At 40.6% G+C, this 144,179-nt stretch overlaps 2 protein-coding genes and 1 long non-coding RNA gene across 7 annotated transcripts; 2 read left to right on the top strand and 1 right to left on the bottom strand.

The window, feature by feature from the left end:
• The first annotated feature begins 45,793 nt into the window (after positions 1–45,793).
• Positions 45,794–57,185, top strand: LOC311074203. Of its 4 annotated transcripts, none has more exons than XR_014604256.1 (5): positions 45,794–46,056; positions 52,784–52,875; positions 53,562–53,658; positions 54,544–54,691; positions 57,085–57,185. It is a non-coding gene; the product is annotated as an uncharacterized lncRNA (long non-coding RNA). The 4 variants fall into 4 exon arrangements; XR_014604257.1 differs by lacking the exon at positions 45,794–46,056 and adding an exon at positions 46,124–46,264; XR_014604258.1 differs by lacking the exon at positions 45,794–46,056 and adding an exon at positions 51,915–52,157.
• On the top strand, positions 46,594–49,646 carry LOC311074578 (uncharacterized protein; the record flags this gene model as incomplete). The annotated part of the gene is made up of 2 exons (XM_084101284.1): positions 46,594–46,708; positions 47,356–49,646. 2 exons carry the CDS (start codon positions 46,594–46,596, stop codon positions 48,570–48,572), a joined length of 1,332 nt encoding a protein of 443 aa, XP_083957410.1. The 3' UTR covers positions 48,573–49,646.
• Positions 57,186–72,862: 15,677 nt separating the features above from the next.
• LOC311074918 (bactericidal permeability-increasing protein-like) lies at positions 72,863–112,409 on the bottom strand. Of its 2 annotated transcripts, XM_084101891.1 has the most exons (18): positions 112,234–112,409; positions 108,820–108,930; positions 108,003–108,094; positions 106,514–106,631; positions 94,302–94,416; positions 90,406–90,537; positions 90,149–90,304; positions 89,345–89,408; positions 89,173–89,233; positions 88,962–89,053; positions 88,680–88,856; positions 74,360–74,419; positions 74,115–74,282; positions 73,958–74,025; positions 73,808–73,850; positions 73,654–73,717; positions 73,162–73,238; positions 72,863–73,018 (listed from the first exon to the last, which is right to left on the bottom strand). In XM_084101891.1, exons 4-18 carry the CDS (start codon positions 106,617–106,619, stop codon positions 72,977–72,979), a joined length of 1,425 nt encoding a protein of 474 aa, XP_083958017.1. In that variant the 5' UTR covers positions 106,620–106,631; positions 108,003–108,094; positions 108,820–108,930; positions 112,234–112,409; the 3' UTR covers positions 72,863–72,976. The 2 variants fall into 2 exon arrangements, with proteins under 2 accessions (XP_083958017.1, XP_083958018.1); XM_084101892.1 differs by lacking the exons at positions 94,302–94,416; positions 108,003–108,094; positions 108,820–108,930; positions 112,234–112,409.
• Between the last annotated feature and the right edge of the window lie 31,770 nt (positions 112,410–144,179).

Here is a 144,179-nt window from a genome sequence, read left to right as displayed (position 1 = left end):
CAATTAAACCAAAAACATTTATTAAAACAAGTTTAACAATAAACAATCACAATGTTGAAATGACATCAACACTGTACAAACTGTAAACAGAACAGAAATAATCTTGAAATCACACTGTACAAAGTGTATAAATAACAATAATCGCCAACAGTTGAACAGAGAAAACAGAGAAAACAAACAATTGGTTTAAACAAATTGTAAAAAAAAAAAAAAAAAAAAATCAGTATAAATTTCTAAATACCCAAAATAGTTTTTGTTTATAGATTCTTGTACTAAACTATATATACTATCCTTTCGATTATCTAACCATTCCTTTTTCTTTTCAATAATATCTAAGTTAACCATAGATTACGCTTACTGTATGATATTTTCTGTAATAAATTGAAATGTATTTATTCCATATTCTTCAATTTTCTTACAAATGTTCCAACCGAAACCTTTACTGACATATTTATCATATTCCCAGCATTTTTAATCACTAATGAAGCAAAGTTTTTCTCCTCCTTTAGTCGTGAGCAATAATTAAGAGCTAGTTTAGTCTGTCTTAATTCTAGTGGCATTTCATTACATTCCACGAATAAAGCATTAATAGGAATAGTTTTCATTGCTCCTATACTAATTTTTAATGCTCTATGTTGCATTCTAATTTCTCTAAATTGCAGTTCCGTATATCATGCAACCATAATCTAATGTTGATCTCATTAATGCTGTTGTATATACTGTTGGAAAGTTTTCTTTCATCGACGCAAGACCAGGAGACGTTGGGATAAGCAGAAGTGATTTATTGGGATCTTCGCTGTGTGTCGTCTGTAGTGTTCTTCCAAGTCTAACTTAAGACAGTTGCCTTGCAAATTTATAGACATTTAGGGGGAGGGATTTACATTGAGGTTTAACAAAGCATGTAAATGAGTATACAGGTTAAGGAACCCGCCCCAGACTGAGGGTCTGTTACCAGTCTCAATCCATTACCATTTGCATAACCATTCAAACGCATATGTGCTAATCCAATCAGCCCAACGATTCAATGTCTGGGCTGTGGCTCTGAGTGAAACTGGGACTCCAAGAGCCATTAAAGACAATAAGGAGAAAACAGGAATTGCAACTTTGCTGAGCAGAATCATTATCTCAACCTTAAACGCTAAATACAATATTCTTTACCGTGATGTTATGTATGGAAGCATATTTGAAATAGATTTAAAATTTGTAACCCTTCAATACTTAATAGAGCTTTCCTTTTTGCTCCCTATTCCATACCTGAGATACATCAGTGTAACAGAGACAGAGGTGTACCAACTGCCACAAAGAGGCCCCAAAGATGTTCAAGCAGCACCACTGCTATACCGGCCGATGGAGGCGTAAAAAAGAAGTGACGTACTGATGAAGTCAAAAGTTCAGTGTTTATTCCCAAAAAGTGAAAAACAAAGATTTTCCAGTAGAGTGCAAATGATATTTACATATTTACATGAAGCAAAAAAAATAAATAAACTGTTCAAAGTTAACTGCAAGCAAAGATTTTGGCTATGCCAATAAATTTACCCAAAAACCGAGCAACCAACTCACTCTATGAGCTCCATTCAACACTGAGAGGCCCTCTTAAAAAGGATAAGCCCCTCCCACTTGAACTAAACCATTTAGTAATTAAAGGTAATAAAGAAATTTAAGAAAAAAAAGAAGAAAAAAGATCTAACAGTAACAAAGACATAAACTGTTAGAATAATACTAAAATACACAAACATTGGAAACAAAACAAACTCAATTAAATGTTTAACAATGTTTAACGAAGAATCAAACAAAACATCAGTCTCCCCCTCAGACATGAGAACAATTAACTGTGCCTTCTATTGGCAGGAAACAGAAATTTAAAAATGGTGGCAGTTACTGTGACCGGGTTTCGTCTGTTTGGTATGGGAAAATGTTCCAGTACGTAAGTATGACAATTTATATTATGCAAGTGGATAATTGAAAACAATAAACATTTAACATGGTAACCGGTCTTGTTTGAGTTCTTGATACAATACATAAATCAACATAGTGAAATTAATGCCTCAGTAAATGTTAAGCTAAAGAAAAAGGACACGATGAGGACAGAAATAACACTTAAACAATACACAATCATTGACACACATATCTGCGTTAACTGGTGTTAAAATTTGCGCAAAACAAATAATGTGTAATGTTAGTATATATGCATAGCATGTTCTCAATCCCGTGTCATAATAAAAGTCCTTTTAACAAAATAAGAGTCTCTAGTCACAGAGCCCCACTGTGACATTCAGATTTAATTATTTTTTACCCTTTGTTTTAATATTTTCAATATGCTTCCTCCAGGTATATTTCTGATCCAGCCACAATCCCAAATATTTATATTCCTTAACTTTTTCTATATTTTCATTAAACTGTAATATATATATTCATTTTAAATTGTACAACAAAACTCTGTAAAATTAAAAATAATATCTGTAAATTAAAAATTCAGCTGTTATTTTAGGTATTGGGACATTATTGACAAATTGCATTAATTCACATTTTTCATACAGTATTTTTTCTGTTTTCTTAATGAAAAAAATTCAGATTTATTGTTTTGTTACAGGGTTTCTTTGGGCTTCCAGTCATTTGACCGTTTTATCATTTAACTGTTTTGTTACTGTTTAATTACAGATTATATTTGTACTTTTACATACATTTATGTAATTTGTCACCATTGTTGCGATTCATACACTGATTTTTGATGTCTGTATGAGTCTATATGATCCTGTCAAAAACTTTTCTGTATAATAACTTCATAAGCACAGTATTGGCATGCACAATTTACAGCCAATATTTAACAACTTAATCAGATATTAGACTTCAGGTTACCACCAATAAATCAGGCCACTACATGATGATTATCATCACTGAAAGAGACCAAGATCATCTGATCTGAGTTTCTCTTGGATTCCTTCCATAACAAATATGTATCAGAAACACACAGTTAAAGCAGCCAGAGAAAAACTAATGTTTAACACTGAAGGGTCAAGAGCCCAACTAAAGCAAACACTGATCATCAAACTTTATTATTTTCAATAAAACATCAACTTCTAAACCTCTGTTAATTCTCAATAAGAATGTTAGTATGAAATAAAGTCTGGATTGTAATAAGTGAAGATGCTGAGACCTTGAGAGATCTGTTAGTGTTTAATATTCTGTTGGGATTTAAAGGGTCACCATTGAGTTGAAGAGTAGAGCCTGAGCTTCAGTCCAGGACCAGGATGAACAGAAAAACACTGATGTTATGCTGCATGATGCTTTATTTAAAAGACAGTAACTGTGTAGTTGCTGATGCAGTGACACATAGTCACAGAAAATCATGCATGTAATGATCAGTAATCCTGAGGATTACTGATCATTACATGCATGATTTTCTGTGAATAAAAATCATGACCATAAAATATTTTGATCAAGTATATCATGCAGTCACACTCAGACATCAATATTTTGCATATGAATCACAACAACGGTGGCAATCAAAACAAAAAAAGCTTCATGCTGCAATGCATGATGGGTGGCTTCATATATAATACAAAACTCATCCTTGATTCCCAAGCTTTTTTGTTTTTACTGTCACCATTGTTGCAACCATCAGTGGTTGGAGAGAGCTGTAGTGAGGAGACCTGAAGCTTTCACCTGCACTCCCACTGAAACTCAGGAGGGTTGAGCCCAATCTTCATCTGGATGGGAGATGTTTGGGAGACTGGGTAGCTGCTGGAAAAAGTGTTAGAGAGGCCAACAGGTCTGATCAACCTGAGGCCTGAGTGGGTACTAACGCCCCAGTACAGTTGCAATAAGCTGTACTGTATAAAGGGAAACCCTGGTGTAAAATAGTCCCTACAACACATATCGCAAACTCCCCAGTACAGTCACCATAAACTGTACTGAATAAAGGGTTAAAATAAACCCCAGACAATAAGGGGTGTAACCCTGGGGCAAAAATTAATCCCTAAAATCACATACCTAGTTAGTTTCACATCAAAAATGATATAGTACTTTATTTAGTTCTTAAAACTACATGGAATCAAAAAAAAAAAAAAAGCCATGAAATAAGTATCTTATGCTCATCAAGCCTGCATTTATTTGATCAAATATACAGACAAAACTGTAATATTGTGAAATAGTATTTAAAATATAAATTAATAAAATTTAAAATAATGGTTTAAAATATAATTTATTTCTGTGATGCAAAGCAGAACTTTCAGCATCATTATTCCAGTCTTCAGTGTCACATGATCCTTCAGAAATCATTCTGATATGCTGTTTCTGGAGGGCCACTGTCCTGCAGAGTTTAGCTAAATAAATAAATTAAATAAATAAATAACCTAAAAAAACACACCTGGACCAGCTAATCAATACCTTCAGACACACTACACAGCAAAAAAAACAGTGTTAAATTAGCTTAGCATTTATTTGGCTACATTCAGACTGTCAGTCCAAATCCGATTTTTGTGCATATCCGATTGACCCGGATATATACACAAATAATCACATTTGGACTGACAGTCTGGACATAGCCTTTGAGTTGACACTCAAGAAGCAGTGTTAAAGTTAATGAGATAATTAAGTGATTAACTGAATGTTGATTAACAATTAGTCAAGTCAAGTCATTTTATTTGTATAGCACATTTAACCGAACAACAGTTGACCCAAAGTGCTTTACAAGTTAGAGCAGGGAAGGCAGAAACAATATGCCTTGACATTACATAAAAATGAGTACAAGACTCTTTGAATACACTTAAATAATTGAATAAAACATAAACATAAATTATAAGGCTATAGAATATAACATATCAAAAACAACAAAGAAAAATAAAACAAAAATACATACCAAAAAAAAATTTTAAAGAGAGTTAAAAGCAAGAGAGTAAAAGTGTGTTTTCAGATTTGTCTTAAAACTGACAATTGTATCACAGGACTTAATATGAAGTGGAAGGGAGTTCCAGAGTTTAGGAGCTATTACAGAAAAAGCTCTGTCCCCTCTGGTTTTAAGACGTGTCTTGGGGATAGCAAGTAGCTGTTGGGTTGTAGACCTGAGTGGTCTGGCGGCAGAGTAAGTAGACAAGAGCTCAGAAATATACAAAGGGGCTTGACCTTGTAGAGCTTTAAAAACGAAAAGTAAGATTTTAAAATCAATTCTGAATTTCACTGGTAACCAGTGGAGCTCAGCTAAAGTGCTAATTAGTGATGAACACTGGATATTAACAAGCAGAATCACTTAAGGAAAGAGTCAAGAGTCTGTTTTTTGGAGATCAGTGTTTGCTTTAGTTGGGCTCTTGACTATTGATTATTTCGCATAGCATTTCTCTGGCTGTTCTGTTTATAAGGCACATATGCTATGGCAAAGAAAGCCAAGAAAAAATGTGGTCGTGTGTTGGTGGCTATGATTTAACCTCCTTTAATATTTTTCAGTGTTAAAACCCTGATTATAGAAGCGAATTAAAATTATCTTGTTGATTGTAACAGCCCTGAAATCTTAATCTGAAGGATTTTCAAAAGTTGTTTTGCTCAAAAAAGGTTTGATCTAATCTATCACTTACAGCATATGAATCTCAACAATGGTGACAAAAAAAGTATGCTGCAGTGCCTTCTGGGTGCACCAATCAAAATTAATCCATGGCTCCCAGCATGCATTGCAGCACGAATAAATTATGAACTGAATTGTCTTAGTAATTTCTGTTAATTTTACCATTTTCTTTTTTTCTTTTTGCTCTTTTGATGTGACTTCCTAGTAGCTTGCTTTGTGATGTTCAAAGCCCTGTTTAGCTGTTTGATTGTCACCATTGTTGAGATTCATATGTTGATTCTTGAAGTGTGTGGGTCTGAATGATATAATAGTTATCAGGGCTAAATGCTCAAAGTCAAAGGGCTGCTTTAAGTAATAATGTGAAAACAAGACACCACCCATATACAGCGGGGGAAATAAGTATTGAACACGTCATCATTTTTCTCAGTAAATATATTTCCAAAGGTGCTATTGACATGAAATTTTCACCAGATGTTGGTAACAACCCAAGTAAGCCATACATACAAAGAAACAAACAATAAGTTCAGAAATTAAGTTATGTGTAATAATGTGAATTGACACAGGGAAAAAGTATTGAACACATGAAGAAAGGGAGGCGCAAAAAGGCATGGAAAGCCAAGACAACTGCTGAAAACTTACAGTAATTAAAAAGCAATCCAGCCCCCTGTCAGTGGAAATTAATAACAGCTTGTTCAGTCCCAAATGATGGCCTACAAAAAGGTCTCATTGCCAAGGTGTCACACAAGACACATCTCATGATGGGTAAAAGCAAAGAGCTGTCTCAAGACCTTCGCAACCTAATTGTTGCAAAACATAATGATGGCATTGGTTATAGGTGCCATTCTAAGCTTCTGAATGGTCCAGTGAGCACTTTTGGGGCCATAATACGGAAGTGGAAAGACAATAATTTCACCATAAATTTGCCTCGACCAGTGCTCCTCGCAAGATTTCTGATAGAGGAGTGAAAAGAATAATCAGAAGAGTTGTCCAAGAGCCAAGGATCACTTGTGGAGAGCTTCAAAAAGACCTGCAGATAGCAGGTACTGTTGTCTCAAAGAAAACAGTAAGTAATGCACTCCACCGCCATGGCCTGTATGCACGCTCACCACGCAAGACTCCATTACTGAAAAAAAAGCATGTTGAAGCTCATTAAAAATTGCTGCACAACATTTGGAAAAGCCAGTGAAATACTGGGAGAATATAGTGTGGTCACATGAGAGCAAAATTGAACTGTTTGGATGCCATAATACACACCATATTTGGAGGAGAAATGGCAGTGCACATTACCCTAAAAACACCATACAACTTGATGTTGGCTCTTGGACAACTCTTCTGATTATTCTTTTCACCTGTAAATCAGTCAGTTTCACCTGTAAATAGGCTATTGTAGTTTGTTTTTTCTTTGTTTACTTAGTTAAGCATTAAACTGCTAGCAGCTGATAGCAGTAGCAGCCAATTACTATTATCACTCAAAGGACATCATTATTATCTATTGTAAAGTTACAGAAGTTAAGTGTAAAGTTTAGCAGACAAATATTCACATCGTTTTATAATGGGTTTAGGGAGCTATAGTGCAGACAACAACAGAACCCTTACAAAAATGAACCATGGTTTTACTACAGATTTCCCAGCCTGAAATTTTGTCCATTCCGGCCCTGTTCTACATGGTGGTTGTTCAGCCTTGATACATTCATTAGCTAACAAAATTTGAAATGTAAGTGTATTAATATGATGTGAGGTCCAGTTACCAGCGTGACACTAAAACAGGTAGTAGTGACTACACTGTTTTACCCGAGACTTTTTAAACATGAGTATGTGTACTTCTACTTTAGTGAAGGATGGTGTGTAGCTTGCCATCTGTGAGGACAGAACAGTAGTTATGGGAGCCAGGAATAATGTTTTGTGGGCACCTTTTCTTTTTTTATTATTATTATAGCCTACACAATAGAAAGAAGGATTTACTTTGACTTTAGTGGGCAAAAATGAAAGTCAACGTTTTATACAAAATGATGGTGCATAACATTATACTTTCAATAAAAAAGAAGGCTAGAAATAATTATGTTAGATGTAGTTCTTCCAAGTTTGAGTGCTTTGGTTTCCCCCAAAGTCCAAACTCATGCAGGACAAGTGAACTGGAGAAGGTAAATATAGGTGGAATGTATATTTTAGAATTTTTTTCTTTCAAATATTTGACTTTAACTGCAAGAGATTCACTTTTAACAGTGTTTATTAGTGAAAATTCAGGAAATATATGTGAAATAAATGAAAGCTTTAGCGTAAGTTCTGCCGGGAAGACTCAATTGTTGCGTCACTTATTACCTTCTCATTTATCCAATCATGTTCTAATACTAGAAGTATAAAGGACCTGTACTTACACTTGTCTGAGTTCGCAGATGCTGAACGCTTTCACTCACCACCACCACCACGATGGTTTCTTCCCTCCACCAACAAGATGGCTTCTTCCCTCCATCTTATACCACCGCAGGATGGTCCCTTCCCCTCCAACCTCCCCACCACCACCAGGATGGTCCATTCCAACACCTCACGGGGGGTCGGCTGCGCCCCTGCCTTCATCTTCAGGCAGGAAATGCTGAATCCGTACCCTCGGATTGCAAGTTTCGGACGGGGCCTACGGCAAATACTTTATCGCATATATTGCTTGGTGAGTCACTAATAAATGCATGATTGTTACAACATCTATTCTCCCGAGTCTTTCTGGTAGATCTGTTCTGTTGAAAAGTTTAATGAAGATTTCTGTAAAAGTCTTTTGCACTTTATTTAAATTAGGATATTTCACATTCACTTTACAGGTTTTGTATGGAAGCCATTGCTGACAGTCATTTGCCCTTTTTTTCTTTTCTTTTTTTCTTTTTTTTACATTGAAGGTGTTTGATTGTAATAGTTCAGGAAATAGCTGTGAAACAGTGTTTTTCTGTAAAACATTTAAGGAAAATTTCTGTAACAGTTAGGGATAACAGGATATTTTACTTTATTTTTACGGTTTTTGTTTGGCAGCCGTAGTTGACAGTCATTTACCTTTTTTTTTTTACAGTGATGATAACGTTGTTTCATAGTTTGATTTCTTTAAATCATATAACTTGTTTTTAATATTTTAAAACCCCAATTATATGACCAATTTTCAACATTTTAATTGCTTCCTGAATTTTATTATTAACATACTTAAAATTGTTTTCCTCTTTTCCAAATAACTCCATGAACATATAATGCTGATTGATCCTACATTCCTAAACATACCGTTAATCATAATATTAAATAAATTAGGACTGACCACACTTCCTTGTGGAACTCCATTATTAATATAAAAAAATTCAGATACTTCAGACCCTACTTTTACCATTATTGACCTATTTGTTAAAAAAACTCATCACCCAATTGTAAAGTCTTCCTCTTATCACTAGATTATTCATTTTCATTAACAATCCTTCTGTCCACATGGTATCATATGCTTTTTCTATGTCAAAATAAACTGTCATCATTACTTCTTTCATACTAATTGTCTTTTCAATCTCATTGCTTACTTTAACCATTGCATCCATTGTTGACCTACCTCTATGAAATCTACATTACTATTAATTATCCCTCTTTTCTCTAAAAAAAATATGTAAATCTTTGCACTATCATTTTCTCCATCCATTTACATAAATGTCATGTTGAGGCTTTTGGCCTATAATTTTCAGGATTTACAGGATCTTTCCCTGGTTTATGAAACGGTAGGATTGTTGCTCTTTTCTATTGCCTAGGATATAACCTTCACGCCAAATTCGATTAAATAGCTTAAGAACAATCTCTAGAACCTCTTCTGGCAGTTGATGGCACATGACATAACTAATCTGATCTTGTCCTGGGGCTGAATTTTTAGTTCCTATAATAGCTCTTTTTAACTACATCATATTAAATTCTAAAACGGTGTATTCTCATTTTCCCTTTTTTAAGTACGTTTATTTTCTCTTTCTTTTTCTTATGATAATCAGTTAGATGATTACCACTATGTATGCTATAGCTTTTTCTTTTTCTGTAATGACAATTTTATCTCCTTCTGCCAGTACTGGAATTGTTTTATAAGTTCTTTTTCCACACATTTTCTTAATCATATTCCATAAATCTCCTACATCTGTTTCCCTACCAATATTTGAACAAAGATTTCTCCATGAATTTCTTTTTGCGGATTTAATTTTTCTTGTCACTATAGCTGCTTTCTTTTTGTATTCTATCAGATTATCTGTACTCATATTATTTCTAAAGTTCTTGAAAGCACGGTTTCTTTCTTAGTTCACCCAAAAATTAAAATTCTGTCAGTAATTATTCACCCTGATGTTGTTCCAACCCCTTAAGACTTTTGTTCATCTTTGGAACACAAATTAAGATATTTTTGATGAAATCTGAGAGCTGGATCACTTCTCCATAGGCTTCTATGGGATCGAAACTTGCCGGCCCAGAAAAGTTAGTAAAGACATTGTTAAAATAGTCCAAGTGACTACAGTGGCTCAACCATAAGTTTATCAAGCGACGAGAATACTTTTTGTGCGCAAAAAACACCCCAAAAATAACGACATTATTCAACTGTTCATTTTCTTCTATGTGGGCCTGAGTGAATTCACGTTGTGTAACAGCGAGGCTTCTCGTAGACGGAGCTCTAGCCTCTCTTATGGTGTTCTGGGCTCCCTCTGGGAGGTCCCCGGATACCCATTGAGGGGCCATACGTGTAGAGCCCACAGGTCTGGGCGGGGATGCCAGACTGACCCATTCGCCTGCGTGAGGAGGTCCTTCCTCAGCGGTATGGGCCATGGTGCTGATTTCAGCAGCTCCACCAGCTCTGGGAACCAGGTCCTGGACGGCCAGAGCAGAGTTATGAGAAGGATTGGGCATTTGCTCTCCCTTATCCTCTCGATGACCTGTGGGAGCATTGCGACCAGAGGGAACGCATAGAGGGGGAGAAGTCGGAGCGTTTCCACAGAGCTAGAGCTCTGACACATTTGTGGTCCACGTTGATACGCAAATTTTCGTACCCTCTGAAACGTTCTTAGCGGTCTGTGTGAGCACGCTGTGAACGAAACCACAAGCCGTTGTATGGCGAGGGCGCGCTCTGGCGAGAGGCGCGCTCTCATCAGTATAGAGTCGCATTGTGAGGCTCGATTTTCATGAGAGTGTTCATTGCTGTAGTGGAGACAGTATCTGATATCAGTGGCGCGTGCTTTGTAACGGGCCACGTGACTAATGTTTGAACATTTTGGGCCGCCTGAACTGTATGAGGGCTGCTATTGAGACACACTTTATTCACGCTGACTGAGCTGCCGTAATGACGGCGTTCACCTGCAACGGCGCATTGTGAGGCTCGATTTTCATGAGAGTGTTTATTGCTGTAGTGGAGACAGTATCTGATATCAGTGGCGCATCCTATGTAACGGTCCAAGTGACTGATGTTTGAACATTTCGGGCCGCCTGAACTGTATAAGGGGCTGCCGTTGCTATGGCGTTCGTCTGAGGTGGAGCACGCTTTACAGCGGGCCCACTGGGCGACTTTATTATTGGGATGACAGACAGAAATGTGCTCATTTCGTGCTTTACTTGGTTCACTGTGAAAACAGCGTTTGTTTGTAGGGGCACGTGCATGATGACGGGCCCATTTACTGCAGTAAAAACATTTACAGTCACCTGAAGCTAAGCGGGAACTGTGAGATACGCACAAGCTCTCTTCGAAGACGGTCCAGCTGCAGCAGGACTCGAACCTTCTCTTTCCCCCCCCGTCCTTGGACTAGGAGGGAGGCCGAGGCACAGGGTCCAACACAATCTTGGGTTGGGGCCCTGGCGAACCGGGAACGGGTAGCGCTTAGCGCCTAGAAGCCGAACTTGAACGCTTTGGCAAGAAATTACGCATGGCTTGCGATGACTTCTGTGCCTCAGTGAATCTCTCGGAGAAACCCTTGACCACTGGCCCGAAGAGTCCGGTGTTAGAGATAGGCGCGTCCAGGAAAGCAGTTCTGTCAGCGTCCTTAATCTCAGTCAGGTTCAACCAAAGGTGGCGCTCTAATACAATAAGGCTAGCCATCCCCCTGGCGATAGCCTGTGCGGTTGACTTAGTGGCTTGCAGGGCTAAATCCATAGTGCTGCGCAGATCACTAAATGCTTCTGGAGGTGGGCGGGCAGAGATGTGTGGCCACAGCCTCTTCCAGGAGGGGCATCCTGTCGCACATCTTTTCCTCTGTGCTGTCGACGATCGAGAGCGTAGCAGAGGTAGAGGATTTCATGCGCGGTGAATACGGGGTGCACCATGATTTCGTGAGTTCATCATGGACTTCAAGTAAGCAGGGCGCTGGTCTCCTGCGGGGGGCCTGTTGGTGCCCTTGCAGGAAGCACCCATCAAGCCTGCTCGCGGTGGGCTCCTCAGGCAGCGACCACTCAATGCCGAGGTCGCTGACAGCCTTTGTGAGGACGCGGAAAAGCTCAGCGTTGACGTTCACTCTGGCTCCGTCACAGCTGGCCTGAGACTGGAGGGCGGGGTCTGGTGTAGAGCTCGGCCAATCCTCTCCCTCAAACTCAGTGAATGAAAGGCTGTCGTCGCCTTTTTCCCCTGAAGCGCCGAATGAGATGAGATCTGCCGCTTGAGACGAGGGGCAGAAATCCATCCACAAGAACAGCACTGGTGAGGGGGTCTCGCAAGGAGAAGGCGAGAGGCACGGGGAATGGGCCGGCGTGGAATCGCCCTTCTCTCTCTTCTCAGGTATCCTTTGTGCACGTCGCTTCTTCCATTGGGGCTCGAGAGAAGGAAGCGGGAGGGGTGGGGTCGCCCTCCGAGAGGAGAGCTAGCCGCGAGCGCAGGATGGCGATGGGAAGGCTGTCACAGTGTAGGCAGCTGCCCTGGTTGAGTGCAGCTGTAGCGTGGGCGAGGCCCAGGCTCGGCGCGCACTCGCTGTGACTGTCACTGTCGTGCAGAGGGGCTCTGCACGTGGAACAGTTAGTAAGAGGCATTTGCAACAATGCTCTCGGAAATTTGCTCTTAAAGCAGGTGTCGCGATGGCGAACACGCTGATTTTTAGCTTAGAAAGGATATAGGCTTCTCTCGCCGGATAGCTGCAGGTTAACGGCGATCTCAGGGAGGCGGTGCCGGTCCTGAATCTGCTTTAGCTGGCAGGTCGCTCGTTCAGTTGCACTTCGATGGCAAGATCTCTGGAGAAGTCAACGATGTGAAGTTTAGCTGAAGGAGATAAAATCTGACTCTATGGCGAGCTGGCCAGGCTTATATAGTCATAAGCCACGCCCCTTCTTCATAGGATGTGCCGTTGCTGCAGCACAGCCAATGGCAAGCTAGACGCTCTGCTCTATGCTCACTGTGCAGCTGCACTGCGTTTTAAAATAAAGGCTTCAATATTCTCACATAGCATTTTTCCCATAGCATCTAGCTAGATGCAACACGAAGTGACCGTTCTCGAAAGGGAACAATTATTTAACCAGGGTTACACTTTCTCCCCCTGAAATCATGCAAGCCCCTATGCATGCTCTGAGTGGCTGATTAGTCACTACATTTGGTGAAGCATCAGGTAAAATGGAAAGGGCACCTGGATTTTCAACACCACTGACAGAGCTATGGGCAGTGCTTACCCCTGGAACAAAGACTGAACAACAAAAGGGGTTTCCAAGCTGAAAGTAGGTAAGTCTCTCTCCTCTCTCTGCTTTCTAGAACATCTGAGCGGAATATCTAAATTCTGTCCTCGCTCAATTTCTGGCTGTTGTTCTCTCCCTTAAACAGGAACACCTGAGGTTTCAGCAATGTTTGTCACTTCAACTTCATCTTCACTTTGAACAGGTAGTTCCCTTTCGGTTTCAGTTTTGTCCTTGTCAGGCATATTACTTGTTTCAAAGACCCTTGGAGCAGCAACAGGTGAGTTGTCAATTGGGGTATCAACAGGTAGGTGTCCGACTGAATTATTTTGCACAGTATCAACATCTGGAGGTTCTTGATTAGTTGAGTCAGCATCAGGAGAAACATCCACAGTTTCCTTTGATCTACAGATGTCATGGACTGTAGAGAACCGTTCTGTTTCCACAACTGGAAAAGCATCATACCTCCCATTTAGATCTTCCTCCTCTGGATCAGAGAACGAATTATCATCATCAGATGGTTGGATACCAGGGTTCTGGTGTGTTTTGGGTTTAGAAGTAGGCTTGGTCAATGTAGGGCTTGAAATTTCGATGGTAAGAACCCATAAGGAAGCAGAAGGTCTCTGTGAAGTGTACGAAGAGGACCATCCTTGCTCTCAGGACGAACCGTGTACACTGGTAGGTCAGCTGCTCGCTTTACTACTACATACACCTCGGACTCCCATTTGTCTGCTAACTTGTGCTTACCACGCAACCGAACATTTCTCACCAACACATGATCATTGGAGAAGGGTCTGGCTGCAGACCTGCACTTGCACTCCCAGACTTGCACTCTCAGACCTGCACGCTCAGACACCAGCGCTTCCTCTGCAAGTGACGTCACTTGCAATCGACGCATAGTGTGGTTTGTGTCGGATTGAGAACAGCTCCCAATGTCGTTCAAAAATCGTTTCTGTAAGTATATACATATAAATAAATATATATCGTCACTGTCGGGCGGAAACCTCGTATGTCCAACATTTGTCAATTTCATATTTTTTCACAAATCGATGCTATTGGTCAGTCCCCACGTGGTTCTGTTATTTTCACAAATTATTAACCAATCTAAAGTGTTGAAAATAGCTAGAGAGCAAATCTCTTAACTCCATTGGATACTTCAACTGTCTGAGAATCCTTGTAACTCCACCTCTTATTCACTCCGCGGCATTTTGTCTCCTTAGGATTGAAAGTCGCAGCGATTAAGAAATCCTCGTCGAGCAACACGTAAAGCAAGCCTTAACTCTGATTTTATCTGTATTAAACTATGATATCAGTTATTGATGTATTTTAAATGTCTAATTATTACACGTGTGCATTGAAGTTTTAAAAGGTATCTAATATAATACTTGAATTGAATTAAATCTTTTGGATACCAGCATTAAATTATTGTTTTTATTATTATTTTACTGACTCAAAGTTGGCACTGTGCATGTAAAATACCCCAAGTAGCAAGGTTTTAATTGATGGGAGAAAAAAGGTCTGCCTAAGTTACTGGCACCAAGTAAGCCTATCTTTGGATAATTCTGTATGTTTTTTAGACAATAACGAGTGAAAATAGTTAGGTTAGATACATTTGAGTAGGCATGTTTTGTTAAAAATCGATAACTGTAATGCTTCGGTGCAGAAGGAAGCCTGTGAGCCACGAAGGTAAGTTTGCGTGCAGATTAGGCTAATTTCTGCCTATTAGACAGCCTAGTATTTTGGTATTGCATCACTCATATCTCTTAAACGTTTAAAATGGAGTTTAGGAAGATGTATGTAACCACAATCATTAGATTTGAATAGCTCTTAAAGCCTTATCTCTTGTCAAAAGGCTCAACGCGACCGCAGACTTTGATGAACACTGCCGGCAGCAGCGGCGTCTGTGTCCGTACCACTCTTATCAATGACAGCATATCTCCCCGTATCTCCCTGCTCCCAAGTCATAAATCTAGTATCTCCGATTAAACATGATTTTGGGGAAATGTTGTGTTAATGTTGGTACACAACAGTATATGATAGCAAGGTATAATACCAACTTTAACGATACAATGTTTAATAACTCAAAAAATATGCCGTTTTTTTTAATTTCCTGGAAAAAAAAAGAAAAAAAATATTTACTGCTGGAAACATATTTCCGGTTAATTTGTGTCGATTGCAAGTGACGTCACAGGCAGAGAAAGCGCTGGTGTCTGAGAGTGCAAGTCTGAGAGTGCAAGTGCAAGTCTGCAGCCAGACTCTATTGGATCATTGACTTCCAAGGAGGAATTTGTCACACGTTAAAAAATGGTTTTGTTCCTCTCTGTTCCTAACCCTCTCTTTAATGCTCTACGGGAGGCAAGCAAATAACTTTCTTCCAAATGAGACTTTAGATGCTTGACATATTCGGAATGGGATTTCTATGGACTGTCCTAATATGGCAACCCAAAGGCAATGTCAACAGGCAAACGAGGTTGGCACCCAAACATCAATTTATACGGGGTAAACCCTGTAACTTGTCACTATGTAACACTGTCACTATGAAGGCGTTCAGGGAACCCATAGTGCACAAAGTTTTCCCAACGACACTTTGCCTTTTGATTTAGGGTAGGGATTGCCACAGCATACTTAGTGAAAAAATCTGTGATCACTAAGATGTCTCTCGTGTTCCTTCTGTCTGGTTCCAATGAGAGGAAGTCCATACAAACTAATTGTAGCGGTCTGGTGGCCTGGATGCTGACTAAGGGTGCCGCTTTTTGAGGTAGGGACTTCCTTCACACACAACGACCACACGTCCTGACCTTCTGTTCCACTTCAGCAGCCATTTTTGGCCAGTAGAACCGGGATCTGACCAGATCCAAGGTTCTCTCCATCCCCATGTGACCCAAACTGTTATGTAAACTGCTCATCACAGTGGATCTTAACTCTTCAGGGAGCTCTAGCTGGTAAGTGCTTGAATCCTTATCTTTCCATCACATGTAAAGTATTCCGTCCTTTACTTCAAGGCGGTTCCATTCTTTTAGACAATAGGGAAGACCAGGAAGTTCCTTCACCAAAACATTGGTGAAGGTCTCTCTCCCAACTCCAAGTGTAAAATCACCACTCAAAGAACTGGATCGGTTATTTGTTTGTCACCAAGATCTTTTGAAAGGTGAGGTATAACAGGTAACCAATCAGAACTATCTTCTTGTTCATAACAGTCGGGTACAGCGTCAGGACGTAGTGCAAGGGAGCTTACGAGAGCAATACCTGGCCCGACATCAGCTGACTGCCTGTGACAAGGTGATTTTCACAGATGGCCTGGTGGCCATCATCTGTGGTGCTGACAGAATCTTCTGCAGTGGTAAGCTGATGCTGTATGAACTGTTGGATCTTTTCATGCTGTTTTTGGGACAAGGGGTTTTCTGGAAAAGGCTCTTGAGGTCGCCTTGAAAGGCTATCGGCATCGACGTTCAGCTTGCCCATCCTGTACTTCAAAGGAGAAAGTGGAAAGAGCTGCAAGCCACGGTTAGCTAGTAGCATCTAACCTTGCAGTGGTAAGAATATGCATGAGAGGGTTGCTATCAGTAATGACAGCGAATTGGCTGCCATAAAGGTCGCTAAACTTTTCAGTCACTGCCTATTTAAGGGCAAGGAATTCAAGTTTGTAAGCAGGATACCTTGACTCACTGTGCGACAGCCCTCTGCTCACAAATGAAATTGCACGCATCTGCCCACCTTGTTCCTGATACAGTGCAGCTCCTAAAGCTCCTTGGTGCTATGGAGAAAGTAGGGGAAAGAAAGGCAATGTCGATTTCTATTTAACCTTCATATGGAACAGAGAGACCACTGGCGCCTTCTACTTCCAAGATGTCATTGATGGAGTTAATGGGATACGTTGAGAGATGCTGCTCATAGAAGGAGTGGGGACTGTTGTGACTTGTGACCCAGTGTCCAATAAACAATGACACTTTTCACGAGCTATGCTGATCTCTGCAATGCACCTAGCACCGACTAAACCCTTTGGCAGGATAGCACTTTGGTTCCTAGAAAATTTACATTTGTTTGAGACACATTTAGCAATGGGACAGTTTAATTCCAACTCAGCCCCCATCTGTCCCACAACAAGGGCTGAATTTAGTTTAAATCAGGGTTTTCCCTTAGAAGTTTACGTTTGGTAGTGACAAGTGTGGGGTTCGGTTCAGTGCAAGAAGATGCTGATAGCCAGCAGTTTGCGGTTCCCCACATCATAATTGCGTTCTGAGGGCGAAAGCCGATGAGAGAAGTACGCACAAGGATAAACCTTATCGTCGGACGAAGAGCGTTGAGAAAGGACCGCCCCCACTCCTACTTCTGAAGCATCCACCTCTAAAATGAATTGTTTCTTAGTGTCAGGGGTGATTAGAATAGGAGCGGTGGTGAATAGGGCCTTGAGGCGCTCAAAAGCGGTTTGGGCAACTTCTGACCATACAAAACAAGACTTGACTGAAGTGAGTGCTGTCAGGGGGGCTGACATTGCCGACCTGGCTGAAATTTTCGTATGAAGCGACGATAAAAATTGGCAAACCCCAAAAATCGTTGGAGTGCAACTGGAGACTCGGGTACTGGCCAATCCGTGACAGCTAGTACTTTAGCGGGGTCCATACTGATCCCTTCCGCCGACACGACCGAAGCAAGGAACATAACAGACTGGGCATGGAAGGTACATTTCTCCGCTTTAACGAAAAGGCGATTCTCTAAGAGACGTTGAAGAACGCGCCGAACGTGCTGAACGTGCACCTGGAGAGAGGGTGAGAAAATTTGTATGTCATCTAGGTAAACCAAAATGAAGATATTAAGCAAAACGTTGTTTACAAGAGCCTGAAAAATGGCAGGATCGTTGACGAGCCTGAATGGTAAAACCCGGTATTCAAAATGCCCTAGAGGCGTATTAAAAACCATCTTCCACTTGTCTCCCTCCCTTATACGGACTACGTGATACGCGTTGCGGAGATCCAGTTTAGTGAAAATCTTTGCTCCCTGCAAGATCTCAAAGGCCGATGACATAAGTGGCAAAGGATACCGGTTCTTGACAGTTATGTCATTCAGCCATCGATAATCAATGCAGGGACGCAAGGAACTGTCTTTCTTTTTTACAAAGAAACAATAGTACCGCCAGCAAGAGAATCAGAGAGATATTTTTTGAGCGCCTCGCGCTCCGATGTCGATAAAGAATATAACCACCCCCAAGGCGGGGTGGTACCCGGGAGGAGATCAATGAGAGAAGTGGCCCGGGAACAACTGAACACTGCTCGCAGATCGTGGTACTTCTCAGGCACTCCAGACAAATCACCAGGTTCCTCCTGAAAGACAGAAACAGAGGAGAAGGGAGGATCAGCAGACACTAAACACTTAAATGACACAACAAATTCCAAGAGAGAATGGTTCCCTTGGACCAATTCATCTGAGGGTTATGCTGCACTAGCCAGGGATGGCCCAAAACAACCGGAGTAAAAGGAGATTGAAAAATTAAAAAGGAAATGGTCTCTTGATGGTTGCCAGAGACGGTGAGACTCACCGTCAATGGCCAACTCGATCAGTTGGTCGAGATGGGCTGGAGGTTCGTGGGAGAAAATCTCATCCTTGATATCCGCATTCAGCCCTTCAAGGAAACATGCAACTAACGGCGGTTCATTCCAGCCGCACGTAGTAGCCAGGGTGCGGATTTCAATGGAGAAGTCGGCAACAGTCCGCTTCAGACCACGAGCAGCAGGGTACGACCACGAGCAGCAGGGTAGCTGGGCAGAATACAATGTTAACAGACACGGAGGCAGGACAAGATAAGACAAGACAAGGCAGGTATCCAGTAGAGGAATAACAGTAGACCATACAGGAACGAGCCTTACAATAGTAACAATAATCTGGCAATGAGACGGGGAGAGAGGTTTGCTAGAAGTAGCAGGCAAAATCAGGAGGGAAGAGAAAACAGGTGTGGAGAAGATCAGCGCGAACGCTGATTGCGATGAGGATCAGCTGAGAGAACGAGTGGTATGTGTGTATGTGCGTGAATGTGTGCGTGAGCGTGTGAGTGTGAGAGAGAGAGAAAAAGGAGAAAGATCAATCCTGGTTCATGACAGATGCAAAGTGGCCATCTTTGCCACAAGTAAAACAGTACCATGGTCTCGGCCTACCTGTTGGTTTCTTATTGACTGGATTCTCACTCACATTACCAGCACCTCCTGCCTTCTTTTTGTCCTGTTTGTCTACTGCTGCTTGCAGTGGGAATTTCTTCTTGGTTTTAGGCTTTGCCGTAAGATCGACTAACTGACTTTGGAGCTTAGCTATCTGTTTCTTGAGCTCCTCTTTGCTCCAATTCAGCAGAGACCACGTTTTTGGGAATGTTTAGAAGACCCAAGATGTTGCTTCATATGAGTGACCTTTGCTGTATGTTTGTCTTCTTCGGTGTACATCGGGTCACGGGTGTTATAGGAAGTGTTTCCGGCTGACAATTTATGCAGCCTAAAAATCATTTAACTGATTTGAATAATAGGAATGTATAATTTTCTATGTGTATGCCAGGTTAAAGAGATGTGTTTTTAGTATAGATTTAAACTGACAGAGTGTGTCTGCTTCCCGGACAATGTTATGGAGACTGTTCTAGAGTTTAAGTGCTTAATAGGAAAAGGATATATTGCCAGCAGTCAATTTTGATATTCTAGGTATTATCAACTGGCCAGAATTTTGAGATTGCAATAGACGTGAAGGACTATAATGCGTTAAGTGTGCCAAATTACAGTGCCTGACATCGTACTTGCGAGTTCACACACCTCTTTAACATTAATTTTTGTGATCTCCGACTGGCGGAGTCGAACATCATTAGTGCCGACGTGAATAATAATCTTAGAAAATGTACGATTAGCATTAGCCAGCACTTTTAAATTTGCTTTGATGTCAGGCGCTCTGGCTCCCGGCAAACATGTGACTATGGTGGCTGGTGTCTCTATTTTCATGTTCCGTGTAATAGAATCGCCAATAACTAGGGCACATTCAACAGGATTCTCAGTGGGTGTTTCACTGATTGGGGAGAATCTGTTTGAAGTTGTAATCAGAAAGGAAGAGCGGTGTTTTGTCCCGTGACTACAGTGTCTCACCGTCACCCAACTGCCCTCCTGCACAGGCTCTATGTAGCAGCGGCAGTAATGTAATTCGACTACGCCACCCCGAGGTCTAACCCAGGGAACTGTAAGTAACCACCAAGGCTTCTATAGGATTAGGCAATCAGGTTCGGGCACTGAACAAACAGAGAAATGGTTCCATACAAAAAAATAAAATTTTATTGATCAAATTCACAGCAAATTCACAGCAAAAGTAGTAAACACTCTGAAAGCTGACGTCAGCATATTCCTAAAACACTGCACTCTGGGTAGAGTCAATACCATATCACAATATATCTAAATTCACAGCAATCCAATGGAGATTGAACAATTCATCATCATCAATAAAACACAATAATAAATAGCACATGAGATGGGTGAATCAGTGTGCTGACAGGGAGTCTCTCACACACGCACACTCACGAGACCGAGCTTGAGGCTTACTGGTGGGCGTCCAGCGACTCGGGCATGAGTATCCAAATAATCCACCCCACGTGCGCAACCACACAACCAGCACAGCAACGATCACACTGTGAAGGTACCCACACTACACACCAAAGAGGGCCCACCACCTCGAGCGCGCCGTCCCCACCGTCAGCACTCAGCTCCTCAACATATAACAAGGACAAAATAAACAAAATTAACTACAGGTCATAATTTCACACCAGAAATCAGACTAACACCACAATGACAAAAACAAAATAACTTTACCAACAACAGCAGTACTGATAAAGTAAGTAAACAAACAACAAAGAAAATGAAATAATGTTACAAAACAACAGTAATGCTGATCAATGAAATAAACAAACAAAGGGACAATGAAATAATATTGCAAAACGACAATAATGCTAATAAATGAAATAAACAAAAAGGCAAATGAAATAACGTTGCAAAACAACAAACATGAAATAAACCAAAAGGCAGATACAATAACTTACAAAACACAATAATACTGGTATATTAAATAAACAAAAAGGGGCGAATGAAATAACTTTGCAAAACACAGTAATACTGGTAAATGAAATTTCCGCACATAGGGGAGACGTGCATTAACATCACAAAGCAAAGCAGCAGTTGCCCCAAGGCAGGCCGCAAACACTTCCTTGCGATGGTAGCTATCCCTAAAACACACAATAATAGTTCTATTAAGCTTCCACCCAAATAAGGCAACCACATAGCCCAAATGTAAAACTACTTACCTGAGCAACAGCGCGCTGACACGCGAATCTTGCAGGCAATGCGCAGTGCGCGAGTCAAAAGTAACACGTTATTCCGTTCAATCCGATGGAAAACGGGGTAGCCGCAACAAAGCAAAGAATTCTATGGAAAATCGGAATCCCACATAAACCCCAAGCAAACCAGCAACAGTACAAAATTTGCAAACCTCTACAAACCTGCGACACCACCAAAAACTGGGTGAACCCAAACAACACGAGCCTCCAGCGTCACGCACTACCAGGGATTACGTTCGAGCTATAACATGCTCCTCCTGACATGATTGGCCACCACGAGCCAATCGTAAACCGGCTAGAAAGGATAAAACCAATATAACCAAATAGGGAGGAGGGACTGAATCCAACCACAGTCCATCCTGCCACAATCTACCCTGCCTTTTAAATCGGCGCCACGACGATGGGCCACCAGAAGGATAAGTCATGTGAACCATTTGTATCAACGAAACAGTACTTTGTCTCCCTAACACATCGATCTTGGGAGATGGTGGAGGTTAGAGTGTTGTCCAGCCGTTGACCGAGAGGTCTGTCGTACTCTCACTTCAGTCCCATCAGAGGGGCCAGGCAACACAGCCACCCCAGGGAGTGGAGAGCCACTTACATCCACTTGAGGAGCTGAAAGGGGCGACGTACTGTGATCGTTAATAGCTGACCCCGTCGCTGGAGACTCAGACTCAAAAGCTGGCTGGCCCTGGATCATCAAGTCATAATTGCCCAGCCATTCCTCCTGCCGGGTTACATATGAAGTGGATGGCTGGGCGACAATTTGGTCGATAACAGGAGGCATTGGCATATTCCGCGAACCAACGGTTTCAACAGGGAGCAATGCAACTGCCGAGCCTTGCTCAGGTCACCTACTGGTGCCACGGTATATACCGTGCCACCCTCCTTCGGTGCTTTCAGTACCTGGTGCATTACTGAGCTCCACATGTCATGAATTTTGTGGCGCCCCCTCACACTGAGATCACGGTGATATACTAACTGTCCCTCCTGTAACGGTGCCTCTCGAACTCGCTGGTCATGGTTTGTCTCACGGCGTGTAGCTGCTGCTTGCAGCCGCTCTCTGGCTCCATGAAATGCAAGTTGCAACCCAGCCTGATGTTCTTGGACCCATTCGTGAACAGTGACCCCAGAGGGCTCGGGGACATTACCCAATAGAAAATCCAGTGGCAAACGTGGTTCTTGCCCGAACATCAGGAAGAATGGTGACTCCCCTGTGGCCTGGTGGGGGGGGTGGGTGTTATAACAATACAAGATTTGGGGCAAGCAAGAGTTCCAGTCTCTTTTTTGTGAGACTGGTAAAGTTCGTAACAGGTTGTGCATGGTCCTATTAAAACGTTCGCACTGCCCGTTTCCCGCTGGGTGATACGGAGTAGTGCGCGTCTTCTAGATCCCATATAAACCACAAAGCTGCTGAATAAGCCCATTTTCAAAACTGCGGCCCTGGTCCGAATGAATTCGGCCAGGGACCCCAAACTTTGAAAACCACTCCCCCACCAGCACCCGTGCCACTGTAGGGGCACGTTGATCGCTAGTCGGGACAGCCAAAGTATACTTGCTAAAAATATCAGTCATTATCAAGACATTCTCCTGCCCACTCCTAGCTGGCTCTAGAGTAGTAAAATCAATTGCCAAGATTTCATTGGGTCGCCCCGCCAGCAGGTGGCCCATGAAACTCTGTGCAGTAGGATGATTGTCTTTGGCAACCTGACATCTTTCGCACAACTGACACCAGCGTGCCACATCCGAAGCCATACCTGGCCAGAAACACCGCTGCCGTAAAAGCTCCAGGGTCCTTTCGGTTCCCTGGTGGCCATGCTGCTGATGGGCCCGTATTAGTACTTCTGTTTGCATGGCCTCGGGCAGCAACAATTGCCATACTATTTCTCCCCCGTCTGAACGGAAGACCTTACGGTAAACCACACCATCCCACTCCACTAAACGATCCCACTGTTTAAGCAGGGCCAACGTCTGTGGTGAGACCTGTTTGCGCTCTTGAGAGCTGGGCCGTTCCCCCCGCCTCCAAAAGACTAAAGCTTCCTGAAATGGTAGAGTCTGCCTGCTGAAAAACAGCAATCTCAGCCGGAGTATGAGCCGGTAGAGCAGAGATGGCCAATTGGGTAACCTTGGTCAGCCCGGACTGTAACACCTGTTGCAGTGGTTGAGGGAGAGTAGTGCCCGGGGCTAGAGCTTCTACGGTTTGGGAGTCTGGTAAATGCAGCCTAGATAGGGCATCTGCATTTTTATTACTCCTCCCCGACCAATATTTGACTTCATAGTCAAATGAAGCCAGTTGGCCTAGCCAACGCTGCTCTGTGGCACCAAACTTCGCTGAGGCCGAATGACTCAGTGGGTTGTTGTCCGTATAGACCGTACATTTATGACCCAGCAGATACTCACGAAACTTTTCTGTCATGGCCCATTTAAGGGCCATGAACTCCAGTTTCATGGAACTATAGTTCTGCATGTTCCTTTCTGCAGGTCTCAACCCCCGGCTGGCATAGGCTATAGGCCTCACTCGGCCCCCTTGCTCCTGTGACAATACCGCACCCAAACCCCCATAGCTCGCATCAACCTCTAAAATAAAAGGTAGTGTAAAATCTGCGTACGCTAGTACTGGAGCGGTAGTCAATTTTGTCTTAAGAGCATCAAAACTGGCCTGACACTCACTAGACCAAATTTGAATGGCTGCCCTTTGAAGCCTTTTTCCCAACCCCCCATTGGCCAGCTCTGCCACTAGCCGATGTAACGGGGCAGCCAAATTAGCAAAACCTTCAAATCGCCTATAGTAGCTAGCGAATCCTAAAAAGGACCGCAGCTCAGAGACTGTGGTAGGAGTTGGCCAAGAAGATACCACTTCGATTTTACTGGGGTCCGTGGCCACACACCGGTTCGAGATTACATGGCCCAAATACCGTACCTGCTGCTGGAAAAACGCACACTTCGAGAGCTTCACCTTTAACCCTTCCTGCTCCAACCGACTCAACACCACCCCCAGCCTCTCCAGATGTTGTTTAACTGAACCGGAAAAGACCACAATGTCGTCCAAGTAGAGAAGCAACGACTGACACTGTTGGTCACCGAATAGCCGCTGCATCAATCGCTGGAAAGTGCTGGGGGCATTGCACAGTCCGAAAGGCATTCAGTTCCACTCGAATAGTCCGAAGGGCGTGCAAAAAGAGGTCTTGGACTTATCCTCCTCTCTAATGGGTACCTGGTTGTAGCCACTAGCCAAATCGAGAGTGGAAAACCATTGAGCCCCCGTCAGCGCATCTAACGACTCTTCTATACGTGGAAGAGGAAATGCATCTCTTGTTTTGCTGTTTAACTTTCGGTAATCCACGCACATACGCAGACTGCCATCTTTCTTTTTCACGAGAACTATGGGGGAAGCGTATGGACTACAACTTTCTCGAATCACCTGTGTTTCCAGCAGTTGATTAATATGTTCCTTTACCAACTCATACTCCGATGGGGGTATGCGTCGATAGCGTTGTCGCACTGGAGCACTATCTTGAAGGGGGATCTCATGAGCAATTTAGTTAGTACACCCCAGATCTAATTAGTTGGCTGAGAAGACATGGGCATATTTCCTTACCAAGAATCGTACCTGTTCTTGGTCCTCCCTAGACAAGGGGGACAGGTCCAAAGCCTCAATCTGGTCCGACACCATGGGGGATGCTGACTGAGAAAACACAGTAGCGGTATAGGAGGGCACTTCGGTGACACCCGCTGGTAGGCTAACAATGTGGGCATGTTCTAACCCACCTACAACTGTGCGGGGGTAGAGCAGCACATCGGCGGTGCCCACATTGACAACCGGTACGTGGGCAGTGCCTCGAATCACTTGAATGAGAGCAGGAGATACCAACAAACCCGCCGGTAATCCCGCCTCTGGGGGTTCCAATAACACAGTGGCCCCGGAATACTGGTACGAACAAGTAGCAGCCACCAGCTTCATTGTGCCCCCAGGGATTCTACAAGCCCTCCTACCCCGAACCTTTACTTTACCCCTGACCCCATCAGACAACTGCAGGCTACTACTATGGCATCATTGGAACGCCTGTTGGACAGAAACAGGTGCTTCCGACACTGATGGCAACTCGAATAAAGCCAGACCGTGAAGTCCAAAGAGCTCTTGGAAACACTTTTGAATCACATTCATTCCCAAAACGCCGGGTGCTAAAGTATGGGAACTACCTGGTGGATCCTGAACCACCAATACACCACACTGCGGCATCAACTTCCCACAAAGCACCACATCCATTTCCAAGTACCCAATGTACGGAATGGCTAAGCCATTGGCCGCCCTAAGCTGCAACCAATGGCAAGAGTGAAGACGCTCCTGACCCCAAGGCTTAAAATGCTGCGAAAAAAAACTCTCAGTGACAGTAGTCACCAGTATCTACCAAACAAGTCACCTTGACCCCTCCCAATATTACCTCAACATGCGGACAGGAGGCCATTAACTTTGAAACCTTGGTCAAAGTTGGAGAATCACTTATTGAGCCAGATGTGTGGCTCTGCAAAACGGTGGGCACTAGTTTTCCGAAGCCGAAGTTGGGCGGGCCTGGCTACCAAAGGGAGGGCCTCGCCCCAAGGACTGGGGTCGAGAAGAAACCCGAACCCCATCACATTCACTAGCAAAATAGCCAGGCTGTTGGCAATGCCGGCATATTAACGGCCCATTACGTGACGAGCGACCACGCATGCCGGGGCGTTGCAAGTGTACAAGATTTTGGGTAAGCTGTTGTAATTGCTCTTGTTGACATCGCAGCTGTTCTTGTTGAAATTTCAACATCTCCTTTATTTCACTCACCTCCGACGGCGGGGGTGTCCGAGGCGGATCATGCAGGCTACCCTGTACCCTATACTGGATGCCAATAGCTGAGGGAACAGAGTGGCTAGGACCCCTCATATCACCAGGCAACCCCTCTCGTTCCCACCGCATGGCCTCCCTTCTGACCTCCAGCAAGGTGGCCATAGGCTGCCGCCGCACCATCTGCTTTAGCTCACGGCGTAAAGCACCATCAAGAACGTATTCATTAAACTGATCCCTAAGTAGGGCTTCAGCATTTGGCATACCATCAGGTGCCTGACCCTTTACCTTAGCCATGAGACTCATCAGGGCCAATGAAAATTCTTGAAGGGTTTCACCTTTCTGCTGCTTCCTCGAAAAAAATGCCTCCTGCAATACTACATATGAATCGGTACAACCATAAAGTTCTCTTAATATGGCAATTATACGAGCTGGACCCCTCCGATCAACGCTAGGGCGGTACTTTATCTCGTCACGAGCCTCCCCCTCTAAGTGGTCATAAAGGAAACCGGCTTGATCATTAGCTGCTAAATGCCGTACTCTCATACTTGCTTGTGCCCCCTCAAGCCACTCGCTCAACCGTTGGCCCGATTTCCCACTAAATATGGGGCATGTACGTTCTCGTGGGATGAAAACCATCCTCTCCGCTATGGGGACAGCAGCCGCACCATTACTAGCAACATTAACGCTGGTGGCAAATTAGGTGGTGCAGGGACTACATTGGGATCCTGTACAGCTAAAGCCTGTTGTTGGTGAAGCCTTTGTAAGGCCCGTGAAATTGGTCCAATCTGCCGGTTCGCCAATACACGGGGAAGGTCTCACGTGTTCTGTCCTTACTCGTGCAGAATATTGGTTGGTTAAATTTACAATACATTTAGTTATGTATTCTCTCGTTAATTCATCTGACTCCATAAATGAAAGGGTTTAATAATATCTGTGCCTCACTAAAAGTGAGCGAATGTTTGACTATTCCGTTTAACTCTTCAATGAAAATAATGTCAAAGTCAGTTAGAATAATCAAATGTAACAATTTATTATGTCAGGTAAATGTATCATGCCAATTTCATAATCAATTCAAAGATAATCGATACAAAACATCAAATGCTCTGGAATAGAGATAAGATGCAAACCCAACATTTAAGAAATACGTTAGGCTGAGAGATCTACATCTCCCAGCCTAACGGACCCATCTGAAATACAGAAAAAGGCCTCGATCTCCCTGCTGCAATTCCTTAAATAGACAAACCTTTTACCTGGAAACATGTAACAATAGAAATTTGCATGCAGTGGTCGCATCTTCATGGGGGTGTGGGACCATTTGCTTAGAGACCACCTTCCTTTGTAAATCAGTTATCCATAAGCTCTTAAAAACCTTATGTGGCGAGGGGGGCGTGGTTCAGCGAGGTCTGCGACAGGAGAGAGAGCGGGGAGAGAAGCAGCGGTAAGTGGGTTAAATACGAAATGATTGACACCTGTGTCTCGTTGCAGTAATTGGCGTGGGGAGACTGCATTTAAGGAGAGCTCTCACAGCCATCGAGGAGAGAGAAGGGCTGAGCACTCGTGGGACACACTGGAAGCGGACTGAGACACTTGTGGACTGAGGAAACAGAACTGCTTGTTGCTGTAACATTATATTGAGTTTGTGAGCGCATGTGGCGCGATTGTTATGTACGAATTGAGTTTATTATTAAAGTACCCACGAGTCTCAGCCAGCCGACCCTGGTCTCCTTCCTTCCCGGGTTTCGGCACCAGTGTAATATAAATCCCTTTAGATCTGTTTATGAGAAGGAAGGAGACCAGGGTCGGCTGGCTGAGACTCGTGGGTACTTTAATAATAAACTCAATTCGTACATAACAATCGCGCCACATGCGCTCACAAACTCAATATAATGTTACAGCAACAAGCAGTTCTGTTTCCTCAGTCCACAAGTGTCTCAGTCCGCTTCCAGTGTGTCCCACGAGTGCTCAGCCCTTCTCTCTCCTCGATGGCTGTGAGAGCTCTCCTTAAATGCAGTCTCCCCACGCCAATTACTGCAACGAGACACAGGTGTCAATCATTTCGTATTTAACCCACTTACCGCTGCTTCTCTCCCCGCTCTCTCTCCTGTCGCAGACCTCGCTGAACCACGCCCCCCTCGCCACACCTTATTACCTTTTGTTTTATCTATCTGGATATGAGATATCTGTACCAGTCGCACTGTGACATTTTAAATGATACCAAACATGAAAATACTCTGTGATAATCATTCACATTAAACTATACATTTTCTTGGGTGATTTCAGGTGATCATCTGAGCATGAGAGACAGGGGTGAGGGGAGAGGGAAAAAGATGTAAATTAGGTGACTCGGAGGTGAGACTTTCGTCTCGATGGTGCATGAGAGCCAGTTCAAATGCTAATCTCCAGAGAGGTCCTTTTGTCCTCTCAGGGCCTGGTCACCCCCAAAACAGACTGTTTGGAATTTCCTAATTTATCAATTCTTACACCTTTCATTATCTACTTTAAGCTGGGCCACTAAGTCCCTCAACTCTTGTAGTTCCTCGTCCATGGCTAGCTCAAAATCACCAACCCCAATACAATACAGGAGAAACAAAACACAATCCCCAACAACCTTACCTGACAAGTTACGGGTCCACGTAAGAACAACTGCTGCTTTGCTCAAAAAGAATCGTCATCCAACTGCCCTCAAACAAAACACAAATAACATTCATCCACAAAACAAAACAAAACAAGAAATAGGATACACTTCTCTGTTATATTTCAGGCTATCCTGCCGACTATACGCCAAATGTAGCAGCGGCAGTAATGTAATTCGACTACGCCACCCCGAGGTCTAACCCGGGGAACTGTAAGTAACCACCAAGGCTTCTATAGGATTAGGCAATCAGGTTCGGGCACTGAACAAACAGAGAAATGGTTCCATACAAAAAAATACAATTTTATTGCTCAAATTCACAGCAAAAGTAGTAAACACTCTGAAAGCTGACGTCAGCATATTCCTAAAACACTGCACTCTGGGTAGAGTCAATACCATATCACAATATATCTAAATTCACAGCAATCCAATGGAGATTGAACAATTCATCATCATCAATAAAACACAATAATAAATAGCACACGAGATGGGTGAATCAGTGTGCTGACAGGGAGTCTCTCACACACGCACACTCACGAGACCGAGCTTGAGGCTTACTGGTGGGCGTCCAGCGACTCGGGCATGAGTATCCAAATAATCCACCCCAACGCACGTGCGCAACCACACAACCAGCACAGCAACGATCACACTGTGAAGGTACCCACACTACACACCAAAGAGGGCCCACCACCTCGAGCGCGCCGTCCCTACCGTCAGCACTCAGCTCCTCAACATATAACAAGGACAGAATAAACTAAATTAACTACAGGTCATAATTTCACACCAGAAATCAGACTAACACCACAATGACAAAAACAAAATAACTTTACCAACAACAGCAGTACTGATAAAGTAAGTAAACAAACAACAAAGAAAATGAAATAATGTTACAAAACAACAGTAATGCTGATCAATGAAATAAACAAACAAAGGGACAATGAAATAATATTGCAAAACGACAATAATGCTAATAAATGAAATAAACAAAAAGGCAAATGAAATAACGTTGCAAAACAACAAACATGAAATAAACCAAAAGGCAGAAAGAATAACTTTACAAAACACAATAATACTGGTAAATGAAATAAACAAAAAGGGGCGAATGAAATAACTTTACAAAACAGTAAAACTGATAAATGAAATAAACAAACGTCAAATGAAAATACCCAAATGAAATAACCGTCAAGAAACAAGGATGCACAACCCACTCAAACGATCACAATTAAATCACATAACAAACACATTCATCCATGGATAACTGAATCTGAGGGCAGATACTCAGTCGGCCACACAAGTGGCCTATGATGCAATTTCTTTGAAAGATGAACTCAGTCCATTAACTCGGACTCAGCGAAACAAAGTTCCGCACATAGGGGAGACGTGCATTAACAGTACAAAGCAAAGCAGCAGTTGCCCCAAGGCAGGCCGCAAACGCTTCCTTGAGCTATCCCTAAAACACACAATAATAGTTCTATTAAGCTACCACCCAAATAAGGCAACCACATAGCCCAAATGTAAAACTACTTACCTGAGCAACAGCGCGCTGACACACGAATCTTGCAGGCAATGCGCAGTGCGCGAGTCAAAAGTAACACGTTATTCCGTTCAATCCGATGGAAAACGGGGTAGCCGCAACAAAGCAAGGAATTCTATGGAAAATCGGAATCCCACATAAACCCCAAGCAAACCAGCAACAGTACAACATTTGCAAATGACCTCTACATACCTGCGACACCACCAAAAACTGGGTGAACCCAAACAATCAGCGTCACGCACTACCAGGGATTACGTTCGAGCTATAACATGCTCCTCCTGACATGATTGGCCACCACGAGCCAATCGTAAACCGGCTAGAAAGGATAAAACCAATATAACCAAATGGGGAGGAGGGACCAGGCGGTCAGGGTTTCATATTATTTTGAAGGTACCCCCGGGCGCCGCCATTGGCTAGCGGACCCCCACCTGCTGTTAGCATCCCATTGACTCCCATTCATTTTGGCGTCACTTTGACAGCGAATAACTTCACATCTGAGGCGTTTAAAGACTCCGTTTGTCCATTATTTATTTCTAAAGAAACACGAAAATGTATAAAAGGCTTCATTACCTTGTATCTTACGTTATATGGCCCCGTAGAAGCAGTTTTTGTAAAAATAGGCTAACGATTGCGTCATAACCACGCGACTCTCTGTCGCACAGTAGAGAATTACCGTATGGACAGGAGGAGAAGCTCGCGGGCAATCGGGGGGACGTGGAGGCAAAGTGACAAAATAATTAATCAGAATACATAGCAAACGTTTCTCTTGCTCCTAGCTCATGGACACCTCCTACTCACACTCTCCGTCTCTGCAAGTTTCGGAAGGGAATGATTCAGATTTCTCTTGACACAGCTACTAGAAGACAGACGGGTTGCTCACGTCACATCTACGTCGTCAAGCTCAGTTTGAGTCTGCGCAGTACGCTCGACCCCCAGGAAGTAAGAGTTTCTAATTGGCTTCACTTTGTCTCCGTTGAATCCAATGGGGTCGCTGTGTCCATTTCTTTTACTGTCTATGGGAGGGACTGAATCCAACCACAGTCCATCCTGCCATATCTACTACAGCCGGAACTGAACAATGTACAGAGTTCACTAAGCTATATAAAATTAAAAATAAAATAAATAAATAAATAAATAAATAGCGCACGGATGGCACGCTAACAGGCTAGCGAATTACAAGCGTGTTGTCCTAGCAATAACGATTTAGATTGAAGCTAGCGATGTCAGGTTAATGTGTGATGTTGAGTAAGTTATATTTAGCAGTATAAACATCAAGGAATGATAGTAAATAATGATTCAAAACAGAAAGATATACAAAGCTTACAGACCCAAACCAACGAAACAGCAGCAGAAGCAACCAGGCAGACAGGAGCAATCAATCAGCAATAGCAATATAAACAACAAGGAAATAGAGATTCAAAACAGAAAGCTTTACTATGGTGGCCGAGAGGTGCAAAACAAATCACAATTACAAAAACAAAATAACAATTCAGAAAACACAACGACAATTTAGAAAACAAAATAACAATTCAGAAAACACAATAACAATTCAGAAAACACAACGACATTTCAGAAAACACAACGACAATTCAGAAAACACAACGACAATTCATACAAAACGGAAAAGGTAGGTATATTTTGAGAATGACGTACTTATCACTGATTGGACGAGACACCTGTCAATCAAGAAATTTGTGATCAACTTTGTTTTGCTATGCGAAAATAGAACACATTAAACTTTACTTTGAAGAAGGACATTCATGTGAAAAGAGGGATAAAGAGGCTAAGGTGTTATTGTATGGGAATCAAATTGAGCAGGTAAATTATTTTCGGTTTTTAGGGGTAACATTTGATTCTAAACTAACTTGGACAGAGCAGGTAAGGAAAGTAGAGGAAAAGTGTAAGAAGATTTTAAATATAATGAGGTGCTTAACTGGGATAGAGTGGGGTTCTAGTAAAGGAGCCTTAAGAGGGGTATATGTGGCTTTAATAAGACCAGTGATGGAATATGGAAGTATAGTGTTTAGATCTGCGTCGAAAACATCATTAAAGAGACTGGAAATTATACAAAATCAAGCACTACGAATTTGTTGTGGAGCCATAAGGTCCTCACCGGCTTGTGCATTGCAAGTTGAGGTGGGCGAGCTTCCATTAAGTTTAAGATTTGAGCAACTGATGATGAACTATTGGACTAATCTAAAAGGTCATAATGAAAGATGGCATCCTACAGTTAAGTGTCTTATCCCTTGTTGGGAAAGTGGGAAGGCTAAGATAGAATGCTTTGCTTGGGCATCTAGTAAAATAGCAATTGAAATGAAATTGCAGGAGAATAAGTTCAGTCCTAATGTTCCTTTTTCAAGTACGCCGCCTTGGTTGTTTTCGCCACTAATTATAGACTTCTATATTCAAGGAGAAATAAAAAGACTTAATGGGAAAGGAAACTGGGTAGAAAAAGTGGAGGACAGAATAAGGTCTATATATAATTCATTTATAGCTGCATTTACGGATGGCTCAAAAGATCCTAAGAGTGGAGTTACTGGTTTTGCATTCACTATTCCAGAATTAAAGATAAATGTTAAGGAAAGAACCTCTGATCATTTGACAGTATTTACTGTGGAAATGTTAGCTATTAGCTACAGTGGGTAGAGGAAAACAAAATTACCAAGGTTTTAATTTGCTCGGATAGTTTATCATCATTAATGTCTCTTCAGTCGTTATCATCTAATAGTAGACTTGATATTGTGTACGAAATATATGAGACTGTATACAGACTGCAACATATTAATGCAGCGGTCAGATTTTTGTGGATTCCGGCTCATAGGGGGATTGAGGGAAATGAGACAGCGGATATGTTGGCTAAGCAAGCTTTGAAACTCGACAGAATTACAAAAGTGGCACTAAGTAAAGCTGAAGTTAAAGGAAAAATAAAGAAAAATATTATGAAGACATGGCAGAGACAATGGGATGAAGGGAAGAAAGGGCGACATTTATACAATATTGTGCAAGAAGTAGGGAAAAGGAAATCTATAGATCGATGTACTAGAGAAAGTAGCATTATTTCGAGGTTGAGATTAGGACATACTGGATTAAATAAAAGTATGTATTTATTGAAAAAGCACCCTTCAGGTTTGTGTGATTGTGGAAGGGAAGAGGAATCAACTGAACATGTGATTAGTGAATGTGTTAAATATGAAAATCAAAGGATAAAATTAAAAGAGGAATTACTGAAATTTGGGGAAAATGTGTTGAACCTTAAAAATCTTTTTAAAATTGGAGAGCAGATAATGGGAGCTTTATTTAACTTTTTGAAAGAAACTGGTTTAATGAAAATGATTTAATTGATTGGTGAAGTTATTATAAAGGTAGAAAGAAGGTAAAGTAAAGTTTTTTGTTTTTTTTTATCTATCGTGATAAGATGCTTACATTTCTGGCCCACACTCCAGCACAGTAGGTGGCGGATATGCACCTTAAATGTCGGTTGCCACCCGCCAATAAAAGAAAGAAGAAGAAGAAGAAGAAGACATTCACGTGTTCACGTGCCGTGATTGTGGACATGCTGGCGACATACCACATAATATTTACTATATTAATAGTGTGTCATGAGTTTAGTATGCCTGAGCACATGGTTAGCATGAGTGTTTCGCGATTAGCGCGATAGCCCGCTATTCATTATAACTGGTCATTATGTCGATGTTATTTGAGTGTATGAGAGTACATGATGTTGTTTCAGTCTTATTTTGTTTGTAAAAAGGATGAGATTAGAGTGTTACTACCAGCTGCCACACGTCATTTTGGGGCTAGCTAGAGCATGAGAACTGCACAGAGAGAGTGTTAAATAGCTTGTTGATCATATTTTTCTTTCTAGTGTGATGGAATGTTTAAAGTCACTTATGTCTACAACGGTCATTACTGTAAAAAAAAAAAAAGTGATATACATGTTGAGAATGTATGTTTTGAGCTTTTGTTATGCATATTCTCTTATGCTTCATTCTCTTATGCTTCATTCTGAGTAAATACACCAACAAAGAAGCCATCACTGCAATGCTCTCTTTTATTTCATTTTTCGACATACCACGACATTAAAAGCTGCGTCGACCAGGGGCCCGTTCTTCGTACGTCGCTAACTCACTTAGCTGGATTTGATTGTTGGCGATTTGGCATGATCTTGGATTGTTTGGTTCTTCAACGCTCATCCTGGACTTGCTGTCATAGCAACATGTGCGCAAACATTTCATGTTAACAGGATTAGATCCCGGCTTCATAAGCGAAGCTGATACGGGAAGTCCAGCGCAGCGCGATAGTGCACTTTCTGAGATATATATTTTTTCTCGTGATTCGTGAGATTGTCGTTTTTTGTCGCTTTTAGGTTTAAAAAACAGGTTTAGTTTTTTGTGTGGCATTTCCAAGCCACTTAAGACCCAATGTTGTAAAGCAGTTTTTTTTTTTTTTTAGGCTATCATAATTTTTTATGAAGATCATACAATCATGACCATGCCGATTACAGATATGTCACTCAGGCTTCACTAACGTGATTGGTACCATAGACTATAGGCTACCATAGACTGCCATCAAGGCCTCAATGAAGGGGATTATGTGAACAGAAAGGGGATTCACAATGTAAATGTGCAGCCCAGTTACTATTGTGATTCTTAATATTCCAGATTAGTAATATTATATCAAATAAAAAAAGGCAGTTGACTAAAATCTTCCATATCACAAATGTGAAAGCAAAATATCCAGGATCTGTGCATGACTTAAGAATTTTCAGAGATTCACATTTATGCACATTATTTGAAAGTGATAAGAAAAGTTCCACAATTAGATATCAAGCTCACTGTATTACATACACTTATGCTGATCCTAACAGAACTGCATTTTTTCATAGGTGATTATGACATGTTCCTGCCTGCAGACAGGTGTTTTATGACCCCATTCCCTGACCCAAACCAGTTACAATGCAGCTCCAGGACAAGGGCACACAATGAAATGAACTTTGGCTAACTAAAGGGAAGATTTCAGTGTCTGAAAAGTCTGAGGGTTGCACACCTGACAGGGCCTGTGACATTGTTGCATGTGCCCAGGGTTCTCAAGTTTTATCAAAAGCTTGGAGTGAGATCACATGCGGTTAGGGGAGGAGCCCTAATGGAGCCCCGCCCCCGCCTGTCCCCGCCCCCAATTTTACCCATTGTTCATAATTAACCAGCACAAATTGAAATTATAACAATTGGTAAATCTGATAAATGACAGAGCAATTCATCACATCAAATATACTATTTAATGTTATATTTCAAATTACAAATATACAAAAATATAACAAATTGCTCCAAACAGTTTGGAAAAACAAATCTTTTTGCATTTTGAATGTGTCTAGTCGAAATGGTATAATGATTTATTGTGTGGTGGGACATTGTGAACAAATGACATATTAGAGTATTAAGGTGTGTGTTTGTGTGTGTGTGTGTACACAAGAGCAGGGCTGGACTGGGACAAAAAATCGGCCCTGATGGCATTTTGGCCCAGACTGGCCCACTATATGATCATAAACACCACCCATCTTTGCACGCCCTTAAATATATGCATACCATCTCCTATTCCTTAAAACCACTAATGCCATGTAATGAGTGAGTATAGGAATGAGTGAGAGTTAACAGATGAAATAAGTAAAAATGTGACATTTATTAATACAGTTGAACTATACTCCACAGTGATGAATCCAAAAAACAAGCTATAAGCTGTATTGGCATAGCAATACCCGTGTTTCTTACAGGATTTTTGGTAAAATTGTGGTGGGTGGACCTCTGTCCTTCTAGGTGGGGTTGGGGGCATGCCCCCCCCCCGTAAGAAAATTTTGTGCATTTTAATGTTAAATTCATCAATCTGGTGCACTTTGAGAGTTCAAAATTAAAAGCTCCAAACCATATTCAGTGTGCCAATTAAACAAAGAAAAATGTAAACCTCTTTTAGTTACAGTGTCTGTTTACATTACACCTACTACATAATAATGTTATAATATTAATCCAATGACAGTAATAGCCATATTTTGTAAAAACAAATGCACTAAAAAATAAAGGAAACTTTCATAATTAGATTTGTACCTATTTCTATACTTGAAAGAGATAAGCACATGATCTTTTATTTTGACGCAAACTGCATCAAGCTTTTATTTTGGCGGAAAACATGGTTTACAAACGCCTCTCATTAGATTTCTAGTGAATTGCGGTAATCGTCAAATATGCAGATGTGGAAATAATCTGTAACTGGGTTATGGGTTCCTACACTCATGACATTGCCTAAGTGTTTTGAAAGTAGTTCTGCTTACCGCAGGCTCTACACTTTCTCATCTCTCTCCTGATCCAGATCCTCCTCACTATCATCATCATCACAGGAGCTGATGAAGGGCAGAAAACATACTGTATATTTTGACACAGTTTACAGTGTCTGCTTTAAGGGCCTGTTTCTATTGTTTCACGCTATTTCTCTGCACATTCCTTGCGTTTCTTCTCCATCTCGCTGACTATTTTGACAGATACACACTGACACTGCTGCACGCTCGCTCACTCGTTTAAAGTTGTGATTGTGCCAGCCCAGTGTCAATCAAGAAAAGAACCAATGGGCCGCTGATCTACGTGTTTCATGGGCTGGTCTGTCAGAAAAAAAAAAAATTAACGCTGACTTTTTTTGACCAATGCGTTACACCAGCACAAACCCAGCGCGTTCGCGCGATGTTGTTGGTTACCTAGTAACGAACGTATGGTGCGTGTGCGTGCACACTTTGTGTGCGTGCGCCTCGTACACAACGTTATATATAAAGCTTGCAGGACAACTTGGTTGGCATTGCCTTTTCAGCGTGAGAAATACATGGTGTGGCGTGTGAGCGTGTGAACTGGTTGAATTGCGTGTGTCTCACGGCCAATGCGTGAGACTTGAGAACCCTGTGTGCCATATTACACAAATTGCCAAAAAAAAAAAAAACACACACTTTTCATTAAATGTTTAATAAAAGACAAATATGCTTAGTTCCTTGAGTTGTATTTCAATTGTTCTTTGTAAAGAAAAGCCAGTGGTCAAGTGCCTGCAACAAGAGATATTAGACACATGCCTCATGCAACAAATAAAAAGGAAAAGTTTTCTATACACTGCCCACCTGTTGGCCTTTGTCTCCTCTGTGTGTTCAGACTCTTCTGTAGGCCTTTCTGTAGATGTGGAATCCTGCAACTTATATTGCAGCCATAAAGCATACAAGTATAAATTAAGTTATTTATGCACTTGCAGGTAGGCTAGTTCCTCCATATGACAGTTATCTGAGAGGGTTTATTCACTGTCCAGTGCAATGGAAACAAATGGACATTACAAAGTCTTGTACTTTCTTTCCTTTGGAAAGTTAGAAAATGTCCACTTGCTGCACATATTTCAGCCACCACTTTCTTGGGAACAGATACAAGTGTTGGTGTATTATGTAAAAGTGCACAAAAGAGGAAAACACAATGTCATTACAATGAGCTACACTGGGGAAAAAATGTAACCCGTGTAACAATAACTCATGGCAAAATATTTTTACATTAACATAAGTTTATCAGTTTTCACTTTCACAAGTCAAAGCAATTCATCATTACTCAAGATTTAACAGCTGAAATGACTATACAGCCTTAATTTAATGCAGCAAAAATTATTTTACAGTGTAGGCTACTAAGATCTTTTCTATTTTTTTTTTCTCACCCTTTTTCTTGGTTGCTTTTATAAACAGACAACCATATATTTAACAGTGCCTTTTATAAAAGAGACTATAATATAACTAAAAATTACCATTATGTAGAATATTTTTGTACTTCACTTTTATTTGTTCCCATGTTCTAGTGTGGTGACTGACATTACAATGCACAAAGTAATTATGCAATTATTAAAATACAAAAATATAGGCTAATAAGTGATAAAAACATCTAACATGGCCACTTCTAACGGATTTAAATTGTCTGCTACTTTTTGCCAGCCCTCTCTCCTGGCTTTTGCAGACTTTGAGGTGTTGCCTGGCGTTTTGATTAAACATTAAAATTCCGAATAAACTTCGACTTTTAGTTCTTGCTCTGCTGAGGAGAAAAACTGAGCGCACTCTTTGGCCACGCAGAGCAGCCAATAGCAGCGTTGCTGATCAATGTTTCTACTATCGATACATATCGTCTCCGGTTACTATCGTAACCTCGGTTCCCTGAGAGGCGGGAACGAGACATTACGTCAAAGACGTATATGGGAACTCCCTTCCTCCTCATTTTCACTGAAATCTTATAGGCTAACGCCAGCTGGAGACAGCTGGCCAATTGACGCGAAACATGCAAATGCTGACCGGTCCGTGGGCAGTATAAATAGCATGGGCGCGACAATTACGTCAGAATCAAGACTGAACGCTAGCACAGCTGATCAAACGGCGAGCACGGCGGCTGACGTAATGTCTCGTTCCCGCCTCTCAGGGAACCGAGGTTACGATAGTAACCGGAGACGTTCCCTTTCAAGGCGGTCACTTCAACATTACGTCAAAGACGTATATGGGAACTGTATAGAATCCCGCCGTGAGAGCAGTGAAGATAAGCCCTAAACGGGGTCAAGCTACACTCCCACGAGAGACAACAGTTCTAAGCCAGCAGCGCCGCTAGGAGCACTCGAACTGATGGCGAAGCTAGACCAAGAAACGTCTGTTCCGACCTACCAAGTTGCATATCCAATGCAATGAAGCGAAGGCTGCACTGGAGGGCAGCACAACACCATAAGCACTCAAGCACAAGAGTTAACACAGTGTCGACGGCAATAGCGGTGACAGCTGCATAACCTTATAGCCATACACAGAGTTAACAGAAATTGAAAACTACTGTGTAATGCGGAAACAGCTATGTAACATTATAGTCATAACACAGAGTTAGCAGCAATGGTAACTCTGCATAATGCAGACTACTGCACAGCTGGTGGAAACAGTTCATGAGTACATTAATAAAACTCACCGAACCCACGACGCTATAGGCAGTGCATAAAACTTGAACCCCTGGCGAACGTGTTCTGAGAAGACAGCCAGCATACCTATATCCCGTAGGCATTAAATCACATGAAAAGCGTCGAATTCAGTGAGAAAGTCTCAGTCCCTAGTACCATCCACCAAGCACACAAACAGCTAGTCAGACTGCTGCCTGGTGGTCCACGTACATCCGCAAAGCCCTTACAAGGCTAACAGCACTCTGAGCATCAGCATCATGTGAGGCTGACAGCTTCAGCAGAAGGCGGGCAAGGATAAATCTGTGCTCTGAACGGTGTAAGCGTCTTCGGAACGCAGTTTGGTATCGGACGGAGAGTGACGCTGCAGTCACTAGGTCCGAGACAATGTAACATCATTCAATAGAATGAGCGTAGGTCTCCAAGTGCTTCGCTGGGGCGAGAACAGGTGGAAAGGTCCTTCTCAAGGAGATCTCTCAGCACTTATTAGTGTGAAGTGTCTTGCTCAAACGAAGGACCCAACAGCGGACACACAAGAAGGTTCCACAGCTTGGGGCTGGGGTGCCAATCGTGCCGATCGCCTGTAGAAGCAGGACCTTACTGAGGGGGATTGTCATGGGGGGGGCCCCATAACTCTCTCAGGTCCGTGAACCGGGGATGATAGGCCAGCAAGGGGGTCACGAGGAAACTGACACTCCCTTGTAGAACATAGTCCGATGTTCTATAGCCGATGTACAGAAGTGCAATTTAACACATAACTGAATGTACATAAACACAGTGCCAGTGGCCGTAGCGACAACAACTGTGAATATACGCAGTTAGATAATAGCCCCATAATAGCATAGCACCTCAGAAGTACACAAACACAGTCGTAGCCGTAGCTAGAACTGTGAGTATACGAGTTAGTACAGAATAGCCAGTTGCAGTGAAGGAAACGGGGCAACATAACAGCGTAGCACCTGTACGTAACAGCATCGGTCGCTGTAGCGCCAACTATACGCAGTAGCTCAGTATAGGCACTGAAGGATACGGGGCAACACCGCAGCATGAACACATCCATGTGCAATAATGCAGCGCAGGTCGCCGTATCGACAGAGACTGTGAATATGCATAGTTCGACTGGGATAGCTAGTTGCACTAGATACAGGGCAACATGACAGCATAACACAAGTGCGTAAGAATAGTGCATCCATGTATGTACATAACGCAGCGTAAGTCACCATAGCTGAGATGCACAGTTAGATCAGGATGGCTAGCTGCACTGAAGGAAACAGGGCAGCATTACAGCCTAACACATCCGTGCACGTACATATATCCAGAAACTGTGAATATGCACGGTTAGATTAAGATAGCTAGTTTTGCACTGAAGGAACAGGGCAACAAAATAGCAAAAACACGTCCTTGTACGTACATAAGTGCAGTGTAGTCGCCGTAGCGACAGAACTGTGAATATGCATAGTTAGATAGGACAGCTGGTTGTTGCACTGAAGGATAGAGGGCAACATAACAGCATAACACATCAGTGTGCACATTTAGAACATCTGTGTGTATAATGCAGCGCTAGTCATCGAAGCGACCGAACTGCATGAACAAGCGCAGTTCAAACACAATGGTCAGTTACGTTGAGGGCAACATAACAGCATAACGCTTCAGTGTGTACACAGATGCAGCGCAAGTCGCCGTGGCGACGACTGTGACTATGCACAGTTAGATAGGATAGCTAGTTGCACTGAAGGATACAGGGCAACGTGATAGCATAGTTACATTGATGCTGTACAAGCACAGCGTCAGAGGCATAGCGACATCGACGTCGTTAATCAGAATAGCCGATTGCACTGAGGATACAGGGCAATATATAACGGCATAAATCATAGACACATATCAATGTACATAACACAGCGTCAGTGGCAGCCCACAACAACTGTGAATACACAGTAATCAAGAGTAGCCAGTTGCACTGAAGGAACAGGGCAATATATAACGGCGTAATTGTAACACATATCAGTGCGTAGTGTGTACACAGCGTCAGTTGCGTCGCACAGCAACTGTGAATACGTAGTAATCAGAATAGCCATATGCACTTTAGGATACAGGGCAATATATCACGGCAAAAATCATAACACATATGAGTGTGTAGTGTGTACGTAAACACCGCGTCAGTCGCATCGCGCAACAACTGAATACGCACTGTGTAATAATCAGAATAGCCATTGCACTGAATGATACAGGGCAATATATAGGCTAATGGCATAAATCATTACACATAGAGTGCGGTGTGTACAACACAGCGTCAGTTGCATCGCGCAACAACTGTGAATACGTAGTAGTCAGAATAGCCATTTGCACTGAAGGATACAGGGCAATATACAACGGCAAAAATCATAACACATATCAGTGTGTAGTGTGTACGTAAACACAGCGTAGTTGCATCGCGCAACAACTGTGAATACGTACTGAGTAGTAATCAGAATAGCCATTGCACTGAATGATACAGGGCAATATATAGGCTAATGGCATAAATCATTACACATAGAGTGCGGTGTGTACAACACAGCGTCAGTTGCATCGCGCAACAACTGTGAATACGTAGTAGTCAGAATAGCCATTTGCACTGAAGGATACAGGGCAATATACAACGGCAAAAATCATAACACATATCAGTGTGTAGTGTGTACGTAAACACAGCGTAGTTGCATCGCGCAACAACTGTGAATACGTACTGAGTAGTAATCAGAATAGCCATTGCACTGAATGATACAGGGCAATATATAATGGCATAATCATTACACGTAACAGAGTGCGGTGTGTACATAACACAGCGTCAGTTGCATCACGCAACAACTGTGAATACGTACTGTGTAGTAATCAGAATAGCCATTGCACTGAAGGATACAGGGCAATATACGGCAAATTCATAACACATATCAGTGTGTAATGTGTACGTAAATACAGCGTCAGTTGTATCGCGCCACAACTGAATACGTGGTATTACGTGCTGTGTAGCAATCAGAATAGCCATTTGCGCTGAAAAATACAGGGCAATATATAGTGGCATAAATCCTAACACAACAGTGTGACGCGTGTACGTAACACAGAGTCAGTTGCATCACACAACAACTGTGTCTTCGTAGTAATCAGAATAGCCAATTGCACTGAAGGATACAGGGCAATATCGCGGCATAAGCATAACACACACATATCAGTGTACATAAACACAGCGTCAGTGGCAGCACAACAACTGTGAATGTTGTAATCAGAATAGCCATTTGCACTGAAGGATACAGGGCAAAATATAACGGCACAAATCATAGCACATATAGTGTGCAGTGAGTACATAAACACAGCGTCAGTGGCGTAGCGACAACAACTGTGAATACGTAGTTGAATGGCCAGTTGCACTGAAGGATACAGGGCAATATAACGGCACAAATCATAGCACATAACAGTGAGCAGTGTGAACATAAACACAGCGTCAGTGGCGTAGCAACAACGACTGTGAATATGTAGTTAAATCAGCATGGCCAGTTGCACTGAAGGATACAGGGCAACATCAGCTGTAAGCACATCAAAATGTAATGTTACGTAGGCCCAGCGTCAACAGCATAAGCGGTAACGACTGCGCAACAACACTCACCGGATTGCGGCTGTGCACTTCCATTGTCAGAGCGAGGCGGCTAGAGACCTCTCTGCTAGAGATCTATAGCATCTGTACTTTTTTTTTTTTTTTTTTCCCTTTTAGACACGGAGCCATGGCCTTTGCCTCGTCTCTCTAGACGCGCGTCTTGCGCACGACTACCAAGGGACGCCGTGGAAGACGGAGTCTTCTTGAAGTAGCCTGGCTGAGATACCGGGCTGAAGTATTCCTATCAACAGGGGCTATCGCGTCGAGTCCTTCTAGCGAGCCCGCGAAGAGGACCGGAGTGGCGACGGGCAGCGTACTCGTCCTAGGGCGGGAGAGGGCCCACCAGCGGCCTGCTGGCGGCAGTGGGCCTCATCCCCGCGGATGCCCGGGTTTATTCCCCTGAGGGCGCGCACTGTCCGGCACATGCCCGTCGTCCGTGAGTGCGGCCTCGGTTGAACTTGTTAGGGTAGAGCGAGTCGATAGGACCCGCACATATCTGGCATGTAAGTTAGCAGCCATCGGATGCGGGGAGGAAACATGGTGAGTAACCTCTATTGCAACTTCCACGATGACTTCAGATAAGACTTCTAGCGTGAAGAAAGAGATTCTGACGTAATTGTCGCGCCCATGCTATTTATACTGCCCACGGACCGGTCAGCATTTGCATGTTTCGCGTCAATTGGCCAGCTGTCTCCAGCTGGCGTTAGCCTATAAGATTTCAGTGAAAATGAGGAGGAAGGGAGTTCCCATATACGTCTTTGACGTAATGTTGAAGTGACCGCCTTGAAAGGGAACCCCTTTTAACCAGCGCATGAACGCGCAATTATCTCAGATAACTCAATCCAGCGATACTAATCATATCCGATAAGTGTGTTCGAAGAACCGAGTTAGCCAGATCATGATTTGCACGATGATATCATCTTGGATGTGTCATTTGATCTCGGATGTAATAAGCAACGTACGAAGAACGGGCCCCAGGACAGTTGTTCGGCTACCGGACAATGTGGTTAGTAACGTACTTCTGCAGAAGTTGCGTGTTAAACGTGATGACATATGCGGCTGCTGCAAGAACTCAACCCACCAGGGACAGAACAAGGACACGTCGTAGATTCGTTAGGCCGCCTACTAACTTGGGCGTACCTATCACTCCATGGGATCGAACTTTGCTCCATGGCACGTTGATGGCAGAGCCATAGAGAGAAAGAGTTGCGACACTCCCATAGACCTCCGTTGTAAACAATGGCGGCGCTTTTAACCGCCTACTTCCGGGATTAGAAGATCGGAATAGTTCCAAACACTGTCATTTTGGCGTTGGACACCATTCACTTACATTGCAGCGCGTCGAGTTGTTCCAGAGTTAAGTTGCTGAAATATCGATCTCTTTTGAATTGTCAACTGTCTATATTGTATCAGAGGCCCTTTGCGATGCTTATACTGGTCTTCATTTGTACATGCACAGCGTAATTATTTATATTTTATGTTGGATGTTTCAACCAATTTTCAAGCACTGCGCTAGCTAGTTAGCTATCACTGTGACAGTAAGAGTTCGGTAATGAATCGCTACCACCTTTATAGCAACTTTTATTTAATTTAATTTTTTGGGATATACTAACTTTTCATTATGTTTTATTGTCTTGAGTGAAGCGGCTTGTGAGAACAATGCTGGACCTCTAGGATTGTTATGGGATCACCAGTCCTGTCTGTTTCATGGATCACCTGCCCCTGGTTTTTGTTTTTCTTGTTCACACACAAGCACACATTTTTGTTGTCTGTCATTGTTTAATAAAAAATATTTAAGCGAACTCTGAACGGACGGCCACGGCAGACCTCTTTGCGTGATCACGAAGGTGTAATGGCTGAATCAAAATGTATAAGCAAAATCACGGGAATCAATAGCCTAATACAGCCCAGTTGTGCTAAAATAAATATCATGAGACGTCCATCATCAGATGAATGATATGGAAAAGTTAAGTTAGAGCCGCTAAAGCCAGTGCTACTACCCATGCGAACATGAACACTATGCTTTTCCCTCCAAAAATATAGCCTAAAACTTATCTCCAAATGCAAAACTGACATTAACAAAATGCAATAATGCAATAACAGCTGAAAAAGTACTTGGGTGTGTGTTTTATTTTATATTTACCGTTCAATAATGCAATCGCTGCTGTCTGTCCCATAGAAGAACATGACAGCCAGCGTGTGTTTTGGAACTATTGCGGCTTACATGAACCACGTGACAGCCATAGCGGCGACATCAAAGAGTGTCGCAACTCTTTCTCTCTATGGCTCTGGTTGATGGGTACGATTTGTTTCTACCGGTACTTCCAGACAGTATCGCTTGATTCCGGTTCTGGCTTGATTGACAGGTATCTCATCCATTCAGCGATAAGTACGTCATTCTCAAAATATACCTACCTTTTCCGTTTTTTCTGAATTGTTGTTGTGTTTTCTGAAATGTCGTTTTGTTTTTTTCTGAATTGTTATTTTGTTTTCTGAATTGTCGTTGTGTTTTCTGAATTGTTATTGTGCTTTCTGAATTGTTATTTTGTTTTCTAAATTGTCGTTGTGTTTTCTGAATTGTTATTTTGTTTTTGTAATTGTGATTTGTTTTGCACCTCTCGGCCACCGTACTTTACGGAGCCTACAGACGCAAACCAGCAGTAAGGCAGACATGAGCAATCGAGCGTCAGAGCAGATAGCACACGTACGTCGGGCCGACGTTGGCCCAACATCGAGCGTCGGCCTTCCTCCCTATAACATCGCAAAGGCGTCGGCCTGGTGTAGACAGATCTCTTGTCAGTCAGTGCTCTATTTCCCAGCTCCGTTACGTCGGCTTTAGGTCGGCCCACTATACGGGAGGCCGATGTCGCGTTGTGCGCATGAACTTTCAAGTCCCTTTCAAACACTGGAGCGGCCGCGGCGCAGAGTTGCCATGGAAACGCCGCGGGACCACTGCGACTGGTAAGCAGGAAATCTCCCTCTCTCTCGCTGTTGTTTTCACTGCTTTCAGGTGATATTAATCTCCAATATCACACGGATAATACACACAACTGTTCTTGACACTTCTCTTACTTGTAATTGATACGCTTATGTTGAATAATTACTTTTATAGACATGGTTTTGTGTCTTCGGAAAAAGTCCGTTAGCATCTCAACCGTTTTCAGAAGAGGTAAGTTAGCAGCTACGTTAAGTTAAGCTAAGTTAAGCTAAGTTAATGTTAACTCGGTTGAGCTTTTGTTTATGAAAGTTTGGGCTTTTAATCGCCTATTATGTGTATAGACGGTTTCATCGGACGCACGCGCGTTGCCAGGGTTACGCGTTGGCCCGAAGTTAACTTCCGGTCTGTGTTTGTTTATCTGTTGTTTATTGGTAATAATTATGGCGCCGACTACAAACGCAATTAAAATTAAGGTGATGAGTAGACTGAAGTTGGGCTCAGGTTGTTGTGCTGTGGGATGCAACCTGACCTCTGGAACAAATACCTTATCAAAAATAAAAATGTTTCGGTTTCCTAAAAACGAAGGGAGACGGCGAGCATGGATCACCGCTGTGCGAAGAGAGGCTTGGCAGCCAGGCAAGAATTCAAGGATCTGTAGCACTCACTTCGTTACAGGTAAGAAACTCATGATAAGCAACAGATAATAGCTAGCTGACCAGTAACAAGCCTGCAATAGTTAACGTTATGTGTTTAACTAAACTGATCACACGTAACTTAGCTGTAACATTGTATACATTAATTTTACACAGTAACGTTAGCTCAATGTTGTAGTTGATACGCTTTAGCTATGATTTAAACTAGCGTTATGATACCTGATATATATCAAACATAAAAGCCACAATGTTTTTCCATCAACGCTTTACAAATAACCTACATTATTTAACTAACAGTCACCTTTGGCATGTTCCCTGGGGACATAAATACAATAATGCATAAGCTCTTCTAATGAAGCTTTAAATGAAGTAGGCCTACTAAAAATGGACTTTTACTACATTTTCACTGACGAATTTACTACCTTTATCACTGATATATTTAATCTGTAAAGCTGCTTTAAAACAATGTGCATTGTGAAATAAATTTGACTTTGATCTAATTTCATTGTACTAGTAGGCTACTAATATTTTTTTTAATCAATAAGTTTTAATCAATATCATAGAAATGCACATGAAACCAGAAAAGTTATGGATTATGCAAAGCATGTCTGTATGATGCTTAGCAAGGTGCAATACTGTCAAAACAAACTGTTTCTGTCTTTATTTTAGGTGCACCATCAGTGGACCCATGCCATCCAGATTATGTTCCATCAGTTTTTGCTCATAAAAACACCATTGATGGTTCACAGAAGTTGGAGCGATACCAGAGGAGACAGAGGAGACCATCTGTGGTTGAGTCTATGGATTCACCTTCCTTAGAGGTCACCCATGCTGACCCTGAAGAAGGATGCACTGCTGTGGGTACAGATCTGTCAATGGCAGACATTGACCAGCTACAAAATGAAAACATTGAATTAAAAAGAAAAATGGCTTTACTGGAGAAGAAACTGGAATCTCAAGAAAAACGACTACAAGATCATATGTTTGGCAGTCCGTCTGATTTTATTTTAAATGATGACAAGCACACTCATTTTTACACTGGTCTACCATCTGCTTCTGTGTTCTTCACCCTCCTCACTTACCTGACAACAACATGGAACGCATCATCAACCATACTTACCCTTCCCGAGCAGTTTCTTGTGGTCCTGATGAAGCTTCGTCTAGGCTTAACTCATCAAGACCTCGCTTTTCGCTTCAGAGTGAGTTGTGGAACTGTCTCAAACATCTTTCATGAATGGCTCGATTTGATGGCTAAAGAGTTACAATGCCTTGTCCGGTGGCCATCCAGGAAAGACATCAGAAGAAATCTCCCCACCCTCTTCAAGACTACAGGTTTCCAACAAGTTAGATGTATAATAGACTGTACTGAAGTGTTCATTGAGAGGCCAACTAGTTTGCAAACACGGGCAGTCACATACTCCCACTACAAATCACATAATACTGTGAAGTTCCTTGTTGGTATTAGTCCAACAGGAGCTTTTACATTTTTATCAAAAGTCTGGGGTGGTCGTGCTAGTGACAAGGTTATAACAAAAAATTCAGGCTTAATTGACCTTCTTGAACAAGGAGACCATGTAATGGCTGATCGAGGCTTCAATTTTCCCGAATATTTTGCCACCAAATGTGTTCGTCTTCATGTACCAGCATCTACAAAGGGAAGAAAACAATTGACAGGATTAGAGGTGACACACTCTAGAAAAATGTCCCGAGTGAGAATCCACGTGGAAAGGGCCATAGGAAAACTGAAGACATTCAGAATTCTGCGGAACACCCTGCCAGTCAGTATGGTCAAACGGAGAAATGATAACAGTCTTTGCACAATAGATAAAATATTAATTGTTTGTGCAGCACTTTCAAATCTGGGGAAACCACTTATACCAAAATAAAGCAGGACTTAATCACAACTTAAAGGGATAGTCACCTAAAAACCCTCATGTCGTTCCAAACCTGCAAGACCTTTGTTCATCTTCGGAACACAAATTAAGCTATTTTTAATTACTTAGGCTGTCAATGGAGGGACAGAAAGCTCTCGGATTTCATAAAAAATATCTTAATTTGTGTTCTGAAGATGAACGAAGGTCTTACAGGTTTGGAACGAAATGAGGGAGAGAAATGAATGACAGAATTTTCATTTTTGTGTGAACAAACTCTTTAATTTTATACTTTTACCTACGGGATTACTTTTTTTCTTAAATTAAATATATTAAAATACCAAACACATGCATTATGATATTTGTAGTGCTGAACTTGTATCACAATGTTACAAATGGATTGTAATTATAAAATGAAATGATATACTCAGTAATGAACACCAACAAATATTGATTAACTGATTTATTGACTGATGAATAAAGTACTATATACTACGATTTCTGTTTTTAATGTATTTATGTATTTGATGTAAAAAGTGAAAAAACTTGGTGCTCAAAAAGGCAGGAACAACCTATGCTTTAAGAAAAAAACTTTGTAAAACTGATTTCAGATTAGCACTATTACGATGGTTTTGAGACAATTTTCATGTAGCTATCACTCAACTGCAGTCTTCCCTCTACAAATTCATCCACAACTTTTGGCAGCATGTGTTTAAAGTAAAAGCTACGTAGCCTTTGCATATATGTGGAGACAAAACCATTGTCATAAGGCACATCAAGTTCCAGGTGCTGTACTGGGGTCCAAATAACAAGACAGGATGTTTTCAGCCCGAGACAGTGCATCCCTAACTGTATCTGCCTGTAGTAACCTCTGGGGCCTTTTGGGTTCACAATGTACTGCCCACCCTCCACTCTGATGTCTTGGTTTGTGCCAGTGAGTGCATCATTAAGGGATGTGCAAGCACTGAGTGTGATAGGGCATTTTATTTCTAGCAGCTTGTCATCAATGATACCATCAGGGCTTGCTGCCAGCCATGGGTCTCCTGCACACACCACCAACCCTTTGTCCATCACTATGCAGCCCCTCTCCCTAATCTGATCCTTAGCAAGACCCTCGCTTTCCTTACCATACCTTGTGGCCATATTCCTCTGGAACTTTGGGTAGAGGTGTTCAGTGATAAACTTAGCCGGGTCAGTTGTCTCACGCTGAGGCACCTTTGCTGGCTGTGCTTGCTGTTATGCGTAACTTGCGCGCATCATGCCAGAGTGGTTCTATGCTCTGTTTTCTAGTGTTTCTCTCTAGTTCCACCACTTGATCTGGGTTCAGTTTAATGAAGGCCTCATAAAATGTTGTGCACTTTGGACAGCTCAGAGCACTACCATGCTCACTGTGGGGCTGAGCTAAGCTGCTGAACACGTTGAGTTCCTCTCCCTGAGCATCCTGTTCTCCCTGACTGCTGATGAAATCCTGACTACCTGACTCAGAGGCTGTGTCTGTCTCACTGCTGTCACACATGACGGAAAAGAGAGCACAGCCTGGCACAACTTCCTAAAATAAATGGTGAAAAGATCTTACCTTCACTGCTATATATATATATCAGTGTTTCCCCTACCATTATATAAGGGGGGCGCCCCGCCCTCCTAACGGCTCCCCCCGCCCCCCTTGAAGTCAAGTAAATTTGATTTGATTTTCTTTATAGCGCCAGATTACAATTTGTTATTTTATTTTAAAAAAAACTAAATAGCCCTCAAGTAATATGTTATTTATCTTATTTCCACGATGGCATGTCTTTTCTGTCTGTGTTTGCGCGTTTACAATTATCCCAATGAGTGCGCAAGCGCGCACACTCACACACAAACAAACACTTGCGTCAAATACAGATGAGCACTGGCGGACAGAGAGCGCGCGGCGGGAAATATGTCGCTGAACTGATGATGGCAACACTCGCTCTCCTGCTCCAAGTCTACGCCCGTTTCACACATATTTCGTTTGCAGTGCGTGTGCGGTGAGTATTTTTTTCCGTACCCATGTTTACAGAGCTTTCACACTGCACGCGGATGCAGTCCGTCGATGATCGACCCGTTCCAGTTGCGGTGCGTATACAGCAGTGCAGCGATCGTTTCCGCACCGAGTCTACTTTTGCCGTTTATATACTGTCTATGATTTTTGCTGTGCTGAAAACGCTGAATTAAAGTGACAGCGCATGTTTCGTGGTCAAAATGAACACAGATTGACCTGAAAATGTAGTAATTTCACCATAAGTGCGATTAATTAAATAAAATGTAGTAATCTCACCATAAATTTATTTAATTAAATACTACTTTTTTCACTTTAAGACCGGGGTAAAGCAAGGAAAACTACAATTTACCTCAACAAGGCGACATAATGACATTCGTGGAGGTGGAAAAACAAGTTCTTTGTGACATGCAAGATTTATTGTATTAAAATTTAAATGCAAAAGATTTTAATATAAATACATGGTTAAATATTTTACCACTTGCTTGAGCAACTTAATATATAATTATATAGAAGTAATGCATTGAATAATACATTGTTTAAATTGTTTAAACGTGAACGCGCGTTCACAGCAGTGCTGTGTCTGACAGGATTATTCTCTCCAATAAATGCATCATAGAAATAAAAACTTCTCACACAAAAAAAGCACATTTAAAATTTGTCATATAAATGTATTAACTAACATTAACGAACAATGAATGAGCAATATATTTGTTAGTATTTATAAATCTTTTTTTAGTTGTTAGTTAAAAAATAAAACTATTTAAGCTCTGGTCCATTAATATTAACAAATACTTCTATAAATTTAACAAAGGTTATTTGCAAAAGTAAATTTTAAAAATATTTAAATATGTTTTTTTTTTTTTTTTAAAGAGATATCTTATGTTAACATTTTTTTTTTTTTACATTTGTGTTTTATGTTAACTTTTACAAAGCATTACCCTCCCAGACAACCAATTAATGTGACACATAGATAGATAGATAGATAGATAGATAGATAGATAGATAGATAGTGTCTGTGTCAATTTTCCCTAACCACTGAGCTACTGGTTGTGGATCAGCCTGAAAGGATATTTGAAATGTACATTATACATAAATATACATGATAATAAAAATAATTATTAAGGAAAATTGGCATATGTAGTGTTGTACAAAATACCACCAATTGTACACTGATATTTGAAAAGACTAGGATATAATTATTAAATATAATAATTGTTAAAATGCTCCCCTTTTTAGTCACCCGTGACCAAACACTTGGTTTTGAAGTGACAGATGGGCCACTCTGGAGTCCATCCTGAACACACTGCTCCGCAGCAACCAAAATCGTACCCACATGGCTACACACCTCTCCATTGCTGCATAGATCCAGATAGACATTTTACCAATGGGATAAATGCAAGTATTGAAAAAGTGTATCTAAATGCTATTGTAAAATGTAACGTTAGCTAGCCAGCCATACTTACCCTGCCATGCAGGTGCAATGCCCACTCTGGATTTCGCCGGACTTCTTCGCAATGATCCAGGCGGAGTAACACTTTGAAAGCGTCTGACCCGCCTCGATTTCCCCGTAAACGACACAGGTATTTCCATCCGTGTGTATTAGAATTTTTTTAACTTTTCCGGAATGAAAATAGTTATAGGCATCCAAGCTGCGATATGCCTTGAACGCCTCCCTTGTGTACACACATTCCTTCTCGACTAAGTACTCAAAGATATTTACCTGACTGACCTCCGGTAAATCAGACAGGTCTGTAGAAAAAAATGTTTGCCTCGAAAATTTGTTGAACGGGTCTGGTAGTGTAACGTTGTCACATTTAAGTTTGGCCAAGTAACGGCTCTTTTCTTCTATTGGTAGTCCCAAATAATACTGACTAGACATACTTGCTAGCTAATGTAATTTGCTTGTTTCTATACAGGCTTCTACAGATGAACTCTGTTGTTTGTTATTGATTCTACCGGAAGTTAAGTTTGGGCCACAAAAGCGCGCATGCGCAGTAACGTTTGTTTATGTTGTTGCCGTTGAAACCGTCTATATGAGAGGTTTTTGTAAAGGTTTTACCTGGAAGTGAGCTAATTTATTTTACACAAACGTAAACATAAACGTATAGGCCTAATCGGTGACGTCACTTACATGGAGTGAGGAAATTGGTTGAAACTAGCTCAATGGTAAACAAATATTGATAAAAAAAATGTTCTGTGATTTCAGCAGCAACAAAATAACCCATAACAGAGGGAATTAAAGCTCCACGACTTCAACATTTCTGAAGAAAGCTGCTGCCGGAGAAGTAGGAAATACAGGTAGGAAATCCAAAACTAAAGAATTAATTATTGATTTTAGGAAACAGAGCCCCCCCCTTTTCCCCTCACTATCATTGATGGCCAACCTATTGAGATACAAGAATACAAGTACCTTGGCACAATAATTGATAGTAAGCTATGTTTTGAATCACACACTGATGCTGTTTGTGCCAAAGCCCAGCAGCAAATGCATTTTTACCGTAGACAGGAATTTTAACATTGACCCCACTTTGATGAGAATGTTTTATTCTTGTTTTATTGAGTCTGTTTTAACCTTCTGTTTTATCTGCTGGTTTGGTTCCTTGTCTACAAAAAACCAAAAAATCGATTAGAGAGTATTGTTAGGACGTGTAGCAAGATTGCAGGCAATCTTTCCCCCTCTCTCACACATTTACTCCAACAGAGTGGCAAAGAGGGCAGCTGACCCTAGTCATCCTTTGTCCTGCCAGTTCAAGCTACTTCCCTCAGGCCATAGGTACTCCATGCCCAGATGCAGGTCAAATAGATTCAGAAACTCATCTCAGAAAAGCATTTCACTTCTGCTGTAGCTTATATATAATATAGCTTAATATAATATAATATAATATATAATAATATAGCTTAGCTATAGCTTCTTACTTGTAATAAACCTGGCATTATATAATAATATTGTTGGCTCTGTGACAAATGGTTTGTTGTGTTTCTAGATCCTTCAATGTTGATGCCCTGGCCTCCACCGTAGCAGAGTTGGGCGGATCATCATCTCGGATCATCATCTCTAAGGCGCTATGAACCATATGATTAGTAAGTAAAACTTCAAACATACACTAATGTCAAACATACACTAGTTGTGTTGGTAAAAAAATTATGTTTTGAAAGAAGTCTCTTATGTTCACCAAGACAGCATTCAAAACAATAATATTGTGAAATAATATAACAAATTTTAAATAACTGTTTTCTATGTGAATATATTGTAAAATGTAATTAATTCCTGTGATCAAAACTGAATTTTCAGCATCACAGCTTCATATGATCCTTCAGAAATCATTCTAATATGATGATTTGACGCTCAAGAAACATTTATGATTATTACCAGCTTTCATTTTCTCAAAGGCGTAGCAGGATACCCAGGGCTTGGTTTACAACTATCACAATTTCTAGCCACTGGGGGACCATAGGCAGGCTAGGGGAACTCATATTAATGTTAAAAAACCTCATAAAGTGGTTTTCTACCAGTTTTCTATGTGAGGAAAACGCTTAACTGTACATAGTAGTCTATTTTTAATTATTATGGTTTTACAGAATTATCATTTATTTATTTTAATATCACTGTCTATGCTTTAAGTCACGTTCTGCGAGTGCAAATCTCTAAATTCAACTTTGGACTTGTATTTTACAGGGGACAAGTTCTCAAATTCACATCTTTATGCTCTCGAGTTTTGCTACTTTTTTACTTTCATAAATAACCTTCCTGATAATGTTCGGGGCTCAGACACACTCTCCCAATTTAAATCTAGACTAAAGACACAACTCTTTAGCCAAGCATTCAATTAACACATCTCATAATCTTGTTTTACAGTTAATATGTGATGAAATAGTAAAAAGTGCACATGATCATCTTTTGCCTGAAATAATATGAACTGCAGCTATGCTAATCTTTCTCCTGTTGCTTCCCTGTTTCTATCTCAGGATGCTCAGCAAGTTCACTAGAGATTACAGCGAGATCCAGTGTGGATCCAGCCTCACTTGTGAAGACTTCAGATGACACCAACACTCACGAAGACTTCAGATGATGGCAACTATAGATGGACACAAAACTGCCAGATATTAAGATGGGGTAAGCGATATTTCAAAAACGCTGTTGGACATAGTTGATATTTGGAATGAACCCAAACAAACACACCCCTCTCTTCAATGCTCCACCTCCAAAACTCACCAGATTGCCCAGCATCCGCATCACATTATTGGTGTAAATAACTAATTTATGTTATTGCATGACCTGCTCAATAAAAGCGCAACACTAAGAACGTTTCAGGAAACACGTTATTAATTATGATAATGGCTGGATTTCCCGAAACCCTCATAACGCTACGTCGTTCCTAAGTTATACCTTAAGCTGTACCTTATCGTTAATACGTGTTTCCCGAAACGTTCTTAGTTAATTGTACCTTCTGTAAGTCATACGTTCGGATATTTCCCCACCAGGTAGTCAAAGTGTGACAACACCGGTAATACCATAATAGAAGTGACGCGCATGCGATGCAGCGTGCTCGTTTTTCCACAGCGAGATGAAAACATCTCAACTTTTCAGAATGCCACAAGCGCACCGCAGGTCATGTGACAAAAACTAACCGATCAGCTTTGGCCTTTCCGTAACAACATGGAAAACTCGGCTGAACAGCTGATCATAGCTGTACAGGGCGAGTTTTTATTTCCCATCTCCATAAATATATCTAGTAGTATATTTAGTAGTAGTAGTAAGCTAATGCAAGGGCTAGAAATCAATTAATCCTTTGCTGATACTTCCTCGTCATCATGGAGAGCGCAGTTCATGGTTGCATAGCAACGACAGACGCCACGGGAGCGCAAGTGCTTGTAGAAAGGAGAGAGCACTTTCCACACATTTTTAGACGCGATATGTGAACGGCCCCTAATTCAGGATAAACTGAGAATCTATTTGGTTTAAAATCGTTTTTGTTTTGTTTAAAATGGAGATCATGATAACATACATCAGAATAACATGTTCCAGTCTATTAAAAAAAAATATACTGAATTGAATCATTAATTTAAACACTTTTAAAACCAATTAATTCAGTGTCTCATTCATAAACACCTGGGCTGGGTTTCCCGATAACGTTGTCTCTTAGCGTGCTACGAAGACTCTTAAAGGGATAGTTCACTTTGAAATTAAATTTTGGAATGTTTTAGCTTACCTGAAGGGCATCCAAGATGTAGGTGTCTTTTTTTCCGCAGTAGTTTTAATTTTGATATTTTTAGGTCCAACCGTTCTTGTCTGTCAGTCATTTCATGCAGGTTTATGGATCCTTTCTCAAAGAGCATGCACAAAGTCCAAATTAAAACAATTCCCCATCGTCCAAATGAAACAATTCCCCATCGTAAGTACACTTTGATGGCCTAAGACACGAAACGAGCGGTTTGTGTGAGAAAACGAACAGTATTTATATTGTTGTTACCTCTTGAACAAAGCCGCGTCCAACTGATCTGACGGCGCGGGCGGGTATAGATATATACACTGATGTCGCCTTGGCTACGGTTTCGTTCCAATGAACTGCAATAGCGAAGGCGACATCTAGTGTATAGATACCGCTCGTTTCGTGTCTTGGGCCATCAAAGTGTACTTACGATGGGGAATTGTTTCATTTGGACGATGGGGAATTGTTTTAATTTGGACTTTGTGCATGCTCTTTGAGAAAGGATCCATAAACCTGCATGAAATGACTGACAGACAAGAACGGTTGGACCTAAAAATATCAAAATTAAAACTACTGCGGAAAAAAAGACACCTACATCTTGGATGCCCTTCAGGTAAGCTAAAACATACCAAAATTTAATTTCAAAGTGAACTATCCCTTTAAGGTATAACTTAACTAAAGGTATAACATTTATAGGCGTGTTCCCCGAACCATACCTTAGAAAGCTGCTAAAGATATTCCTTCTTACGTGTGACGTTACCCAGTGCTGCCCGTGGCGATGCTGCTGAATCTGCTGATATCGATGGCTCGAGAATCAATTATTCACTCGTGCAGGGGCTGCTTCACTGCGTTATGTGAGAAAGAGGTGTTCTTTATAAAATAAATTAAGAAATGTACGCAGGTTGGGTGAGAAAAAACACTGACATTATGGATTCGGATGGCAATAAAATCACAGACTTACCCCTGTAAATGTTTAAAATACCATACGAACCCATGAGAAACAGTTAGCATCTACTTACAACTTAACTGAAAGTATGCTTTCACTGGCCTTTGAAAGCACTCCGCGGACGGCGCCGTCTTTTAGAACAACTATTCGCTGTATCGCTGCCATAGTTTGAGCAAACTCCCCACCACAATCATTCCCTTTAAATAGACTATTAAACCTATTAAACTATTAAATGGTTTGCCAGCTGATGTACCTTTGATTGTTAGATTTTTAATTATATTATCCAGTGTAATGACAATTCTTAGCTTTAGTCCTAACTGCTTTTTCTCAATATTTTTCACTCTGTTACAGGTTGCCAGGAAGAATCCTTCTCTACATTGTTGCTGAGGAACCCTTTTGATCCCTTTTCTCCTGGAGTTCTTTCTGGTGTCATTAAAATGTCTTAACTTGAATTGTGTCTGTTCATTATACTAGAGACAGTTATTGATATTTTTCAATGTCAGTAGAGCCTACTTTTTTCATATTGGATAGTCAAGTAACTCCAGGGCTGTATATATGTTCATAGACATTGAGGGGGACAAGTCCTACACTGCAGGTCTAGGACATTTGCCATTTGAATACTCTGAGCCGTGATTGTACAGGTCCTTGGGCAGCCACTTCACCACTCCTCATAATGTGTTCAACAATACGTTTCTGAACTTCAGGTGGATTGAGTATTTGTTGAGAGGTAAATAGAGGTGGGCCGATCGATTTAACAGGCGTGTGCTGTGACTGTGACTCATCTACCTGACTTGGCTTAACAGGTGCTGTACCAACGCTCACGCCAGGGAGTGCTTGGAATGGTTGCTCATTTGGGTTTCCATCTACAGCTTCAAGATCAGTGGATGCTGGTTTGAGTTCTTCACTCATTTGAAATAGCATCTGGCTCAACACTGCTTCAAAATTGGTTCCACTCAATTTAGCTATTTCTTTCTATTCATCAAGGTAAGATTTAGTGATGCTACAGCCAAATTGCTGTGTGTAGACACTAGACAATGCATTCACATGATAAGTGATGGCTGGATCACCGGACAGCTGGTGAGTATACGGCAGCTGGGGTTCTAGCAATTCCAAGGCTTGACCGCTGATATATTCAATTATTGTGCTCTGGTAAATCTCTGACTCTTTGTCACTGATAAAAATGGTTCTGGTAAAAGAACCATACCTTTTCAGGATGTCAATTAATTCATCATCACTCTCGCTTTTTGTAAAACCACTAACAATCACAGAGTTTGGAATTTTAATACCCTCTGCCTCAACGATATCCATTCTTGTTTGTTAAGGGTCAAAAGATGCAAAGTTAGATGCAAATCGTTTAATCACAATTGTTAATACTCCGCAACAGCGCCACCTCCTGGCTGTCTCGCCACAGATTGTAGTGGGTATTAACTCGCTTACTAATGGACCAGAAAAATAAAATCAGAAGACTGAACGATTCGGAAAAGGAGGTGGTGGTGATGCTGAGAAACAGGCAGAGACAGAAGGTAAGTTAAACCATAAAAGGTGACTTTACTTTGAGTATTTAGTGATTTTTTTTTTTTTTTCTCTTGAGTATTTTCTTTTTACCTCAATCACAAAACCAAAGAATAACAATAAAAAATAACAGAAAAATACAATAAACTAATCACCAGTAGTATTACATATAACCAACTGAAATCAGTTCTTCAAGTTCAAATGGAATATATCTATTGGAATATTGATCAGTCTTGAACTTAACCAATTGTGCTCGAGATGTTTCAGTCCCATAAAAAAAACAAAAAAAAACAGTCTCTCTTACTTATCTGAGGAGAAATAATAGAACGTAAAATTGTCCTTTCCTCTAAGTTCGTGATCCTTTCAGAGTCGAAGTGAGAGGCTCGCCATCAATTAGGGAAATCCATCTTGAAAGAATGTTCACACAGAAAAAAACCTGCCTGTCCATTCACTTTTATTCTCTCTTTTTTTTTCTTTTTTTTCTTTTTTTTTTTTAATTATTAAAGGTCCCATGACATGCTACTTTTTGTAGGCTTTAAAGAACAAATCCAGTGAAAAATGAACCTGGGCTTAATTAACACATGGTTACCGAGTCGATCGTTCCCTGCGATGCGTTTTCATGAAAATCGAATGTATAGAGTTTTATCTTTAAAAACAGATTAGCTCATAACAGTAGTATATGGGGCACAGAGTAAGTAAAAATAAATCGCTAGTTAATACCACTAACAAGGCTCAAAATAGCCTCACACTAACACGGTAACATAATGAGGGTCCTTACATACAAACCGAAGCATTGAGAACTTTGTAAGTGTACAGACAGTTTAATAAGAAGATACTTTATAAAGACAGTACATTACGCGTTGACATGCAGGATCCATCTTGGAAAACAGTCTCGACTAATCGAGCCACGAACGCCGTCGATAGGATAGCTGGTCGATAGGAATTACGTTTGTGAAATCTAACGTAGCACGGCGTTCGTGGCTCGATTAGTCGAGACTGTTTTCCAAGATGGATCCTGCATGTCAACGTTTCATGAAAACGCATCGCAGGGAACGATCGACTCGGTAACCATGTGTTAATTAACCCTAGGTTCATTTTTCACTGGATTTGTCCTTTAATATAATCCTTAGTGGTCCTTAGTACTGTATCTGAAATCTCTTTCCAAAAATTCAGCCTCGGTGCAGAATTATAGCCACTACAAACCAGTCCCAGAATGAGCTTCCTTCAGACGGGCCGTTTCGGTGTCTGTAGCTTTAAATACTAATGAGGAGGAGAAAGGGGCGCAAGGTGGAGGGTGGGTGTGGCCATGACCATCTTGCGCAACGGTACCATCAGAGCCCGTCTACGGAGAGCCTTGGCACTCCCTATTCAGCCCCATTGTATTGATTTTGGTTGCAGTTCCATTAGAATTCCACTGGGGGTGATCGCGAGCGAGTGCAGACTGAATGGGAGTCAATGGGGCTATACGGCTAAATGTGTCTCTTTCACCCGATTGCCGTTGAGAAATCTCAGATTTTATTGTAGGCTTTGCAAGTTCAACATGGGTTATAGGTCGAAAGTTGAATGAACGAGTACTTATGTCCTTTCGATTTCTTACAGGTTGAGTTGTTGTTGCCCATAACACGCTAGCATTCTGCTAATGAATGCTGATTGGCCAGTGAAGGACTGATTACGACCAGAGATACCGCTTGATGGCATCGTGGCATCCGAAGCGGGACCAGAAACAAACAAAACAAAAACTCTTCTAGCACGTGTATTTACCTGTGTCAGCTGTGTTGTCGATGCCTCGAGAGAAAAGAAAGTGCAGAGCGCGAACTCACCACAAAGAGTATAGTGACTCACCAGAGTGAGTGAAGGATTGCCGTGAAGCAGTATCTCTGGTCGTACGATGTGTGTGACGTCATTGACATTTTAAAAGACTTTTTAAAGCAAATAAGTGACTCTAAAAAATCTAACACCCAGCAATGTGTAATTTCTTTGCATCTCCTTTCGAATACAACATTCAAATTACTAGACAAAAAATTATATCCTGAGAAAAGTGGGTTTTGAGGGGTATTTCGCCATAGACCTCCATTCATTCTGCACTCGCTCGCGAGCGCCCCCGCATGGATAGAGACGTGTTACTGCAACCAATCCAGAACCCGGAAGTAAGCAGAGAGTGCCAATTCTCTTCCTATTAGACATTCTCTGGTACCATGCATGTTTGTTTATGTTGGATATATAGCCTATTGCAATGGCACGAAGACACGCAGTCGTTCAAGCATTTCAGTTTGACCCAGAATCTGATCCAGATGGAGAAGCAACGGATGAAGAAGTTGCAACTCAGCGGCTCCTGCGGGACGTTTCCGAATGGTTAGTTTAAAATATTATGTCTGGATACGGTACTTTATTCGGATGGTTTACAGTTATTATCATGTAGCTAACGCGAACCTACTGTTGCCTTTTCATGAGAGATCTGTAACATCTGTAATTTATCTTATTACAATTACATCAAGCTCTGCGATCTTGGAATGCGGATATCGCGCGCGCCATATAACCAACAGGAGAACGGTTATCCAAATAACAAAGAAATGTACAACACTCGCGATACAGTGTGTGTAACTTGATGCTATCTACCTTTACATTAGCGCAAGTAACTGCATAGCTAATGTGACAGCCACATTCTACGTGTAACAAGCTAGGCAACCATAAACAGTAAAGCAACACACTTAAGCCGCGTTTCCACCGAAATTACCCGGAACAATTTGTCCCAGGAACTTTTTTACCAGGAACTTTTTTTGCCCCAGACCGGTTGCTTTCTGCGTTTACACCGCGGTCTAAAGTACCGGGAAGGTAAACTGCGCGCAACTGCTCCTCCCAGTCTGTGACGGACAGTAATCAGTTTTGAGCGCCACATTTATAATAAGTATGGAGGAGATTCAAACTGTGCTGCAGTTATGTATTGGTTTACTAACGAGGTAATTAACAAAACAAAATAGATGAGCACTGATACTAAAGCGTGTTCAGAAAACTCATATGCGTATAAAATTAGACAAGGTATGTTATCAGTTATTGTGAGATGCCTGGGACGAACGCGCAAAAATTTCCTCTTTCGCAAATACGCTTAAAAAAAGCCTGAACCCTGTCTATCACTCATAAATAGTGACAGTCTTGTAAATAGTTGTTTGTTACTAACCTCAAAGCGCTATTTCAATCCTGTTATAGTAAATTTATAACATGGTTTGGAGTGCCTTGCAATAGATGTGTAAACATAATGACTTAATAATAAAAGCTGTGGCAGAAAAGAGACGAGCACTGATAAAGCGTGTTCAGTAAGCTCGTAATGCTAACGTTAGATATAAAATATGTATGTTATCAGCTATTGCGGACATTGACCGTGAGATGGCTGGGACGAACGCGCAGAAAGTTTCCTCTTCCACAAAATAAAGTCTGAAACTCGTCGCCAGTCCACCAGTTTTTTTTATTAAATTCCATATTTGCAGACAGACAACTCTTACTGCATGAAGCCAAGACACGAACCGCAATAGATTTTTTTTAAAAGGGAGGTTAAAAATAAATAAACGCTTCCAAATCTTCAGTACTCATTCTCCTGGATCTGTCTGCTGCCTTCGACACTGTGAATCATCAGATCCTTATGTCCAGCCTCTCATCACTGGGCATCACAGGAACTTCACTCCACTGGTTTGAGTCCTATCTCACAGGTAGGTCCTTCAGGGTCGCATGGAGAGGCGAGGTATCCAAAGCACATCAACTGACCACAGGGGTTCCCCAGGGTTCAGTTCTTGGTCCCCTCCTCTTCTCCATCTCCGCCACATCACTGGGACACATCATACAGGCACACGGCTTCTCCTACCACTGCTATGCTGATGACACACAGCTCTTCCTCTCGTTTCAACCAGATGATCCCACAGTAGCTGCAAGGATCTCAAGCTGTCTGGCGGACATCTCGACATGGATGAAGGAACATCACCTGCAGCATAACCTGGCAAAGACTGAGCTTCTCGTCCTCCCTGCCAATCCATCTCTACAGCCAGGGCCGGTTCTAGACATTAGGAGGCTCTAGGCAAAATTCATGTTGGAGGCCCCCCCACCCCCAATAAAAAAACACTTGAAACAAAAATGATTCCTAACCTTTTTATTTATACAACATTTAATTTTAAAAGCAGTATATTTTTACTTACACAGTGCATAAGTTTGGACACATTACTATTTTTAATGTTTTTGAAAGAAGTCTCTTATGCTCATCAAGCCTGGATTTATTTGATCAAAAATACAGAAAAATAATATAGTGAAATATTATTAAAATTTTAAATAATGGTTTTCTATTTTACTATACTTTATATTTCTGTGATGCAAAGCTGAATTTAGTGTCACGTCATCCTTCAGAAAACTTTATAATATTCTGATTTATTATCAAATGTTAGAAATGGTGCTTAATATTTATTTTATAACCTGTGATACTTTTTTCAGGATTTTTGATTATTAAAAAGTTGTTTTAAAAAAGTCTTCACTATCACTTTTTATTTATTTAACACATCCTTCTGAATATTCCTGTTTTTTTCTGTATTTTTGATCAAATAAATGCAGGCTTGTAGAGCATAATAATAAACTTCTTTCAAAAACATTAAAAATAGTAATGGGTCCAGACTTTTACCGGTACTGTATGTACATATTAATCAAACTTTATCTAAGGTAATCTCTTTTTTGTTTAATGAAGATGTTATTGTTGTTATTTTGCTGTTCAATTTATTCACAGTTCCAGAATCCCACTTCAGTAGATGAGCATAAGTGCTTTATATTGAATTTGCATTGCTACCTTAAATATGCTATACACAAATCAAGTGGAAGAGAAAGACACGATCGCTACTGAGCAGAAAAAAAATATATAAACTGATATTATTGGCCTAATGTCAGGGTATAATCTAATCAGCAGCAGAATTTAGAAGATAGACCCATAGATATGAGATCCTTTATTTGAAACATTTAAAAATGTTGTAGTGTGTTGGCTTTTTAACTTAGAATACAAACGTCTTGTCTTTTAATTTTGTAGCTTTTTTACTAGTCAGCTCCGGACGCGATGTTATTCATTGTACGCACAAATTCAAAGCGTCGCGTCTGGGCACGTTAATGACGCTCGCGCTCTTTTAAACTCGTAATAAAGCGGTGAATGATTTTTCCAGAAATGACGCTGATCTACAGTACAAGTTTATATTTAGAATACATTGCAATCACTCCAAAATAGATGACGACAACTCACACACCTGCATTATGAGCTGTGCTTCTTTGTGTGCTTATTAGGCTTTTGCCTCGCAGCATCTGATGGATGCGTTCGTTACTTCAGAAGCCGACACCCGCTTTGTAACGGACACATTAATTGGTTTAACTGCAGTAATGTAACAGTCTATGGTTAAGATAAACATCGTCACTATTTTTAGTTAATTAATAAATAATGAAATAAATTGTAGATAGGACATTTGTACTTTTTTTGTTTTTTTTGTTTTTTGTCCCTCTGTCTGGGCCCCATCCCGCCAATCGGGCCCTAGGCACGTGCCTAGTTTGCCTTTGCCTTAATCCGGCTCTGTCTACAGCACAACTTCACTATCCAGGTAGAATCATCATCAATCACCCCATCAAGGTTGGTCAGAAATCTTGGAGTAACGTTTGATGACCAGCTGACCTTCACAGATCACATTTCAAAGACAGCTCGATCATGCAGGTTTGCACTGCACAACATCAGGAAGATCAGGGGCCTCATTTATAAAACTGTGCGTAGGATCCTTACTAAAAGTGTACATGCGCCCGAAAGCCAAAAATGGCGTACGCAAAAAAATATTCAGACTTATAAAACCGTTCGTACGCCAGAACCTGCGCAGAATTCACTTTATAAATCCCAGTCAGCGGAAGATTGTGCGCACATGCGTCTCCTCCCCGAAATAACCATATATGGAGCTTACTAACGCCTAGTTTTACTATGCATATCCTCATCTGCATGTCATTTGCATATAATTATTCATCCACGTGATAACGTTTAACGGTACAAGACACATTACATTAATAAAAATCAAGTAGTTGCCTATCCTTGCCTTGTTTTTGAATACATAAATCAAATAGTGTAAAATACATTTCAGAGAAAGTTTTTTTTTTCTCAATCTTTTCCACTGGCCGAATTGTATTTTTAATTGATTTCTATTTTTAATGGAAACGGATAGACCTTGTGCATTATTTGCACGAAACTATTTTCTCAGACAATCTGGTATTATCATGATAAGCAATTATCTCTGTGGTTAAAACATTAAAACACAGCACGCCACAGGAAAAGTGTTCAAACGCATCGCATCCACAACAAATATTTCTATTGATTGAATATAAAAAAATGTTGTAACTTTTCAGTATGATTTCATGTTTAAGTGTTTAACTCCATAATTTGAATGGCATATTTAATCTAAATGTTTAAATCAGAAGTAAAACATAGTTTAAATCATTATTTTATTTATTTAAACTGCGTCAGTTTCACTAAACGGCCCATCGCGCTCGCTGGCGCGGACATTTAAGAAGGAATGGATATTTGCTTCAAGTGACAGGCTTGGTGAGTGAAATTATATTTGTATTATCTTTCTGTATTATGTTTAATTTTAATTCTAAATTCTAAAAGTGACCAAAAAGACATAACTCCAACGGTTAACGGTTGTGGTTTAAGGTACGCAACGGTTGTGCAGGTTGATGCAATTTGATTTATTGGGTGATGTAATAGGATAATTTAGAAGTTTTTCATTTTAAATAGTTATTGCTATTTGGGCCAGTTGGTGTCGCCAAAACACATACTCTTCTAAAAGAGTGCGTACGCACGGTCAAGAGCATCCTTACGGTGCGCACTTATTTACGCCAAGTTTATTTTTTATAAATCCCGATATGTGCGTGGAAAAATGCGTCCTGTCAAGTTTGTTTTTATAAATCACAACTTATGCATCGGAAGTGGCGTACGCCTCTTTCAGGGCCCATTTTGTGCGTACGCAACGTTTATACATCAGGCCCCAGGGGCCTCATTTATAACCGTTGCGTACGCACAAAACAGGCCCTGAAAGAGGCGTACGCCACTTCCGATGCATAAGTTGTGATTTATAAAAACAAACTTGACAGGAAAATTTGCGCACCTGCACGCAAACTCTGACCCATGCGTACGAACGTTTTGGAGATGGAGCAGTTTGGCGACACCGATGGTGAGCTGGAGTTAAATGTCTTTTTGGTCACTTTTAGACAGAAAATCTAAAGAAAATTAAACATATACAGAAAGATAATACAAATATAATTTCACTCACCAAGCTGTTACATGAAACAAATATCCATCCCTTCTTAAATGTCCGCGCCAACGAGCGCGTTGAGCCGTTTAGTGAAACTGACGCAAATAACAGTTTAAATAAATAAAATAATGATTTAAACTATGTTTTGCTTCTGATATAAACATTTAGATTAAATATGCCATTCAAATGAATGGAGTTAAACACTTAAACATGAAATTATTACTGAGAAGTTACAACATTGTTATATTCAATCAATAGAAATATTTGTTGTGGATGCGATGTTTTTTTAACACTTTTCCAGTGGCGTGCTGTGTTTTAATGTTTTAACCACAGAGATAATTGCTTAAATCATGATAATACCAGATTGTCTGAGAAAATAGTTTCGTGCAAATAATGCCCAAGGCCTATCTGTTTCCATTAAAAATATAAATCAATTAAAAATACAATTCAGCCAGTGGAAAAGATTGAGAAAAACTTTCTCTGAAATGTATTTTACACTATTTGATTTATGTATTCAAAAACAAGGCAAGGATAGGCAACTACTTGATTTTTATTAATGTAGCCTAATGCGTCTTGTACAGTTAAACGTTATCACGTGGATGAATAATCATATGCAAATGATATGCAGATGAGGATCTGCATAGTAAAACTAGGCGTTGTAAGCTCCATATATGGTTATTTCGGGGTGGAGACGCATGTGCGCACAATCTTCCGCTGACTGGGATTTATAAAGTGAATTCTGCGCAGGTTCTGGCGTACGAACGGTTTTATAAGTCTGAATATTTTTTTGCGTATGCCATTTTTGGCTTTCGTGCGCATGTAGATTTTTAGTAAGGTTCCTATGCAGAGTTTTATAAATGAGACCCCAGGCCTTTCCTAACTGAGCATGCAACACAACTCCTCGTCCAGGCCCTGGTCATCTCTAGGCTTGACTACTGCAATGCTCTTCTGGCTGGACTTCGATCATGTGCAACTAAACCTCTACAGATGATCCAGAATGCTGCAGCTCGTCTTGTCTTCAACGAGCCCAAGAGGGCCCACGTCACTCCTCTGTTCACCTCTCTGCACTGGCTACCACTCACTGCTCGCATCAAGTTCAAGGCATTGACGCTTGCTTACAGATCTATCACAGGCTCAGCTCCCTCCTACTTGAGTCTACATCCCTACCAGAAGCCTACGATCGGTCAAAGAGCGACGTCTCGTGGTTCCATCACAGAAAGCCACAAAATCACTTTCCAAAACATTCTCATTCACAGTTCCATGCTGGTGGAACGCTCTCCCCACCCTCATCCGGAATGCAGAATCCCTGACAACATTCAAAAGACAGCTGAAAACCCATTTCTTCCGTGAGCACTTAACCTCATAAAAAAAAAAAAAAAAAAAAACCTTCCCTTTAAAACCTCACTTATCGGGCTTATGCTACTCTGATTAATGTCTGAACTTCGTATTTTGAGCACTTCTTGCGTTGTTTTTGTTTTTGCCTCTTCTTGATGACTCGCTTAATTTAGTCCTAATTTGTAAGTTGCTTTGGATAAAAGCGTCTGCTAAATGACTAAATGTAAATGTAAAATGCTGCGTGGAGTCATCCAACCAAAATGCGGCGTGAACACAACCAATCAGCTTGTGCAGCGCACAAGTCCCACCCCTGAAAGTTCCTGAACTTTGAAAAAGTACTACCTCGTGAGCAGGGACTATCGGAGGGGGAAATATTTACCCGGAACTTCATTTAGACCCTGGTTCCTGCGGTGTAAACACACCGAGTACCAGCCCAAAGTTCCTAGTTCCCGGGGAAAGTTCCTGCGGTGGAAACGCGACTTTATATATCATTTGTTGACTTACTTGTCCGACGTTCAGCAAGCCCAGCTCTGTATTGACCATTCGATGTTCATTTGTACATCCAATTATTGAGCAATTATTATGCTTCGCTCGCTCCAAAGCCATGATATCTCTCGTGGACAAACTAAAATCGCGCGCGTTCTACTTCCTAGCTCATTTTCTCATGGGCGAGAAATATTCTCTGGGCGGGCAAAGCAGAGAAAGGGGAGGTAACATTCCTCCTTATAACGTCATAAGGAGGAGATTCAAGATCAGCCCGGTTAAGCTTCCATTTTCTCAAAGACAGAGAAAAATAGCAAAAGCTAGATTTACACCGAATAAAATTTCTAGAAACTTGGGGACCATATACAGGCTAGGGGAACTCATATTAATGTTAAAAAACCTCAGAAAGTGGAAATTTCATGTCATGGGACCTTTAAATGCCAGTCACATACAAGTAATAGATATTATACAAAAAATAATACAGAAAATATTCAATTATACATTACAACAAATAGGAAAAGAAAATATAGTGTAATTAAAATTAATAATACAAGTAGAAGAAAAAAGATTAAAAAGAAAAGGAAAAAGTATGAGATCATCATATAAATAGCATAAAAGCTTCACATAAAGACCTAGTACGTTTTGCTTTACTATTTTTCAACCCAAGTAATAACTCAATATAATTCTTCATTTCTATCTGAAATAACAACAAGTTGGGTTTTTCTTTAGCCCATTTTGCTTATGAATATGGTATTTTCCCATAATTAAACAGAGATTAACAATAAATGCCACATTTGGTGGCAATCTTTGTCTATTAAAATAAAATTAAAAAAACATATTTTTCAGAAAAATAAACTTTCATCCCTAAGCATTTACAAAGAAAACATTCCAAATTTACCCAAAACATTTTGCTGTAAATGCAATTAAAAAATAAGTGGACAACATTTTCTTTTTCAGTGCCACAGAAATCACATTTAACATCTACATCAGTGCGAAAGAGAAAAAGAATAAGAAAAAGAGTTTTAACTGGGTACACCAGATGAAGTATTTTACCTTATTTGTTATGCAATATTTTTTTGGCAGCAACCATGCATATATTTCCAGTCAATGCACTCAACTTTAGAATGCCAGTATGTTTTAGAAGATATTGGGCTGTATTCAGTTAGTAACTTTCTAATAAAGTAATTATTCCATCTTCTATAAGTAATAGTAACTCCTTTAATTGCAATTAGGTCTGAGACTCAGTCTCCTTATTCACATTTCCTTTAAACAGACATTTTAAACCGGATGGTATAGTATCGAACACTATACAATATTCTTTTGGGATTATTGGAATATTATACCTTTGAAGAAATTCTACATAGGTATACAGGTGCCCATTTTCATTAAATAACTGTTTAACAAATATGATGCCATTATCAACCCAAGACAAAGTTTTATGCTTAAACGTTATATACCTGTTATGTACCAAATTATACATTTGTTTGGAGAAAAATAATGTTTATAGATAAGCATCTACGAGAGTAGCACCTGCCTGTGAAAATGAATTACCGGTAATCTAACAGGAATCTTACTGATTTCAAAGTTGCATTGCAACAGAAAAGCAACCCCACCCATCTTTTCAAAAATTAGATTAGGAATTAAATACCAAATTTTATTTTTGCATAGAAAAGTAATGCTTGAGCCATCTATTTTTTTAAATTGTATTTGAAGTGCTGAAGTCAAGCACATTTAAACCTCCGTTACCAACCAAATTAGTTAAGGTACCTTTTTTAATGTAATGAGATCTGTTTCTCCAAATGTAATTAAAAAGATTTTTATCAACTTCTTTAATGATGTTATTTGGGACTTCTAGTGAAATAGCAGGATAGAGCAGACGAGATAAACATTCAGTTTTTGATAAAAGAATTCTACCATTAACCATAAATTCAATCTATTTTGAACTTTTTGAACTACAGATTGAAAATTAAGCTGACCCCTTTCCTTTTCATCTTTATATATTTTGATTAGGTAATAACATTATTTACAGGGATGGCATTAATATCAAGAAGTTCACTATTTTTTTGAGGGAACAACTCACATTTGTTTAAATTTAATTTTAACCCTGAGACTAATGAAAAGTTATTCAAACAATCAATCACACTTTTAATTTCTAATGAATCTCAAACAAATATTGTTGTATCATCTGCTAATTGACAGCATTTTATTTTTCTTTCTAAAATCCTGATGCCGTAAAAATTATATTTTTTTAATATAAAGAGTCATTGTCTGAGTTACAAGTAAAAACAAAAAAGGTGATATTGGGCATCCCTGCCTTATGCCTCTTTCTAAAAGAAATCTGGGGGTAGCCATTTGCAAGTTTTACTGAGCTATTACACCCATTATATAAAGAACAAATGGCCCTTTTAAAGAAATTACCAAAGCCAAAAGAAAATAAAAAATCTAAAGTCTCAAACATAAAATTGTGGTTAACGGTGTCAAATGCTTTATAAAAATCTACAAAAAATATAAAACTTTCACTATCAATATACTCATTATAATCAATTAAATCTGGGACCAAATGAATATTATTACTTATATGTCTGCCCTTCATGATTCCTGATTGGCAATCATCTATAATTTGTTCTAAGCATTTTTTTAATCTTTCTACAAAAATAATAGCAAACACCTTAATATGGTTATTAAGTAATGTAATTGGTCTCCAATTGTCGATAAGGGTAGTGTCCTTATTAGTTTTTGGTATCAAACTAATCAATCCCTGACGTATAACGCCACGTTCTATAGCTTCATTAAACTCACATAATAAATATTGAGATAATTGTTCTTGAAATTCCTTGTAAAATTCGCTAACCAAACCATCGTTACCGGGAGATTTATTATCTTTTAGTTTACTGATCCCAAATCTAACTTCTTCTATAGAAATATCTTTGTTGCACAACATCATACAATCCGGATGTATACATTTGGCATTTGCTTTAATGCTATCTAGGAATTGTCTTGTATTGCCATCATCCTCTTTGCTATATAACGTCCGATAAAAGGATGATATATAATTAGAAATTTTTACAGAATCTTCAGACACCTCCCCATTTATATTTAGTTTTAATACAGAATGCAGCTCAGTGTTTCTTTTTTCTAAGTAAAAAAAAATATCTGGAGTAAAAAATATCTCCCCTTCTTCAAGCCATTTCCCTCTAGACCTTACAAATGCCCCTTTGGCTTTATATTCATACATCTCGTCTAACTGTAACTGTAATTCAAATAACCTGAGTTTGTCCTGCTGATTCATTACATTATTACTTGTCAAATTAACTATGTCTTTTATTACTTGTTCCTCTCTAGTCCTTTTAGCCTGTGCTATTATTTTTCCTGTAACAATGGCTTGTTTTCTTATAAGATACTTCATGTACTCCCAATTGCTACCATATTTATTTGAACTTTTTGCATTGTTCCAGCAACATAAAATAATATTTTTTACTTCCTTTTTAATAAACAAGTCATCTTCCAATATTGCCTTATTTAATTTCCAGTGTGTTCGTGTTCTTACATAATTATCAATATTTCCAGATAAGTCAATAACTAGATAAATGACTTTATGGTCAGTAAGGACAGATGTTTCCACAGTAACATGGCGTACTTGATTTTCTAGTACACTGGATATGAGCCAAAAGTCTATCCTAGACTGTTTACTCCTGTCACCAGAACACCATGTAAATTCTTGTTTGGGTTTCGGATCCTCCAAATATCAATTAATCCAATCCTAAACACAAATTATGTAATTCACTGAAATTATTTAAACTATTTCCACGAGGAGGAATACAGTCCAGGTATTAAATAGAATTATAATCCCCTCCAAGAATTAGTTTAGCATCAGGAAAACTATCCAAGATGTTTCTGTTTTTTTCTTCAAAGTTTTGTAGTAAACTGTTGTTCTTTACAACACTTTGTTGCATATATTCCCTAACACAAAATATTGCTGGTTGAATTTGACAATCAAAATAACCCATCTTCCCAAGGAATGTGAATAACTTTTAACATTTTTTCCTCTAAATTTACCTTTCAAAATTACAACACCTGCGGAATGATTGCTACCATACGACATCCACATATCGTTTCCCCACTGACTCTTCCAAAACTAAAAGTCTGATTCAGATGCATGTGTCTCTTGGATGAAATAAAAATCACAGAAATATTTTCGACAAAACAAAAAGATTGCTTTTCTTTTAACTAAGTTTCTCATACCTCTAACATTAAGAGAAAAAACAGCGAGTGAACCCACACTCACAGAAGAACTAAAGTTTACAGCTCCAAAACTTGTATAACATTTCAACTTTAATTTTGAGGTTTTTGTTTTACAGATTGCACATTGTTTGTAACAAACTAAATATCTTAGAATCAATCAATATGGTCATGTTTTTGTTTTTTTTTTGCTTCTCAGCGCCAGACCAACACTATCTCACGACCAATTCGTACGAATTCGTACGTGTGAAAAGTGTGAATTGCGTGTGTCTCACGGTGAATGCGTGAGAGTTGGCAGCTCTCTGTCCAACTTCCGACTTTTCAGCTATTTTTTGTAGCTGGATATATATCATTTGTTGCGTCTAAATATGAATGAGGATACGGTTATTGATAAATCGAACTGTTATTGTTGTTCTTATTATCATTTAGGGGGGCTTAGGAACATTTTGGGGTAGCTTCAGCCCCCCTAAAATAGGCCTAACGACGTCCCTGATGATCAGAATATCATTGCTTTACTAAACGGCCCAATAAAAGGAAGCATCGTGCACATCAAATACAGGCAAAGCAACAAATTATTATTATTCAACATATCCTGGATTTTTACATAAAATATTCAGATGTAACCCCAATTGTAATCGTTAACAATTTCATAAGTAACTGTAATTTAATTACTCATTTTTCTCAGTAACTGTAACTGATTACAGTTCAAAATTATTTTGTGATTAAATTACGTAACACAGTTATATGCAACTAGTTACTCCCCAACACTGCACGTAACCTTGTAAAGGAGACTCTGGAAACCAGAAATTAAAAATAACCTACCATTAAAAATACCACTCAGGACATGAAATTAAATTTGTATACATTGTCATTGCTTATGGGAGGTGCCCAATCTCATGCTTTGTCAATCACCTTTTCCAGTACACCTGACCTATTCTTTAGGAGCTGCAAAAGTTTGAGGAGTTGCAAAAGATTAGTGGTTCTCTAATTTTTGGTTCTCCGAGATTTAGTAGCCAGAGATTTGCCGTTTAGGAAGAGAAGAAATTACTTCTTCCATCAGCATTATTTCAGTTGAGTCGGCATCTGGTTTATATATCGTTCAAATGCAGTTTCAACTTCAACTTCATGCAGTTATATTTGAACATTCCACTGCCTTCATGCATGCTTCAGATTGCAGAACTCACAAACACACGTGCTCAGGGCACCATATTGGAGACCAACCCCCACCCCATTCCCATAGAGTAAAAATTCAAATAGAAATATTAAAGACGTAAATGATTTATTTTAAAAATCATCTTTAAAAGCATATTATCTTAAGTAGTAAATCTTATTTATTTTGTTTTTTATTTAAAATTCTTCACCAATTCAGGTGAAATTTATCCCGTGAATTGAACATCTGTTCCAATCAACAAGTAGTTCTGTGCAAAAAAAAAAAAAAAGTAAATTAGTACTATATAATAATAATTATTATACTTATTATTATTAATGTTAATGTTATTATTAGTATTATTATTACAACATATTAGGGCAGTGTATAAAATTGTAAAACACTAATGCAAACCTTCAAAACCTGGAGTTGAAAGTTTACAAGCTGCATCTTTCCAATGGCAGGAAGTGGATAACCTTCCTGTAAACGAGCTGAGAGGGAATTCCATGATTAAATAACATCTCTACAGCTACATCTATAATATAGCTTTTCACACTGCACTTAACCCTGGGTTGTTGTCGTTCAAAAACCCGCTTTTAACTCTGGGTAAAGGAACATTTCACAATTATAATTATAAATATAGAGGCAGCGTTAGCACTGCTTTTGACCCAGAGTTATAAAACCCTGCAGGGTGCTGTGTTAGAATGTTACGGATATTCTTAGCAACCGACAGCTAAATTATGAGCAATGTGAAACGTGAAGCAAGATAATTCAGGATTCCGTTCACTGGGGGTTTAGAATGACACAGGGTTAATTATTTCAAGTGTGAAAAGCCCTATTGTTAAAAAGTGAACTGTAAGGACTTAAAATTTATCTAATAACAATAATAATTTAAAAACATCTTACCGTTAATCTTGGGAATCACAGCAATTTTCAAGACCATTGTGAAAATATTGTCAAGAGATGTCACCTGTTGATTCAAATTTTATGATGATATTCTGAATGATTGCTTTCAGATCAGTCATTAAAAAAAAAAAAATTAATAGTCTGCTGTTCTTACCTGGAATGGTCCCACATAGCTTTTTGATAAGCTCATATAAATTCTGTTTTAAGAAAATTATGCCATTTGTATCAATCCTTTAAGAACTTAAGAACAGAAACTCACATCCAGTTGTATATGGATAAGACTGTGTATGACTCCAAAACTCACTTGTTAAGGGATACATTTCCTGCCAGTTTGAGCTCAGTCACATATATGTCGGCACTGACACTGCCTTCCTGTTGGTTGAAGGGAAGATTAATTGAAAACATTATAGTTATCTTATTTAACTCAGCTTGTGGTTATCCCTCCTCTTGGTGCATCTTACCAGATTGAGGACAAAGAGTGGAGATAGTGTGCTGTTGGGCTGAATAGCGTAAGCTGTCACTGTACTGATTGCCTGGACAGTCATGTTATTCGGTTCCAAAATAATGATCGGCTCCTTAACTGTCTCAACCAACAGTTTCATCATCAGACCAGGATACATTTTCGCAATCTGAAATAAATCACCTTAGAGTTGGTGTTTTTTGTGTTTTGAATTTAATGACTGAGCGTGGCTATTTATTTTCATACTTGAGGAATGAATGCTCCAAATGTCCTTGTGTTAAGACGAATTGGAGAACCAGAGGGAATCTGCAAAAAAAAAAGATATATATATATTTTAAGCAAAGTATTTTAAATTTTGAATAAAAAGTCCCTCTAATGTCCTCATAGTTGGGACAGCTGGTGAGAAAGTGTTGCTCTGTCTCCACTGGTCACAGTACAGTCAGAGTGTGATTGCTCAGTCTGCACCTCGTCATTCTTCTTAATTTACAGTCTTTCACTGTACTCAGGTATTCTGCTGTTGTGTAATCTCTATTTAGGGCCAAATAACATTCAAGTTTACTTTGTTTTTCTGTTGTTTCAGTCCAATAGTTCAGGTAATTTTCTTGTTGTGCTTTTATAGTTTGCCTCTTTCTCTCTCTCTCTCTCTCTCTCTCTCTCTCTCTCTCTCTCTCTCTTTCTTTTTGGATGCTTTTGAGATTCTTCGCATGCTTGAAATTGCATGAAACTCGACAGACACATCATCACATTTATTAGCCAGTAGACATGTGCAAAGATTCAAAAACGGGCGTGGTGCAGGGGCTCAGTAGCGCCATCTTTTGACAAAAGTGGGGGGTTAGTTTTATCTACAGTAACAAAACTCGGTACGTATATTGTTTTTATCAAGCCGGACAACTTTCTAATTTACAGTCATTAGCTCCGACCAACAGGAAGTCAGATATTTTGGTTTGAATGTGTATTTTTTTGTATATTTCAGACTCTGAGTTTTTAGCTACTCCTCCTAAGTGGTTTATTTTATTCACACCAAACTTTTTCAACATGATGAAAATACATTAAAGATGCTAATTTGTGAATGGATATTAAATATCTTAAACGGTTTTGCTATAGTGAGGAATTAAAGTAATGTCCAAAAAGGAAACACTAAAAGCCTCATATCTTCTAAAAATGTAATTATACACAATTTATTTCTATATAAAAGTATACAAATATCGGAACTAAACCCATTTTATTCTTTTTTTTAAACTAAACTAAAAAACTCTGTTCTGCTTGCTCCTCGCCGTGGACTTTTTAGTTTCACTTTAAAATTAGCGCCATTTCGGGGCCGATTGCTTGAATTGTGAGTTCAATAGCCTATTATTCTTAATGGAAAACACAACAACAAAACAGTACAATGACAGATTTGTTTAAATATGCGCTTTTACACAAAATATTCAGTCAGCTCTTCACTCCAACTCTTCTGCTGCTCTTCTGCACCAAATATCTGCACCTTTAAAGGGCATCCCTAGTCTTATGAAATGTATGCTTCATCTTTCATTTTTAATTTCTGAATTTGATCAATAAATTCAATTATTTAGAATAATAAGACACTATAGGGCTGTTACCCTAGGACGGCCTGATCAAATTAAATATTTTACACTGAAAAATAACAATGCATTAAAAATGTTATGAGATTGTTTTGAATATAAGTTAATTATCAATCGTTGGAAAGAATGATACTTTTAAACATAACACTAAACCACCATTAGGTGTCGCCAGGCGACCATCTTACTGAGTGAGTCAGTGATTCATTCGTTCAAACAATTCATTCGAATGATTGAGTCATTCATGAATGAGACAGATGATTATGGATTGACCATTGAATATTTGAGTCAACCGATTCATTCAAAATGCTGAATAATTCAGTAATGAGAAAACGCATTGCTGTGAGATGCACGATGGTTGTACTGTGATCTTTGTTTCCCCTTACCAGTCAGCCCCAATTTTGGCAAGTGATGCATACATGACATACCCAAAATAAAAATGTTGCTGCTCATAAGTCATTCTGAATAGACACATAACCAACATATATTTAGAAAGCCAACCCTTGAGAGTTTACAGTTCAAGACTCAAAATTATTCAGACTGTTATTAATATTGAGATATATAAGCTCAAACATAAAAACAAAAACAACAAATATTAAGAATATATTTATTAAATGTATAAAAATATTATGTGAATGTAGGATTGCAACTTACAACCACAACTAAAGTGTAGCCACAATTGTGGTCATGCTTCATTTCAAATCTGAGGATGATAACTAAAATCTCTAAAATCATGCGTTTTACGATGCCTATTGTGAGACCATGTCAAGGGATGCTTTGGAGAAGTTTTAGAGAAGGCTGATAAGATTCTTATCAAATATTTGATTGCCCTGTAAACACCCATTTACAGTCTTTGACTAATGTCTGGCGAGAAGAACTGGCCCATTCATGCTCTATTGATGTAAATCGACGAGCATTTCATGACTCTGCCTGTATGAGACTTAATCTTCATTATTCTTTTAGCCTTATTCTCTTGTTTGAATTCAGACATTATAGCCTTTATTCTGCCATTATGCTCGGCCATCTACACCTCTGTCATCCCACTATACATGAATAATCCACCTATTTTCTTAAGTCTTGTTAGAAAACAAACACACACAAAAAAACGATTCTTGAAACTTTATGCGAATTCTTTAAAAAAATAGGTTATATATATATTATGGAATAGAAAAGCTCCTGCAGCAGGTACAACAAGTAGCCTCAAGTTACATGACACAATTGAATTGATTAATATTACACTTTTACTTAAAGCTCACTTTAAAACACTATCGAGTATTTATATCATATTCCGGTCGCGGTTTAAAATGGTTTCAAGTCAAAAAAAGATTTTGAAATATGTTATATTTAGCATTTTATATGAAGCTATGGGCTATCCTTACCTAGCATGCATACTGTAAACATTCTTTATTCATATGAAATACCCCAAATCACACGAAAATCACACACAAACAACCACATATACTTGAAACCGTGCGTTTATTAGCTTCTTGTTTCAGATGAAGAGAAGTGTTTAGTTTTGTTTGTCTCGTAGCTCAGAATGAGGAAGTGTACACAGGACCATGTATGCAGAAGAGGCAGGATTATGGTCACGTTGAACCACGTGAGATGATTGACAGCTGTACAGCGAATGAAGTATCTCTGAGATCATAACTGACGCAAATCAGGAAGAGGAGACACACATCTCATGGTGTTCGCTGTTTGAGCTCTTCAGATCGCCTAATTCAGTGGAAAATGAATAGAAATGTTATTCTGTATGAAGAAATATTTTTACAAACATGTGATAATTAATCATTATTTCTCCAAATATGCGCACCATTGGACTAATAGCCCTGATAATATTGCATGTATTTGAACACAAATAAACCAAAGACGACGTGAATGAATGCTTTATGAGTGACGATTTCTATTCAAAACTATACAGATTAATTATTTTGCGCTCCTGGCATAAATTAAGAAATGAATGTCACTGCAAACCAGTTTAATCATAAACAGTGGTCAAATATCTAAGCTGGAGTCTTAAACCTTTCTAATGATGCTCAGTTTGTCCAGATCAAGTAAGAGTGTGATGTTTTAACGAGTAATGAATGTTGAACAACAATAATCATGGGGCCGTCAGTGATATTTGACGCGAAAGGGGTTAACTATTTTCTCTGCTGAAACAGAACAAAAACAGTCAATATTGCATCTGAAATGTAAGTGACGTAACTGTTTATTGAACTGTTGTATTAAATCAAAGTCACAGTTTCAATCGTGATGGTATTCAGGAAACAGCACTCGTCATGTGAGGTTGCTTAACTGTATCATATGTTAAAAATATAAAAACTCCATATTTTTATAGGCAGTATGTTGTTAACTGAGTTTCTTTTTTGTGTGCTGCGCTCATTTGTTTACATTTCTCCTCGAGAGGCTGCACAAGCCTCAGCAGCGCACCCCAAGTGGGTAATCCAACACCCGGAAAGCGTACCTTCTATGGGGGCATCCATTGGCTAACAAGCCATCACCTGCTGTTAGCATTCCATTGACTCCCATTCATTTTGGCGTCACTTTGACAGCGAATAACTTTACATCTGAGGCGTTTAAAGACTCCATTTGTCCATTGTTTATTTCTAAAGAAACACGACAATGTATAAAAGGCTCCATTACCTTGTATCTTACACTATGGCCCCGTAGAAGCCGTTTTTGTAAAAATAGGCTAACGATTGCGCCATAACCACGCGACTCTCTGTCGCACAGTAAAGAAATTACTGGATAGACAGATGGAGAAGCTCGCAGGCAATCAGAGGGATGTGGAGGCATAAAGTCCGATAAAGTCAAGGGAGAAGCCCATAGAGAGTCATAAAGTTGCTCCTGCTCCTAGCTCATGGACAGCTCCTACTCACGCTCTCCGTCTCTGCAAGATTCAGAAGGGAATGATTCAGATTTCTCTTGGCACAGCTACTAGAAGACTTACAACTGTCAGACAGATTGCTCACGTCACATCTACGTCGTCAAGCTCAGTTTGAGGCTGTGCAGTACGCTCAGCCATCAGGAAGTGAGTGCTTCTAAGTGACTTCACTTGTCTCCGTTGAAGTCTATGAATGAGGTCGCTGCGTCCATTTCTTTTACTGTCTATTGGCACAACCTTGTTACCATCAGTAATACATTTATTATCCACTATCGATCGCAACTTACAATAAATGTAATAAAATCCGAATAATCTCTCGTTTTAGTGATTCCCAAGTTATTTTTTTTGTCATTGACGTTCTAATCAGGCTACTTGTCTGGTCAGGCAAGTAAAATTCCCTTTTTCTTGTCCTTTCAAAAAAGCCCTAAAATATATATATACTGTATATGACATGAATCCATCTAAATTTAAATGATCTCATGGATGTGGCGGTTGTGGGTCACGGTCATAGTGGCACCAGCTGCTTCAGTAAATGTGGCGTATTCAGACGACTTTGATGTGGTTCTTTTACATTTATAGTGTTTAACATTCATATTGCCCATCGTGCACAGTTACCAACCGGCTTGGGCCCGTCATCGCTGCTCGTTTATTTTTTATTTTTCTTATTGCTTTTCTTTTTTGGATTGTTTAGTTTGTTTATTTTGGGTCGCGTGGGGTATTCCCCCTTGTGTGGCCATGGCGAACTCACAAGTTGGTGTTCTAAAGAATCTCACGCAGCGTCACGGTGTTAAAGTGGCGTCCGCGGTGAGTGTTGAAGATTGTTGTTTGGCAATGGGAGAAGTTATTGGGCACGACAGTATTTTGTCGGCGTCTAAAATTAATAGTGCTGTTGTGGTTTTTTTGAAGTCGGTCGAAAAGGCAGACGAATTAGTGGTAAAGGGAATTGTTGTAAATAATCTCTTCACACCTGTTCTTCCGCTTTCAACACCCTCAAAAAAAGTAACATTCCACCTTTTGTTTCTGATGATACATTGGTTAAGATCTTGTCTCGCTATGGAAAGCTGGTTTCGCTGATTAAGAAAATCCTCATTGGTACTGCTTCACCACTGTTAAAACATGTAGTTTCTTTTATAAGATTTGCTTATATGATTTTGAAAGACAGCAAAGAACTTGACTTGAGTTTTAACATTAAAGGGGGGGTGAAATGCTCATTTTCACTCAATCTCCTGTTATTCTTGAGTACCTATAGAGTAGTATTGCATCCTTCATATCTCCAAAAAGTCTTTAGTTTTATTATATTTATAAAAGAAAGATAGGCTGTACCGAGTCTTTCCGGAAAAAACCGAGCGGCTGGAGGCGGGCCGTGTGGGCGAAGCTAAAGCTGTGCTAACGCGCCGAGCTAACAACACACAGAGACATTTGAAGCAGTTTTACTCACCGCCCGGTTCCAACGCACGACCGCGAAACTTTATCATTGCGACTGCTCGATCCTTAAGCATTAGACGATCTGCAAATCTGTCGATCTGGGCTTTGTTTATAAAACAATCATCGTCGAAATGCAGGGAACAAACAGTCTTACACAACTCTGTTGATGCTCAGGAAAAACAAACTCCATCCACTGGTCCCTTAACGCTGGGTTCTTTGGGAATCTGTGCAGGGTTGTCTTGCCCTGGCAACCAAAAACACACTTCTTTGGTGACATTGACTTCCCAAAAGCCGAGCAGATGGCGTACTGCTTTCGCTCTCTTGCTCTGGTCTTGCTTACGCTGCGGGAAAGTCTTCTTTTCTCGAGATACTGAAGCCAAAAATTATCCTTAATTTCATATTTTGTCAACGCAGTGCAGCTGCGGGCAGCTGAGCTAGAGCGGCATACTGCACGCTCATTGGCTGCCGCGCGGCAACTGCTTAAGCCTACCAGTGAGCCTGGCGTGACGTCACGCCCAATGAGGGCGCGTGCGCCCTCGCGCATCACAGCCCGCCAGAATGGGCGGCGTCAGAGCGTATATAAGGAAGGCTCGTAGGCTATATTCTCTGATTTCTGTCTTTTCAGCGAAGCACTCGCATCGCTGAACTCTGAGAGGAAGCCGTCGCCGTTGTCCTGCAAGGAACAGCTAACGAGCCAGCTTAGGACAGCCTGAGGAAGCCGGACGAATCTTCGCCGCCTTCAGCCTGCCGTGCCAGCTCAGCTATCCGGCGATATCCTTTACAAAAGCTCTTTCTGTGTGTTTTGCTTCCGCAGCACTATCTAAAAGAGCGGAGGCGTTGTTGCAAATGCCTCGCACCACGTGCGGCTCATGCCGCTCTACACTCAGCGACAGAGACCGCCATCTTATCTGCGCTCTCTGCCTGGGCCGGGACCACGCAGCCGTCGCGCTTTCCACGGGCGGCTGCACCTTCTGTGAAGAGCTGCCGATGTCGACCCTGCGGGCTCGACTCGCCCTCTTCACAGAGCCTGCTCCAACCGTCGTTGGGCCGCGAAAGAAGAAACGCCGCTCTCAACGACCACCGGAGCCCGAGACTCGAGCCAGGGCCTCGCCGGAGCCTCTCCCGCGAGCCTCGCTCTCTCCTTCTCCGCCCCCGCTTCCCGACGCGCAGCCGACGGCTCTCGTCCTCGATGCCGTCGCCTCAGGGGATGATGCGGATGACAACGCGCTACTGGACACGTGCTCATTAATGGCGTCGGACAGCGAGGGATGGTCCGGTTCTGTCCGCTCCGCTTCTTCCACCAGAGCGTCCAGCAGGACTCACGCCAGTGTGGACGCCGAGCTTCTCCGCCTCCTCACTTTGGCAGTCGAGCACCTGGGCCTCGAATGGTCTCCGCCAGCGGTGTCCCCGCCCAACAGGCTCGACGGATGCTTCCTGCCCGCCAGTCGACAAGCTCCAGCGTCCAGACCAGCGCCTTTTCTACCGGAGCTTCACGAGGAGCTTGCTAAATCGTGGAATGCTCCAGTTTCGGCCAGACTCCGCTCTCCGGCCTCATCAGCTCTTTCCCGCGTGGATGGAGCCACGGAGAAGGGGTATGACCGGATCCCACCGGTCGAACAGGCGGTTGCAGCGCATCTTTGCCCCCCATCCGCTAGATGGCGTTCAAAGACTGCCCTCCCGTCTAAGGCCTGCAGGACTACTTCGGCGTTTGTCAGCCGCGCTTTCTCCGCCGCTGGGCAAGCCGCCTCAGCCCTGCACACAATGGCGGTCCTTCAAGTTCTCCAAGCCGACCTCCTCCGCCAGCTCGACGAGGAAGAACTGAATAAGTCTGCCTTGACCGACCTGCGCAGTGCGACGGATCTCTCCCTTCGCACGACGAAGACAGCGGCCCAAGCTATCGGACGTTCCATGGCTTCACTGACCGTCATAGAGCGCCACCTCTGGCTAACGCTAGCCGACATGGGGGAACAAGAGCGGTCCGTGTTTCTCAACGCCCCGCTCTCACCCACCGGTCTCTTCGGCCCTGCGGTGAGTGGCCTCGTGGACCGCTTCTCTGAAGTACAGAAGGCGTCACAGGCCATGAACCTCTTTCTGCCCCGCCGCTCGAGCTCCGCTGCAGGCCGCTCTAACACTCAGCCTCCTGCACGCAGCTCCACGCAGCGCCCGTCTCGACCTCCAGCTTCGCAGCAGCGCCAGCGCGGCCGACCCAGGTCGCGCTCCACCAGCCAGCACAGGCCGCTACCCCCGCGGGGTCCCCGGCCTAGAGTTTCGCTGAAACCCGAGCCTGCGAAGTCCTCCTAGCACTCGTCGAGAGGAAAAGACGGTTGAGTCCCGCTGCGGCCGGACCGCCGTCAAAGCTAACTTGTATACCTCTGCCAGTCCCCTTGATAAAGGCTACTGCAGTAGTGTCCACCGCAGCCAACGAGCCAGTTTCTCAACTCTCTCGCCTGCACACAAACGCTGTTCTTACGGCGACCCAGATAAATCAAATAAAGAGTGTAAAATCTGGTCAATCGGCTCACGCCGTCAGTGTTATGAGTGTAGTAAACATGCCCACGTCCCAGTGTTCATTGCTACACACAAGCACAATCTCCCCTGTGTACCTCACAGAGCGCACTCACATAAAGCGCGCTACGGCCGCTTGAGTGTTAGTTGTAGGTCACGTGCCCACGCCCCAGTGCTCACACCTACACAGTGCTCGCTCTGTCTCACACATTCGGGGTCCAGAGCAATCTGTCACCGGCTGTGTGTTAATAAAGAGCCCTGTGCCCGCTACACAGCACGCACACTCTCATGTGAACACTCACGAGCCCGCCCCGCTTCCGCGCCGCGAGCCGTCACACACAACGCTCTCTCACAGCGTCACTCAGCCGGCTGCTGCTATCAGCGAGCCCCCGTCTCCCCTCACTGCCACTGCGCGACTCGCGCACATACCGCCACAGGCTCCTTGTCCCGCGCTGTGCGGCGGGCGGGAACCGGAGGCGATTCGACCCCTAGCTATGAGTGCGAATGCATGGAAAGCTATTCCGGGAGTGTCGAAGTGGGTACTAAACACAGTGATAAAGGGCTATTCGCTTCAATTCGCTCGCCGCCCCCCGCGCTTTCGCGCCCGGGTCGAGACTCAGGTGAAGGCGGATGCAGCTCATCTGCTTCACGCAGAAATAGCGAATTTGCTGCACAAAGGGGCGATAGAACGAGTTCACCCGCCGGTTACCGAGGCAGGCTTATACAGCCGTTATTTCCTCGTACCCAAGAAAGGCGGAGCGCTCAGACCTATATTAGATCTGAGACATTTGAACAAAGCGCTCATGAAACGACCATTCAAAATGCTCACGACCAGTCAAATCCTCGCGCAGATTCGCCCGGGGGACTGGTTCATCTCTCTCGATCTGAAAGACGCGTATTTTCAGATTCAGATTATACCCCGTCACAGGCCATTCTTGAGATTCGCCTTCGACGGTCAGGTATATCAGTACACCGTCCTGCCGTTCGGCCTGTCCCTGGCACCCCGTACATTTACGAAGTGCATGGATGCGGCTCTCGCTCCCCTGAGATCGAAGGGAATGCGAATTCTGAACTATCTGGACGATTGGCTCATTATAGCGCACTCAACAGAGGAACTAGTTTCTCACAAGACAGCGCTTCTCGGTCATTTGGAAAGCCTGGGTCTTTCCGTGAACTGGGACAAGAGCTCTCTAACCCCCAGCCAGTCTATCACTTTTCTGGGTATAGATCTGGATTCGGCGGCGATGACGGCCAGATTGTCAACACAGCGCGCACGCTGTGTTCGACACCTCGCCGCTTCCATTCAAGTGGGGAAAGTTTTTCCCCTGAAAACCTTTCAGAGGCTTTTGGGCCATATGGCGTCAGCCGCAGCGGTCCTGCAGCTGGGTTTACTTCGAATGCGCCCGCTTCAATGCTGGCTAAAGTCGGAAGTGCCCCGCAATGCATGGTTTTCGGGCCGCGCACCAGTCAGAGTGACTCAGCGCTGTGTCTCAGCCCTGCAGCCCTGGCTGGCGGCCGAATGGTATCAGCGGGGAGTGACGATGGGGGTCATCGCACACCGCAAAGTGGTCTCGACAGACGCGTCCAACATGGGTTGGGGAGCGACTCACGAGGGCAGTCCGATTTGCGGCCCATGGTCGAATACGGAGAAAAGCCTTCACATAAACTGTCTAGAGATGCTGGCGGTCGAGAAAGCGCTGAAGCACTTTCTACCGCTTCTACGGGGACACCATGTGCTAGTTCGCTCGGACAACATGTCAGTGGTGTCTTACGTGAACCGCCAGGGCGGAATCAGATCCAGAACCCTGCGCGCTCTCACAGAGCGCCTCCTATCCTGGGCCCAGGGACCGCTGCGCTCCCTAAGGGCAGCTCATGTACCCGGTCGTCTGAACGACGGCCCGGACAGACTGTCCAGGGACAACGTTCCCCCAGGGGAATGGTCTCTACACTGCCAGACGGTCCAATCGCTTTGGCGTCGTTTCGGCGAAGCGGAGATCGACCTCTTCGCCGCGAGCGAGAACGCTCAGTGCCAGAGGTTTTTCTCAAAACACGAGGACGCGCTGGCTCAGACATGGCCCAGCGTTCCGCTGTATGCGTTCCCACCGATCTCGATGCTGCCTCAAGTGCTAGCGAGGATCAGGGAGGCGGACTGCGCAGTGCTCCTCATAGCTCCGCGCTGGGAAAACCAACCGTGGTTCCCCGAGCTAATGAGGCTGGCAGACACAGCCCCATGGCCGATTCCGGTGAGGAGAGATCTTCTCTCTCAAGCCCGAGGATCGATTCTGCATCCCCATCCAGAGCACTGGTCTCTGCATGCGTGGGAAATCAACGGATATTCGTTGATCTGCCAGAAGGGGTAATTAACACGATCACGCAGTCCAGAGCCCCCTCGACGAGGCGGCTCTATGCGTCTAAATGGTCGGTGTTTAGCAAATGGTGTGTGGAAAAGGGTTCTAATGCTCAGTCCTGTGGAGTTCCACAGGTATTAAACTTCCTCCAAGAGATGTTGGACGCGGGCAGGTCCCCCTCCACGCTCAAAGTGTACGTCGCGGCCATAGCAGCGTTCGCCGATTCGGCGCGCGGCCGCTCGCTGGGCAGGAACGAACTCATTACCCGCTTTCTGCGCGGGGCCAGGAGGATGAACCCTCCTCGGACCCCGTCAGTCCCTATTTGGGACCTGTCTCTGGTCCTAGAGTCCCTAAAAGTGCATCCCTTCGAGCCTTTGGACTCTGTGGAGTTGAAATACTTGACGCTTAAAACCGTTTTTCTGCTAGCTCTGGCTTCATTCAAACGAGTGGGTGATTTGCATGCGCTGTCCGTCAGCGCGTCGTGCCTCGAGTTTGGACCTAACGACTCGTTAGCCATTCTCAAGCCGAAGCACGGTTATGTCCCCAAAGTGTTAGGTACTCCCTTTAGGGCTCAAGTCATTACCCTATCGGCCCTGCCGTCATCCGGCAGCGAGGAGGGTGTTAACCGCCTTTGCCCGGTCAGGGCGTTAAGGGGTTATGTCATGCGCTCTGCAGCCTTCAGGCTCTCAGAGCAGCTTTTCGTCTCGTTTGGAGGGCGCGCTAAGGGTCGCTATCCAGATGGATAGTGGATGCTATTGCAGCAGCATATGCGTCAAAAGACCTGCAATGCCCGTTGGGCATACGGGCTCATTCCACCAGAGGCATGGCCTCATCGTGGGCATGGTCCAGCGGGATTTCCATTCATGACATTTGTATGGCGGCGGGCTGGGCGTCCCCCTCTACATTTGTTAGGTTTTATAACCTGGAAGTTCCCGCCCTGCAGGCTAAACTTCTGTCAGTCTAGTCGTGTTCATGTCCTGCTCATGTGCGCAGGCTGTATTATCGATTAGCTTGTCTGTTGAGCTGCACGCTCAGGGTATCAGTATGCATAGACCGGCCGTACCGTTCTTGTGTTCCCTGGGTGTGCTTATGAACATGTGTTGGCCCGCACCGCTGGCCACCTGTCATTTCACCTCTATGCTTTTCATAAAGAGTCATATGTGATCGTTAGGCGCGCACGGCGTGGACAAGGGGTTCCCGCAGCGTAAACAAGCTTACGCAATACGAGAGAACCTCTCGTAAGAGAACGATACTTGGTTACTCACGTAACCTCGGTTCTCTCTAGAGAGGGAACGAGTATTGCCGTGCTTCCCTGCCATGCTTAAAGCCTATAGCTCGTGTCGCTTCATTCGACAGAAAACAGAGAATATAGCCTACGAGCCTTCCTTATATACGCTCTGACGCCGCCCATTCTGGCGGGCTGTGACGCGCGAGGGCGCGCGCGCCCTCATTGGGCGTGACGCCACGCCAGGCTCACTGGTAGGCTTAAGCAGTTGCCGCACGGCAGCCAATGAGCGTGCAGTATGCCGCTCTAGCTCAGCTGCCCGCAGCTGCACTGCGTTGACAAAATATGAAATTAAGGATAATTTTTGGCTTCAGTATCTCGAGAAAAGAAGACTTTCCCGCAGCGTAAGCAAGCTTACGCAATACGCAGCGTAAGCAAGCTTACGCAATACTCGTTCCCTCTCTAGAGAGAACCGAGGTTACGTGAGTAACCAAGTATCGTTTTGTTTTTATCAGCTTTTGCTTGTTTTTTATTTTCTTCTTTTCTTTTAAAAATGAATGAAATTAATATTGCTTCCTTGAATATTAATGGAGCTAGAGATTTTAAGAAAAGAATGGAAATTTATGAATTTGTGAAACAAAACAAGTTGGATGTGGTGATGCTACTCATAGTGATCTAAAAAATGCTTCTGATTGGGTTCTGATTGGGGTGGTTTTTCGTTTTTAAGTCATAAACTTCACTTAGTAGTGGAGTAGCCATTCTTTTTGCGAAAAGGTTTAACCCACATTCTTTTCAAGTAGAAGAAATAGTAAAAGGTAGACTTTTAAAAGTAAGAGCAAACTATGACAAGAATGTTATTGTTTTTATTTATGTGTACTGTCCTGTCTCCGCAATAGAGAGAATGGTGTTTTTAAATATATTGTGCTCTGTGGTACAAAAATGTAATCAAGAAGAGTTTTTGTTTTTGGGAGGTGATTTTAACTGCACTTAATCTAATCTAGACCGGAATCATTTAGAATCTTATATACCTTCTAGAAATCGATTGATTCAATTTGTTAAGATGCATGAACTGTGTGATGTTTAGACGATTAAAGGGCATGCAAAAACAGTATACTTGGACTCATGTGCATGATAGAATCATTTCTTGCCTTAGAAATGCAAGATTGGACAGGTTTTACGTTTTCAAACACCATTATAATGTTATGGAAAACATTGTTGTATTGTTTTTTAACTTGGTACAATCTAGAATCTTAATTGATTTGTATTATTATAAATGTATTGATGGCCTGCTTTCCTTTGAAAATATTTGGAGCTGTAATGATGCTCTCTCTCTCTCTCTCTCTCTCTCTCTCTCTCTCTAAGTTAATCTACAAATGCTGTGAGAAGCAAGTGGTGAATAATGCCTCTTTCTGCAGTCAAGGACTGTAGGCCTAGGAGTTTAGGGAGTCAGATAAAATGCTTCCAATTAAAAAATATTTATGAACGTCAGGTGGGCATGTTATGAGATGTTGAGGAAGACCAAGGTTGATGAAGATGAACCGGAAAATGTACTCATGATAAAAGGAACTATGATAATCTGCTCATTTGTTTATCCAATCAATTCTGAAAGCCTTTGTTCAATAAAAAAAATGTATTTTATTGGTGATTTTCCACAGGCCATGTCGGATTCTGCAGTCAGGCGCAGTTGCTCTCAGCTGACTGTGCTGCTCAAAAGCACATTGGGAAATGACTTGCTGACGACACAGCTTAATGTTTATTGGTTTAAACAACTATCATGTATTGTTCTCTTTTAAAATGTTTGATTTTGAAACTGATATTATGTTTTAATGTGTATAAATTATGTGTGAATATTCCCAAACTCTCAGAGAGTGCAATCTCTCTATGGGATATGTGATTGTTGTCATATTTATAAAAAATTGAAAACAAAGTTTTACATTACATTAACATTGTACATTAAACTAAAAATTGATGGAAAACATGTCTTTTGGAGGGAATTAAATAAGTACTTTGGATGCCTTGTTCATCATATTTATTTCCATATAAAAGCAATAGAACTTAAATTACATCCAGTTTATTAGCAACACAGCACATGAGTGTGAATCCGCTTTTGATCTCGTAGGTGAATGATCCACTACGAGAAGAGAGAACTGTCTGTCTTGCCTGCACTTTTTTCACTGCTCCACCCACTGTAGCTGCCTACTCTCGCCTCAATTTCAGGTGAGGTGAGGCACATCTCAAACGAGCCTATTGTTTGATAGACCAGCTTTAACTGTGTATTGCTTTCTTTTGAAAATAAATAATTCAGCATTAACATTGGGTATGGAGATCCTTTCATGGATTATCTGCGTCAAACAATCCTTCAACTTTTACACAAGGTGGCTGGCTTTAATTTGGATTACTTTTGGACAATAAAGCCCCTCCAATATAAAAAGATATATTTGTTCATGCCCATTCCAATATGACACGTGATATTTTAATATGTTTGTCCATTAATTTAAGACTCAAACTGTAATCTTTGTGTGCCAAAATCACATCGATCACTTCTTGACAATCTTCCAATATTTAGCTTGCAGATCTGAGTGACATTTAATTGGTATCTTACCATGTCATCAGTGATGTAGAGGCGGAGGGCGCTAGCACTGTGGTACACAAAGCCTGCTGAGTTGATGGAGAAGGCAGATACTCCAATATACAGCATATTAGTGTCCTGATAAGGCAATGAGAAAGGTGTTGGGGAGAGTGGGGGCTCCTTGTGTTGTCCAATGTTGTAGAATTCACCCTATAAAGTGTGAAAACATCTAAATTTAGCTATACAATTAGTTTTTTTTAGAGAGAATTTGAAATGTTTTAGAGAAATATCACACATGGTAGAGCTTAAGATTACCTTTAAATCCAAGTCAATTGAAGTATTAGAAATGACAGGAGACCCCACCATGGAGTAGTCAATTTCAGCATATTGGTCAACTTTGGCTAAAACTTGAGGGTCAACAATATTATTATTATTATTATTAGTTGGTGTTATCGAGAATTGTTTGAATAATGCTGGTTTTCATACCAATCTTGAATTATTAATAAATAATAATTTATCATATCACCATTTAATGTTTTCAGGTGGGGGTTCATTTCAGCAGTGGAGTCAGCCACCAAAGGGCAGATCTTAAACAGCAGATAGATTGTTGTATGTGAAACTCTGGTATGCCCTTACATTGCATCTCAGTTCTTTTAGTGGGCATAATAGAGGGCATTCATACAGCCTAGATTCCTTACCTGTTTCTGTAGAGCATTGCGTAAAGCCTTATTAATGAAGGAACTGAAGAGGTTATACAACCAGCTGTCATAAATACAGGAAATAATAGTGCAGAAAATTAAAATGTTTGTTCTAACACATTCATTAGATATAAACTCTTCAATTGTCATTTGTTTTTGTTTTTTTGTCAAATAACATTAATTCCTGATTTTATATTATTATAATTATTAATATTCAACTATTACATAGTATTTAGATTGTTTAATTCAATTACTATAATTTATCAGCTTATCAAATGTCCTCTTATAAGAAGTTAATATTGACCTGTCCTGCCTCACTGAACTTTTCTAACTCTCTTGTATCAAACAGTTACAAACAACTGTTTCCTACATCATAACTGTTACTGCATTACCCCCCCCCCCCCCTTAAAAAAAATAATTTTCCTTAAAATTGACCCAACTATACAATCCTATGATGAAAGATACTGTAAGAAAAATTATAAATTTGTTTTTCTTTACATAAAGGTTGTACAACTAAAAAAATAACATGGCACCCAAAACCAAAGCTAATCTTCCCCTTTTACTTGAATCATTTAGAAAACAGCCACAGATTGCACTTCCTCTAAAATATTCTTCTTTTTACATGTAAATGTAAATAATTAAATAATATTAAAAAAAAACAGTTATTTTGTGCAATGGATCCTTCTTCATTAAACTTTTCATTTGTAAGAGCAACTGATTTTCCTTTCATCTGAATTGTGAAGCTGACATAATATGGTAATTTAATATTAATTTTTGACTTTGACTGCTTTGTGTTGCAGTTACCTGGCCCCACCATGAAATTTGACGTTGACACTTCCCACAGTTGCTGCACAGTTGGTCATGCTGACTGTTGGGCGGCCAGTGTCATCACTCATGACTGCAATAGTGGTGCTAATGGTCAGTTCACTCACAGCCAGATCAAATGATCCACTGTCTTTTCTGTGTGTGGAGTGATCAGATATTTAGCATTTTACTTTTTTTTTTCCCTGAATTTAATTAATTTAGCTTGTGAGAATAAGTAATGTGGACACTCTACTTACATGATCCTGAGGTATTTGACTCTCCAATTTCCATGCAGATTGATGTAGGCGTCGCCAATTGAAAGCATGACTCCAGTGTTAGGAACTAACCCCAATGCTGATTTGGGAAGTCCCAGGTTTGCAATCTGCATCCTATGATGTATATTTGTGCTATTACCAGCAATCATATCATCAGCAATCCAGTAACACCCCCAGCCCCATTTAATTTATAAAATTTATTTATAAATTAATTACATTTAATTTATATAAAATTATTGTGGGATCTCATTCACTGCTTTTCAGAATCTTTACTTTTTTAAATATTTTTTTTCTGTATTTTTTAAATGAAACGATTACGATTTTAATACCATTTTAAATATTTTTAATTTATAGAGTAAAAATGTATTCATCTATTTATCAAAATAAACGGAAAATAGTACAAACTTTGTTTAAGTGATTATTTTGAACAAGTATTAACTTGTTCATTAACATTTTTCAAAACAAGGGTACAACGGGGCTAAAGGCACACCTTAAGAACAATGTCCTTTTCACTACTCCCATATTGTGTGATTGCAGAAAAAAGAAATATGTTTGTATTGAACATTAATGGAGCAAAAGATTTTGTGTGAAAATAAATCATAAGAGTTGTTTATTTTAAATTTTATAAATGTACGAGATGGCAATGTGGGCCTTTTAGTCTGTCCACTGGTCCAACGACGGTTTCCAACAGAGTGGGTGAAATTTTCCTGCGCATTCAGTCTTTTCAGTGTGGCAAAGTAGTTTAATTCCAATTAAACTTTTATCTGACTCCATTTTATCATGACCTCGAATTTAGGTTAAAATGCCAGTTGATTTATTGACACTTGATTATTAAATGTAACTCTTTTTTTAAAATTACACTCGTTCATTTGGATTCCTATAACACTTCGAGTCTCTGAGTATACGAATCTCATAATAACAAACTTGTCAGTCTTGGTCATTAGACAGAGGCAATTGACTAATACCATTAGTTGCCGCACCATGCTTGCTTATTTCTAAAAGTATGCTATTTAGTCTCCATAGATCTATACACACTTAATTAAGGTATTAATTAAGTACACTACACTACATCGGAGGTCATGACCATTACCATAGAAATAAGCTGACCGACTTAACTTCCTCTAATGTAACTTTATATAGAGTGGATCCAAGAGTGGATGTATATTTATTGTAGCAGAAGCGCAACAAAATAATGCTTAACGAAAACCAAAGCGAAGATGATGAATTAACGACAAGGAAGCACAAAAAATTTACATACTTACACAAAATTAAATACAAACAAGAGTTGGTTCTAGTTGCTCACGTATGGAGTGGAATCAAAGCAACCTCCGTGTCTGTTTTCAGGCCTTCCCGCACTCAAAAGTTTTTCTAATAGTAACCCGGGTCCTAAAGCTCTTTCCTGATCATAACCCTTCATTTTCCAGTGATATTCTTATGAGCTTTTATCTTTTATAATGTCTCTCATCCATCTCTCTTTTTACAGTCTTTCTTTAAATCTCCCTCTTGCTGATAATGCTGATTGGCTACACGTTTGTTGTGTCTGGTTGTGTTGGTCCGACCAACTTTCAAACAGAGTTTTTTTTAAATATCGCTTACCCCAACTTTAATATGTTCTATTTACCATCCGAATGTCATGTCAACAAATGGAAAAATCAGCCAGCTGTTTATTATTATGTTAATTATTGTGCCTTTAGCCACAACAGCAGGGGCGCCTTTTACCCCAAATACCATACTTTTAAATATTCTTCTTATATTGAAAAACTGTTGCTTTAATTACTTTGAACACAATTAAATTAAGAAGACCTTTGTTTCAAAATATATTCAATAATTTTTGCTATTCTCATTTGCTACTTAAATCTTCAACATTTTAAAAAATATCAAATATTAGATCAAATTAACACAGTATCAACTTTGCCCGCTATCGCGTCAAGGATCAGCCAAATTTCCATGTGCATCTTGAAAAGCGGATGTTTTGGAAGTGCTACAGCAAGTTTTTATGCCTTCTAGTGGCTGAGAGGAAAATATAATCAAAGACGCTTTTTACCCTGCTGCGCCTTTTGCCCCGTTGTACCCCACTTGTATCAATACTTTTATAATGCCTTTTGCACCATGCTGGTAAGCCTTTTACCTTGTGTGTTGGGTAAATGGCCCATATTGCCACCTCATATAATTCTAAGATTTATAAACAAAACAAACCACTTTTATGATTTATTTTCACACAAAAGTTGTTGCTCCATCAATGTTCAATAACAACATATATATATTTTAGTCACATGTGTCCCTTTGTTTAGATTCCCACCACTAAGTTTATATGGTTACTGTGATTAGTTAGTTTGGTTCAGGTGTGTTCACCTCATAGTATATAAGTTCATGTGTGTTCCCTTTGAGTTTGTTCGATCACGTTGACGGCTATACCTACTGTTTGTTGGGATCGCTACCCGTTTGGATTATTATTAGTAAAGTTTGTGTTGGAACTTTATTCATCTGAGTCTTAATCTGTCTGCCTTCACACGTTTGTTACACACACACTATGGGAGTAGTGAAAAGCACATCTAAAGGTGTGCCTTTAGCCCTGTTGTGCCCTACTATTCAACAAATAATTCTGTGAAAATTACATCATCTTTTTAGGAAGTTTGCCAGGCCAAGTAAATATATTTTATGTCTATATCTTATTTAGGGGACAATCCTAAAAAAAATCATTTAAAATCATGTTAAAGGGATACTTCACCTCTGGAAAGATGAATGTGTATTTAAAATAGGTCATTTATGTAGAATAAATGTGAAATTATTTTTGAATTTGGAGCTTTCCAGAAAATGTATTTTTGGCTTATGTGGATGAAAGACAACAACTCCCAAAATGCACTTGCTTCGCTGCCCTAGGAGGCCACTCCCAAGCCACGCCTTGTTGGTAAGAGAGCGCAGTTGAAAACAACAAGGCTAGGCTACTAGTGAGTCTCCGTGACGAGTTTGCCCGGGATTTCGAGATCACCCAAAATGTCCGGGATTCGGCTTTTGCGTTCTATAGTCGCCATTCATTATGTTTACTGTGGCGAGCAGGACGAGGCTGAGGGGCGCGGGAGAACGGCGCGAGGCCGGTGGCGTGATTACTGAGACGCACCGGTCTCGTATCTCTCATGGAGGAGCGGGAATTTTCTTAGCAATGTTAAAACGCACATCAACCGATCACTTGTTTAGCGTTCATGTAAACACTACATTCAGATTCACCAATCGGAATGAATTCAGTTCGATTGAAACAAAAGGTGTGCATGTAAACAATGAATGGCAACTGCAGAAAGCAGAAGCCGAATCCCGGACATTTTGGACGATCTTGACGGTTGGACATGTCCGGGAAAAAGAGGATGGTAACCCCTACTACTCAGCTTTCTCCACAGAACAAGAGCCTGTTAGCTTAGCTTCCAAAGAAATACGGCTGACACTGTGTACATTCTGTGAGTGAGATCCCACCCTCTATGTGCGGGTTGAAAACATGCGGAACAGCTCCTCCTACTGGCTGTAGTCTTTAGCCTCTGGCCAAAAAATCCTCAGATGACGCAAAATTATGATTTTTGCGTCATCGGAGGATTTTTTTCCAGACAAAAAATACATACATCGCTCATCTCAGGGGGATATGAGGGTGGAAAGCACGGTAATTCGAAAATACTACAGGTTTTCTACTAATACAAAGCTTAATGCTAAATCTTGAAGTATCCCTTTAAGTACAAATATAACCAAATGGGAGTAACATATTTCATAAAATTATTTTGATTTTGAAGATGTCAACCAAGTATAACAATTGTAACTTTTACAACCAAGTTTAACTTTTACAATTTACATAGTAGGAACTTATGACCATGAATTAAAAGGGACATTCATCTTACCCTGTAAAACTATATTGGACCTTTCCAATAGGATCCACCTTTTCTGTGCCACTTATATCTGGCACTTTAATACTTCTGAGCTTTTGCTGGATTGAGGCAATTCCAATCTGTCGACCTGCATTCAAAATAAAGACATTTAGAAACTGTACCTCAGAATTAGTGTCTTGAGATTTGGTTTAAATAGCTACCTGGTTAACTCCAGTTTAGTTCAAGCAAATTATTATTATTTATGGACATGGATTGTTATTCCTACATTCTGTAAGTTTCAGAACTCAAAGCTTCCTTGTTAGTCCAAAAACCACTTTATTGAAAAACCAAGCTCCAAAATAGACTCTTTTCGGATTTTGTCACATTATGACGTAATAGTGTGACGAAAAAACGCCTCTATAGAAACCGTTTAAAAATCATAATACAGCATAGCATAATGCTATCACTTTGCTTACACAGGAGAATTCTAAATAAATTCTAAGCAAATTGTTGTGGATCGCGATTTCAAAATAAAAGTTTAAATCCTCGCCCTGAGTTTTGAATTTTGATGACCACATATTACAGTGGTAAAGAAATTACACTGGCTGTAGCATTTCTATCGTAAAGAATGGCAGATATTATTATTATTTTTTATGTTTATGGTTTAATTAAATGCTGTTTGGCCAAAAACAAGGATTTGATCATGCTGTGTAACAACAACAACAACAACAATCACCAGACCGTTGGCACCCTCTGCAGGCTTTTATTATAATACATAATTTATATTATGTATATTACATTATGTATTTTAACAGTGTTGTTCATAAAACCATAAAATTGCATGCTTTGGTACTTTCTTTGAACCAAGTATTATTGCTTCATTGTTATTATATGCACAGCAATACAATTCTGCTTAGGGCACCCATTTGTCCAGCAGCGGGCCTGGTGATGCTTTTTTTCTTGTTTAAATTTGCTGCCCAACATGTCTGCCAATTACATCAATCCACATTGCCACTGAAAGCTTTAGGCTACAACCTGTCGGAGAGTTGCCACCATGATGAGTGATAGTGTGTCAGCACTGATAGTGTGTCAGCACTATCAAAATGTGTTCCAGTGCTGGAAATTTTAAAATAATTTCGTCCAGAAATCTGTATTTAACCTCAGAACAATCTCAAACTAAAAATATGTGCTAAAGTCTGAATTTGTGGTGGCTGTGCTTTAAAATTAAATTATTATAATCTTAATTCAAGTGATGAAGTATTTTGAAAGTATGACAGTAATCAGTGTGGAGTACCACTGTAAGGTTAACCCTGCCTGGTTTAAATGTTTGAAAATGATTAACAGTTGAAATTTAGAAAAGAAATTAAAAAGTAATCAAATGTAATCTGTTACATTACTTTAATAAAGTAATTGAAATAGTTACACTACTTATTACATTTTAAATAAGTACTTCTGTTACCCTAAAAAAATCTGTATCTTATTACATTTCCAAAGTCTGCTCTGCTGCGTTGCATTGGTTTGCGTCTGTAAGCTTTGTATCTTTCTGTTTTAATCATTATTTACTATCATTCCTTGTTATTTATACTGCTAAATATAACTTAATCAACATCACACATTAACCGGACATCGCTAGCTTCAATCTAAATCGTTATTGCTAGCTCAACACGCTAGTAATTCACTAGCCTGTTAACATGCCATCTGTGCGCTCTTTATTTATTTATTTTTATTCTCTAGTGCGCTCGCGCCTTCCGTGCGCTCTTTATTTATTTTTCTTTTTTTCTTTTTTCTTTACGAGTGCATCAAAAACTGTGGTGAGTATCAGTCAACAAACACGGTGAGTCATGTCATCTTCTCCTCTTATTGTCACCTGCACCTCATGTAACATGTATAGCATAGCCTTCTCTGCCAGCACAGGTTTTACATGTGATAAATGCAGGGAGATAGTTAGGCTGGAAAGAAGATTTCAGAACTAAAGACACGCATCCAAACTTTAATCGAGGTTAATTGTAAGAGTGCAAGGGCTTTAGATATTGCGTTGGATGCGACTAGCTTAGTGAACTCTGTACATTGTATGGTTCCGGCCACAGAGCCCGTGCAGCAGGGCGAAATGGGTGACGGTGAGACGCTCTAGTCTCGGGACAAAACACCGCTCTTCCGTTCCAATTACAACATCAAACAGGTTCTCCCCACTCAGTGAAACACCCACTGAGAATCCTGTTGAATGTGCCCTAGTTATTGGCGATTCTATTACACGGAACGTGAAAATAGAGGCACCAGCCACCATAGTCACATGTTTGCCGGGAGCCAGAGCGCCTGACATCAAAGCAAATTTAAAAGTGCTGGCTAATCCTAATCGTAAATTCTCTAAGATTATTATTCACGTCGGCACTAATGATGTTAGACTCCGCCAGTCGGAGATCACAAAAATTAACATTAAAGAGGTGTGTGAACTCGCAAGTACGATGTCAGGCACTGTAATTTGCTCTGGCCCCCTTCCTGTTCGCCGGAGTGATGAGATAGTTAGTAGATTGTCCTCACTCAATGGCTGGCTGTCGCGTTTTTGTCCCCAAAATAATATAGAATTCATAGACAATTGGAAAAGTTTTTGGGGCAGACCTGACCTGTTGAAAAGAGATGGTATTCATCCCTCCTGGGATGGTGCTGCTCTTCTCTCTAGTAATATGGCACATAGTCTTAGAGCTCAAACATGACAATCTGGGGCTCAGGTCAGGAAGCAGACAGACTGGCTAAACCGACCGTCTGCTAGTTGTCTCACGTCACCAAGGTCAGATAAATCCCATCACATAGAGCCTCTTTCACCTAGATATCATCATATAGAGACTGTGTCTGTTCCCCGAATTAGGACATACAAAAAACTCCTAAACCCATTCAAGGGTAAAAATTTTGTTGATGTTCAACAAATAAAAAACAGATATAATACGGATGAACAAATGATAAAGCTCGGGTTGCTGAATATTCGATCCCTTACTTCAAAAGCACTCATTGTTAATGATATGATTACAGATAATAACCTAGATGTGCTGTGTTTGACAGAAACCTGGCTAAAACCAGACAATTATATTACTTTAAATGAGTCCACCCCACAAGATTACGGTTATAAACATGAACCTCATCTGAAAGGCAAAGGGGGAGGTGTTGCTGTAATTTATAGTAATATCCTCAGAATTACTGAGAAATCCTGTTTTAAATATAATTATTTTGAAGTGTTGTTGCTAAATGTAACACTATCTAGTGTAAATGATAAATCATATTTAACATTTGTGCTGGCTACTGTATACAGGCCACCAGGGCACCATACAGACTTTATCAAAGAATTGGCTGATTTTCTATCAGAGTTAGTATTGGCTGCAGATAACGTACTAATTGTTGGTGATTTTAATATACATGTAGATAACGAAAAAGATGCATTGGGATTGGCATTTAAAGACATTCTTAACTCTATTGGAGTTAGACAACACGTGTCAGGACCGACTCATTGTGGTAATCATACTCTAGATCTAATATTATCACATGGAATAAATGTTGATGCCGTTGAAATTCTGCAGCAGAGCGATGACATCTCAGATCATTATCTAGTCTTGTGTAAACTTAATTTAGTCAAGGCTGCAAAGCCGACTCTGTGTTACAAATATGTTAGACCTATCACTTCTGCCTCTAAAGATTGCTTTATTAATAATCTTCCTGATCAGTTTCATCATCTCAGCATCCCAGACAGCTTTGAAGAACTAGATATTGCGACAGAAACTTTTAACTCTCTCTTTTCCAGCACTTTAGACACAGTTGCTCCTTTGCGCTTAAAGAAGATTAAAGAAAATAGTCCAACGCTGTGGTACAACGAGCACACTCAGGCCCTTAAGAGAGCAGCCAGAAAAATGGAGCGCAACTGGAAGAAAACAAAACTAGAGGTATTTCACATTTCATGGAAAGAGAGTTCGATTGCATACAGAGAGGCCTTAAAAGCTGCTAGATCTGCTTATTTTTCAAACCTATTAGAAGAAAATAAACAAAACCCTAGGTATTTATTTGAAACGGTGGCTAAACTAACGAAAAATAAATCTTCAACCCCAGAAGTTTCCAAGGAGCACAGCAGTAATGACTTTATGAACTTCTTTACTAACAAGATTGATAATATCAGGGAGAAAATTATAACTATGCAACTGTCTACTACAGTATTGCATCAGGCAGTCCATTTTAGTCTCCTTGAAGAAAAATTTGATTCATTCGTTGCTATAGGAGAGGAAGAATTTACTAAACTCGTTAAATCATCTAAATCGACAACATGTATGTTAGACCCTATACCGACTAAGCTACTGAAAGAGATGCTTCCAGAGGTCACAGATCATCTTCTTAATATCATTAATTCATCTTTGTCACTAGGATATGTACCGAAAACTTTTAAGCTGGCTATGATTAAACCTCTTGTTAAAAAAACGCAACTTGATCGTACGGAATTAGTCAATTACAGGCCAATCTCAAATCTACCTTTTCTGTCAAAGATACTAGAAAAGGCGGTATCCATGTTCCTTTTTAGAAAGAAATGATATCTGTGAGGATTTCCAGTCAGGATTTAAACCGTACCATAGTACCGAGACAGCTCTCGTTAGAGTTACAAATGATTTGCTCTTATCATCCGATCGTGGTTGTATCTCGCTATTAGTGTTACTTGATCTTAGTGCTGCATTTGATACTATTGACCACAACATTCTTTTAAATAGACTCGAAAATGATGTTGGCATTAGTGGAATTGCATTAGCATGGTTTAAATCATACCAATCATACCCTGATCTGACCGTTATCAGTTTGTAGCAGTAAATGAAGAGATGTCTTATCGATCACAAGTTCAGTATGGCGTACCACAAGGCTCAGTACTAGGACCGTTGCTGTTCACTCTGTACATGCTACCCTTAGGAGATATCATTAGGAAGCATGGCATTAGTTTTCACTGTTATGCTGACGATACTCAGCTCTATATTTCTTCACGCCCAGACGAAACTTACCAATTCACTAAATTAACAGAATGCATAGCTGATATAAAAAATTGGATGACTAGTCATTTCCTACTACTTAACTCTGAAAAAACAGAGATTCTAATTATTGGACAAAAAACTTCCTCACGTAATAACCTAGAATACTGTCTAACACTTGATGGCTGCTCTTCGTCGTCGGTTAGGAACCTGGGTGTGCTCTTTGATACCAATCTTTCATTTGAAAGTCACATGTCTAGTATCTGTAAAACCGCATTTTTCCATCTTAAAAATATATCTAAATTACGCCTTATGCTCTCATTGACAAATGCAGAACAATTAGTCCATGCGTTCATGACCTCAAGGCTAGATTATTGTAATGCTCTACTGGGTGGTTGCCCTGCACGCTTAATAAACAAACTACAGCTGGTCCAAAACGCAGCAGGTCGAGTTCTTACCAGAACCAGGAAGTATGACCATATTAGCCCGGTTCTGTCAACACTGCACTGGCTCCCTATTAAACATTGCATAAATTTTAAAATATTGCTGATTACTTACAAAGCACTAAATGGTTTAGCTCCGCAGTACTTGAGCGAGCTCTTAATGCATTATAGTCCTTCACGTCTATTGTGATCTCAAAATTCCGGCCAGTTAATAATTCCTAGAATATCAAAATCGACTGCTGGCGGTAGATCCTTTTCCTATTTAGCACCAAAACTTTGGAACAGTCTTCCTACCATTGTCCGGGAAGCAGACACACTCTGTCAGTTCAAAGCTAGATTAAAGACACATCTCTTTGACCTTGCATACACATAATACATTATTGACTTCTTTAATTCAATGTTAGGCTACATAGATTAGATCAGCCAGAACCGGGAACACTTCCCATAAATCCTGATGTACTCGTTACATGATAAGAAGAATGGCATCTACGCTAATTTTAGTGTCTTTGTTTATCCCAAGGTTTTCCCGCAGCCTGCCGGATCCAGGCCGTATCCAGATCTGACGAAGGACCTTCGCCTGGACCCGATGACAACGCAGTGCTGAAGTGCCAACTAGTCTCTCCCTATGGAGGATCCCTTTACCACTCTACAGATAAAGCGTTTTCGGGAAATTCGTTTCGCGTACCTACCCTGAAGTAACAAAATAAAATAAAATTCTGTATCAAAATTTTATAAGGTACCAGTACTTTGTTTAGGCTTGGTTTGTAGAGAATTACAAACCTGCGCACATATATTCAAACGCACATAACTATAGAACCAATTCTTAATGCGCATGTGAACGCCATCAGTGTTTCTCACATTTTCGCGTTTAAAGTCTATGTAGAGAGAATGGTGTCCTCTTAGCGGCCCCTAATTTAATAACAAATGATCGTTGCGACGGAAGCGAATCAATCAAAACTAACTTTAGCTGGAAAATAACTTTATTAAAGAACCGCTATAAAGCCAAAACGATCTCTGTTACCATAAATTATACGTTTATCTCTGTAAAGCTGCTTTGAAACAATCTACATTGTTAAAAGCGCTATATAAATGAAGATGACTTGACTTGACTTGACATTTCCAAAGCAACCTTCCAAACACTGCTCATGAGTACCCTTCTGAAACCTAAAATGTACACACAAGCAGTTGTACACACCAAAATGTTATTTGCAATTCCGGTGACGTCATCACTCTGAATGGCAGTTTAAACATATCAGCTCCTCTGGGAAAACCACTTAATTGCCCGATTAAATTATCAGATATACAGTTTTTAGATTCTGTTTACCTCGAAAAGTGGGGAAGAAGAAGAGAAGAATGGGAAGAAGAGATGGCAACAAAAAAAATGCACCATTGGAGAAAATGTGAACGAAGAAAATGCAGGGAACAGCTCTCCTACTCAGGTACAAGATGGTGAAGCTAACATGAGCCTTCAACCAAGTAATGTGGCAAGTTTAACAAAAGTTCTGGAGGAGATAAGGGACTTTCGCAAAACAACAACTGACCAAGATTATCTCCGAACTTACCAGTGTTAATCAAAAATTGTTGAATTGAAAAAGTAGAAGATCGCATTCAAAATGTGGAACAGGTAATAAGCAAGATGATAAAAGTCATGAATCAACAAGAAAACAAATTACTCGACCAAGAAGGGAGATCTAGACGGGAGAATACAGTATAAGGTTCTACAATGTTCCCGAAGGAGCAGAGGGCATGTCAATGATGCTGTTTGTGGAAAAGTTACTGTGAGACACGCTGGAGATCCCCCCGACTACGGACCTTGGCATCGAGAGAGCTCACCGCACGCTTGCCCCGAAACCCTCCGGGTCAATACCACAGTCAATAATAATCAAATACCACCACTACAAAATTAAAGAAGAGATTCTGTGCAATGCCTGGAGAAAAAAAAGAGGTGTTTTTGAATGAGAGACCAATATACTTTGACCAAGATTACCCTCTGGCAATTCTACAGAAACGTAAGGAATACTCTGAAGCTAAGACAGTATTAAAACAGATCCGGTTTCAGACCCTGATCCCCGCTAAACTACAAGTGTTTTATGATGACGGGACGTGACTGTACCAGACATGAAGGATAGGGGACTGCCCATCAGGGTAATCATGCCGAGGGAGAGCCTAGCAGAGCATCTATCCCGCACCACTAGGAAAATGGTTAGAGGTCTGAAACAACCAGGAGCAGAAGAAGAGCGAGAGAAGAACATTTGGGAGAGACTACGAGTTTTCAAAAGACGGCCGCTATCCTCTCCAGAAGAACTTTAAGTTTGGACTAATTTCAAATTTATGATGAGCTAAGCAAACCTTTAAGAGATGGTGCAATGTTAAAGGGTTAGTTCACACAAAAATGAAAATTCTGTCAGTAATTACTCGCCCTCATGTTATTCCAACCCCGTAAGACTTTCATTCATCTTCGTAACACAAATTAAGATATTTTTGATGAAATCTGAGAGCTGGATCACTCCTCCATAGGCTTCTATGGGATTGAAACTTGCAAACCCAGAAAGTTATTAAAGACATCGTTAAAATAGTCCAAGAGACTACAGTGGCTCAACCTTAAGTTTATCAAGTGACGAGAGTACTTTTTGCGCACAAAAAAACAACAAAAATAACGACTTTATTCAACTATACATTTTGGTCTGTATGGGCCTGAATGAATTCAAGTATTGTAACAGTGCAGCGCGTCTGGGTTGTACGTCACACGCATCACACACATGACCAGCGTCGGCCAATAGTGAGCCTACGTGGTGACGTACAACCCAGACGCGCTGTGCTGTTACACTATGTGAATTCAAACACAACTCTCATTATTGACTTGCTGCACCTGCACTCCCTTATCACCACTCACTACATATACACACATCACCTTCACCTCAGTGTCTGGTCTCGTCTATGCTTTACGACATACAGACTACCAACCAGTATTATTACTAGGGCTGGGTAAAAAATATCGATTTCTCGATTTTAATCGATTCTCATTTTTACGAAACGATATCGATTCTTAAATCCCAAGAATCGATTAGTCATCCTGTTTTCAGTGATGAATGAATGGAACATTGTTGCGCGCATTCCCATTCAATAAATCGCAATAATCTTTGTGCTTTGTTATTATTAATATGAAACAAAGTCTCAGATTTCAAATTACGTCCATTTTCTTATGAAATTCAAAAACATAAATACCGTTTTGGCGCTGTGGCGTGAGATCGCTCTGGCGCAGCTCAGCTCAAGAGAAGCAGCAACGCGGAGCGCACACAATCTTCTCTTCCGCCTTAATAATATCCGTTACAGCGCGAGATAAACATGAATGAGCATCTGAAAGTGTGTTAAAAGGTAGAGTACAACTTATCGAAGTCCGTATCATGTCACATGGAATCGCTCAATCAGTGTTTCAACCATGGAAAGACGTTAGTAAACAATGTCATGTAACGTCACATTTACCTCAGAAAAACCATATCCAGTGACCATAAACTCGTTAGTCAGCTAGAAAAATTAGAGAGTAGCATTTTGTTAAATATATGCACCATATTACATATTCATTATCATTTTTAATGTTCTTCAATATTTAATGCATGTTTGAATAAATCTGGAAAGTTTTTTTATGACAGCCTCCATTTAAATTTGTATATAATTTAACATAACTTTATTATTATAAAAATAAATAAGTGTATTTTAAGTGTTTGTATACAAATCAGTTATTTTTTTACCTTCAATATTATAGTAGGCTAATGAAGCCTATAGGCTACAACTGACTCCCATAGTTTACAATAGTTAAGAGATTTGTTTTCCTTGAGAAAAATTGCAATGTATTGTACCTGATATCCAAAATAATCGATATTGAATCGAATCGAATCGTAATCGAAATCGAATCGAATTGCAAGCTTGTGAATCGAAATCGAATCGAATTGTGAAATTTGTGTCAATACCCAGCCCTAATTATTACTGTTGGTATTTCTGAGAGAACAATGTTTATGCATGGTTATTGAAAAAACTAAAAATTAAATAAATAAAAAAAAAATATGTGTCCACAAGACTTTTGACTAATGGATGTTGTTTTAATCGCATAGTAAGATATGTCAACATTTTTTTCTTAATTTTTTACATTTGTATCATTAGATATTTGAGTAAGTTGAAACCCAATACGTTTAAAAGTACAATTCAGCAGTTTTTAAAAAAAAAAAAAATCCTGTCGTCACTGGCATGCAATGAATTCTGGGGTAGGCAAGGACGCGAAGGATCCATCTGTTTCATTTCACAAAAAACAAAGGATGCATTTGGAGGCCGCATTTGAAGGAGCCTTTGAATTGGGACAGCCTTCGCCGTGCCATGATGACACAATCGGCCTTCGAATGAGCCCTTCGAAGGAGCCCTTCGAAGAATGCATCCTCTGAATTGGGACGCAGCAAGCAGTCGTGAGTCGAATGAATTTCCATGCCTGACCAGAAGATGGCGCCCACAGCTGAATCATACATTCATTTTTCAAACCGCTGGTCCAATGTGGCTACAGCATAGTCATGCAGGTTTTTTGATTGATTATTAAATTGTTTAATATGCGGGAGGATCAGGAAGCTTTTGTTTAGGCACTGGAAGGTGGCAGCACTAGTGGCGTTTTAATAGGGATTACAATCAGTCGACATGTCGACTACGTCGAACGTGAGCGACTGAAAGGGAACGTCTTGGTTACGTATGTGTTAAACTGCAACATTTGTAAGGGCAAGCGAAGAACATGGAAAGAAGACTGAAGAGAAAAACAGCACAAGCTTCCAAAAAAATAAATTATGAGTAGAAAATGCAAGAGAGCATAAAGTACAGAGTAATAAAACCAAGGAAAACATACAGTGAGGAAAATAAGTATTTGAACACCCTGCTATTTTGCAAGTTCTCCCACTTAGAAATCATGGAGGGGTCTGAAATTGTCATCGTAGGTGCATGTCCACTGTGAGAGACATAATCTAAAAAAAAAAATCCAGAAATCACAATATATGATTTTTTAACTATTTATTTGTATGATACAGCTGCAAATAAGTATTTGAACACCTGTCTATCAGCTAGAATTCTGACCCTCAAAGACCTGTTAGTCTGCCTTTAAAATGTCCACCTCCACTCCATTTATTATCCTAAATTAGATGCACCTGTTTGAGGTCGTTAGCTGCATAAAGACACCTGTCCACCCCATACAATCAGTAAGAATCCAACTACTAACATGGCCAAGACCAAAGAGCTGTCCAAAGACACTAGAGACAAAATTGTACACCTCCACAAGGCTGGAAAGGGCTACGGGGAAATTGCCAAGCAGCTTGGTGAAAAAAGGTCCACTGTTGGAGCAATCATTAGAAAATGGAAGAAGCTAAACATGACTGTCAATCTCCCTCGGACTGGGGCTCCATGCAAGATCTCACCTCGTGGGGTCTCAATGATCCTAAGAAAGGTGAGAAATCAGCCCAGAACTACACGGGAGGAGCTGGTCAATGACCTGAAAAGAGCTGGGACCACCGTTTCCAAGGTTACTGTTGGTAATACACTAAGACGTTATGGTTTGAAATCATGCATGGCACGGAAGGTTCCCCTGCTTAAACCAGCACATGTCAAGGCCCGTCTTAAGTTTGCCAATGACCATTTGGATGATCCAGAGGAGTCATGGGAGAAAGTCATGTGGTCAGATGAGACCAAAATAGAACTTTTTGGTCATAATTCCACTAACCGTGTTTGGAGGAAGAAGAATGATGAGTACCATCCCAAGAACACCATCCCTACTGTGAAGCGTGGGGGTGGTAGCATCATGCTTTGGGGGTGTTTTTCTGCACATGGGACAGGGCGACTGCACTGTATTAAGGAGAGGATGACCGGGGCCATGTATTGCGAGATTTTGGGGAACAACCTCCTTCCCTCAGTTAGAGCATTGAAGATGGGTCGAGGCTGGGTCTTCCAACATGACAATGACCCGAAGCACGCAGCCAGGATAACGAAAGAGTGGCTTTGTAAGAAGCATATCGAGGTTCTGGCGTGGCCTAGCCAGTCTCCAGACCTAAACCCAATAGAGAATCTCTGGAGGGAGCTCAAACTCCGTGTTTCTCAGCGACAGCCCAGAAACCTGACTGATCTAGAGAAGATCTGTGTGGAGGAGTGGGCCAAAATCCCTCCTGCAGTGTGTGCAAACCTGGTGAAAAACTACAGGAAACGTTTGACCTCTGTAATTGCAAACAAAGGCTACTGTACCAAATATTAACATTGATTTTCTCAGGTGTTCAAATACTTATTTGCAGCTGTATCATACAAATAAATAGTTAAAAAATCATACATTGTGATTTCTGGATTTTTTTTTTTAGATTATGTCTCTCACAGTGGACATGCACCTACGATGACAATTTCAGACCCCTCCATGATTTCTAAGTGGGAGAACTTGCAAAATAGCAGGGTGTTCAAATACTTATTTTCCTCACTGTAATTTTAAAGAAAACATGAACATAAGTTTAAGTTTTGTGCAAAATATTTTTTAATGTGTTTAAAGTTTTTATTTATGCTTGTTATTTTTTGATTCACGCTTATTATATTTTGATCCGTGACCAAGTTGTTTGCTATTCTGATCATTTTGCATTATTTTTTTCAGTTTGAGCGATATATTTTTACATGTGTTTTTATATTTTTGATTCAAGCGTATTATTTTTTGCTCCATGGCCGCAATACATTTGGCGGGATATTGATCCCATACATCATACCTACATGCTTTTTTTTTTTATTCCTAAGTGTTACAAGCAGTCTTGTTTTGATCACTTACCATACTCAAGCATCTTCTGAGTTAGTCTGACTTTAACTCCTGCATTGTTGCTTGTAGACACTGAGTCCAGGTTCACAAGAACCAAAACACACCAAAGGAACATCATTTTCAATCTAGCCTATGAGAGACAAACATCATGGGCATAAGATTAGGTGTTTTTAACTGTAAGAATAGGTGACCGATTTAATCAGCTCCTGGCTAATCCAATTGTTTCTATTTTAAACAGAGTGACATTTAGTACAAAAGTACTAATTACATAAGCTCCTGTCCTGTGTAGCCAATCCAGCACAACCCAGCAACAATCAGCTTTTGGTTTTGTGCCTACATTTTTTTATTGTGACATATCCTTTAATAAATAAACTTAACATTATAATTATAATATATATATATATATATATATATATATATATATATATATATATATATATAATTTTTATTTATTTTTTATTTTATTTTTTTATTTACTACACAATGTGATCTATGTCTTTTATCAATGTCTTTATACAGTTTGTTTAAGAACTAATCTACATTGACATGCTTGTTTGCTTGTTAGTTGTTGGTCTGACCAGTTTAACTGGCTTTTCCCAAGTGAAAATAAACATCCTCTATCTTTTTAACACAGCTTCCCAAAGCTCGCTTTAACCAGTTCTCTAATCTCACTTAGTTCTCAAATGCACAATGTTCCGCATGATGAATGACATTCAAAGTAAAAATTTAGCACACGCTTGACTGAAATGTTTCCCTCAAGCCTTATGCTTGATATAACTAGTCCAAACTGTTTCACTGGTAGTGTACATGCAACTTAATTAATCTTTAAGTATTTACAATGTACAAATGAATAATAAAAATAAAAATAAAAGCACTCTGCTTTTGCTGGAGAATGAGGAAATGGTTGAGACAAGCAAGGTTTTGATTTATTATGTTGCCCTAAAAGAGACTTTTGTCTTGCAGTCAGATGAATTAAGCCACATGACTGTGAACAAGTTGATGTTATGCTTATATTGAATTAAGGCAAGCTATAATTAAATGCAGATAAGAGGAGTCACTTTGCTGGAATGTGTCATGTGACATGTGACTTGGGTTTATTTACTGCTGTAGATTTTTTTTTACTTATCTTTTACTAAATTTGACATTTTACAACTTTATTTTTATATCCAACTGTACAATATGAGTAACACAATATACAATATATTCACTAAATGAATATTACTAACACATATGGCCACTCTGTTACAAATCAAGGACAGTTGATATCAACAAATATCTATGCATGAACCATGATATTTCTCTTGTGTAGAACCATAAACACAAGCAAAATAATTTTAAATATAAATAACACAATCCATAGAAAACACTTAGCATTATCATTAAATGTATACATACAGTACAGATTAGATCTGAACAGATCATGGAAAAAACACATTTCACACATAAATTGAAAATATGTAGGCTGGTGTTGTTCAGATACATATTGATACATGCACTGTACCTTAAACTGTTGTGATGTGCTAAATGGCTGGTCTCTTCCTGTCCGGATGCATGAACTGTCTACTCCCTAGCTGGCAGCAGCACTGAGTGGAACTGAAAGAGAAACATTTCACCACTAATTCAAAGCAACAGGAAGACTGTCAAGTTCCCATAAACAGCAGCATGCTGTAGCGTTCATACCTGAGCAGACAAATTATTCAGCCATGAGAGGTTTTATTTAGAGATTGTGAACTTTGGATTCTCTTGTTTTCCCCAATATTTATTTTCCCATTGAGTAAGAATCATAACGGTATCATTAAAGAAGGGCAATTCTAAGTAAAAGGCTATACTTTAGAATGTTGATGTCCATATTGTACAGTGCAATACTGCACTGGATGGTGATTTGTTGTTTATGTCAAAAGCTGTGGCCAACCAAATTATGATATTTTGACCAACAAAAAAAAAATCTGTGACTAATATGTCTAATACATGTGACACTGCTCAAGAATAGGACATACAGACACCCACTTTACCAAATTATTGTTACATAGACACTTTTTTCATTTTATTAACTCCTCCTATGGAAAATTCTTAAAGGGTAACTAAACCCTAAAACAACTTGTTTTAGTTTATGATCTGTAAGACTGGGGCTTTATTAATGCTGTTCATTGATTCAAGTGTATTTTGTTTGACATTTGGGTATAAAGTGTTTTAATTCTACAATATATGGTGTAAAAACGTCTGAGTGCTGCCCTCTTCAGGTTGAACGGTGGCTACTGCAGTTGAAATTTCCTATTGGAAGTTGTGGTGCCCTGTGACGTAAGCAGGCACCAGCTCACCACGCTCAGCACTCCGAGCATAGGGAGAAGCCCATAGAGAGTCATAAAGTTGCTCCTGCTCCTAGCTCATGGACAGCTCCGCTCTCCGTGGACAGCTCACGCTCTCCGTCTCTGCAAGATTCGAAAGGGAATGATTCAGATTTCTCTTGGCACAGCTACTAGAACGTTTACAATTGTCAGACAGGTTGCTCACGTCACATCTACGTCGTCAAGCTCAGTTTGAGGCTGTGCAGTACGCTCAGCCATCAGGAAGTGAGTGCTTCTAATTTACTTCACTTTTCTCCGTTGAAGTCTGTGGGGTCGCTGTGTCCATTTCTTATAGTAGGCTACTGTCTATGGGAACGAGGAGCGAGGACGCTTCCAGAGCAGCTATGAGCGAGGATGCACAGGTGTAGGCTATCCTATGCAAAAGTCTTTCTTGTCGACAAACCTGACGCACGTATAAATTATCCTCCCCCTTCACATCTGTCACAATAATTTTAATTTACGCTTTACTTTTACAACCCTCACATAAAAAGATATCTAAACCTATACCTACCCATCACAGAAAACATTCTGCATTTTTACATTTTCAAAAAAACATCATTCTGTATGATTGTTTCCCTATGGAAGCCCGTTTCCGCCACGTTGAGTAAAAAAAAAAAAGATTCTTTAAGTCATAATAATGAGAAACTTTCTCATAATAATGACTTGACATCTCGTAATAATGAGAAACTTTCTCGTAATAATGATTTAACATCTCGTAATAATGAGAAACTTTCTCGAAATAATGACTTAACATCTCATAATAATGAGAAACTTTCTCGTAATAATGACTTATTTTCTCGCACTTCTACGCATGCGCAAAGCAGCGGAGCAGAAGGGCGTGCCACACTAGAGACATCCGCTGGTCAAAGCCGTCGCATCACAGCAAACATGGCACGCTCTGCAAAACAGTTGTTTTCATTAAAGTCAGTGTGATCTACTAAGTGCAATCTGTAGTATCATTAAATAACATCATCAGTAGGCCTATATCTTCCATACTTTTCCATGCGCACGATAAGGTGTGAAAGTGTATTTTCATAAAAATATAAAAAAATATTTTATTTTATTTATTTATTTATTTTGGGTTAACTAACACTTTAAGTCAAACATTGAATTGTAACTTGGCTCACCTAATATCAATTAACGTCCTCACTAATTTAGTGTATCTTTAATGTTATAAATCGTATTTATAATGTATTATGCATGCCAAAAATGTAAAATATCTTAAAATACTCTTCATTGCATATTTTTCTGTGATTTGATTACCTGAGGGTTGTTCCATAAAACAAGATTAGAATACAAGCCAGGCTTATTTTGGTAAGTCAGACTTATTGTCGGTGGATTCTGTTTCATAAAGCAAACTTAAAATAGTTCAAACTCAGTTACCCTGGCAACTTATGCTGGGAAACTAGCCTGGTCCAGGGCAGGCTAACTGTCAGGCTAAGCCTCAGTTGTTACACGGATCCTCTAACACTGACCAATAGGAACACAATGATATTACCACTGACACTCTCTCATGCCATTATTGGACTTTATTAACCACTATTAGTCCAAAAATAAATACACAGTATACAGAAAATCAACTTAAATAAGGCTACAATGATAAATTAGACAATATAGACATATATATATATATATATATATATACTGTATATATATATATATATATATATATATAGATAGATATAGATATAGATATATAGATAGATAGGCCTAAATACAATATATATACTACAGGTTTTCTTTTTTTCCTGGCTGAATGTTTTGTGCCCAAGATTTAATTAGATTTTGATTTATGAATACATTTCTCTCTGGTTTTGTTTGGCAGCTGTAGTACATGTTTATGATTAGAAGAACATTAGAACACAATCTAAAAAAAAAGCTTTGTAAAGCAGAAGTTAAAATCACAAAATTAAAAATAAATAATTACAAAAGCACAGTATAAATTTTAACTGGTAAGATGAATCTGAGCTTAGTAATTGACAGTATATTAGCCTACATTTGATTTACCCCATTACAATAGTCCCTTTACAGTTATTGCTATCATAAAAATATACTTGTAGGTTTAAAATTCTAAATAAGGCACATCTAATGTCCAAATAACAAATATTTTAGCATATATATATATATATATATATATATATATATATATATATATATATATATATATATTATGTACTTTATTATGTCTTTCAATTCAAAAACATTTAACACAATTATACAAATTGACAGTTCATTTAAAGACATCATATTTTCCCCCAATAAATATTCCTTATTTTTCCTTCTACTTTTTTTCTTTTGTGATAATACCCACCAACACATAGCCTAAAAAACACATGATTAGAACAATAACCAAAAAGTACATAGTTAGACACATTTACATATGATTTAAGGGGGAAAAGACAAAAAACAATAAATAAATATTAAGAAAAATTTAACATTCACATATTTATATCAAACTCTTATAATGACACATCATTCCTAATAGTTATTCAAGTAATATTATTTGAATATCAAATATTCAATATTAAATAATTAAATAAATAAAATAACAAATAACTAGAAATAAAAGGGAGGGAGGGTTATATAAAAATGTAGTTAATGTAGGCTAATATATATTCCTTTATTTTATGGAATATTCTTTGATTTTAGAGTTGCACATATCTTTTCAAAATGTATACATTTGCTCTTAATTTCATGTTATCCTCTCCATAATGTACTTTAGAAATTAAATCTACTCATTTAAAACTGGGGATTCTTGCTTTCTCCAAAAAATTATTGCATTAAAAGCTGTAATTCTCAGCATTCTAAATAAGTATACATCATCTTTATTAAGTAGCATAGGTCCTATACCCAAAACTATATTTTGTATCTTTATATATTTAGTTTCTTAAAAAAAATCTTCCCTAATTAGGCTACTTCTGTTCACTGAAGTAGGCTACTTCTGTTCGCTAGAAGTTCACTGCAACTTATCCAACATCCTAAAGATAAATTATTATAATTAGAAGATATTTCTAGTGTTATAAAATATCGCATATTAATTTTCCAAGCAAAATGTACATTTTAGTCAGAATTATTGCGCTCCTATTTGGCGCGCATGCGCGCAGCAGCGCTCGTTCAATATGAAGATTAGCAGCAAAATGGATACATTTGCATGACTTTCTAACATTTACAGATGCAGAATATAACTGTAAAATGTAAGTTTTGCACTGAGGGGGAAAAAAAACATGTCACAAACGCATAAAACAGCACAAAATATACGCTGTTTGATGGTGGATCGATTTGATCCACGATCGACCTCTAGGGCTGCTTAAGAAACGCGTGCACACGCAATTATCTAGACTAGATAAACCTGGATCAAATTAGTGAGATTGCGTGAACTTCAATTACCTTTTATGGAACCACTTTAGCCCCAACTTATTTGTTAGGCTCATTCAAGTCCGGTTTTGGAGTTTAATCCCCGCTTTTCTAAGCGTCTTTTATGGAACAACCCTCTGGTTCCAATGATTCATGCTCTGTGTGATTATCCTGCTACACACACAGCCTCCCAGACATCTACTAACTCTACTAACTCTATCAAAACATGTTTCCTTACAGGAAGAGCTTGATGAGATAGTCTTCGCTTGGAACAACCACAGAATACGGCCAGTCCACAACTCACGGTCACCACATAGCCGACCATCCATCATGTATGCAGTGTCTCATCTATATGGAGCCACAGACCATCTGCATCCAGTGTGTCTGGAGAAGGTTCAAGTCTGTTTAGGAGAGTGTGTTTTCAAGGACTTTCCATGCTATGAAGACACTTTTAACGTATGTGTTGATCTTATGTCAAAGCATGATTTGAACCATACGAATGATGTGTTTGCAGCAGTGGACTTGTACATAACTCTTAGAGTGCTAATTAAAAGTGAGTTGGAGCCTCATATCTAAAAAAAAATGTGTTGCTGAAGACAACATTTGAGATTTGTATTATAAGAGTCAGTAGGGAAGACAAACAGGTTGTGTTTTAACCAGGGAATGGTTTAATTGACTCAAAATAACACTTTCCAAAATTGCAGAACAAAAAACTGTACTTGTGGTATGGGCATGACTGAACAGTGATGCTAGAAATGAATACTAGAAAAACAAAAGGAAAGTGTTGTATAATAAAGTGCATTTGTCATGGGATGTGGAGGAGATGAACCCAAAAGCAGACGAGGTGCAGACACTCAAGGTTTATTTAAACACAAAAACAGAAAACAAAACCCACGAGGGGGCAAAACAGAACTGAGGAGAGGTAACTCTGACTAAGACAAGATAACAAACAATGACTAAACTCTGACTAGACGATGACGGGAAACGAACTCACAAAACTGATTTAACAGGTCACTGACAAAGTACTCACAGTTTTAAACAAGCAACGTCTCACAAGGAATAACAGGCAAAGTTAGATAATGTACCGACACAGGACAGAAAACATGAGGGGATTAAATAGGGAGCAAACTAATCAGGAACACAGGTGATGATGGGTAAAGCAATCAAGACAAAACGAGGATAACAAGGGGGCGGGGCAGAGAACGAGACAACACAAGCACATGGCCCAAACAAATGGCCATGTGCTTGTACACAAAACATGGGTCTGTCATGATCCTGCCTCAAAACAAGAAAGATCTAGGACATGAAGGCAGAATCATGACAGCATTCAAATAAAAACATTATTTTTTTATCAAAATACATGGCAAAATAAATTATGGTAGAAACTTTGTAACTGACCGTTTCAAACCTTGTGCCTCAGAGAGAGTACTAACAGAAACTTTGGAAATGTGAACATGTAAAACACATCTTGAAAAAAAACATCAAGAAATAAAGCCTGTTGTGACCTCAATTATGTTGTTGAAGCTTTACTTCAATTGAAGCTTAATCTTACTAATAGTAAGTCTGTACTAAGTGTACTAGACTATATCCATGACCCATATGTTGCTCTCTAACACTGTTCATTTCATGGCGAAACTCTGGGTAGTTGTCATAATTCACAGGCAGATCCAGGTAACAGCCACATGTGTGTGCAATGGGTCGTCTCTGAAAGCCTTCCAACTGTGTGAAGCTAACGGTGATGTTCTTTCCCAGGAACAAATCTGACCCGGTACAAAACCGAAGGAAGAGGGACAGGTGTTGTTTATCTGATTCTCTAAGAAATGTACTTAGATACCTGCCAGTGTGTTTTTGTTGTAAATTCATTGTAGCAGGGTAGGCTATTGATTTCATGACCTTTCTTGATGTCGGTTGTAGTTCATCATAGGCAGCTGCGATGTCCTGGAGCTCAATTCTCATAGGTGCAAGCACATTATGCCACTGCTCTATCACAAACACAGGTTTTTGAATCAGCTTCTGATGTGCCATCTCCTCCAAGAGCTGCTCGATATTATCTGCTGTTGGGACTCTTCGAGAGTTATGATGATCCATGACCTCAAAGAGCTCTTCTTTGTCCACATCTTCAAAATGTGAACGGCATGATTCTAGGATCATTCTGTCTGATTCTGTAACATATCTGAGAAAGCAGTCCACAAAACTTGTTGTGACACATCCATGGGCCGCCTGTTCCAGCATTACAGGTGCTATTTTTACAGGCAGGTACCTCTCTCTTTGCCAACCAAATGCAATGATTCGGCCGATGCTTTCCCACTGTTGTTGACCAAAGTCGTGTCGTAGATAAGGGACCTTAAAGCTATTGCTCACAAAAGTCATGCCAAAACTCTGAAAGCACATCCCCCCCCCTTCATCAACAGCATTTTCCAGCCTTCCATCAGGAAGAATGACTTTCATAGATATGTCATCCGTCAAGACACTTTCGTCACAAAAATGTTCAATAAGCTGTCGAAAGGCCTGACCGCGATTTGAACAAGAATTTTCTTCACCCTTTCACTCTGAACAAAGGGCTCCAAGTGAGTTATCAATTGGAGAAGGTACAGAATACGATTCCTCTAAAATAGGTAATGTGTCATCAAGCGCAGTGTCTTCCAGCCATTTTTTTACCTTTTTTCATATACATTGTCAGTGTCACCTCTGCTTCTTGCTAGCCTGGTTCTCAGCCGATCAAAAAGTTTAGATTTTCGGCCTCTGGGATCTTGTTCTTTTCGCCTGCAGTATCCATGAATAGCCAGTCTGTCACCATAGGAAGGCAGATATTCCTTCAGCTGGTCATCTGTCATAAGCTGTATGACACTGCAATCAATCTGCAAAAAGAATACAATTTAAAACACTTTAGATATAAGTTTACAATTCTCTGATGACAGTGACCCTGTGAGGTACACTGTTAGACCTTACCAGGCTTTTTTTTACAGTAAAATACTGGCAACACTGTTGCCAGTAATTTACTGTTAATTGTACAGTTATTTACTGTAATCTACAGTATGTTACTGTAACAATGCACTAAATTGAAACTCGAGTTAACAAATTTCACTTGGAGAAACCGACTGCCTTAAATGAACCAACTGTCGTTTAAATGTGTTATCTAAAATGTATAATGCACTAATAATGTGAGCAAAGAATTAATGTGAACTTATTTCATTTGAGACCACTAAAAAAATATAATAAATAAAGAGACTTCAACTGGACCAGCAACTACACAGTCTCCGCCTGTTAAATAAAGCAACATGCAGCATATCATCAATGTTTGTAGGTCTTCTCCTGGACTGAAGCACAGGCTCTACTCTTCAGCACAACGTTGACTCAAAAAAACAACATTTTACAGTAAGCTACTGGCAACAGTGTTGCCAGTATATACCTGTATTATAACTTATAGTTTATTACTGTTAAAATACATTTTGTGGGTGTGTCTTTTTATCTTACACTGTTAACCCTTTCAACCCCACAGGAAAATCCACACTACAAAGAGTAAAAAGTAACATTGACGCAGTGTTGCAGTGAGATAATTATGGGAATATTTAAGTGATTGTTAAGCATTAGTGATTAATACCTGCTGTTAACAAGCAGAATCACTTAAGGAACGAGGAACAAATGAACAGAAAATAGAGAAACACAAGAACTACAACTGACTTCCAGCCATTACACATTATTACACTTATTATTAACCAGTATGGCTTTATTTCTGTCATACATCTCCATTGTTATTGAAATGTTTAATTGAAAATGTTTGGTTTGAAGTTACGAGATCAGTGTTTGCTGTAGTTGGGATGCTGACCCTTGACTTTTTAATATTAGATTTTGTCTGGCTGCTTGACTGTGTTTTTGCAAGCCTCACTTGTGCACGCACACATGTAGTTTCACTCTTAGAAGGAATGTGTAGAAAAAATACACAAAATATTTGTAACACATTTTGTGTCAATATTCACTAAAAAGAAAAACCTATTTTACACATATCTATGTGTAGTTTAAAATTACCACAACTTGGGAATTTACTCAAAGCATTTAACACAATATGAGTAGACAGATGTGCTTACTGCTTACACACTTCATGTGTTATTTTTATAACGCGACTGTTATTTAAATTAGCTTGTTGAACTGAACCAATAAGGTCTAGTGACTTTGAGTGAACAGAATCCAGTTCCAGTCAGTTCAGTACACTGTTAACCCTTGCTGTAAAAAAAGGCCAAATTCTGACAATATCATACCATTTTCCATTAAAACAGTAATATACCGTAGAAAACAAAAATAAAAAAATTCAAATGTTGAATTTAGCCAGAGACAGGCGCGCTCAGAGCTGTCATATATCACAACTTTTCAGTGTTTTCAACCACATACTGTTTATTTTAGGTTTCAGACATTTATATGTCTGAAACCTAAAATAAACAGTATGTGGTTGAAAACATAAGTACTAAAAAAACAATAGGCTACATTTAGAATTTAGAAGAGGTAATAATAATCCTTTCCATTATAATTCGACACGTTTTATTCATATCAGATACACATTGTGTAAGTAACTTTAATGTTTACTCTATTCTTCTCCCAGTTCACCAGCCACTTACTTTTATGTATTTCGGGAGAAGTGGATGAATTCACGTGTTGTAAATCCAACAGATCCGATTCAATGAACTGCGTCTGCGGCACAAACGTACTCGGTTACTAACGTAACCTCGGTTCTCTCTAGAGAGAGGAACGAGTACTGCATAGAATACGCTAGGGGAAATTCCTTTTCCACGAGAATACTGAAGCCAAAAAATTATCCTTTAATTTTGTATTAATGTAAAACGCCATACAGGCATAGGCGAGACAGCTCGCGCGCCTATTGGCTGGTCTGCTGGCAACTGCTTGAGTCTTTCGAGCGAGACCTAGAGTGACGTCAGACCCAATGAGGTCGCTTCGCGCCCTCTGCGTCACGTCCCGCCGAAACGGGCGTGGCTTAGGTCTATAAATATCGCTCGCAGGCTCATATCTCTGATTTTTCACAGTGAAGCAACCAGAGCGCGTGCATGCACGGCAGGATACGCAGTACTCGTTCTCCTCTCTCTAGAGAGAACCGAGGTTACCTTAGTAACCGAGTACGTTCTCTTACGAGAGATTCTCTCGTACTGCGTAGAATACACTAGGGGAACCTAATGTAAAACGCTGTGTGTGCTGGGATCTGACACCATAGACTCAAGGGCGACAGCCCGGAGTTCATATAGTGCACAATCACCTAGGGGACTCACAGGGAATCCTGGAAGAAGAGGGGTTTTAGCCACTATCTTCCGTATATGGCAGCTTAGAGCAGCACTGCTATTCACAATAGCCGCATAACTCAAGACTGACAGTGTCAGTTTATGAGATTTGGCCGTACTAGACCGACAGTAGCCTGGCTTGTAGTGCGGGAACCTGTAGGTTGTAAAATCTTATAAATGTAGACGGAGAGGCCCAGCCTGCCGCCATACAAATATCTTGCAAGGCAATCCCACTTGACCAGGCCCACGATGAAGCCATGCTTCTCGTGGAGTGCGCCCTGACACCCAATGGGCATTGCATGCCCTTGGTTGTATAAGCTAGCGCTATTGCGTCCACTATCCATCTGGATATGCTCTGTTTCGAAGCGGCTAGTCCCTTAGAACGCCCGCTGAATGAAACAAAGAGCTGCTCCGTCTGTCTGAAGGCAGACGAGCGAGACACATAAGCTCTTAATGCCCTGACTGGGCAAAGGATGTTTTCGTCCTCGTTTCCTTCAGTGACCGGCAGGGCAGACAGGGAAATGACCTGCGCCCTGAACGGTGTATTGAGGGATTTAGGAACATAACCGTGCTTAGGTTTGAGTATAACTCTAGAGTCATTAGGCCCAAATTCCATGCACGTCGCGCTTACTGAGAGCACGTGTAAGTCCCCTATGCGCTTCACTGAAGCGAGAGCCAGAAGAAACGCCGTCTTGAAAGACAGGTGTTTAAGATCAATCTTCTGCAAGGGCTCAAATGGATGACCTTTCATGGCTTCCAGTACCGTAGAAAGGTCCCATATAGGGACTGTGGGAGGTCTGGGAGGATTCAGTCTATTAGCTCCTCTAAGGAAGCGAATGACTAAATCGTTCCTTCCTATAGACTGGCCAAGCGTCGTCGTAGAGAACACTGCTATGGCCGCCACATAGACTTTGAGCGTGGAAGGGGACCTGCCCTTATCCAACAGCTCCTGTAGGAAGGAGAGAACCTCCGTCACTCCGCAATTTAGGGGTGACACGCCACGAGCTGCGCACCAGCCAGAAAACACTGACCATTTGGAGGCGTAGAGATGTCGCGTAGACGGAGCTCTGGCCTGCGTGATCGTGTTTAACACTCCCTGTGGGAGGTCAGCGGGTACCCATTGATGGTCCACACGTGAAGGGACCACAGCTCTGGGTGAGGATGGCAGACCGAGCCGTTGGCTTGAGAGAGGAGATCCTTCCTCAGAGGCACTGGCCACGGGGCGGTGCTTGCTAACTGCATCACAACTGGGAACCAAGGTTGGCTCGTCCAGAGCGGCGCTACAAGCAGCACTGAGCATCCTTCTTCCCTGATCCGTTCTACCACCTGGGTCAGGAGGGAGACGGGGGGAAAAGCGTAGAGAGGACGGCGAGGCCACACATGGGTCAGCGCGTCCTTGCTCTTTGAGAAAAAAAATTCTGGACAGTGAGCGTTTTCTTGAGACGCGAACAGGTCTACTTCCGCTCTGCCGAATTTCTTCCACAGCAGCTGGACTGTCTGTGGGTGCAAAGACCATTCTCTTGTCGGAACGTGGTTCCTGGACAGTCTGTCTGGTCCTATATTTAGGAGCCCTGGCACGTGCGCTGCTCTCAGCGAGAGCAGGTTGCTGCGAGCCCATATCAGGAGGCGTCCGGTTAGCCTGTACAGAGTCAGGGACCTGAGGCCGCCCTGGCGATTTATGTAGGACACCACCGACACGTTGTCTGAACGTACTAGGACGTGGTGTCCCTTTATCAGGGGACAAAAGCACGTGAGCGCTTTGCTCACTGCCAACATCTCGAGGCAGTTTATGTGTAGGAGCTTCTCCTGTTTTGACCACCGGCCAAAGAACGGTCTGCCCTCGAGCAGCGCTCCCCATCCCGAGGTGGATGCGTCCGTGGACACCACCATCACTCTCGAGGAAGTCCCCAGGCTTACACCTGATTGGTACCAGTCTTTTGCCCCCCAAGGTTTCAAAGCTGCAATGCACGCTTGATTGACCTTGAAGCGAAGCCGACCAGAGGCCCACGCTCTGCATGGCACTCTCTCTCTGAGCCAGAACTGCAGTGGGCGCATGGGCAGCAGGCCCAACTGGAGAACTGATGATGCTGAGGCCATCAGACCTAACATCCTTTGAAATTTCTTGAGAGGGACTACAGTGCCGCAGCGGAACGAGCCGACTGCGCGCTGAATGTCCAGTGTGCGCTGAGATGACAGGCATGCTGTCATCGACAGCGAGTCCAGTTCTATTCCCAGAAAAGATATAATCTGTCTGGGGAATAGCGAACTCTTTTCCCAATTCACTGTGAGACCGAGATTCTCGAGGTGATCGAGTAAAATGGTCCTGTGCTCCACGAGCTCCGAGTGAGATTGAGCTAGAATCAGCCAGTCGTCCAAATAGTTCAGCACTCGTATGCCCCGAAGTCTGAGGGGTGCGAGCGCTGCGTCCATGCACTTCGTAAATGTACGGGGTGCCAGGGACAAGCCGAAAGGCAGGACTGTGTACTGATATGCCTGGCCCTCGAAGGCGAATCTCAAAAATCGGCTGTGACGTGACGCTATCTGTATTTGAAAATACGCGTCCTTTAGATCTATTGACACAAACCAGTCCCCTCGGCGGACATGCGCGAGGATTTTTCTGGTCGTGAGCATCCTGAACTGACGTTTCATAAGTGTTCTGTTCAGCTGCCGTAGATCTAGTATGGGTCTGAGACCCCTGTCTTTCTTGGGTACCAGGAAGTATCTGCTGTAAAGCCCCCCTTCGCTTTGAACTTGAGATAAGGGTTCTATAGCCCCTTTGCTCAACAGTTTCAAAATTTCTGCTCGAAGTAGGTGTGATACTTTCGATTTTACCGTGGTCTCGACGCGCGCCGGGCGTCGGTGAAACTGCAGCGAATTGCCTTCTTTTATGATGTTTAGCACCCATCTCGAAAACCCCGGGAAGCTTTGCCCACATATCTGCACGGGTAGCTAGGGGCTGGATGCGAAGCACGCTCTGATCGGCTCGTGATACAGCGGCTTCGGTGTGCTGTGACATAAGCGTCGCGCTCATGACATCTGAGGCAGGGGGCGCGCTGATAACAGCGGGCAGAATGCCCGCGCTCGACCCCTCTGCGGTGGTCAACCGAGAGGGGGAGGGCTGGGCGAGTTCCATAGGAACTGTCATGTCTGTGCGTGGATGTGGGCGCGGGCAGAGGGCACATTTACAACACTGATAGCATTGCTCGCTTGAGCAGAGCGAATGCACACTGGTTTCGTTACAGAAAACGTGAGACATGCAGGGCGTAGTGTTTGTGGGCACTGGGTAGTGGGCACGTTTACTACGCTTGATGCGCAAATCGATCCGAGTCGATTTTATGTGCGCGAGCCCTGTGAGACGGGCTGTGCTTGTGTGTAGGAATGGGCACTTGACAGTGGGCATTTTGTCTACACATAAAACACCATCGGCCGTGGCCGGGACACCAGAAAATACACTCCTTTTTGGGATTTATCTGGGTAGCCGTGAAAGCGGCGTTTGTGTGCAGGCAGGCGGGCTGTGTCGCCGGCTTGTTTACTGCAGAATACACTGGGACAGTCGCATTTACTGGAACTGAACGAGCGAGACATTTCCAGTCGCCTGAACTTCAGAGGGGAATGAGAAATGTGTGAGAAATGGAGGTAAATCCAGCCGCAGCAGGACTAGAAACACTCTCTTTTCTCCTTTCGCCAGTGACGCATGAAAACCATAGAAACGGTGTTTGGGTGCAGGCGAGCGGGTTGTACAACGCGCTCGTCGGCTGCAAAATACACATCTGTAGTCGCCTTTTCAGGGAACTGTCAGAGCGAGCATTGACGGCATAATTTTATCTGCCGTTAGACCCGGAATCGAACACGGGTCTCTCGCGCGGAAAACCTGAGAATCTACCACTGGGCTACAGGGGAAGACGCAAGGCATCGGGTTAGCGCGAGTATTATCAGAGAGCGTCAACATGCTGGCGTTTGTTTGCAGGCGTGCGTGCATTACAACAGGCTCGCTCACTGCAATAATGACATTTCCAGTCGCCTGAACTTCAGAGGGGAATGAGAAATGTATGAGAAATGTCCGGCCCGGCCGCAGCGGGGCCAAAAACACTTTTTCTCCTTTCGCCAGTGACGCACGGGAACCATAGAAACAGTGTTTGGACGCAGGCGAGCGGGTTGTACAACGCGCTCGTTGGCTGCAAAAAGCACATCTGCAGTCGCCTTTCAGGGAACTGACAGAGCATTGGCATAAAATATCTGCCGTTAGACCGGGATTCGAACACCGGTCTCTTGTGTGAAAAACCTAAAAATCCACCACTGAGCCACAGGGGGGAACACAAAGGCTTTTAGATGCACGAGCATATAAAGAGTGTCAACATGTTTTCTTCTGCGTTTGCTTGCATGCGTGCGTGTAATGAAACAGGCTCGTTTGCTGCAATATTGATATTTCCAGTCGCCTGATCAGGGAACTGAGAAATATGTGAGAAATTGAGGTCAGTCCAGCCTTCAGCGGGACTAAAACACTCTTTTCTCTTTTCGCCGGTGAGTGACACGTGAAAGGGGCGCAGGGGAAGGGTAGCTTTCTTGACGTAAAGAAAAACTAACCCCGACCGTCCGCTTCCAGCCTCCCTTGTGAACGGCGCAGTGTGCGCGGCTCGAACAGAGGGAGAGAGAAAGCTAGCCCCGTGCAGGAATCCCCTTCTCTCAGTAGCGCGTCTTCATCAGCGTCGTCGACAGACACGGCGGCAGACCGCGGCCGTGTCCGTCAGGAAGCGACACTGATGAAGCAGGCGGGCGCACCGGCGAGCCTTGGCGGCTGGGAGAAGGTTCCGGGATTTGCTGAGTGCGGCACTTTTTACGGCGCGGCACTACAGCAGGTGTGGGCGCAGTCTCGGCGAAGTATGCCAAGCGAGTCCTCAGAGTCACTATGGGCAACAGCTCGCAGTGAGGGCAGCCGCCGTCAGCGAGCGCGAGAGCTGCGTGTTCTTCACCCAGGCAGGAAACGCAAACCAGTTGGCAGTCCCCGTCGCTGAGTGTGGCTCTGCACGAGCCGCAGGAAGGCATCTTTAAAAAGACGCGAGCTCTTTTAGTCAGTGTGTGTCGCGCCGGCGAACACACACACAGTGCAGAGAAAAGGATATAAGCGCCGGATAGCGCAGCAGGAAGGCGATGAAGGCGATGAAGGATTTTCCGCTAGCGTATTCTACGCAGTACGAGATAATCTCTCGTAAGAGAACTAACATGCCGGCGCCCATCGCGCATACAGCTCAACTAACGCGATCGTTATAAAGGTGTTTAAACAACAATACACTTCCACTTGCATGTATTTGACAATCAGAATATCAGATATTTCATGCCATAGCTAACACATTTGTGAATATTCTGAATAAAAAAGGAAAAATGACATAAAAGCAGATCATCATTCATTCAGCGCTGTTGACTTTAGAGCGCTCCGTGGATAGACTGAAGGAGTGCTCCGTGGAGCTCGCTGAACTCCAGACACACACGGCCATGTTTTCTGCGCGTTTATGACCCTGCTCTGCGTAAATACATTGCATTGCCTCTTTTGACGCGTTTTGACCCCCCCGTTTTGCGTTTTGGCTGTTGAGATGATGCCATAATCATTCTGGACATGTCTGATTATCTGATCTTAACCAGTGTATAAGCTTTGGATTTATGGGTATTTCATATTTATCATATATCTGTGAATCTACAACATGAAATCCAGTAATGTTTCTGTAATCAGTTAACCTGAACATATTGAAATAATATAGTGCTTTAAAACATTTTGAACTCCCGCTTGACTCAGACACACACAAACATCAACAGTCAGCACATGAATCTCAACAATGGTGACAATAAAAAGTTTCATGTCGCAATGCATGCTGGGTTCCAGGATAGTATAAAACTCCCAGCATGCACTGCTGCATGAATAAATAAATAAAAATAAATTATTGCCACCATTGATGAGAGACATATGCAGATTTTTGATATCTCTGTATTTCTACAAGACAGTGTAGCTCTGTTTCTTTTTTAGGTTGTGCATGATGTTTAAAAAAAAAAGCATCATCATAAGTTATCACTGTAGTTGTGGTAATGTAACACTTTTGATACAGGATTAAAAACTGAATGAGACTTAGTGGATGAACAGGCTACATGATGATTTTGTCATCATAAGCAATATAACCACATTCATACAAAACCGTGTGTGTGCACAAGTGTGACCTGCAAATACACAGTTCAAACACCAATTGATAAACTAATATTAAAAAGTCAAGGGTCGCTGGGTTTCCGGTTATGGCGCATGAGGAGTAGACGTGTGCGCGGCTCGCTCCCGAAACTTTTAAGTTTATCTTTAAATCCTCAGCATTTTCGTTGACATCTGACAGCATTTGTTTTTTATAACCGTTTCGTGATTTCATTCGATCTTGAAATGTCCAAAGGAAGGGGAAAACAAGTCGATAAAGACAGAGAAGGCGCCTCTTCGCCGGCCGTTGGCGTCACGCTAGCCGAGATCAGCGCTTTACACGATGACCTCAGAGCATCTATCGCCGCGGACTTCAAAGCATCTTTCGAAAGTTTGGCAACGAAGTTGGACAACATTCAGTCCACAGTGGCAGATCATGATCTTCGCATCGGGAATCTTGAGTCCGGCACTACGGAGATCAGTCAACAGCTTGAACGACTCGAAGCTACGTGTTCGGGGCTCCAGAAGGATAACGAGTGGCTTAAGGCTAAAGTCTCAGATCTCGAGAGCCGTAGCCGTCACCAAAACATTCGAATCCTGGGCTTACCTGAGTCAATCGAGGGGCCGCGTCCAAGTACTTTTTTTTCCCCAGCTTCTGGTCGATGTCCTTGGGTCTCAGGTGTTAACCTCGCTAGATAGAGCTCATCGCAGCCTCGCACCTAAACCAGCGCCTGGGCAGAGACCGAGACCCGTCATCTTGCGATTTCATCGCTTTCAAGTGAAGGACTTGGTCATTCGTGAATCTCGCAAAAAGGGTGAGTTGATGTATGAAGGACACAAAATCCGTATCTTTGAGGATTATTGCCCTGAGGTTCTGAAACTTCGCTCCGAGTATAAGGATGTGATGTCGTCATTGTACAAACGCGGACTTCTTTTCCCTGCTAGACTGCGAATTACTCTTCCGAACAGTGAGAAGAAATGGCTGGCTTCGGTTGCAGAAGCCAACAACTTCATCCAGAGCTTGGACTCAAAGTAAATTGGACGGACTGTATACTACTATGAGCAGTCTTGATTTTTGGCGTTTTTTCCCCCATTATTTGAAGTAACAGCCCACATAGCAAACAGACTTGGCCCAAATGTGGCCTCATCATGGCACTGCTGTCCTGTTGCCGGCACTGGCATGCATCATGTCAGCCAACTGTGGGCCATGTGTGGCAATGATGGCACTGCATGCCCAGATCATGTCAGCCAACTGTGGGCCAAGTGTGGCAATGATGGCACTGCATGACGGCAGACAACATTTGGGCCGATTGTGCATGGGAGGTGTGTGGCCCAGATCAGTGTAGCGATTATGGGCCATACTTTGTGTACGGGACAATTATAAGTATTTAGGCCGCTACTATTATATTCAAGGATTGTCCCCCCCACCACCACAATTTTTCACGGGAGAAATAAAACAGTTTAAAGTGTTGTCCATGGATAGTGCAGTTATCAAAACTACGAAAGAGATGAAATGATTTTAAGTAAGGAATAATTGACGACAGGCCGTTGAATTATTAGAAAAATAATGCACACCCGAGGTGGTAATGCGGTCACGACGCGAAGCGGAGTGGCCGTTCACCTCGGGTGTGCATTATTTTTCGAATAATTCAACGGCCTGAAGTCAATTATTCCGCTTATACTACAGTTACCACACCTCGAAACATTGTTCAGATTATGTATTTCAAGACGTTTGTAAAGTTTTTGTCATTAAAACGCTCTTGTATGTAGGACTAATTTCTTACGCATGTAATCCAGTGCCTCCGTTGCTAATTCCAAAACGTCATTTTAGAGTTAGTAACGGAGGTTTGAGCCACTGAGCAGACTAATGCAGTTATTAGTGCAGTTGAGACAGAGAGAGGTTGCAATAATGAGACAGAAAAGCATGTGCGTCAATATTTAATTTATTTATTAATTCATTAGTTTTAATTAATTTGTTAATTTTATTTTTATTTTATTGACAGTAGGCTGTAGGCCTAACGAAAACCCGTGCAGCAGGACTATCTATTTATGTATATTCAGTTAAATTTTCTATTGATTATAGATAGGACTATATAGCCTACTTTATTTATTCAAATTAAACTGCACATTTCCATTTATTGTAAAGTTAGACATCGAAAATGGCAGATCAAGCGCACAGGGCTGTATGTTAGCAGAGGGGTTTTTTTCCTGGTGATCCTTGGCTTGATTTTCGTTTGTACTTTTGTTTCCTGAGAGGATCAAGCTCCATTTCTTTCTTTCTGTAGCGGAAGGTGCCCAGTAGCTTCTCAGGCTTGTTTCACACTTGTGCCCTGTGACAGACATGATCTGCCTGCTCTCTAGCCCTGCCTCTGACAGCATTTGAACTGCAGTGCTTCTTAGTGAATGGTTGGTGTATCTTTTGGATAACCCGACTGCCCCGCTGATGCGCGGAAGCATGTTTCCAAGATAGTTCACACCCATTGGTTCGTGGGAATACCAGCAATCTCTCCTGTCAAGCTCCTCCTGTGGGGCTTTCAGTGGATGAAGATAAAAGGATATGGCATCAGGTGGGCATTTGGCGATGTACTTCCTGAAACTTTTAACAGGGCAAAGGGGGTCGCCTGGATTGGCAAACATGAATCCACGGTAGCAGTCTTTGTTGGGATCACTGGGCTTTTTGTGGTTTTTTGTTTCTGCATTATAAGACAAGCATATATATTCATCATCATTTTCGTCTTTTTTAATGACGAATGAATGCTTTCTTAATTCTCGATTTCCTTCACGCCCCCTCCTTGCCAGGTTCAGCTGAATGTCAAACCAGACCTTGCGAACCAGCCCGGCTGCTGTGTCTGGTGACAGATACGCAGAGTTACGAATGCGCTCTATTTCAGCGGTCAAAATGGGAGGATGATGAGAACTGGAGTCTTTCCCAGCCTTGCGAAACTTTTTGATGACGGCCTTGAATACGTCGTTGGATGATGTGAATTCTGACTGCCCAATGATGTTGTATTTGGATATATAGCGGTTCAGTCCAGCTCGTAGGGAGAGTAAACTTGACACTGAATACTCTGCGCCGGATGCGTTTCGGACAGTGGCATAGAAAATCCGCAGCTGGGTATTTAAAGCGTCTGCCCCGTCTCTCTCTACTTTGTCCACAGACGTATTTTTGGTCTTAAGCCAGTCGTTAAACACATTGACAGCCCAAGCTGTTGTTTTTTTGGTGTTTTCTTCATGTTTTTCGCCCTCGAGTCTGTCTAGCTGTGCTTCGCTGATTGTTTTATGTCTTTTGTTGTCTGCTACTTTTGATGTCCTCTTCCGTTTATTAGTTTTTTCATCTGGGTTATCAAATACTGCCGACTCCCAGTTGTCAAAATTTTCATATTCACCATAAATATTAAAATTTACTTCCGGAAAATCAAACATGCATGTCATTTTTGTTTCTTGTTATGAATTGTAACCTAGTAACCTAGTAACCTACTTTCCGTTATTACAGTTGACTACGCGAAGTGATATGGAACTGTAATGCGGTCAAGACCTGCCTGGAACTACTTTAGCCGTGCGTTTCCCTGAAAATAATGCACACCTTAGAACGTTCGTCAACCAATCAGATTCAAGCATTCAACGGCCCTGTAGTATAAGTAAGGAATAATTGACGACAGGCCGTTGAATTATTAGAAAAATAATGCACACCCGAGGTGGTAATGCGGTCACGACGCGAAGCGGAGTGGCCGTTCACCTCGGGTGTGCATTATTTTTCGAATAATTCAACGGCCTGAAGTCAATTATTCCGCTTATACTACAGTTACCACACCTCGAAACATTGTTCAGATTATGTATTTCAAGACGTTTGTAAAGTTTTTGTCATTAAAACGCTCTTGTATGTAGGACTAATTTCTTACGCATGTAATCCAGTGCCTCCGTTGCTAATTCCAAAACGTCATTTTAGAGTTAGTAACGGAGGTTTGAGCCACTGAGCAGACTAATGCAGTTATTAGTGCAGTTGAGACAGAGAGAGGTTGCAATAATGAGACAGAAAAGCATGTGCGTCAATATTTAATTTATTTATTAATTCATTAGTTTTAATTAATTTGTTAATTTTATTTTTATTTTATTGACAGTAGGCTGTAGGCCTAACGAAAACCCGTGCAGCAGGACTATCTATTTATGTATATTCAGTTAAATTTTCTATTGATTATAGATAGGACTATATAGCCTACTTTATTTATTCAAATTAAACTGCACATTTCCATTTATTGTAAAGTTAGACATCGAAAATGGCAGATCAAGCGCACAGGGCTGTATGTTAGCAGAGGGGTTTTTTTCCTGGTGATCCTTGGCTTGATTTTCGTTTGTACTTTTGTTTCCTGAGAGGATCAAGCTCCATTTCTTTCTTTCTGTAGCGGAAGGTGCCCAGTAGCTTCTCAGGCTTGTTTCACACTTGTGCCCTGTGACAGACATGATCTGCCTGCTCTCTAGCCCTGCCTCTGACAGCATTTGAACTGCAGTGCTTCTTAGTGAATGGTTGGTGTATCTTTTGGATAACCCGACTGCCCCGCTGATGCGCGGAAGCATGTTTCCAAGATAGTTCACACCCATTGGTTCGTGGGAATACCAGCAATCTCTCCTGTCAAGCTCCTCCTGTGGGGCTTTCAGTGGATGAAGATAAAAGGATATGGCATCAGGTGGGCATTTGGCGATGTACTTCCTGAAACTTTTAACAGGGCAAAGGGGGTCGCCTGGATTGGCAAACATGAATCCACGGTAGCAGTCTTTGTTGGGATCACTGGGCTTTTTGTGGTTTTTTGTTTCTGCATTATAAGACAAGCATATATATTCATCATCATTTTCGTCTTTTTTAATGACGAATGAATGCTTTCTTAATTCTCGATTTCCTTCACGCCCCCTCCTTGCCAGGTTCAGCTGAATGTCAAACCAGACCTTGCGAACCAGCCCGGCTGCTGTGTCTGGTGACAGATACGCAGAGTTACGAATGCGCTCTATTTCAGCGGTCAAAATGGGAGGATGATGAGAACTGGAGTCTTTCCCAGCCTTGCGAAACTTTTTGATGACGGCCTTGAATACGTCGTTGGATGATGTGAATTCTGACTGCCCAATGATGTTGTATTTGGATATATAGCGGTTCAGTCCAGCTCGTAGGGAGAGTAAACTTGACACTGAATACTCTGCGCCGGATGCGTTTCGGACAGTGGCATAGAAAATCCGCAGCTGGGTATTTAAAGCGTCTGCCCCGTCTCTCTCTACTTTGTCCACAGACGTATTTTTGGTCTTAAGCCAGTCGTTAAACACATTGACAGCCCAAGCTGTTGTTTTTTTGGTGTTTTCTTCATGTTTTTCGCCCTCGAGTCTGTCTAGCTGTGCTTCGCTGATTGTTTTATGTCTTTTGTTGTCTGCTACTTTTGATGTCCTCTTCCGTTTATTAGTTTTTTCATCTGGGTTATCAAATACTGCCGACTCCCAGTTGTCAAAATTTTCATATTCACCATAAATATTAAAATTTACTTCCGGAAAATCAAACATGCATGTCATTTTTGTTTCTTGTTATGAATTGTAACCTAGTAACCTAGTAACCTACTTTCCGTTATTACAGTTGACTACGCGAAGTGATATGGAACTGTAATGCGGTCAAGACCTGCCTGGAACTACTTTAGCCGTGCGTTTCCCTGAAAATAATGCACACCTTAGAACGTTCGTCAACCAATCAGATTCAAGCATTCAACGGCCCTGTAGTATAACTGTACATATTTATGCAACTGTGTATATATATATATATATATATATATATATATATATATATAGTAAGTTTTTAACATGATTTTGTGGTTCTTAAACTAAAGAGTATGGAAAACTTTAGACTATTTTGTATGTGAATTAAGTTTTTTTATTAGAAATTCATAAAAACAAATTAAAATAAATAATTTAAAAACATGTAACTCAGTTGTCATGTTAGGAACATGTATATTTTGTTCAGGTCAAATGGATTTGGGAATTTTTAAATGATTATTGAATTTTGTGAACACTGCTGAAAATGCTATATTTATAACTATTTATAATTTTTTCTGGACATAGCTTTTTTCACTGACTCATAAGTCAATTCATATTATTATTGTTATTAATTATTATACTACAGGGCCGTTGAATGCTTGAATCTGATTGGTTGACGAACGTTCTAAGGTGTGCATTATTTTCAGGGAAACGCACGGCTAAAGTAGTTCCAGGCAGGTCTTGACCGCATTACAGTTCCATATCACTTCGCGTAGTCAACTGTAATAACGGAAAGTAGGTTACTAGGTTACTAGGTTACAATTCATAACAAGAAACAAAAATGACATGCATGTTTGATTTTCCGGAAGTAAATTTTAATATTTATGGTGAATATGAAAATTTTGACAACTGGGAGTCGGCAGTATTTGATAACCCAGATGAAAAAACTAATAAACGGAAGAGGACATCAAAAGTAGCAGACAACAAAAGACATAAAACAATCAGCGAAGCACAGCTAGACAGACTCGAGGGCGAAAAACATGAAGAAAACACCAAAAAAACAACAGCTTGGGCTGTCAATGTGTTTAACGACTGGCTTAAGACCAAAAATACGTCTGTGGACAAAGTAGAGAGAGACGGGGCAGACGCTTTAAATACCCAGCTGCGGATTTTCTATGCCACTGTCCGAAACGCATCCGGCGCAGAGTATTCAGTGTCAAGTTTACTCTCCCTACGAGCTGGACTGAACCGCTATATATCCAAATACAACATCATTGGGCAGTCAGAATTCACATCATCCAACGACGTATTCAAGGCCGTCATCAAAAAGTTTCGCAAGGCTGGGAAAGACTCCAGTTCTCATCATCCTCCCATTTTGACCGCTGAAATAGAGCGCATTCGTAACTCTGCGTATCTGTCACCAGACACAGCAGCCGGGCTGGTTCGCAAGGTCTGGTTTGACATTCAGCTGAACCTGGCAAGGAGGGGGCGTGAAGGAAATCGAGAATTAAGAAAGCATTCATTCGTCATTAAAAAAGACGAAAATGATGATGAATATATATGCTTGTCTTATAATGCAGAAACAAAAAACCACAAAAAGCCCAGTGATCCCAACAAAGACTGCTACCGTGGATTCATGTTTGCCAATCCAGGCGACCCCCTTTGCCCTGTTAAAAGTTTCAGGAAGTACATCGCCAAATGCCCACCTGATGCCATATCCTTTTATCTTCATCCACTGAAAGCCCCACAGGAGGAGCTTGACAGGAGAGATTGCTGGTATTCCCACGAACCAATGGGTGTGAACTATCTTGGAAACATGCTTCCGCGCATCAGCGGGGCAGTCGGGTTATCCAAAAGATACACCAACCATTCACTAAGAAGCACTGCAGTTCAAATGCTGTCAGAGGCAGGGCTAGAGAGCAGGCAGATCATGTCTGTCACAGGGCACAAGTGTGAAACAAGCCTGAGAAGCTACTGGGCACCTTCCGCTACAGAAAGAAAGAAATGGAGCTTGATCCTCTCAGGAAACAAAAGTACAAACGAAAATCAAGCCAAGGATCACCAGGAAAAAAACCCCTCTGCTAACATACAGCCCTGTGCGCTTGATCTGCCATTTTCGATGTCTAACTTTACAATAAATGGAAATGTGCAGTTTAATTTGAATAAATAAAGTAGGCTATATAGTCCTATCTATAATCAATAGAAAATTTAACTGAATATACATAAATAGATAGTCCTGCTGCACGGGTTTTCGTTAGGCCTACAGCCTACTGTCAATAAAATAAAAATAAAATTAACAAATTAATTAAAACTAATGAATTAATAAATAAATTAAATATTGACGCACATGCTTTTCTGTCTCATTATTGCAACCTCTCTCTGTCTCAACTGCACTAATAACTGCATTAGTCTGCTCAGTGGCTCAAACCTCCGTTACTAACTCTAAAATGACGTTTTGGAATTAGCAACGGAGGCACTGGATTACATGCGTAAGAAATTAGTCCTACATACAAGAGCGTTTTAATGACAAAAACTTTACAAACGTCTTGAAATACATAATCTGAACAATGTTTCGAGGTGTGGTAACTGTAGTATAAGCGGAATAATTGACTTCAGGCCGTTGAATTATTCGAAAAATAATGCACACCCGAGGTGAACGGCCACTCCGCTTCGCGTCGTGACCGCATTACCACCTCGGGTGTGCATTATTTTTCTAATAATTCAACGGCCTGTCGTCAATTATTCCTTACTTAACTGTGCAGTGAACTATTGTTTATTTTGTGCGATCTCCACGGTAACAGCAGCTTTCTGGTTGGTGGATGAGGTTCACGTGATGCGTCGTTTGAAATTTCTCCCGCTGAAGGGAGACAAACCGAGCCGCTGTTCAGGTAAGTGAAGCAATTTTGTGCACGACCCTATTTTTTTTACAGTCTATATATTGTGTACGACCTAACATTAAATGCAATACATACAGCAGATATGCAACCACATGGGTTCTCTTTTGCACTCATGCCGAAACAGATCAAGCCTGCGATGTGTTTACAGCTCTCTTATTTTTTTAGTATTTTTATTTAACCTTAACCTCGATTAAAAATCGACCGTGGCGGGTACGAAGGTTATTTTGGCAGGTTATGTAATGGCAATCTTTAAAAAATAGAAGAACATCTCTTTTTTGGAGCTTTTTTAAATACCTGAATTTTTTGCCTATGAACTTTTACCTATGGTAGCTGATTCACTGCCCTGAACTTGAGAATGCGAGTATAGACTGACGCGACCGGGGTGCTTTTGACCGGCCTGCGGGTCATTCAGTAGTGCCACATTATAAGCAATCATTTCCTGTATAAAATGTAACCGAAGCAACCTTATTTTAATTTGTTACCTAAATTTATTTACAGTTGGTGGATGAATATTTGTATATGTATTTATTAATTTAGTATTTTGTCTTTTAGCTGCTGTGAGGAAAAAATCGTCTGACACATACCACTGATCAGGAGAAAGAAGCAACAATACAAAGATGGCTTCAGCTCCTGAAACAGCATCATAGTTTCAGCCGTTTACTGTCTATGGTTTCAGCCCAGATCTGGCCCAAATCTGGTTCATGTGGATTTCACACGGTCCAGATGTGGGCCGGATCTGGGCCGACACAGAAAAGAGGGGCTGCAGAGCTGTACTTCACTTCCTGAGGATAGCATCACTCTCTCCCTCACACATACAAACATTCTTATGTGCAAATTTTTTTTAAGTAATTTTTTTTAATTTGCTTTATGTTTGTTGAGAGTAAAATTACATTATAATATGTTTAAATTTCAGTGCTAGATTCATTGATAGATTCATTTAGTTAGAATTGAAAAATGTTTTTTTTTTTTTTTTTTGCTTGTGCATTACTACAATAAGTAAACTACTGTTTAAGACAGACCAGAACATTTTGAAATTAAATGCACTGTGAGGTGGTAATAAGATGTTAAGCTTTGAATGTTCTAAAAAAAATAGAAAATAATAATAATTTATTATTATTGGCTTGTGCCTATTGTTAAATAAACTATTTTTGAGAATTGAATTTTCTTGTGCCTTATTTGTTCACATGGTTTGGGTAAGATTAGGCTGGGTTATGGCTCAGTTTTGGGGTTTCTGGTTAAAGGGTGGCGTTGATATGGTTAACTTATGGCTGAGAATTGGTACCAATAATAAAACCTGTTTTGGCCCAGTTCAGGGCCAGTTAAGGGTGACTAACTGGCTGAGATTCGGGCCAGTTATGGCCCATGTGTGACCCTTGTCTTTAATCCAGTTCTGGGCCACTTCAGGGCCGTCATTCTTTGCGGTACTTGGGCCGAGGGAAATGTGATAGTGTGGCCCGGAGCTGGGCCAGAAAAAAATTGCTATGTGGGAGCTTGGCCGTCGGCCCCGCGGATTTGAGTCTAACGTTAGACACTTGGCTAAACCGGACAAAGTTGTTTCTTTTTCTCTTTCTTCAAACTTGCTAACTACAAGGTCTCTTCAAATCGCATTTTATTTACAGTTTGGTATATAAAACAATAATAATAATAAATGTTTTGCAATTAGATTTTAATTTTGGCATACAGACAAACAACTTTTAATTTTCAAATCAGACTCCATCATACTGCGAGCAGGCTGCTTAATTTCAGTTTTTTTTGGGGGGGGGGGAGTGGGGGTTGTTCTTGTTTTTGTCTCTTGGTCTTTCTTTCCCTTTTTTTTTTTTTTTTTGGCTTCTACTTTTGTCAATCTGTGTGCAATCACTATGGCACTTTATATGCTTATGCTACAAGCAAGGTGTACTATTGGCTGGGATGTTTGTGTGGGGGTGTGGAGGTCTCACCGTCTCAGAAATCTTATGTTCAGGGAATTAATTGTCCACGCCCGTGGTGAATAACAAGATGGCAACTCGTGGTGCACTGAAATTCACCAGCTGGAACGTCAAAGGACTGAATTCTCCGGTGGAACGAAATAAAGTTCTTAATTATTTGAAACAATTGAATACTAGCATAGCCTTTATTCAGGAAACACACCTCAGGCCTGCAGACCATCTAAGTATTAGAAAGGGCTGGGTAGGCCAGCTCTACCACTCCGGCTTCCAGGATCGGTCCCGCGGGGTAGCTATTCTCATACATAAATCGGTTCCTTTCTCCGTTTCTGAGGTCATCTCGGACCCCAATGGGCGTTTTATTATTCTTAGAGGACAGATTAATGGAGTTTGTTTGATTTTGGCCAATGTATATGGCCCTAATTGGGATGAAGTTTTTATCAAAAAAGTTTTGTTTTCCCTCCCTGATTTGAACTCCAATCAGCTAATTCTGGGTGGGCATTTTAACTGTTGCTTAGACCCTCTTTTAGACCGTTTCTCATCTAGGCCATGTGCACAGTGTGGGAATGCAAATTTATTAAAATGTTTAATTTAGGTTTACATTGAATTTAGCATGTTAAGGTTAGGTATAAATTATGATTATCAGAGTTTTCTAGCAAAAGACTCTGGTCAGTCCTGTTTTACTGAAACTCTTGGAGTTTGTGTTTTAGCAAGAAAGTCCAGCCAGTCCTGTACTCGGGTCTCAGTGTTTGAATAGATATGCTGAGTGGACTAGGGTGGGCAATGCTCTCAGTCTAAAACCAGTTCCTAAACCTGTCTTTTTCGGTTCCTGCCCCTAAATGTATATAAACTGTAAGAGAACATTCACGTCAGGCTTGGTGACTGCAGCTGCCGACGGCTCGTGTTCTCAATAAAGAAACCTGCTGAAGAAGCAACCAAGTCTCCTGGTCTTTCGATTCTAAGTTCACAACAACAGTCTAAGTCCAGCAGGACGATTCAGTTATTCATGGAGCAGTATGCTATTTCTGATGTTTGGCGTTTTTTTTAATTCTAGCACAAAACAGTTTTCTTTCTTTTCCCCTGTACATCATACTTTCTCCCGCATTGATTACTTTCTTGTTGATAACAAATTGCTTCCATTGATTAGCTCATGTATCTATAATACTATTGTTATTTCAGACCATGCTGCTGTTACATTTGACCTCGCTTTACCAAGCCTTTCAATGTCCCGGTCTCCTTGGCGTTTTAACTCTCTGCTTCTCAATGATTCTAATTTTATTTCTGTCATTAATGATTGTATTGACCTTTTTATCTCCACAAATATTTCCCCTGGTGTTTCAGCTAAGACAATTTGGGAGGCATGTAAGGCTTATTTAAGGGGAGAAATAATTTCATATTCGGCTTATAAGAGAAAAATAATCAATGAAAGGAGAGCTAATCTTTTGAATACTTAGGCAGACCTCCAGTCTAATTGTGTTAATTCTACAAATTCGGATGACTTTGTTAAATTTCTGACAACAAAGACAGAGTTTGACTTACTTACTACAAATGAGGCAACTGAAGCTCTACATAAGACTCATTGCAATTATTATGAATTCGGTGATAAATCAAGTAAATTGCTCGCCCATCAGTTGCGTCAGTCTGCTGCTTCACATCTCATTACTCAAATTTCCACCTCTGTTGGGTCTTCAGTTAATCCATTAATGAGTTCAGGAATTTTTATTCCTCGTTATATACTTCGGAAAGTATAGCTGAAGTAGCCCAATTCGACATTTTTTTCAATTCCTTCAATATGCCCTGCATTGATCCTGATATCTCCTCAAATTTGATAGGCCCTCTTACATTGAACGAAATTAAGTCTGCTCTTAGTCTAATGCAGAATGGCAAATGCCCAGGGCCGGATGGCTTCCCTGCTGAATTTTTCAAGACATTTTCTGACAAATTATCACCTCTTTTACTTAACATGTTCAATGAGTCTTACAGCTCAGGTATTCTCCCTCATTCCTTACGGCAGGCTATCATTTCTCTAATTCTCAAAAAAGATAAAGATCCTTCTCAGTGCAGCAACTATCGCCCCATCTCCTTACTTTGTTCAGATGTGAAATTATTAGCTAAAGTCCTAGCAAGACGCCTGGAGGTGGTCCTTCCAACTATAATTTCTACTGACCAAACCGGCTTTATTAAAAATAGACATTCTTTTCATAATATTAGATGCCTTTTTAATATTCTCTATTCTTATTCTTTAAATGAAACACCAGAGTTAGTTATTTCCATGGATGCTGAGAAGGCGTTTGATAGAGTCGAGTGGCACTATTTGTTTTATGCACTGAAGAAATTTGGCTTTCCTGATCAGTTTATATCTTGGATTAGGCTTTTATATACATCTCCCTTGGCCTGTGTTCGAACTAATAATAACTATTCTGAGTATTTCTCCCTCGGTCGCGGGACTAGACAAGGTTGCCCACTTTCCCCCCTTTTGTTTGCAATAGCCACTGAGCCTTTGGCAATCGCTCTAAGATCCAGTGCAATGGCTGGCATTCAGAGGGGAGGGTTGGAGCATAAGCTATCTTTGTACGCAGATGATCTTCTCTTATATGTCTCTGAGCCTGGTACTTCCATTCCCTTGGTGCTTGATTTGCTAATGGATTTTGGCCTAATCTCAGGCTATAAGTTAAATTTGAGTAAAAGTGAACTAATGCCCATCAACACAGCTGCCTTGAACTATCCATTAGCATCCCTACGTTTTAGATCTTCCTTACACAGTTTTAGATATTTGGGCATAAATGTGACAAAAAACTTTTCAGACTTATTTGACCATAATTTTGTCCCACTGCTTAATCGTCTATCTCAGGATTTTAATCGTTGGTCTCTCCTTCCTATATCCCTGATCGGTAGGGTTAATTGTATTAAGATGAGCGTGCTCCCTAAATTTTTATATTTATTTCAGTGTATTCCTATCTTTATTCCAAAGTCTTTTTTTGTTACACTCGACAGCTCTATTTCTAGTTTTCTTTGGAATAAAAAGACCCCAAAGATTCGAAAAGGCATTCTGCAGAAGACAAAACAATTAGGTGGTCTAGCTCTTCCTAATTTTCTAATATATTACTGGGCAGCAAATATACGCACCACTCTTTACTGGTTCCAGCCAAACAGCTCTGTCAACTCCCCATCCTGGCTGCGTATCGAGAATGCCTCATGTAAATCATCCTCCCTGGCAGCTCTTTTATGCCTCCCATACACATTGTCCCCAATGAAATATTCAAATAATATAGTTGTTAAAAACAGTCTTAAAATCTGGACCCAATTTTTGCGACATTTTGGTCTTCATAATACCCCCCTGTTATCCCCAATACATTCTAACCCGTTGTTTTACCCCTCCATTTTAGACCGTGCTTACACCTCTTGGAGAGACCTTGGGTTGGTTTCTATTGCTGACCTTTACATCGATGGTGTTTTTGCCTCTTTTGAACAGTTGACTTCTCAGTTTAATATTTCCAAAAAACATTTTTTCAGATATTTACAAATTCGAGATTTTGTACGAAAAAAAATGGTCAACTTTCCAAATGCACCTCTCCCTTCAGATTTAGACACCATTCTAGGTGTGGATCCTTGTACTAAAGGGTCAATTTGTAAATTAGTGAATATAATTGTTCATTTGCAATCTTCTTCTGATGATTTACGCCTTGTCTGGTCCCAAGACATCGGTACTGAGATTAACGAGGAGACATGGAGGGCAGTCCTGAACAGGGTTTACTCCTCTTCCCTCTGCGCACGTCACAGGCTCATACAGTGCAAGGTGGTTCATAGAGCCCACTGGTCGAAGACCAGGTTAGCACGCATTAACCCGTCTATTGACTCGGAGTGTGACAGGTGTCATTCTGGTTCAGGCACTTTAATTCACATGTTCTGGTCCTGCCCTGCCCTGTCTTCCTTTTGGAGACAAATTTTTGTCTCATTGTCAGCCATCACTTTGGCGGATATCCCACTCTGTCCAGTCACAGCTTTACAGCTTTTTCAGATTTTGTAGCCTTTCTGACTCTTTTAGCTAGGCGTTTAATTCTATTGAATTGGAAAAGCCCTCACCCTCCATCTTACACTCGCTGGATAAGAGATGTTCTTTATTTTATGAAACTGGAGAAAATTAGATACTCTCTTCACCGACCTAGCACCATTTTCATCAAGCTTTGGCGACCCCTTTGTGAACATATCAAAACTCTCCAGCTTGACCCTGCTCTTTGTGTGTGATCCCCTTATCTCCCCCCACATCCTTCACCAATCTAGATGTTGATACTAATTTTGTATTGCCTGGCCAATACTCTGCTATGTTTACTGTTACTGTATGTGATTGTACTGTACTCTTTATTTATTTATTTATTTTTTTGAGGGGGAAATAATCCTCAGTGCATCTTCTCTCTGTAATGGTTTGTGTATTTTCATCTTCCCCTGTTTCTGTAAATTTTGTATATATATATATATATATATATATATATATATATATATATATATATATATATATACATTTATATATATTTATTTATTTTTATTATTATTATTATTATTTTTTTTTTATTTTTTTTATTTTTTATTTTTTTTTGTAATGGTTTAAATTGTATAAATAAATCATAAATAAAAAAATAAAAATAAAAAAAGTCAAGGGTCAGCATGCCAACTAAAGCAAACACTGATCTCCTTCATGGTAACTTCAAACCAAACATTTTCAATTAAACATCTTAATAACAACTTCTGTAGATGTATGACAGAAATAAAGTCATACTGTTAATAATAAGTGTAATAATGTGTATTGGCTGGAAGTCAGATGTAGTTCTCGTGTTTCTCTATTTTCTGTTCTTGTGTTCCTCTTTCCTTCAGTGATTCTGCTTGTTAACAAGCAGGTGTTCATCACTAATGCTCAACATTCACTTATTTCACTTATTAACTTATTATTCAACATATTCACATAATTATCTCACTGCAACACTGCATCAATGTTACTTTTTACTCTTTGTAGTGTGGATTTTCCTGTAGGGTTGAAAGGGTTAACAGTGTAAGATAAAAAGTCACACCCACAAAATGTATTTTAACAGTAATAAACTATAAGTTATTATACAGGTATATACTGGCAACACTGTTGCCAGTAGTTTACTGTAAAATGTTGTTTTTTGAGTCACCGTTGTGCTGAAGAGTAGAGCCTGTGCTTCAGTCCAGGAGAAGACCTACAAACATTGATAATATGCTGCATGTTGCTTTATTTAACAGGTGGTGACTGTGTAGTTGCTGGTCCAGTGGAAATCTTTTTATGGTCAATTTAAGGCAGTCGGTTTCTCCAAGTAAAATTAGTTAACTCGAGTTTTAATTTACATTTTTTACAGTAACATACTGTAGATTACAGTAAATAACTGTACAATTAACAGTATATTACAGGCAACAGTGTTGCCAGTATTTTACTGTAAAAAAAACTGGTAAGGTCTAACAGTGTAGTCCCAGACTAAAATGCGTTATTGAGCTGTTTTAGCTGAAAACAACTTGCACTGATATATCTTAAAATACGTCTGTGGCATTGTTTGTCTCAAGATGCAGACCAGTAAATGGTAAAATGGACTGCATTTATATTGTGCTTTCAACAGACCAAAGCACTTTACATATTGCCTCACATTCACCCATTCATTCACCAACGGCGGTGTCAGCCATGCAAGGCGCCATCCAGCTCGTCGGGTGCAGCTGCGGTTAGGTGTTTTGCTCATGGACACCTCGACACTTGGTCAAGTGGAACCGGGGATTGAACCACCAACCTTCCTGGTTTGTAGACAACCTACATGAACCACCGAGCCACTGCCGCCCCAGTAGGCTAATGTTTTTTTTTTCTAACACACGTATATTAAAGCTAGCCTACTTAAATGACCTAACTGAACTAAGGCCTAATCCTGGCTTAATCTAAGCCCTTCTGTGAAACCAGGCCAATCTGTATTGTATTAAGAACAATAGAAATAAAGGTGACTTATTGTCATAACTTATTGGATAATTTGATTTCTCGTTTTGTCTTCTAAATGGAAAAATGAAGAAAACCCATTTATCACATATTCAACCCTTCTCATGAACATAAATGAACAAATCTCGAGACGTTTTTTTCATATTTTTATTTTTGGACTGCACTTGTGATGCATATTTATCAGTTTCATGATTACCTTATCCTGTTGCATTCGCTGTACGGTGTCATCAGAGACATTTCTTGACTTCAAAAACTCCCAAAGGTCATCCATCCTAGAAGAACAGACATAATGATATATAAAAAATACCATAACAAACTCTGGAGTTAGCTGGAATAAGATCGGTCCATTTGTTTTGCCCTCTAGTGGACAGTACAACACAAATTTGAACGAACGATAGAAATTACACCGAAAAAGGCCAAGTCTTATGATTTGGTTAAATCCAAGTCTTTTACAATACACAAAACTGAATTCATTATTAGTTCCGAAATATATAGTCAAAATTCTGACTTTTTAAAAACTTAGACTTTGGACCTACTGTACATAGGCCTATGCACATCACAACACAATATGGATAATTGGCAACCCTATTACTATTAAACATATGATTAACAGATATTATAAAACTACAATTTTATGACCGAAGCTACATGTTTAGGCAGTAAAATTGACCCAATATATTGTGGCATTATGGTACACATGGCCGGCCCAAGCCTTTATGGGTCCCTAAGCAGAATTTTATTTGGAGGCCCCTCGGTGCCAATATGATTGACTATTGTCAATACTTGATTATTCTCAGACTATAAATCTAACACACCCATAATCAATTTTATTATTTGTAGCGTTGTGCTGCCTGGCATGTTTTTTTTCTCCCTTCTATGGTTTTTAATCGTAACAGTAGCTAACCCACAAGAGGTGTTTTGTTTTTTTATTTTTTTTGCTCTTAAAAACTTTAATATTCAAAGTCTTTTAAAGTGGTGTACTGAAAGTAGTTAAATAAACCAGCAGAAAAAGTTGTAAACAAGTTAAGCGCTTTAATTGCTTTTGGTTAAAAAAAAGTGTAAAAGTGCAATTAACTACTACTAAAATAACTTTAGATAACAGTATCCTCTTATATAAAAAATAAATGTAATTGTACATATACTAAATTACTATATTAAAACTATATTAAATTAAATTCTTAAATAAAACATAAAATGAACAGATCAGATGGACCTGTAAAAAGATAACAATAATACATTTATTAACATTAAAGAGCAACTTGCAGGTTAGAAGACCCAACAAGTCAATGTATAGAAAAATAATGTAGGAACTAGATTTTCTTTAAAAAAAAATTATAAATATGCTACAGTGGCTTCTGGAGTCGTTTTTGTGAGAAAATTTTACTTCCGCATCTGAAAATGGGCGTGACGGGCGAGAGTCGTGACGTAGCACGAGGGAGAGCGGTCGATTCAAACAACAGGGAAATATGGATTGCAATGACATTTCGGACGCTGAGGAAATTGTTTACGGACCACAGCCATACAATTATGAGCCTGCTAGGCTGCCAAGAGAGCAGGGACAGGCCAGGATTAATGTTAGACAGAACATATTGGAACTTACAATAACAGAAACTAGCTTTGATCAGGCGTTTGTCATGCTCATTAATATCCGCCCAGACTAACGTTACGTGATATAACTTAGCAGTTTCTCATGGAGAGACAGAGAGATATTTATTCCTGATACATTTTTTGTTCCATAGGTGCTTGTGTGGGAAATGCGAGGCAATGTTTACAGCTGAGGAAAGTCAGTGTTGCAGGGAGGTGGATGCATACTGGGCCTTAGTGGAAAATGCCAAACTTTCCATGGTTGCAGTTAGTGTTACTACAGTAAAGCCATGGTGAATGTTGCTGATCTATGGACACTGGATAGTTCGTTCATTCATTGCACAATGTTTATTCCTGGTTTTCACGTCAGCGCTGTTTGATCCGTTAATAACGGAGAAATGTGAATATTTCTCACTAGATCTCGCAGCGATGTTATTACTTCAGTGGCGAATTCTTTATTTACTGGATCTCGCAGTTAGGCTACAGTGTTGCTTGATCAGGCTCGCGCTGCACTGGTCCAAACTGATAAACGGTCCACACAAACACAATAACGAGTAACTGTTAGCTCAGTTTCGTTCCGCTTACATTGCGTTTGCAGATAGCAAGATAGCACCGTCCTTTTTCCTGTTAGGAAACCGGTGGACTCGATGTCCTGACAGGCTGGAGTTTTTGCAAGCTCCACAAACACATAAATTTACCATGACGATGATAAATTGAAATACAAAAACTACTGAAAACACACTGTCTCACGACCGCTCTTACTGAATACCAACCCACTCTGCACTGAGCTGCGGCAGAGCACAGCACACGTCTCCCTCGTGTGACGTAAAATGACGCGATGTTGAAAAAAAAGCGGTTTGTATGAGCAGTCAAAGAAACGCTCACTTTATCTACTAAATTGGTGTCATTATGTCGTTTTAAAACATTTTAAATCCTGCATTATCTTTTCATATGGTATTTTCATACACGGTTATATATTCATTTAGATTTTTTTTTTACCTGCAAGTTGCTCTTTAAAGGGATAGTTCACCCATGATCATTCTGTCTTCATTTACTCACTCTCAAGTTGTTTTAAACCTGAATGAGTTTCTTTCTTCTGTTGCACATAAAAGTTATTTTGAAGAATTTGGGTAACCAAACAGTTGCTTGTCACCAGCGACTTCCATAGTATATTTTTGCTATGGAAGTCAATAGGGACCTACAACTGTTTGGTTACCCAAATTCTTCAAAATTTCTTCTTTTGTGTTCAGCAGAAGAAAGAAATTGATACAGTTTTAGAGTAACATGAGAGTGAGTAAATAATGACAGAATTTTCCTTTTTGGGTGAACTATCCCTTTAAGAACAAGCGTCAGCATGTTTACTATAACCCTGCTGTCCTACACGCTTCTAACACACAGATGCAACGGATTACTTTAACTTTAGATATAACCAACTGTGTTTATGTAAACATGGTGTGATGCATATAGTCAGATGCAAGCACAATCAGATGCAAAAGATAAAGTCCAATAATCGGGCGCTGTTTGACAGGCTTTTAGTGTGCACGCGCTGGGTGTAGCCTATGCTTAAAAAAAGCAATTAATTATATTTTGTTATTGCAAATAAGTGCAGTGTCTCGTGAGTGTAAGTCTACAGCTGCGTTAAACATGTGATGTAAATATACATCAAGTTGTAGGCTACAACATGTCACGGTCAGGGTCTTGGGGTCCACCTAGAGGCGGCGGGGCCCTAAGCAGCTGCTTCGTTCACTTAGGGAGGTGGCTGACTATGATGGTAGCCTACATGAAATAAAATGTTATATTGGTTCCCCCATAAAATGTTATATACTGCCATAATTTATTAGGCCTATACATCTGAAACTTTAACATGAGTTCTAATTTTCCCTTATATAGGCCTATTCTTAGAGTGTTTTAGGCACCCAAGCCATAACATGTTCTAAATGTGATTTAATATATGACGCGGGATCATTCATATTCACATCTATATATAGGCTACGCGAATTATAATCTTCATTTTGTGATTCTTTACTTATGTGCAATTATGCAATAGCCTACTTCTTTGTAGCCTATAGGCTACTTTATGACTTACCTGGGATGATGCAATTCTCCTTAAATCTTTTCAGAAGTGAGTTTGCTCAGATCCGCTCGCTAAAGGCAAGAATTTCATCCAACTACGATAAAAATAGCCTAATTAATGTGTTCACAATTCTATTGAAGCATGCATGTCATCCTGTGTCGTGTCGTGTTCTGTCGAGTGAAGCCTGAAGATCAATAAGCTTAGTCGACAAGTCATAATTTCGATTTTGTTATGTCATAATTTTGACTTTTAAAGTCATAATTTCGACTTTTTAATGTAATAATTTCGACTTAGTATGTCAAAATTTCGACTTTTTATCTCATAATTATGACTTTTAAAGTCATAATTTCGATTTAGTAAATCATAAATTCGACATTTTATGTCATAATAATGACTTAAGAATGTCATAATTTCGAGATTTTATGCTCGTTTTCTTATGTGGCGGGAATGGGCTTCCATAAAAACGCAAGGTCAAGACGTGTTTTTAAAAGCTGAACTTCTTTTCAATTGAGCGCCGCGTTTTTAGAACGCCGTGTCATGCGCGAGACGCTGCAGAGCGAGCGCAA

Source organism: Abramis brama, assembly GCF_963993115.1.
Source record: "Abramis brama genome assembly, chromosome: 23".
NCBI lineage: Eukaryota > Metazoa > Chordata > Actinopteri > Cypriniformes > Leuciscidae > Abramis > Abramis brama.
This window is presented reverse-complemented; position numbering and strand designations above follow the sequence as displayed.

What these genes read in the sequence shown, in the direction of transcription:
- LOC311074918 (XM_084101891.1), bottom strand. Translation starts at nt 106,619, where the DNA reads ATGATGTTCCTTTGGTGTGTTTTGGTTCTTGTGAACCTGGACTCAGTG. An exon ending in GCAATGCTCTACAGAAACAG is followed by an intron (nt 89,234 to 89,344) that starts GTAAGGAATCTA and finishes CTGCTGTTTAAG; the next exon opens with ATCTGCCCTTTGGTGGCTGA. An exon ending in TTGGAGCATTCATTCCTCAA is followed by an intron (nt 74,283 to 74,359) that starts GTATGAAAATAA and finishes GATTTATTTCAG; the next exon opens with ATTGCGAAAATGTATCCTGG.